The 144,179-nt window shown below is 39.6% G+C and overlaps 3 protein-coding genes across 4 annotated transcripts; 2 read left to right on the forward strand and 1 right to left on the reverse strand.

The window, feature by feature from the left end:
* Positions 1-20,121: 20,121 nt before the first annotated feature.
* On the reverse strand, positions 20,122-21,288 carry rprma (reprimo, TP53 dependent G2 arrest mediator candidate a). Its single transcript, XM_022215753.2, has one exon. The coding sequence runs from the start codon at positions 20,984-20,986 to the stop codon at positions 20,678-20,680; it is 309 nt and encodes a 102-aa protein (XP_022071445.1). The 5' UTR covers positions 20,987-21,288; the 3' UTR covers positions 20,122-20,677.
* Positions 21,289-26,776: 5,488 nt separating this feature from the next.
* Positions 26,777-70,917, forward strand: galnt13 (UDP-N-acetyl-alpha-D-galactosamine:polypeptide N-acetylgalactosaminyltransferase 13). 2 transcript variants are annotated; one of them, XM_051959238.1, is made up of 12 exons: positions 26,777-27,219; positions 31,334-31,628; positions 42,170-42,335; positions 44,615-44,781; positions 47,549-47,756; positions 51,141-51,311; positions 52,017-52,134; positions 53,745-53,925; positions 55,727-55,866; positions 58,953-59,051; positions 59,759-59,893; positions 68,150-70,917. In XM_051959238.1, the coding sequence occupies exons 2-12, from the start codon at positions 31,487-31,489 to the stop codon at positions 68,288-68,290; spliced, it is 1,668 nt and encodes a 555-aa protein (XP_051815198.1). In that variant the 5' UTR covers positions 26,777-27,219; positions 31,334-31,486; the 3' UTR covers positions 68,291-70,917. The 2 variants fall into 2 exon arrangements, with proteins under 2 accessions (XP_051815198.1, XP_051815197.1); XM_051959237.1 differs by having other exon boundaries at positions 26,778-27,219; positions 42,167-42,335.
* A 10,151-nt stretch (positions 70,918-81,068) lies between these two features.
* On the forward strand, positions 81,069-106,139 carry kcnj3a (potassium inwardly rectifying channel subfamily J member 3a). Its single transcript, XM_022218669.2, has 3 exons — positions 81,069-82,651; positions 83,559-83,775; positions 104,250-106,139. The coding sequence occupies exons 1-3, from the start codon at positions 81,974-81,976 to the stop codon at positions 104,843-104,845; spliced, it is 1,491 nt and encodes a 496-aa protein (XP_022074361.1). The 5' UTR covers positions 81,069-81,973; the 3' UTR covers positions 104,846-106,139.
* Positions 106,140-144,179: the final 38,040 nt, after the last annotated feature.

Consider the following 144,179-nt stretch of genomic DNA (forward strand, 5'->3'; position numbering starts at 1 on the left):
TGAATTGCATTAAAAGCTGCATTTGCACACATTCTATGCAACCAATTATGATAACTAATATATCCTCTGAAACTTTTGTAACTTTTAGGCATTAGGGAAAACAGTATTTTTTTACTGTGATGAGACAAAGGCTGCTAACGATGTGGGGAGTTTTACAATTCCACAGTGCTCGAGTGCAGCCAAATTGGACACTTCTGAATGTGTCTGCATCTGGCAATCCCTGACCGTCAATTAGATATCATGTTAAACTGTCATTCTGTGTTTGCTTGACTTATTTAATTTGCTCCATCCCGAATGCTCTGTTCCCCCTTATCTCCAGGAAACAGTTGGGCTGAAGCCATCTCTCCGCTGGCTCTCGTTTAGTCTGGTGCAATCTTGTTGACTTCACCCATGGAGCAATCCTTTTGTGACGTTCGTTTCTCAGAGGCTCTGATACCGCAGGTCTGTCCTGTCAGACTTGAGTCAGGCATTTAATTAAAAGAGCATAACTGAGCTATTCCTCACTGTCTCGCCTTGAGTCGCAGAGCTCTCTCTTCACTGGGTCAAGTGATATTTAACTATTAGACCTTTATCTTTTTAAATGCGACTGCAGTTTGATGGAAACTGATGCCACCTTTTTAATGGTCACTGAATCCAATCTGTGATTATTACATTTTGGGCAGAGTAGACTCAAATAGAGAGCATCAACATAATTAAACTCTACCTTCTTCAGACTGTTACAAAGCTGTGATATTTATCAGCATGAATGTGTTTCGTTGTTTGTACAACAGAATGCCTAAATGTCACCCTAATGGTGCTCCTAATCACCGAGGACAGATTAAAGCCCTCGACATGCTCTGAAGTGGTTTGTGATCACTGATGTGAATGAAGGTGGAAACACATGACATGATTTAAGGGATCTGTCAGGGATTCTTAGTAAATGAAAGGAGGGTCCCAGAAAAACCATTAGTGCTGATTACCATTTAGTAGAATTACACGAACAGCCATTTAACGGTAACAGTAAAATGCCTCCTGTGGTACAGTTTTCTGCATTGTTTGTAGGAAAGACTCCTACAAACAGTTGAAAGCAACAAACTAAACTTCACCTCCTGTTAATGTCTTGTGGAAAAGCAATTGATGATGTTAACAAGAAAAGTACTTAGAGAGCATCGTACTCCGCCAAAGTTGCCCAGTTGCTTTTATCATTTCCGACGGATAAGTCCGCAGCGGTCGATTAGTAGGATCCAATCATGTGATCATGAGCAGGCAACTGACATAATGTTCTGTTGTAGTCATAGTTACAGTGACGCCATGACGCTATCTCGCAATGATAAAGACATGTTTAACAAATCTGTGGATCCATACTATAAGCCTTCTGTCATTTCTGACCTTCCCTGAAAATGCCATCTAAATCTGTTGTTCTGTTTTTGAGTAATGTTGCTAACGGACAGAACTTCAGACTAACATGCTGACAAACGTACATCGATCGTCACATAACTCCGCCATGTTCCTTGGTGGAGAAATTATTGCAGAGAATCTGCTCATCTGAGCTATCCATGTCTGTTTTTATGCCAGTAAAGTTTTTTTTTTGTTATGGACATTTTAGTTTGTAACCTTACATTTGAAACTGTAGTGCAGAGTGAGTGAATGAAATCTGTGAATTGGAATTTTAGGACACAATATTGTCATATTTTTGGACCCACATTGGTGGTGAAATATAGCAAAAACCTTCGCCATATCACTTCACACAGTTTTAAGTACAGTTGCCTCTACATGCCCATCTGTTAATGTGATGGTGCAGCTCAGACTTGTACCTTCTTGAATGTGATACATGAAATATTACTGACCCCGATCATGTTGGGTTGCTGTCTCAACTATTACAGAAAAGTGAGCAGCGAGCTCATTCAGACATGACGCTGCCATGTTCAGCTGTCGTCAGTGATAGAAAGAAGTGTATGAATGAGTTTTTATACTTTTTCATTTGTTCTGGATAAAAAAAAAAAAGTGATTAGTTACAGTCACCCTTCGTGGGCAAGACTTTCTGAAGTCTAAAATCGAAACCCTGAGGAGGTGTAGAAATCTAATTTCCACTCAGATCCCTTCATATGCAATAAGCTGAACGGTTACTATGGAGTTTTAGCGCAGTGACTACAAGAAAAATGCTTCCTACACAGTTTTAGGTGGCTGCTAACCCTTAACATGTTACCATTGTCATTGTGAGCACGTCAGCAAGCTGATGTTAGCACTGAGTTCAAAGCACCACCATGCCTACGTACAGTTTTCCTAAACTGCATAAATTACATTTTATTAGATTTTTTATTTCCGTTGAACTGGCTTTTTTTCTTTTCATTATTTTTCTACCTCTTTAACTCTGTTAGATTTATACACCTTATTGTGTTTTTATCAGTCTTTTAAATTCTGGTCATTTTTTGACTTGACTTTTTTATTTCGCTGCCCCTTGAAGCATTTTGTGACCAGGATTGTGAAAAGTGCGATATAAATGCAAAAAATTACTGTTAATAATAATAGTAAAACAAAAAAAACACAAAATATTGCATTTCACATTTTTAATATTGCATAAGAAATGTGGCAATTTTACAGGATTCTCTTAGAGCCCATAACTCCTGTGTTACATAAAGCCAAACCCAGCTGCACATTAGTGAGATATTACCTGCACAAAGCAGCAGATGCCTTCAATAAGTATGGTAATAAGAAAGTATTACTGGAGGAGCCGGAGACATCGATCAACATGAGTAACAGTCGTGTGAAACAGGTAAAGGAGCAAAGCATAACTAGCAGCAGCTGCATGAGACGGCTTCATTGACTTCATGTCTGATTAGTATCTTGTTTAAACATGATTAGCAATTATGTCAGTGTAATGAGGGGTTTGTGTCTGATCACCTGTCTGAGCATGCTGACCTTCTTGTTGGCCTGCAGAACAGTTATTGTTGTTTTTCTCATAGATCTAAATGCATGCTCTACTCCCAGTGTTCAGTGTTTCTGCTAAAACTCAGCTGAGCAGTATTTGTGACTGAAGCCCCTCTCAACCAATAGTGAACCATCTTTCAGAGTCTCTTCGATCTTTTCCTCCAAAATTGAGGTCAGCTGACCGTGCTCATCATTTTTATGCATGTCACAGGGGTTGATAGGATATTAATTGCATATTTTTTCATCATGCAGTGCACTTGTGTGGAAGCAGTTGTTCAATTTTTTCCGCTTGTTTGTGTTTATTTTCGCTTCAGTTTGTCACCAGACTAAGCATTGGTATCTAAAGAAATAGTAAAGATAACATCTCTTAGAGCACACGTGTTATCATCTTTACTAACCTAAAAATAACTGAAAGGCGACTCTGTGCTATGCAGTCGTTTACGTTGAGTACAGAGTGAAATTCACCAGTCATTGTGTTATTGTTTGAGCGGCAGCTGCTCCTTGTTAGTCGCATATTCAATCTGCAAGCCCACTCACGTGCTCATTTCCATAATAAGAATCTTTGAAGGATGTGATGCTTGTTATCTCTAGTCCTGAACATGGCAGTAAAGGTCAGGAGCTGGAGACATTAATTCAGTTATAAAGGACTAAGGAAGAGGCAACAGTCTTTGAACAGCCATTCGTTGTCTCTATGTAAGATGCTCTGAACAGACAAAAACAAGGTTTAGGAATCATGTAGGTGATAGCTGAATATTTCTCAACCAGCTTTCGGATACCATTCCAGTGTCCAGGCTACTCAAATGTGAATCTCAAAGTGTCAGTTGCCTTCTGTCAAGTCTGTCCAACCTGCCAGTAATCAGAGGCTGCGTTCAAAGGCTAATGTAATGTGACAGTTGTCAAACCCATGCGGCGTGTCACCCCACACATCTTTCTAGGAAAACACAGTATACTGCTCACGGCTAGCTGTGGCATCCCTGTTAAGAAATGGGAGTCTGTCCATCTATATGACATGTCTTTCTGGACTAGACATGGACAGTTATTTCCCACTGCTTTGATAATCAGTTTTTAGGCAGACTTGATATTCAGAGTACAGCAGAAAAAACAATTATGCTGTCAAGTTTGTCAGAATATGTATGGAGAATACATCATTTTATAGAGTGTGTGCATACAGTGTGAGTTTATATCATTTGATGATCCACTTTGACGTTAATTAAGTTGCATTACACTGACACTGAAATTATCTGGAAGTGCCAGCATAATACACAATACACTTTTTTAAGTCAAACCATCAGATCTTGCAGTATAATTTCCACTTTGAGGGACTGCATCTTTATTAATCTTTTTTTTTTTTTTGTTATGCTGAAGCACTGGCAGCACTTGGTTAAGTTTGGAGAGAGATTGTGGTGTGTTTTAATACAGAAAAGGTTCACAATGAATGTAGACATAATGTGTTTATTGACATCTAACCAAGATCTCTTCCTAACCTTAAGCTAAAGTGCTTTTGTTGCATAAGTGGGAATGCAAAGCCTGGTCTCTGTGCTTTGTGTGCCCATCATCCACCGCAACCACCTGTTGTTGCCATTCTTAAATGTGTCACTTTGTGCATTAAAAAATAGCCTTGGATTTTTTTAACCTTGTTGTTATTGTTCCCACAGAACAGAGAAGTCAAGGCATAACTGTAGTTGACTAAGATTAAACAATATAACAATCTCCTCCCAAGACCCTGACAGCAGCAACAGAATCACACGCTCTCACAACATAAAAAAATACACACACTGAAAACCAAACTCCCATATCAATAAAAGGAAATATCATATCTGTAGATGGTGGTATGAATTTCAGTAGGGTTTATTGGCGTAGATTTGAGCAGGAGAGGAATGAGCTTACCCACACTGAGAGAGGAGAAGAGAGAAATAAATGAGTCCCAAATAAAATTAAATTTCTCTGCCTTGCTTTGTCGTGCATATCTAATCTTTTCAAGATGCAGACAGCTCATTAAATCCAGTGTATATGGAAAGGTGGTTGAGTTGACATACAGCCCAGGAGAATCAACTGTGTGGCAATTAAGGTGGAAAGACCAGGGCTCCTATTCTGGGAGTGTGGGGTGTTTTTGGGTGAGGAGCAAAGGTGAGCAATGAATAAGGAAAGGTTGATGATTGCTTTAGAGACAGACAGTCAAAAAAATTTGACTTTCAAATGATGAATAATATGGGGCAAAGCCAAAACATGTACATCAAAATACCAGGAGCCTGCTTACATCCATCGCTTGCAGACTTGATGTAAGATTTAACTTCAGACAGCCTGACCTTGGTCCAGTATCCGATGAATGAGCTCTGGTGAGATAAGACTGTGGCGGGCACTGATGGAGGAGGAATGGATTCTGTCTAAAACTCTTTCCCACTCTTCTAGATCACTCCTGTCTTACTGATGGAACTAGAAAAGGTGTGAAGCTTCTGATAAGGTCTGACAGATGGGAACCAAGCTCTTTGTTGTGGCGACAGGTCTCCAGATAAACCAGTCTTACGTAGATGCAATGGAAAATTCTCAAAATCGTGTTGTAATTAGGTTAATACACACATTTTTATGAATGCAGCAGAAAACTTTTGAATGAGTACATATAAGGAATTAATCAAGATCTCACTTTTTAGTATGCTTTCTATAGTGTATTAGTATCTGATGCCATGTGCAATAAGTTTAGCTTTTGTTAATTAAATTAGACTTTTTCAACTTTATCAAGGCAACTTCAGAGTCTGCACCCCCTGGACCTGTGCCTACAATAAAGGTTGTGTTTTTACAGTTAGATCCTTGTCTTTTTATAGACCAATGTGCAAATGGCAGTTTCCATATTCACCCTCATGGTGTCATTTACCTTTTTAAAGCTGCAGTTGCCCTTTCTTCCGTCTTATACACAGGAGTATATTTGGAGAAGAGTCTCTCAGATGGAATGCTACTAAATCAAGTGGGGATTATGAGGCTAACCAGTTCAGAAGCACTCAGCGGCAGTGGGCACTTGTCTCATTTTTGAGCAGATGGCATAACTGAGCATTTCTATTCCCCCACAATGAGGCTGATTGATTGCAGGCAGACACTTTGCGGCAATTTATTTTTTTATTTTTTTGCAAAAGCTAACAAGGATAAGAGCTGCAATTGTTATCTGATGAGACACAATAAGTCAATTGACCAGAAAAATGTGCTGCTTGATAATGGCAGAGTTAATCACTCTGTTTGTCTCTTACAGCAGTTCCACTATCTTTTACATCTCTCTTTGTTTTTTGTCTCCATGGGTCTTGTTGCTATGTACATTGCTATATAGAGTCCTATCATTCTTCAGTACACACATTATCACATTTATAGGTATTATTAGAGTTCAGTTTACGGTATGCTCCTTTTAGCCTCCAGCAGTCTGTCAGGTACTGATCACAAAAACAATGCATCTATTTTGTTGGATGGGAGCAGCTTTATGTTGTGGTTTTAGGGAAAGATGATGGTGTCTGTAGCCCCTGTGAGTGAGAGATTTGCATTTACAGAGCCGGTCTGTGCAGCCTGGTGGCACTGAAACCTGCTCAGCTCTGAGTACGGCTGATGTGTTTTGACATTGTTGTCACCGAAATGCAGACTGAAAGCAAGCAGAGGGACGCTGATGACCCCCGAGACAGCAACACACTCAGAGATTTGAAAAGGTGGAAAAGAGAGGAGAGGAGAGGAATGGAGACAACTGTAAAACCAGAGAGACAAATATATAGATTAGGATGCAGAGACAGAGAGAGACGGATTTGATATTTATTCACAACAGAGTTCTCATATTCTGCTCATTTCAACCTGGTCTACCTGAGAAATCTGGCAGCTGACATGTTTTTGTTTGGTTTTCATCACAAAATAAGCAGTTTTCTAAATGCCACCTGTAGTTTTCATGGCTTTAATCTGTCAGCAGCTGACCAGCAGACCTTTCTATATATATATATATATATATTCCATCTTCCACTCCCAGTAGACTTTGTCAGGTTCTTCACCTTTTCAGACATTTTTTTTTCTGTATATGTTCATGTACCTTTGCACTGTATGTGTGTGTTGCTTGTACTGACAGTTCTTGGACTTTCCTAACCCCTACATGCACACTGCTGTAGGGCTTCAGGGATGACTGCTGTCACTTAGCTGTCAGAGGGCATTAATCCTAAAAATGCTTCTCCAATGTCATGCCCGATAAGAAAAGTGAATTTCTTCTAGTCCTTCACAGCCACTGTCTCATGCTGGGATCTTCTCAAGTAAGAAAAAATTAAAGCAGCTGTCAGTGTCACCAGTTGGCTTCCAGTGAGTTCCATCCATTTGGTGTAATGACGCTGTCAGTGCATCACATCTGCTATGTAAAAATAACCTAACATGGCATGGCACTACGCTGACAGAGCTATTTTTAGAGAAAACCTTTGGAAACCAATTTGCCTGTCCAATAATCTTTCAAATATGCCCAGACAAAATAATGCCAATGTCTGACATATGACAGAGGGCCCCCCTGAGAGACTGCCTGTTTAGGGATGCTCGGATGTGCATGGCGTGATGAAAGCGAGGGGCAGCAGAGCACTAGTTTCTCTCTCTGCCCTTGGATAGCTCCAGCATGGACCTGCTCAGCTTTACTGGCTGTCAGTTGAGGGATTCTGTGTTGAACTAGTGTAACCTGATATGCTTCCAGAGCTGGCCAGTGATCTATTTACGCCAATGTGAGAGGTAGATCCTCCTGTGCTGTTATCACTCTGGCGCATTGGTGAAACGGTGACAGGAGTGTCCCTCAGTGTTGTGCATCACACGTGACAGGCTGCGGGTCGCTGCTCTCAGCAGTGGAAAATCACATGGATTCATACACATTGATTTCAATTCTCTCATACATGAAAACTGCTGGATGAACGTGGGCGAACATGGCAGCAGCAGGTGACATGGTTTTGCTTGGCGGCATGTGAACTGAAGTTCTACATAAGAACTCAGCAATGACAACAAACAGTGACTGGAGTTTGTCATATTTTCATTTTTTGTGACAGTTCTACATGTGTTGTAGGACTAGTTTAGTATTTATCACCTACTACATTAGAGTAGCATTGTACTTGCAATAATTAACATTAATAATATGACGACAGTTTAGAAATTGATGCATTTTTCAGTAAACAAACAAATATAGCTTATGCAACTATGACTTTTAAAGCTTTGAAAAGGACACACACTAGACAGATTCTCCATATCAGGCACAATTGCAAGTTCCATTGAAAGGTAAGAGTGTGAAGAGAGGTGTAGTGAAAGGCACCATCGGTCAGGTGAAGCCCTGAGGCATTGTCAAGGGATATGATCACTTCTGCAAGCAGTGGTGGAGGGGAGGAGGTCAGAGTCTGAGTCAGAGACATCAGCTGCACTTTCTGAGATCGGCTGCAACTGCATGGTGTAGATTAATGGCAGCCATGATGCTCTTGCGCCTTTCTACAGCAGCAGCGGTACAGCAGGCTGATAGCTCTCTAAACATCTTTATCTCAATATTTCCACACTTTATGAATATGTATACTGTAGAGCTCCATCGTATTATAGACCTGACAGGTTTATAATCAGTCCTGGATGCGCTGTGCCATCTAACTTGGAAATGCCTGTTTTTCTGTCCATTTGTGCCCACACTGAACTGAATTTTCCAGTCTTTGAATCTTGTGAAACAGCTGACACATGTCTAACTGACACTGTGTTGAAGTCAAGTTAGAAAACAACTTTCTGTTCAACACACTACTAATATTCTTCTTGTCCATATTGGCAAAAACCCCTTCATGACCACAGTCAGATGGACATCAACAGTCACAATTGTTTTAGATAAGATATTCCAACTGTCAACATGCATATAGGCATTTAATCATTGTATTTGACTTTCTTGAAAAAAACTCTGGATGTAACTTGTGACCTGTGTTTGATTTTTTTTTTCCCTGTAACATTTCTTTCACAATCCTTTCATGCAATAAATTGAAGCAAATTCACATTTTAAGACTCATTGCTGTGGCAAACTCTGATCAGGGGGATCTAGTTTGCTTAAACTGTCTTTGAAAGGTAATTAGAACTTGATTAGAAGCCACCTGTGGCAAATTAAATCTGCTGGACAAAGTAAAGAAAAGCGCACGTGTGAACAAAACTGCAACCTTTGGGCTAAGAATTAAGCATAAAGTCTTGCTCATCACACTTCAGATTTGTGGGGGGATACATGGTGGTGGCAGCATCATGCAGTAGGGGCATAGGGGTTCAAGGAGAATGATTGTCACTGAGGAAAAAGGAAATATAGAAAAATCTAGAAAGCAGCAACTTTAGAGTGGGGTGACAGTTCACCTGTCAGCATGACAATGACGAGAAGCATACCGCCAACACAACAGAGTGACTTTTTTTGTGAGTTTTTTTTTGTTGTTCTTGAGTGGTCCAACCAAGGATAAATAACTGAAATCCAGGTGTGTAAAGTTTGTAGAGGCTTACACAAGAAAACAGGAAGCTAAGGATCTAATACAACGTACTAAATTAAGGATTTAAACACTTTCAAAAATGAAAAATTTTAATTTGAGTTGCTTGAATCTTCCTCACTTGCCCAATTGCTCAATCAACATCTACTATTTACCACAAAACAGAGTCATTTTCCAGAACTTTTAAACTATTCATCTGATTTCACACCTGAGTCAGATCTGTGGACTTATGAAAACCTACACACAGACCTGTCATATATCATTGGCTGCACCATGTGTTCATTTAAAAAGCACTGTCATTCGATATCATTACCTCAAGTCATCACCACTTTATTCCCCAGATGGAATCACTAAGAGTCAAAATTGTTAACACACCAGTCAGAACCTCAGAATAAATAAAGGGGCCATGGGTTGGTTCACTTGTTTTGAAACGAAGACCTGACAGTAAAGGAAGAGGACACAGGAGATGAGGTGGATGAGGAAGAGGAAGGGCAAAGACACAAATAGTTTCTGATGAACTGACTGCAACTCTGGTTGACCTTGTCCATCGAATGTCAACAAGGGAAGCTGGGAAAAGATTGCAGCTGGGGCTAAGAAGCTCCACCATAACCAGTATACCGTGGACCATTTAGGTTAATTTACATACTGCAGATGAGTGACAAATTACAAGAAAAATCCACATCCACTGTCTTAAAAAGGTGTGGAGCTATTAGAGCAGCTACAGTGAGCCTTGGCATCAATTCTCCAAATATCTGGAAGTCTACTGGAGGAATGGGACATTATTTTACTTACAGATATCCCATAATTTGCTGTTTTGGTGATGGTGATGAAGGGTACTGTCTGTCCAAATTCTGTGTTTAGACCTGCTTGCAGGTGGTGGAAGGTCATAGAATACGATTACCATAATTTTCATCCTCATCAAACTATTTAGTAACCTCTTGTGCCCTCGTTTGTGGAATGGGGGACACTGTTATCTTGGAAGAAGGCACTCCACTCCAATCAGGATAGAAATGTTTAATCATGTGATAAAGGCGATCAATTACAACAACTTTGTAATGATTTGCAGTGAGCCTGCCCTCTAAAGGGGTTTAGTGGACCCAAAATCATGCCAGCAAAAACCCACCATGTCATACCAGAACCACCCGATCTCCTCACTTTGGGATTCATGGGTTCAGGGTTTTCCTTCAGTTTATCATTTGTTGGCACTGTAGCTGTTTGTTGTGTGTATACTGTCTGAAATGCATTTCATTAGTGTATTATATCGCATACAGTTCGTATGGAGTTACTGTATGCTCCTATTGTGTAAAATGGATGGTTTATTGTAATACCATCAACACTAGTATTTTTTCAAACCTCTTTCATACAGAAGATGGCTATTTTTGAAATCATCAATGTGGTCATAGCCAACAACATCAATGACATGTGGAGATACAAAAGAGAGTTATAGAGGATTGGGTATTCTTCAGGGTTCCAACTGACTGCATTCTTGAATAGAATTGGATGAGGATGAAAAAAACTCACCTTTCATGTTCCTTTTAAAACGAGCTCTAATAGACTCAAACACCATCGCTGAAATCCGTGTACGTTTCGTTTGCTATACTGTATCAATTATTTGAGAACAGTAATGCCTTACAGCATTGTGTCCTGTAATGCAGGATAAATGATGACCTACTTTTGTGTACTATAGCAATGTGATTTTAGTGCAGTCATTAACTGTACGGTGTTTCATGTCTTTTGTCGAAAATCTTTAATATTGATATCAAGGACACTCCTTGTGAACTCATCTCTGCTAAATCAGGATTTAATGTTACCAAAAGTAGGAGAAATAAATGGTCTCAGCGCAAAGGGAATGTGACTCTGCCACCATCAGCCACAGAGGGGCTCCTCCACTGCTGTGCTACACCACATCTATTCAACACCGTGCCTGGCTTTCCTTTATGCTCTATAAGATCATGTATATCGACTGGACCAGAGGGGAAGACAGCACAGCCACAGCAGCCATGCTACATTGCCATTTGGGACCATGTCAGTTTCTGTTTTATTTCGTGAAAGGAATAACCCAAGATTCAATAACATTTTCCCACATGCAGATTCTCTTTTTCTAAACCCCAGAGAGGTCCGTCCCCCCCTCCCCCCAAGCATGGATGGGAAGGTGTATGACCAAGATTTTTGCATCCATGTTCACCTCCTCCAGGTCATGGAGGAAGCTTGTTTAGAAGTTACAGTTGAGGCTTGCCAGGAGTGGATTAGGTATACAAGGTTTTTTTCCCCCCTGCTGCCTGGCTCGTTCTAATATTGCCTGTGATGTTGATGACCAGAGACGGGATGCTGAGGCAGAAAAAAAATGTGATTTCTTTCCTTATGTGCAAACAGTTTTCTTATTGGTTCACATTGACAGTTCTGTTTAACTGCATTCTTCATCAGTAGCATGTTGTCTCAGTGCATTTATGTTTACACTCAGTTTTAGTTTATTTTGCTACAGTACACTTAGGAATTATAACATGTATGCATGAAAATGTATACATCCAGTGCGTCTCTCTCGTGTTCAACAAAGATGCAGCTTGGGGCAAAAACAATAAGTGCCATTATTCATTGCAGAAAAAGATTTTACGGTGGTGTTTTGAATAGATCTCTCATGTATAATGGCTATTTTGTTGTGTATGTATGTGCCTTTGAGGGCTTTTGTGTGATGCCTAAAGGAAAAGTCTGGCAGAGTGAAATTTAGAGCAAAAAGTGAAGTGATCCGAGTTCTTTCTGAATCCGCTGTAGTCTCAGTGTAGTCTCAACATCTCAGTAAAGCAGCTTATGCGCTGCAGTAGCATCTTCTTAACGCAGTGTGATCATATAAGCAGTTCATGTTAATTAAATAGCCTGAAACAGAGACACAACAACTTATGTGTAAATGAGAACAGCTTGGTGATTAGTTTGGTGGTATGAAACACAGTATACTTGTTTTCCAGTTATTCAGGCATTTTGACTGTTGTAGATGGAGCTCTTCATGTAAACGATCTGAAAATGCTAATTTCTCACTTTAATTGTGTTTTCAGATTTAAATGCCATAGTGGAGGGGATCATCTTATTGCCCCGTAAAAGCCACCCACACAACTGGGAGTCTGCTTAGACACAAAGACGCCTCTCCTCCTCTTTCCTTTTTTAATCACTAATCAATTTTCCCTCAAAGGGACCAGGGAGCCATTTAATGGTTACAAAGAGCGGAAAACAAGCAGAGACATGGATCAAAGCGTCTCTAACACTAGCCAGGTGCAAAACTCTGGGATCAAACCATTTATACGACGACTTGAGCAGCTGTGTAGATAGATAACTCATAATAATATAGCCAGGCTTTGTCTTTTAAATGGGTGATGTAGCTTATTACAGTCATGAATAGGCTAATCATACCTGAAATGCTTGATTGGGTGTCTGGTGCTTTAGACGAGCTATGCTTTGTTGCTCATTTGTAGCATCTAATAAGAGCTACCTAAAAGCTAAATTACATGTTTGTGACGACTGATTAAAATATTATTTTAGATGTCTGTCGAAGTATTATTTTTGATGACGTGAAATAAGTTTATTAACCCCATTTTTTGCAGAAAATTATATTTTTCATACCCATAAAACTCAGCTTTGTGGGACTCTTTGCAAACCTGAGTTAATGCAAGCTGACGCAGTTAAACAGGCGGGTCTTTATTGGTCATATGATGGAGCTGACCTTTCATTTGTCAGAATAAGCAGCGAGGACAACAGAACAGCAGAGGTCTTTTAGAAAGCAGCTCCTGGAGTGTGGAGGCTGGATGCTGATCCTTTGTGACAGCTGTTGTGCTGTAAGGTGTGGCTCTGCTAGGCTGGGATGTCATTTCACACACATCGCTGCAACACTTCGTGGTCACAGCTGCACCTGTGATGCAGAACCTTATAGCATATAAGCACAGGAGAGAAAGACACGCACCACATGATCGAGATAACACTGAAGACTGCAACTCACACTGAACAAAAGGAGCCGGAAAGGAAGATATTATCCGGGTGGTCTACAGACAAAATCAATCTCCCAGTTTATTTGCTGTTATTTTGGTACACAGAGCTGCGAAACAACACAACAGATTTTCTATATGTGAGACCAGCGCTGTTATATTAGTGCTGTTTTTGAATGTCATCCTGTTCTGTTGCTATAAAGTCACACATTGAGTGAAGCGGATAATTCTGACATTGAGTGACGGAGCTCTTTTTCTGTGCTCAGATAGCATCTTTTGCACAGAAATAACATTTTAAGTCATCTACTTTTCTGACTCATTTGCTCTAACATCTTCCTTCTTTCAGTGCTTTTTTCGCTCGCTGTCTATCTCCCTCGGTCTCCTCTGCTATATGATAGATCTGCTCTGTCAATGCACTTGCTTATCTTTGCTCACCAAAGTCTTTCTTTTTTGGGAATCTGTATTTTATAAAATATGATACCTTTAATGGAAATCACACATGGGAGTAGTTGTTCTCTTTCATTGGAGCTTAATTTTTATCAAGAAAGATTGTCAGTTACCAATATGCCATTGAGACTGCCACAATTGTTAATATAACAATCATGCTGTCATTTGTGTATTTGCTGATATCTCAGTTTTGGCCAGTCTCTTTTTTTTCCAAAGTTATCAACAACATGCAGTGTGGTAGTTTTCTTTGGAGATGAGCTCCAGCATAGCTTAAATAGAGGAAGTCAGTGATGTGACCATAAAGCACCTGCAGGCAGCGGCAGGCGATAATGGAGCTACGCCTGAGGGAGGAAGAGCTTGCAGCACCGTGAGAAGCAATTTGAGGAAGCTCAATAAGTCATGACCCTGTAAAGGTTTTATCATACAGCACTCAGGCTTACTTTCATGTGCTGTGACAGAACCAGGAGGTGCACCATTAGGCATGAATTCCCAAGGTATAGCATCAGATCGGAAACAAGGGACACTTTGCTCAGCTGGCACATCAGATTTGACCTATCGTTCATGCTGGATGTCGACAGCATAGTTTGCAAACTCAGTGCTCCTGTGCAGATTTCATATAGAACTCTGTAGGAGCTTTTAAAATCTCATATAAAGAATTGTGCAATGAATTGGATTGTAAAAATTGCATTCCAATCTGGAGCAAACGGCATTATTGCATACAAATCTTGCAGTAACTAAAGCACAGAAATGATGTAGCTGTGGTTCAGATGATCGGGTGACGACCTACTGTATGTTGTGATAAGGGATGGCTCGGCCAAAGGTGGTTCATTATCGGTACAGTGACTGAATGCAGCTGACAGCTGGGGCACAGGAGTGTGCCACATAGACAGGCAGGACGCGGGTGCTTGGCAGGCAGGTCCAAACTGTCACAGCTGATTTCTACAGTCAGGAATGAAGAGAACGCTTCTCATCAGTGTATCTTTGCTCAGCCAGGAGTTCTGCTCCTTGCATAAATGTTGCAAAGATCTTTGTGCTTTAGTGGAGTTAAACAATGAGAATAAATGCAGACAAAAAACCAAAAAAAAACCCAGAGTAATTATTTATTATATTAATTCTAATTTTGTGTGGCTTTGCAGTTGTTAGAATTACTTTGTGCTCCTGCCTATTCTTTTTCCCTCTTTATCTAGATAAGTGGTAAAACATTTGAGTGAGTCATAACTCCTCTGTGTCATCCGGATCACAGGAGAGCGAGTGATGGCCATGGTGATGATGATGATGATGAAGATGACATAAAGCCCACAGATGAGTCAACATTGCCAGCGTGAGCCAGGTGTCAAACTGAGGTCTTCAGGTATCGTTGTGGCCACTGAAACTGTCTGTCAGAACTCAACACAAATAACTGTGGGCACAAAAGAAAGACCTTTTCAATGGTTGATAAAAAATACATGTACAAATACACTTTAGTCACGGTGACGGGTTAGGAAAAAAATGTGATGCAGGAAACTATGAAAGGGAAAAAAGAATGTCAAAGCCCCTTTGGTGTTCCGTTGTAACCATCTTTAAAACAAGAATACTATAGCAGGAAATATCCAAAGGTTAAACACAGAGAGATGCTTATAGAATCAGGTGACTTTAGATTTTACAGTATCTTTTGTGACAGTCTGTTCTGTCCACGAGCAGCTGTAGAGTTTGCCCTTCTAGCATATTGTATACAACCACAAGAGACCTGGATAAGCCTAACTTAGAAAAGTGACCAATGTTGTAATCAAACATGCATGAAGTATAGTGTAAACAGAAGACAGACACAGGTCAGATGTACCGAGTCAGGCAGGTGACTAAATAATGCATATTTCTATTAAACATCTTGCTGTATGATAAGGGAGCTTTGCTGCTACACAATATTGATAACTATAGCCAAGGTAAAAGGCGACTCTTCATAAAAATGTGATTTGCAAACTGCTTTTTAAAAAAAAAAAAAAAAAAAAAAAAAGGCAGCAAATGGTGTCTTTACTCAAGCTTAAGGGAATTAAGCTGAATTGTGGCAGAGTATGCTTATAATGTGTACAGCACAGACTGTACTGTGGGTCAGCTTAAGCGCTTTAAAGCATGGCAGCTGAGAAATACTTCAAGTGATTATAATTTTACTTTGATTAAAAAAAAAATACCCCGAAAGCTTATGCAATGGCTGCATTGAAAATAGTGTGTCTGTGCTCACATTCTTTAACGGTGAGTTTAAAAGTGCTTTTAAAGTTTATCTCATTGTCAAAAAAAAAAAAAACCTTGATATTCCTTCGGTGCTCTGAGTGCTTTCTTGAAAAGGTTATTATTTGGCAATAGTGTATAAAGAAACCTTCTTCTGAAAGTAAAAGTAATAGTTCCCTTTCAGAGACAAGGCTGAGCAGGAGCTGATGTAGCTGCCAGAGAATGGCATGATTAGAAGGTCAATAAAGCCTGAAACACGCTCACACAAGAATTGAAATGGATTGCTGGGTCAATATCACATCCTCGCAGCTATTATTTTTAAAGCAATGAACGCTCGTTACACATTTGCATGACTGCAGTGAATAATGAGTTCCTGCTGGCCATCCGTAATGTCTGTCCTGCATTTTCGTCGTCACAGAAAAATCTGCTGTATCCTCTAATTAGGAGAGTGTCTTGAACTTTCACAGCATTACAATAACCTCACTACTTCCTGATGCAACACACACATATGGACACTTTGCATTCACTTCACTTTTACTAGAATAATGCATAACTTCATTGTTATCCTAACCCTATTATCAAACCTGAGTTAACCTGGTGTTTTTCACTTTTGCTTGCACTGATTATGCAAGCACTATGTCAGATTTAGTGTGTGTGGCGGAAGCCTCTTTTTAAGTTTGTCGTGTGTAAATTTCCACTTAATAAGCTTAAACATGTGTTTGACCCGCAAACAGCTTGTGCACTTGGTGCTGCATCCTACAGTATAACTATCAGATCATCTTCTGTCTTTAGTCTTTGCACCATTTATTGCTATGCTGGTGATGTGCAGACCTTTTTCACTGAAAACATCAACCTCATGAATGAACGAAGCACGCATAAGAGTGGCGAGACTAAAAGACAGCAGTAATGTACTACTCATATGCTCTATAAAATGGATACAATGCTCCATAGGGCTGAAAAGTATTGCAAAGTTTTGAGATAATTTTTTTCTCACTACAAGCCATCGCTTTCAAAAACAGCAGCACCAACAACAAAAACTGGTGCAGCCTTAATGTAAAACCAAAAACCAAATCTTGACCTTAAAATTGACTGATTTCTATTGTGGGGATCAGTTTTTGGCACTGTATTGGAGGGGAGTCTCCACAGATGACTGTGACTGAACGCATTTTTGTTTCCACTATGTTAGTAAGGTACACACACTCTCTCTCACACACACAAACACTGGATTACAGTAAAGTATTAGTTGCAGGATTGTTCAGATGTTAAATCCTTGTGATGTTTCGGTGTGAAACAATCAGCGGTACAACACAGCCATGACTCATCCCATAACTGGGATTGGAGATGTGAAGTAATGGAATCATTCTTCAAAACCAGCCTGTATGGATTTATCACAGCTTGACTTCCACAATTACTGCTGTTGTTGTAGAATCTGGATGCTGCATGATGTCGGCTACAGCTGCTGATGGAAATATCTGCATTTTGAAGTCTGTGTTCATTTCTTTAAAAAGATTCCACTGAGTCATGCACCACAGTACAAAATCAATAATCAGTTATTGCTTTCTTGTAAAGAGATACAGAGGAGGAACATTTAATGCAACCACAATTCATTGGCATGGATATTATCTACCACCACAAACTAAGAAGTGAACTCAGGAAGGATGGGAGATGAGCCGTGGGAGAACTGGAGTAAACAGAGGAGATGACTGTGGCTGCCTTGCTGCTATTTGGAGCTTTTAGTGACTATCCAGTTCATCGACGAGAACTCCACTCACCAGCCAATCACAAGAGAGCAAGCCAGGACCCGGCGCCTCTTTTAGCCCACAATCAACACCCTGCAGATGCTGTCACCGCTGAACACGGCCCACATACAGTCCTCACGGGAAAAAGTGAACCGATACTGTTTATGGCCTTTGCTACAGTGGTGTTATAAGTTTCTCTACAAGTACACGATAAAAAAGGGAAGAGTGATTTCTTTTTTCCCCTCTACCAGGCTTACAACACTTTCTGCCTTTGGGAGGAAAAGTGAGAACATACTGTAACACCAGTCAAAAATCAGAAATTGAACCATGTTTTTTTTGATGACCTGACTCTGTGCTTTTGGTTTGTGCAGAGTAAAAATCAGCACGTTCTCAAATATCCTGGGAGGAGGTGCTCATGGAACCTTGTGAAGGACTATCATTTTGCTGACAGCCGGGATGCCAGGGGTTGAGATAGCTGTTGGCTGTTAGTATCTCCTAAATCTCTGAGCATTGGTGTGTGACTGCAGTGTGAAATCTTCAAAATTAATGTACCAAGTGTCCTCTGATAAAGTTCTTGTTTTTAAACTATAATCTCCAACTGTACATCCACCAGTCTGAATAAATGTGTCTGAGACACTGCAGGAGAAACTAACGATGGTTCAGCTGCAGACAGAAGATTGTTCTCTGCTGGATATTTAACCGCCACGATATTTTCCTGTGAGCTATTCCCAGCCTTCCCTAATGAAAGCAATCATACAAGGCAGGGAGAAACACTTGGTGTTACATATAGAAAGTAATCCTGCCTGCTGTACTGTACTCTGATTTTATCCTATAGTCACTGTAGTATAACATATGAATTCAGGTCAATTAATATTTAGAACATTTTATTTTGTTATTCATAAAGATATATTTTTGTCTACTATATTAAATATGTAAACATTTCTTTCTCTGCAGTCTAAATCCAATTCATGTCTGTACAAAAAATATCTTGAAATAAATAATTATTTGCAATGTTAGTTTGTTTCCTCAGCTGTATAGAGTTATGCATGACCTGAAAATAAGATAAATAAATTGCACAGTTTTGAAAAACTAAATGTATCTGCTAAACTATGAAGAGGTCAGACTGTGATTTATTGGTGCAAGTTTATCTGTGTACTTTTTTTTGATGAAAATAATCTTTCTGCTCATTTTTAACCTCTAGGTATCACGCTTCATTTCAGCTGTCCTTTTTTAGAGGCTTCCAAGAGAGCAAGACTAAAAGTGAACAAATAGGATTTCAAAAATTTACATCAGGTTTATATCAAGACTGAAGATTCATTAGCAATACACAATCAAAACATCTTTAAAACTTTTAAACACTAGCTTTGTAAGCTATAACAGGTAGTATTTATTTCCACAGTACCGGACTACTTTATACTGTATATCACTCAGTATGTAATCCAACTCATACACATACAGTATGACAGGTCTTTCCTACACCATGAAGTGTAGACATTCCAGTAATGACCACACATATACTGCTTCCTCCTTCAACTTCAGCACCTGTCTTTTTACACACAGTATCATCATTAAATTGAAGTTCACAAAGAATTGATTTTATAGATTTCTTCAGATCCCACATGAGGACATCAAGAGTGGCCCCAGACAGCGGAGGGTTTGCGTCAGCTTTGACAAGCCTGCGGACATCCATCACAAGACAGAATAAGGCCTCGTCAATCAGGAAGGGAAAAACAGGAGGAGGGAGTAACTGGGGTGAAGGACATTTTAGAGAAAGTAAGCTGATTCTATTTAACTGTGTGTGCGGTGCACAGGTGGGCAATCAGACAGCAGCATATTGCCCGATGGCTTCATCCTCCCTGCATTGACAAGACAAGTCATTTCTGAAGCTCCCAGGGAGCTGAAACCCAGGTGAGCCGGGGGCAGAGCATAACAGATGTTTTGACAGAAGGAGGAAGGAAGGTGCATGGATCAGAATCTGACCCAGACACAAAACACCTTCAGATAACAGGACGGGTATTTTTTAGTCTCTATGCAATTTGTTTAGAGTGTCCTTTTGTTTCAAATAAGAGTTTCACTAGAATGATTTGACCTCATATTTAGATATTGACTGTCTGACTGATTAAAAGAACTGCAAATGAGAGTGTGAAGCATTTCCTCCTGCATGTATCCCTGTGAATTTCTAAGACTTGATTTCCATTTAAAATAAACAGAAAGCATATATTTTTCCAAATCTTGTCAGGATCAATAACCCTCTTGACATTGTGCACATAATTTCCACAATATCCCTCTGATTCAAATGTCTCTTGAAATTTTAGAGCCTGCAGCTCCTGAAATCTCATCTGCTCAGTCAGAGGGCGTGGCTGTGAGGGGGTGATATTCATGATAAGAAAATCAACCTTAATTAGGAGAAAAGCTTTAATTACAGAATCAATTTATTCCAATTAACAGGATACACAGCATGCTGGGCTTCCTCCACCGCCCACGCAGACACTCATACACTTATCACCAGGAAATCCACTGAACACAGTGATGCACGCTGTATGCAAGAAACACACACAACATGCAGCACATGTTAAACATCAATTCCTCCATTGCATTTGCAAGGGAGTATTTCAAAAGCAGCAGATACAAAGACTTTGCCACCAATATGACAAAGGATGCTGCTTGACAAACAAGTGCAACTACTGAAATTACAACAGTGCGTGACTGAATACTTAATAAACAAAGGCTTCAAATGCACAGTACCTCTTGGAAATGTCTTTGTTGGCTTTTTTTTCTTTTTAGAAAAAGGCCACAAGAGATAAAGTGAGCCTCAGTCACCTGCAGGGTTACCTCTTGCACAGTGACCGTTCCTCTGGTTTAAATCTGAAAAACAGGGACCTCGTTGAGGCTGTTGATCATCGCATTGTCTCCATCTGATCACAGCAACCAGAGCGCAAAAGGTCCTCGTCAGTCAGTAGGCTCCAACAATGACCGCCTCCGTTTCTTTGGACGGTCTCCTGTCCGTCACCAAAAAGTTTATCATCCCCTCTGACTTTATGAGAAGGTTGCAGCCCAAGAAAAATATGCCAAACACCACGGTGAGGGACAGGACGCACATGACGGCTATCTGGACCACCCTCATGATGAAGAGGCTCCTCTCATCCGGAGCGGCCGCCACGAAGCCGTTATCAGTCACCACGGATGAAAAGTTGCAGCAGAAAAACTCCTCAGTCTTGTTGAATAGTCCACCCTCCGTTTGGTTGAACCCGGTGTTGTTCATCTCCACTTTTTTCTTTCCTTTTCTTTTCCTTTTTAAATCAAACTTTCAGTGCGTAAAGATGCGAAAGGCAGGGAAAGGGGAAAGGCGCGCCCGGCACGATCCCACAGAAATAAATCATCAAGTGGAAAGTGAAGATGAGGAGTTGCAGAAGTTCTGTCACATCAGCCTGCGCTCTTCTGGAGTTTAACCAGCTGCTTTGGAATCGCATTACTGGATGTTTCATGTGTTGTGTTGCCAGTTTGAGAACGAAATGAATCCGCCAACCCCACGGTTAAATAGCCAGACCGGATCTGTTGGAGAGGGAGGAGGCAGGACGCAGCAAGAGCGCCACCATACGACCGCAATGCATGTGTGTCACCAATGTGCATGTGTGTAGGACATTTTGTACCATGTCTGTCATGTGTGTTTGAGTGTTTGTAGCCTGCTGTGTGTTGGAGTGTGTGTATGAGGCATGTGTTAGTGCACAGCGGTCCTTTAGCAGGTTATCTGCTTAGTCTGATTGTGTTATACTGACATGCATGTATTCCAGCAGACAGTATATTATGAAATAACTTCCAACAGCCTGAGCTGAACTCCTCCACCACAACTCAAAAATATCTGAACACTTTTCTGTCAACACAATGTGGGCATTATAAGCTATACAGAGATCTCACTTGTTTTAATGTTGTAACAGAGTGCCTGGGATGAGAAGTGATGAAGTATTAGTTCACTAAACCCCTAAAAATGCATCCTTCCCCATTAACATAATCCTTTCCTGCCTTAAAATGTCTTAGATGTAATTCTACCCCCTCTCCTTAGAATTTGCTCATCCATGAAGCCCCGCCTCTGTCTCCAGCCACCACTCCAGCACACCAGCTCACCTACAAATCTGCTCAAACTATGTAAAATCACTCTGTATTCCACAATGACAAGTTGTAATATTTGAGTGGTTCAGCTTTACATGTTCAAATCGACAACCGATTCTCAAGAATAAGAATACAAATAACCTCACCCCACAAGTTAAGAGGATTGGTTCCTTTGGTTTGTTACAATGCCCTAGATGATTTGAGGCTGTCATCAGTGTTTTACTCATGACATCCATCCATCTATCCAGGGTTGTACAGAAGGCTAAGCAGGTCATTCTAGTTGTCCCTATCCTCAGTGATGCCTTCTGGTTCCTCCAGAGGATGTTCCCAGGTCAGATGAGATATATAATTCCTCCAGTGAGTTCATGGTCTTCTCCAGGAACTTCTAGCAGTTGGATGTTCCTGGAAAACTTCCAATGGAAGACATCCATGAGGCATCCTAATCAGAGGGCTACACCACTTCTGGTGCTGCTATCAATGCAAAAGAGCAGCGATTTTACTTCAAGTTCCCTCTGGATGACCCAGCTTCATATTTCTGAGGCGGAGCCCAGCCATCCTACAGAGGAAACTTATTTTCTGTGCTTGTATGAACAACTTGATTTTTTTAGTAAATGCCCTAGTTGAAGGTTGGAACATAGATTGACTTATAAATCAAGAGCTTTGCCGATACTTCACTAAGAGAGTTCTGTAAGATGCCTGCATTATTACACCAAACTGACTGTCCATCTTATTTTCCATTTTCCCATTTGTGCGATACCTAAACTCCTTTGTTTGGGGCAGCAACTGCCAGTTTCCATCACACATCATTGGCCTCAGACTAACAGGAATCCCACACTCAGCTTCATCTGTCCCCGCAACTCATGATATGCCTTCTAGCATTTAAAACCACCAAATCGACATAACAAAGGTTTTTTTTTTTGTTTGTTTTTGTTTTTTAAAGTGACTTTTACCAGAGGGGATCTGAAAACTGGGGATTTCCAGTAAAGTTTCTCCTTTTTTTTTTTTTTTTAAGAGAAAAAAATGTTGTGTTTTTCAGAATAATAGATAGATTGATTTAAAAAAAAAAAAAAAAACCAACAGGCTTTTTCCACAACAGAAATGTTCTCATATAACACTAAGACTGACTCTGGTCTATTCAAGTGTACCGAAAGCAGTGGAAACTGTATCATTTTCACTTGAGCTTTTCCTGCTGTGACATGTAAAAATGTATGCTATGAAATATTGCTTTGGCGGCAACAACCACGACATTCCTTACTGAACAAGCAAAAACGGTGTATACATCAAAATTATCATAATTAGACATACATTTTTGCCATAAAGGTGCCCTAAACATAAAAACAAGTCAAAGTGCAGCGTAACATTTCACAGTATATTTTCAATTAAATCTTCCAACCAGTTGCATAAAGACATTTTCATTAGGGTTTCTCCCTTCTTGAACCAAGGAAGCACCCAAGCATGCACTGACATCTAGTGGATATTTTGCATCTGTTGTGAACACAGTGTTTGAATATCTGCATACAAAATGCCGTTACGATTGGAGGCCAGATTTATCACACAGCGCGCACAGTGCAGTATTTGTCAGCATTACAGCTGAGTTTGGTGAAACAGCAATAAAAGCTTCACATGAAAATACAGTGCACATTCTGCTGCTGCACTGACACTACATCAGAGTTATCATCATTCTCTGAATGTTAATTAAATGTTAAGTCCCGAATTGATCTACTACATTGCCCAGAGGCAAATCTAAAACTGAAGGTCTCCTCTCGATGGCAGCAGAGGGCAGCATTGTTCAACACGATTCACCAAAAGCCTGCTGTAAAATAGCTGTGAGGAAAACAACATTGTCATTCTAAAAATTAAATGAACACCCACCCCATGGATGCACATGCACACCAGGACGTATGTAATTTGTGCTTCCAATTACATTATTTATTTACCTCGTCTACTGTACTTCAACTGTCCTATTGTTTTGCTGTGTGCATAACATGAAAACAAACATCAGCAATGTGAATACTCACTAGGAGATACTTGAATGTATTATGATGGCAAAAGTAAAAAGTCAGACTAGGAAATACAGGAGAATTTTTTTCCAAAGCTCCATACGCAACAACAAAAAACAACAACAACAACAAAACTTTATTGCATACAGAGAAGGGCCCAGAGTCATTTTTGCTATGCTTGAGATGCTAGTAAGAGTTGAGCAATATGTTATTCTTTTGGGCTGATCATAAGTAATCAGGGGGACTGATAAATTGTTATTTGAAACAATACATATTTGCAGTAAAAATGAAAATCTTGGTTTCAGAATTCAGAATAGCACAAACTCTAATGCACAAACAAAGAGGGAGCCCCTGTAGCTCAACATATAGTTGTACAGGAGACCCATAAACATGGGCTATAGTTCCTGACACAGTGGTCATGGGTTCAAGTCCCACCAAGCATGTCCTTCTCCGCACGTTTCCTGTCTCTCTCTCCGCTGAGCACTACAATAAAGGCAAAAATAACTTTAAAAAGAAGAAACAGAGACCTTTTCCATATTTATCCTTTCATGTTGATAGGATATTGGTCATGATGTTTGATCAATCAGATGGTGCTGTGGGCATGATATTGCTGGAGATCAAAGAGACAGAGAGAGGTGACTGCATCTGACCCAAAGGAGCACATTTATTATTCAATTTACCTTGAACAAAAACATAAACACAGCATGCAAATGGTCTTCTTTTCTGATTCAGAGCTACATTACAAATCTTACCTTCATGGTTACAGTTAAAAAGGGGTTTTGTTAGCCTAGCCGCGCTAGACCCATGCTCTGAAGACGCAAGGGTCTAGGCACGCTCGACAGGGAGGGAGGCGGGCTAAAAGGTTGTCTATCAAATCACTCTGCAGCAATTGGGTAGGTATACAACCAATCAGCGCAACGAATAGGCTCCTAGAGCGCCGGAAATCGGAGGATGCGATAGTTCGGTGAAGCCTTATTTATACAGTCAATGGGTGAAGCTCAAGTATATTACAGACATGTTAACAGAAAGATTATTCACGACTGTTGTCGTTTTTGTTGTACCCTGGCAAAGAATTAAATTCGTTGCCATGGGTTGTCTAGCGCGGCTAGGCTAGTTGTTTCCGGTTGTTTCTGTCAGAATCGTTGCGCCTCTGTTGTCACTTAGTTATGCCCGCCTTCTGACTCTACACTTCATAGGAGCATCCAACCTCGAGCCTTATGGAGGGTAACTCGACCCACCCTGGCAGAGAATTAAATTCGTTGCCGTGGGTTGTCTAGCGCGGTTAGGCTAGGGTTTTGTGCCAATCGTGCACAAAACATCGGTGAGCTGTTCAACTGGTGACATATTGTCAACCGCTTAGTTAATGCACACCTGATGTGGCTTTAAAGGGCATTGATCAGATAGTGTTACCAGTACACAGACGCTCCTTTGACCGGTGACTATAAAAGGCCGCCTCAAATGCAGCTTTATTCAAATAACATGATGCCACAGATGATAAGAGAAAGACAAGAACGAGCTGTTACGATGCTCTGGATGGATGTGAGCCAATATGTCTGCCCACTTCACCGAAGTCCATCAGGAAAACTGGGACATTTCACAAGCCTTGTGGCTAATGGTTTGTTGTCTATGACCCCACTCTACATCTGCCCTTTATCATTTTCAATATAGTGCATACTCAAGTGTTTCATAATGTGCATTCTTTTGTAAAGATGGAGTGTGTTGGAATGACAAATACTACTTCATTTCTGTTCAGCATATTTTATAGTGACGTCGTTAAACACACACAGAAATAATACAATAATCAGTCTATTTCTAGATGATAGGGAGGCCAGAATCGTTGAAGTGATTGTATTGTACTACTGTCACTCTAAACTAAGTGAAAAGAAAATAATATATGGAAATGTTAAGCTGTCATAGTTCTCTAGATTCTCAAATATAACAAATACATACACATAAACAGAAACAATACACATGACTAATACTAATACTTTTGCTACTAATACATGTTTTTTCATATATTAGTTAAAAAAAAAACAATACAATAATCAGCTAGGTCGGTAATCGGTCAATCCCTAGAGGATGTGGAGGCCAGATTTGCTGTTGTTACTGTATTATGTTATAGTTGCTTTACGCCAAATTGAAAAAAAGGCTGTAAGGGAATATTAATCCGTCTCTAGTCTTCCAGATTCATTCATTTATCTGTGGCAAATACAAACACAAAACCAAAGACTTAAAGAAAAGCAACATACACAACTACTGCTACCACTACTATAGTACTACTACGACTACTACAATTTTTTGGGGGGAAAAAAGAATACAGAGAAGTAATAATCTGTCTTAGTTTTCTTGATTCATTTCTAAACAAAAGAAAAAACAAAAAACACTACTATGTTTTGTAACATATATTACTTCTGATACTATTACTACTAATGCCGAGCTTCTATTCTGTGTCTGACCTAATATTCTGTGTTGTCCTGTTGTTGTCTAACCCCTTGTTGTTAAATACCCAGCTGCTGTAACAACAGAATTTCTCTCTGGGGATTAATAAAGTCTGTCTAAGACAAAGTCTACTTTAAAAATGTAATAATAATAATAAAAAGAAGAAGAAGAAGAAGAAGGAAGAAGAAATGATTTTAATGATTTCTGCACAACAGTGAAAAGTTAAAAAAAAAAACTCTCTGGGAGCTTTAATAAATTAAAATGAAATTGAAAGAAAATCTATTTGGCACGTATGAAATGTAATATTTGTTATTATTATTATTATTATTATTATTATTATTATTATTATTATTATTATTAATTGCATGTATTAGACTGGAATCTCCAAACCCAGCACATTATCTGCCGCACCGCCTACATTGACCAGACGCCCGTGAAGCTGCGCTGGACGAGGATTTTGCTGATTGACGTCTCCGTCAGCCAATCAGAGCGCAGCGTGTTGGACAGCGGCAGGTCGGGCTGAGCTGAGGTTAGATTGTGCGGAGTATTATCAGCCTGTCCTCTCCCAGTCACAATATTCACTCGGAGAACAGGTGCGTGGAGAGACGCGTGTCTTAGCCGAGCTCGTATCCGTTTAACACGAAGGAGGAAAATCCATGGAGACTCTTCACGTCGACCGGCGGAGCGTCACTGCGGCTCAAGCGTAGACACGAAATCGTGTGAAGGAGTCCAAACAGGTACCATGAGAGGCTGCGCTGGACGGACACTGTCACAGCGGGGCTGTGGACTCGTCTGCGCTCGGATGGACTCTAACTTAGGTGTCATTTTGAGGCGTTACGTGTAATTCAGCCGCTAATTATCTGTGCATTTGGTCATGTCCTCCACGTTCAACACGTTGCCTGAGAGCGAAGCTGGAGCAGGTCACTGGTTCACTACATCCACAGTTTAGGTAAGCATTTTCTATTGCGTGCAATGGAGGAAAAAAAATCTAACATGTCACCGCACTGTCGTTCACACATCACCAGCGTGCAGTGGATGGTCATGATGTTGCAGAGATGATGGTTAGAGTTTCCATTATATGTCATGCAGGTTGCCATGTGTTGTATTTGTAGGGGTGTTTGTTGGTTCGCAGCTGTTGTCACAATGTTTGTCCATCTTATGCATGCAACATCATCACACAATTAGTGGAATGATGTATAACAAGAAGTCCACACAGGCCCTAATATGCCTTCACATAGATGACAGATTGACTGGCAACCCCCTGATTGTGTAGCCTGTGATACCCACAGTAACTCTTTCAGTTAATCCTTTTCTATTTTGTGTTGTTTAGCCTATAAAAAAAGCTGCAGCCATTTGCCAAGAGGGTTTCCTAGTATCAAATTCTCATACGTGCCAATATGCCAAATTTGAGTATTCATTCTTTCATTTTATCCACTCCTGCCAGCTAGACAGTTTTCAACACTTGACACCACAGACAAAATCTCCAAAGCACTTAAAAAGTATTGATCTTTGAGACGCAGCTTTACTTTCTGATCCCAAAAAATTTCAATTCAAATGTTGTGTCTGATCATGTGAAGCACCTTTGAGCAAGGCACTCGAACCCGTGTCAGTCCCTCAGTGGTCAGCAGCAGATGGCTGTGCTTTGCATTGGCTGCCTCTGAGGAAGCTAATGAATGCGGAGGAGGAAAAGAAGCATGCAAACACTATCTGATCACTTTTCTGTGTTGTGGTTCTTCTCTCATGTTACTGTCTTGCTTCCATTGTGGAGTGCTGATGTGAGGCGTGCCCAATTATACTGCTGTGGGACGCAGTTTGTTAAGCAGACTCTTTCATTTGCATACAGTTTAAGTGCCGCTGTTGACTGAAGAAGGAATTTAACTCGCAGCACTGCACCAGACGTTTCACAACAAAAGAGGGCTGCTAACAACACAATTAACTGTCACTTGAGAAAGCAGCTAATGAAATAATGCCTGGCGGTTTGCACTTGTCGTTAAAAAAAGTGTGGAAAAAGTGGCTTGTAAAGACTGAAGAGATACATTTCCAGAGCTGTGTACAGCAGACAGGAAGCATTCACTTGTGCAGATGGTTGGACTAATTGAGTCAGACTTCTTCGGACAGGACTTGAGCAAGCTGCTGGTGGTGCGATTGGTGGTATCATACCCAAACATGTTTGCCACAGATGCACCAAAGCAGATGGTTAGCGACGCAAACAGACATCACGAGGCACAATCATCATTCATGTGTCTGCAGTGAGAGTGGAGGTGATGTGCTACATGCAGACTTTGGCTGACACCGTTTCGCTGATGGCGCTCATTATGTGGAAGTCTACATTGCATCCATCTACTCGGGTTGGAAGTCCGCGAGTGGTGTTTGGATTCTGTCTGTCTGAAACCATCCGCGGCACTGTGATCAGAGTCTTGATGCAGCTGGACAGTGGCTGCCTTGTTTTTGAATGAGATAAGAGTTAGCCCAGGGCAGCGGTGTCAGCCTCTGTGATGGACACTTAGACAGCGAGTGGAGAGGACAATATGTGTGCGCGTGGAGTGCAAAGTCATTACCATGCTGCGAGTGAAAGATAAGGATATCTGTCAGATTCACTGCAGGAAATGCTGCAGGCGTTTTCGACTAGTTCTGAAAGTGCCTAAATTATAGCTACATGCGTTTGCATTAAATGCACCCTGATGTACACGGATCCATGTTTTCTATATGTCCATACTGGAGCATGCACTGTGATTCTTTGATATCTTTAATATTTGTAATGTGCCATAACAGCAGCAGTGGAGGATTAATCCGCATTTCCCTACACTGTGTGATATAAAAGTAGCATGCTATACAATGTTTATTGTAGCCTGTATTCCTGTTTTGAATGTCGAAAAGGCTGCTTTGCATTTGTGTGTTTGATTGGCTGAAAGCATTTTTCCGTCACTCTGTTTCCATACTGATTATACTTTCATAAGCTTTTTCGGTCAACAAAAACCTGTAATTTCAGTGAAGTAGAAATCCTGTTTGACAGGAAATGATGTTGTTTTTCATCAGAAATATTGTGAGGCATACATTCCATGCCAATGAGATATTTAACCCCCACAAATTGCCTCTGCTATTAAAGCCTCCCAGATGGTCTTAGCAGCACTGCAGATGAAGTGGGGGAAGGCTGTAAAGGGGAAATGAGCATTCAGCCATCCTTTCAAATGGAAGAATGTAAAGGGTTTGTGGTCAGTTTATTGTGGGTGTGACCTCCAACAGACCATCCTTCTCATAAAGGTCTGTGTTGTTTTGTTTTGTTTTTTCAAGGAAACAAATTTGGAGGAACAAAACCTTTCAGAATTTTGTTTTTGCTTTAGAGCTTGAATGCTGGAATACCAGGGTTGATACGTTGGTCAGTTTATTTCATGTATTCTGTGTTTTTGCTAGAAATATTTACTGGTAAGTAATTGCAGATGCTTTAGTACAAAAATATGTTTAATACAGTTATTTCTCGAGAGTTCACTGACACTTAAATTCATCCTGCTCAGTACATATCTTGGATACACCAATCAGACTTTTTTCAGTGAATCTGTCAGGTCTAATTGACATTAGACCAGTTTAAAATTGGTGATTATGCTCTGCAATTCCACTATTACAAGATTTTTGATGCAGACATGTATGTTTGGAGGGTTCAAAAATCAAATAAATGTAAATAAATGTAATGTGTAATAAACTGGATTTTTTGTAACATACACAGGCAATTTTAATATCACTCCCTGTCCATTTTACAGTGTAAATTTCAAGTTGTCAGTCATTTCTGGTAGACAAACAATGTAGTGGTGACCCTACTTCAAACCTAGTTTTGCAAGTCAGCACTTGAATTTTTGCTTTACTAAAAATCGAGTGGCTTCCAGGGAAATTGATGGGATTTTTTTTTCTAAAAAAAACGACTTAATGGATCTCTATCAGAAATGTGTTTTTGTAATTTTAATACCTGTGGTACAGACAGTACAGTGGATGACAGGAATTCAAAAATGCATCAAATATCCCACCTGGACTCTTTCCAACTCAAATATTGTGGTTTATGGTTCAAAGTCCTGTATAGCTTACAAATATAATATGTTATCACAGACACACATACATGTCAACTCATATGGAATTTCTATACGTTTTATATATAGATTTTCCCACCTTTAAATTGCTCACAGACATATGCATAGAATCATACGGATTATAAAAAAATTGAGCAGTAGCATGCGTGGTAACAGTTTTGTCTGGTGGTCTGCTTCAGCCATCAGCAGATTGTGTTTGCTGCAAAGCATAACTTCAGCGCTAACTAGACTTGGAAGAGGATTTGGGATGTACAAACATTGTCATCTGTGGCAGATTCTCTATCTGATGTATAGCCCTCTTGTGCAGTTTCAATTTAAAATGTACCTTGGAGTCGTACACACTAGACGCTGCCACCTTGATGTCTCACACACAGACTGTTAGTTTACACAGTCTTTGGTTTTTTTGCTAATATGAGGATGCTGCTGACCATTGATTTTCATGGACTAAGTTAATAAAGTGTTGTTATTATGAATCCTACAGATTTTATATAGATTTTCATTATTTTCCCATTGGGTGGTACAGAAGAGGTTAGCATGTATGACTACACAGACCAGTGTAGTTCTTCCTTTCACATACACACATCTGCAAATCTCTTGTTTTGGTGTGTCCGGCACATTGAATCTGTTTTGTCTTGTTTTCCATTTTATCATGTCAAAGTTCTTGTAACATACCATTTTAACTAAAAGTAAAACAAAGAAATTGAAAAATTCTAACCAATCCCTGATTATATAGAGAAATGAAATGCATAAAGTGAAGCCTGAAAAAGGTGATTACAGATCACTGCTACAAGGAGCAAATATTGATCTGCTTTGAATGTAGTTCCTCACAGATTTTCTAATATTGCTGTTCAAAAGTTCATTTGTTTCCAATCGTTATATTTGAAATATTCTTATTATCTTGACTCTCAGCAGGAAAATGCAGATAATTATGATTCATCAATAGATTTAGTGTTCTGTCTTCTCATTTATTTTTTCTCCCTCCTGAAGGATGATGCCCCCTGGTCAAACCCGCTTGGTCTCACCCCTGTTTCCTCACCCCATCTCCGGAGTTCAAACACCTCACCTGCAGCCTGAGCGCTCCTGAGCACTCCCCCTGCCAACCTCCTTGTTTGGCTTCCTGGCTGACATCCCAGAGAGGTGATGCGGCGGTTTGTCTACTGCAAGGTGGTGTTGACCACGTCTTTAGTGTGGGTGCTGGTGGACGTGTTCCTGCTGCTGTACTTCAGTGAGTGTAACAAATGCGATGATAGAAAGGACCGCTCGCTGCTCCCTGCCCTCCGAGGTGAGTCCACAATAACGCTGCTGCACCTTTCATTTTCAGAACAGATCTGACGAGACCTTAAGTTTCACAGAGCTAACTCACAGAGCGGTTTGATTGATACAAGTCTGGTTTTCCCATGTTCCGTCTCTTTATTGTTAACTGTGCTAGGTTTGTCAGTTTTTAGACTTTTCCATCACAACGTTCTGTTCTGATTTTAAATCTCAGAGGGAGTTAAAATGTTTGTTTATGGATTTCAAGCAATGACTTAAGAGGAAAAACTGAGCAAAGACACTCAAGTCTTGCTATATTTGCGTTGTGACAAAAAGAGTTAGCCCAAAGCTATTTTTGAGTCTATATTATATTTTCAGTTTAATTTCAACCATCACATAACTTTAAAAAACATTTGAGTCTCTTTAAATAGAAGCACTGGATTATCTAAAATCAAGCTCAGGGACAAAGTGTGAGGTTTTACATGTTTTTATCAATGACACCACAAACTACATCTCTGTACATTGTGCACAGAGAACGACCACATCCTCCACAAGTTTTGAGATGCTGGTTGTTTTTCTATCGTCAACACACATGCTTGTCTGATTTTTTTTTCTGTGGTAGCAATATCACCGTGTTTGTGTGCAGCTTGATTGACTTCTGAGATATTTTTTTTCTTTCTGTATTGCCACAAAATGAAAAAAGCTGTTTTGACAGAAATAACCAGAGTCCTGAAATTCACTGGAGTGGATAACCTACCTCATGTTTGTCGTTTCCACAAATAGATATTAATATAGTGTATAAATGTACTGAAAGCCAGAGCACTCAGAGGCGTGCACTCTTGAAGAAAGTGGGGAGACATGTTTTAGCTTTTAGGAATCATGATTCTTTTCATAAAACATAACTCAATTAAAACAAACAGATAAACAAAGAATTCATATCAGTAATTGCTTATTGTTATTGAATATGTTTTGCAAACCAACTTAAGAGCTTTGACAGTTGTAACTTAAGATCAGTGAATCTGATAACTCCATTTTGTGATTAAGGTCATATTTTACGGCGAATTCCCTTTTTTTTTTTTTTTTTTTTGTTTCGGCTCTGCATTTTTGATGTTATAGAACTGACCTGTTGTTCAGCTTCAGCAATAGTTAAAAGTTGATGCTTAAGTATGTAAACTGTATTCAAAACATCCCATCATTTCACCCCAGTGTAACAAAATCATTATCTGTCACAAATTCTATGAACACAAATGTTTCTGCACAAAAATTGGGGGAAAAATATAAAAATCAGTAGTTGACTGTAATATAAAACTATTAAGATTTGTATTTAAAGATCTGAAAAAAAAAATCTTATTCACTATTATGATACTTAGACTTGATATAGTGAGTCTTTATCTCTGACTTGAATCTCAAATAGGGCCGACAAAGATATTATTAATTCATCTTTTTAAGTTTAAAATAATGTCTCTGTGGGCGTGTGTGTGTATGAGTGTGCTTGAAATCAATGCAAAACACTTCCTCTTTAGCAGAGTTCATTTCCTCACATGCCCTCAAGTAAGCAGGTTTCTAAGAGGCTTACTAATCTGCTTTGCTTTTAAGGTTAGAATGAGGCAAAGCTGCCAGCTACTCCAGCTGATTACCATACAAAAGTCGAATGTTACATCCGAGTTACTGCGCTCATAAGAGACATAAGTTACATCTGAGGATTTGCTAAATATATGAGCTGCGTTTTAAGGTTATTTTCAGACTAGACTGCAGCTGTTTTATGTTTTTACCTGGTTCAGTGGTATCTTATTTATTCAAACGACACGACTTCACGGGTCCAGAATCACTTTGTTCTTTATTCAGAGCCCCATTAGATTCCACAAAGCGGTCACTTGTCGTCCCTTGGGCCCACATAAAAATGGTAACAGTAAAAACTCATTGATCAAAAACAAAAGGAAAGGTACTATAAGCCAAATGTGAAAATCAGAAAGTAGGCACGATAATTCTACTCATTTTGAAACCTATCATGATTTAACTGGTACAAAATGTTCTTTGCATTGCATTAATGATAATGCCAAATCAGATTAAAGCAGCTGTCATGCACATACTGCTTTAAATAGCCCAAATGTCACTGAATTTTGAAACTGAATTACTTCAAGGTGAATTCTTGATTTCAAAATGCATTTTGATTGAAAATCAAAATACAGTGACGGATGCACAACTTGAAAAATATTCAAAGCATACGTCGTGTCTCTGACCACTTGATGGATGCACACCCCATATTTAATCTGATTTTAGCGCTTGTTTGGTCGCCTGAGAGAAACTACTGCTGTTTGACATTAAGGCTGGCAGTGAGTTTTTTACCCCACTGCATACATTGTTGACAGGGGGTCAGTGATCCCACATCACTCATTACCAGGCGGATATTGACCCTTTAAAGAAGGCCTTACATTCCTAGTAAGAGCAGGTACACTTTGACTTACGTCAGGTCTTTCCACTTTAACCGTAATGAACTTTATGGCCGGTGGTTCCTGGTTACTATGTTGATGTAAGGCTTGTGTTTTCCTGACATGCTAAGGTAATTTTCATTAACTGAGCATAAAATGCCTTCCAACCCTTGGCAGTGTGTGTAGTTAAACATTTCCCAGTCCCAACCCGAGATAACCCTGATGGTGTCATTATCTGACTTGATTTCTCAGCCGTTCGAAAGCTCTCTAAGGACCCACAGAAGATATGATGCAACAGTTTTAACAGGCTGAGTAGTTCCCCACATGAGTGAACTCACCCTCATGTAAAGTCAGTGGAGTCTACCTTGCACTACTGCTGTTTGTATTTCTGGCTGAGTTAACCATCTGTTACACTGGACTGGCTTTTGTGGAGATCCACCCTGATGTTGCTGCAGTACAAACCCTGTGAGCTCTGATGACACATGTGCAGTTGTCCATCCAGTGTAACCTTTTTTCCATAGCAGTTTTTCCATTTCTGAAGTGAAAAGTGTGGCTGAGTAGTTTCTGATTATGAAACTTACTTGCTCTAGGAGACTGCTGGAGTTTTGTAGATAAAATAAATCTGCCATAATAATCCAGTCTATAAAATAGTGTGTGATTATTTAAGTGGATGTTGATGGAAGCTGAGTAGATTTCATATTTTCGTAATGGTTAGCTCATCTGTATTTGAGAATAAAACGTTCTAACGGTTTATAAATTATGCATTTTTAATCGCTGGTGGATTTATGGAGATCAAATACATTTGAGCATTTTCTTTATGTTCAACATTCTGAAGTAAAATAAGTACTCAGTTTGTGTTGACGGCCTGACAGATGCACTACACTGAAGACAAAACAGGGATTGTTGTTTTTATTTTGTAAGTGCAGTATTAGTCACACAAAGAGGCTGAGAATCACAAGGCAAAGCTGTGTGCCACATGTGATGTTTTGGATGTGTAGTGCTGTAAATGACTGTTTCCTCTGTGTTGCACTCTCTCTCTCTTTTTCTCACTTCAGTTTATGTCAAAGTGAAATCCTGAAATTAAATGTACGTACAGATTTTTTCATCCCTAATGTCTTAAATTTGGGGATTTTCACTTTGACTTATTCTACAGTTTTACTCCCCTGGAGGCGTTGAAGCATAACCATTGAAGTAACTGACAACCAGGAGACAGTATTGATAATAGTGAGATCAAAATGACACCAACATTTATGACATCCATTATTTATAGCAGGGATTTCAGGAAATAATCGTTCTTTGGTTCTAAGGTCTGTCCATTTGTGGAACAGATGGCTGCAATTTAATAGTATTCTGATTTAAATGTGATACCAAATGGGTGAATTATTATTGTAGTGACACAACGGAGCCAGGTGGGGAGATCTCTGTTGTGACACCTTATGACGTTAGTTTTGTGAAATGCTACTTTAGTTAAAAAAAAATCTTATTTTTCACAGTGACTCGTGTGTATAAAGTTGTCTCCTGAACAGAAGAAGAATAGCATGTTAACAGCTTTCATACCCCTGCAGTATCTCTGCAGATATTACATTTAAATACATTTAAACTGAATTTCTGGTCCCATTTTCCTTGAATCTTTGTTCTTTGTGTGAACAAAGGTGCTCACTTGGTTGTCATATAGGATGACAGTATGGTGCAGTTAGAGTTACAGTGCACTTTAGAGCAGTGTAGTAGCTCTCTGCATGGTGGGTGTTCCTGGTCTGCTGTGGATTTGTGTTGAAGAGCAACCTCTCAGATCTATAATGTAATGCCAGCTGTGTCAGACTTGCAGGCAGGAAGAAGACGAGCTAACGTATGGAGGAATAAGAAGAGATTGAGCCTAAGAAGGAGCCTCCAGCTGTGCACCACTACACAGATCTTTTTCTAAGTAAATGAGAATGGAAATAGCTTGGGGAAAGCTATGTGATGAAAATCTCAGTGCAAAATCTGCATGCAGATTACCGTTCACCTTGACAAGAAGAATCCTGATCTTGCTAACAGTCCAACTGAGGCAGTCATGATGACAAATATTCTAATAGTAAATTATAGTGTAGAGTAGACTCGCATATTAAGTCTAAAATTGTACATTTATTTCTAATTGGCCAGAATTATGAGCTTATTTATCAAAAGATGGACAGTTAGACAAGTGGCTCTTCATTTTGTGTTCATCACTAAAACATATTTGTATCTAAAGTTGTGGTGATCCACAGGGAAATTACATATTTAGTTGATTTTTTGAAGTGAAAAACAGTAAATACAATGTGAAGGCCTTTCCTAAAATACTAATGTACTGTTTTTAGTTTATAGATTAAAAAAATAAAAGAAAACAATAATTGTGGCCTCTGCAAACAATTAGGCACCCTTTAATGTATTTATTCTCAAAACTTCATTAAATCCTCAGGCCTTAATTTTGTCTTTTGGATTTGAAAAGCAGGTTAGGAACCGTCATTAGGGATTGTCAGCTAATAACAATACAGACACTGAGAAATTGTCTGACTATTCAAATGTTCTCTGCTCCTCTAAGGAACTCACTGAGGGTCTGAAATGAAGCTACTTGATGCCTACAGAGCAGGGGAAGGCTATAAAAAGATAACACTTCCAGTTCGCAGTTTCCACTCTCTAAAATGTCATTAAGAAATGGCAGTTAAGGGGTACTGCGGAAACCAGGACAAGATCTGAAGGAACAAGAAAACCTTCAGATAAGTCTGAAAGTCTGCTGGTAGAAAGGCAAAGCAAAACCCACTTATGACTGCAAAGGAGCCGCAGGAAGGTTTCGCTGCCACAGAATTGATGAGGACCTGTTCGGCTCCCTCGCGTTGTTACACAAACACGGTCCACATGGAACAAAACTTTACCTGCAGCCTAATCACAAAAATCAGCATCTGAAGTTTGCTAGGCCATCTCTGGATACACCAGAGTCATTTTGAAACAAGTGACGTTGACGGACAAAGTTTAAATTGAGCTCTTTGGAAACAGCCGCCAAGAAGAAAAAATGAAGCATCAGTTGGTAAATTTGATTCTTGGGGTTGTGTGGCAGCCAGTGGCATAGAAAACACAGATAGAGGGACAATGGATTCAACTTAATATCAAATTTTGATTGTACTAGAAATGCAGGCTGGCTTCTACAACAGGACAATGATCCAAATCAAACTCAAACTTCACTATGAGCTACTTTAAGAAATGCAAACTTAAGTTTGTGGCCCTCACAGTCCTGACTTAAATATTAGTAAAGATCTGCAGGTAGATGTTGAACATGGGGCACGCACAAGATGGTGTAAACATACCTCAGATCTTGAAATGAGTCGGCTCATTTGCTGCACAGGTTTCACTTCAAAAATCAACCAAACACGCAATTTGCTCACGGGTATCCAAACTTTTATGTACTGCTGTGTTAGTGATAGTGTCTCAGAAGACTCATTACCTGTGAAGGTGAGGGGAACCTTTTACTGTTATATCTTGGGATAAAGCTGCAGGCAGGGATATTGAATCAGGCTGATTGACCCAAGGACAGGCAGAGCCTCCGTTTCCTTCCCAGATGATCGCGATCATCTTTTATAATGACTGTTCTGTGTCAGGAGGAGACTGTGGCAGGCTTGGGGGGAAAAAAACTGTGTCTTTTCTAAGGCTTCTCTAATCTGTATGTTGCTGAGCAAAACCTTATTTTCAGTATTCTAACCATTATATTCTGACATCACTCTTATGTTTCATGGATGGAAATTGCTTAAGGAGAATACTGTAAGTCATATAAGCTTAATGGCATAACTACAGTGTTCATTTGAGAATTAGCACAGACATTTAAAAATAATTTCTTTAATTCTGTGACAGTTCTGTTCATGTTTGGACCTTGAACTTGCAATCGTTTTGTTATTTTGTTTTGAGATATTTTGAATTCAGTGTGACTGGCACAGCTGTGTTAGAATGATGAGATTAGTAATGGAAGTGGCTGAGAATAACTTTATTGATCACCATGTCTTCTGATCTATACTCTACTTACCCCAGCCTCTTTGCACTTTGTACTGCTACACATACAGGGACCAAAATAGCAAGTGTGCTCAGAGATGCACACACAGTCAATGAGAGATATTATTTAAAGCCAAAAACATCAGCCACAATGCTGGTGATAGAGGAACAGTCGTGTGATCGCTAAAGTGTCAGTTTAGTCTAATTATTCCAATAACTGTTTAGATGTTTCAAGCTGAAAGTAGTCGACTGATCGAAACTGCAACCCTGACAGTATGAATACAAAGCTGAGGTATGAACAGTTAACGGGAAAAGAATATTAGTTCGGCGTAACAGCTCTAGTATCATATCCAGTCCCTCTTCAGTCGTTGATTAAACTTTAAAAAAACTCATCACTGTGTATCCAAGGTAGATATTTAGATTTTTTTTCATAAAAATAACCTACCTTAAAATAGCTTGAATGTAATTTACACTTGTTTACCCTCACTGCTGCTGAGCACATCAGCTCACCCCTGCAAACAACTACTCAAAAACTATTCTGTGCTACACAGTAGGAAGAATTACCTAGCCATACATGTTAGAATGGGCAAGCGATCCTGAATAATAATAATATGGAGTCCCATTCTGCACTTAGATAGGGTTAATTCCTTAAAGGCATTAGAGGAGATTTAATTTCCTTTGAACGTAGCATGCGCACATACGTACAACCTCTCCCTCACCCCCCCTCTAACCTCCCCACTCTTAACACTTACGAAGAAACGCTCCCCTCCAGAAACTTGCGTAAGACTCGTGAAGTTGCCTACAGCTGCAGTATAATCAATAATACAATAATACATTTTACCTGTCCAGAAGGAATTTAGCAACCAAGGCATCTGTCTTTAGGTCCATTTGTTGCTTGCGCTGACGCCATCGCCCAAATGACTCGCCAATAATCACTTTTGTTTTTGCATTCTCGCGATCCAGTTGTCTTTTATTTTCTCTGACGTCAAAAAATGCCTTTCTTTTACGGCTGGGTCCCCCTGGATCTTTATCTGCCATTATGTAAAAAAAGATGAGCAAAACAAGTCGCCAGCTAACTACGAAGCTATACCAAAGCAACACGTACACAAAACACGTAAGTCCAAGGCGTACGTAATCTACGTAACTAGGCCTGAGCCGGAAGATTTTTGATTGACAGGGAAGGGAGCAAACCAAACGCCTCGGTCCGAGCGCGTTGATTGGCTGATGTTTTTCAGGTCCTGCCATGTCCACAGTTATTTTTTTTTTTTAAATTCTTTTAGAAACCATACATACAAGTCCACTAAAGGTCAGTATATTCATTTTATGTGAATCAGACAAATTAAACAAAAAAAAACATCCTCCATAATGCCTTTAAGCTTTTTACCTATCAAACTCAGGAAGTCTGAATCTGTGTTTTTGAGACTGTCATTGATTCTCTGCAGTTTCAAGGTGGAGATACTCAGCCGTGATGTTGATTGCTTATTTCACCCATGATGTGCCATCTAGCATATTAAAAGCATCATATAAACATGTTAACAAGATGAAAAACAGACCATGTAAAGCAGCAGGTTAATTTCTACAAAGTTCATACTACGTTAAATGCAGATCTTATTACTGGAGAAATTGCTGTTGCAATCCTCAGTAACCTTCCACTTCCACTCACTTTTTTCTTTTTTTTACATAACTGCCTTATTGCCATTCAACATAGAAACCCTTTCCAGTTGTCACAATGTTCAGCTCATTGAGAACATTGTTGATATTTTTCCTGCTCATATCTCTCATATTTTTTCAGTCTACTCAACGTATGTTTTAATTTTGTTTTTCTTCATTCAAATAAACTGATGTAACATTCCGAGGTCAGAACAGGTGACGCCTCATGCGTGAACCGTTCGACCCACAAGTAACAGAGCAGTTACCATCACCATGGCAACCTTTAATTGCAGGTGGGCACACAGCTAATTCAGATGAGCTGATCAGACTGCTTCTCTGATCTCTGCCGTGTTTACCAAACCCTTGATTACCATTTCTGTGAAACTCCAGCTACAGAGCTTACATTACCTTCAAGGCAGACTGTAACATTTCTAAACATTTTAGCATTTTCAAATGCAATTGATTTGTTATTTAATCTTTGAGCATTGACCTGGCATTCTAGATTTGCTTTTCATATTCTAGTCTGAGCCAATCGCCGCTCTTGACTGATGCGACACAGAGATTGTATCACAGATATATAATGTTTCATGACAGATCCTTAGACTAATTGTGCACACTCATTCTCACAATCACTAGCGTGTCTTTTTGCTCTCTCATTGGCACAATCCAGTCCATTAACCATCACAATTAAATGCCTAACCTTATCCTAATTTTAATCTGAGGTATGTAGGATTTATTTTTTAAAAATAAAAAGAAGAAAAAACATTAGCTCACAGCAGGCTTCATGAGCGATTTACACAAATTTTAGTTTCTTGGAAGACATGACAGTCCTTACAAGACTTAAAACTGAACTGGTGTTTTCCTCCTATATCCATCACTTAAATATCACCTCAACTCCTTTTCCTAAGACTTAACCTTACACAGATGAGTCTCATTTCAACACGTCATCGTTTCGATCATATTTTGCCCCCTTTATCCCTTTCTTATTATTCCCACTCCTCAATTCCCTTTAGTATCTCGCTCATATGAAGTTAAACCAGCAGTGCAGTTTAGCTCCCAGGTAAATACAAAGCAATACAGTTCAGCCTCCGGCTTTTTAGTGCAGTTTGGCTCCCATCCATAAAGCAATACAGCTCACTATCGGCTTTGCTGGTGGCAATTTCACACTTTCGTCAGAAATGCAAACCGGCATTAATGGTTTGCTCGACGCTCTCCTTGTACGAGATGATTCCGGGCCCCGTGTTTATCCATACATTCACACTGACGGATTGGAGCGTGGCTGGAACGAGCTGAGGATGTGTTCTGATGGACACTTTGCTCAATCATCCAGCTCAACTGTCGAGCCGTGCCCATCACGATGTAAGCTGTCAGCGGCACCATTAAGAAAAGAGCAGGATCAGTTGAGGTTAAACAACCAGCCGATAGCAGCCCGTCTCCACAAAGGGTGGCAGGGAATCCTCTTAACTGGAGGCCATGCAGCTAATGTGAACTGTGTCCCCCTTTCATTGAAATCACTGGCTCTGTTCTAAGAGATTACTAGAGAGGGAGAGAGAGAAAGAGAGCTCTTAAACACACACAGCACATGAACGTATTAACACAGACAGGCTGACACGCAAACTATATACTGATCATACTATATATAATTAGTACATATTAATCTCAATGTTCTGTTGATGTTTAAATTACTATTATTGTATCCTAGAATTGAATTGAGAGAGCGCGAGAGAACAAAGTCATAAATCCATGCTGGGTGATTTCCCAGACTCCATGCAGTAGCTCCAGTAGCATTGCTGACACGCCGATGTTTTGCAGGGACTTGACTGTAGGTGCATACAGCAAGGAAATCAGTAGCAGTCATTTAGCTCTTCTTTTTCATTCATTAATACATTCTCCTAAAGCTCTGAACTCAAAACCTCCTAATACATTAAATTAAAATTAAATATAGCCACCAGACTGTACAGTGCTTAATACCCAGTCAGCCTAAGCCAGCGCAACCAGGAGAGGGCTTAAGCAGAGTGCCTACACTGTCTGTGGTAAAGGTTTTACACCGTTTCACGCTTGCTGATGTTTGAGGAAACATATTTTTCCCAGCTTTTAATAGTGTGACCTCACACACACACACACACACCATTGCATTTTCTCTATGTGCAGTAGTATTATATTGTAAATGTGTATGACGTCCTGTTCATATGTGCAAACCCTGTATATACATGCTCTCAGTACATGAATCTCTATAATATACATACATTAAAACTGGTTTTGTACATGCACATTGATCTGGAAAATTGTGTTTTTATGCTCTGGCTTTTCACTGGTATAAAAATTACACTTTACAAAGTGGGGAGAAGTGGAGCAAGCACACTTTGCTGCATCCTCTTCAGCTTGAAAAAAATCACTAACAAACCCTTGTTGTTTTCCTATCCACAAATATTCCTTGTATTATGCAGTTTGATGTTACTTTCTTTTTGTAAATCGTTTATTGTCGGTTATGTTACAGCAGTGATATCTCGGAGCCACGAGGGTCCGGGTGAGATGGGCAAGGCAGTAAACATCCCCAAGGACGACCAGGAGAAAATGAAGGAGCTCTTTAAGATTAACCAGTTCAATCTGATGGCCAGTGACATGATTGCACTCAACAGAAGTCTGCCAGACGTGAGGTTGGATGGGTGCGTACGCTTGGGTGTCTGCCAGATGAATGCTGTGAATCACACTGCTGTACTGACCCCTTAACACCTACAGAATCAAATATGTACTCAGACAAAGGCTTGCACACATACACTCACACTCATGTCTGCCCTCCAACAGACCACCGTAACTCAGTCCTCACCCTGTGCTGCCTGCAGATTTTGATAGCTTTGATACCCATCACACATTTGAGAGAACCACGTTTTTTTTTTTCATCAAAAAGCTGACATTTCTGCTGATACCTTCTGCTTTTTGGTTCTTTCTTTCTTCATGTTTTTAGGGGTTTTCACCCTTCCATCTGTGCAGACTTCACACTACTTTCTTTAGACACTGTCCCAGTATTCAGACTAATGTGCTAAATGGTTCAGCAAGGCGAGAGTCTTTATTTCGTCACACTGTCTCACCAGGGTTGCTAAACTAAGGAAAATTGTTCTGACAATTAAAATAAAAGTTAAACTGTAGAGTCCATTACTGATGCTAATAACTGCTCCCATTATGAAAAGACATCTAATTATGTGCACTGTTTCAGTGCCGAATCCTTGAGATCCATCAAGTTGTGTGCATTCGGCCTGATTTCGGAATGGGAGTAGGGTTTCCGTACTGCCATTCGTGATCTATTTGAGCACTCTGTATGGAACACGAGCACATTCATTTAGGGCTGCTGATATGCACAGACATTTGCTTCGCGTGGAGACAATATCTAAGTGATTCATGGTTAAATATTCCAGTTGAGTTCACCACAGCACTTTCATTAAGTGGGTGCCAAAGTGTCTACCTGTCACATGAGAAATGGGCCACAAGATGATCTGTTTTATGCACCTACATTCTTCACTTTTTATGTGCTGTTTTTGCCTCGACCAAGAAAATAACACTTCCACATTTTGTGCCATGTGGGGAAAAAATGGGGAAATCTAAAAATCATTTTGACTACATAGTGCAAAGGAAGACCTATATTAGAGGAAAAAGTGAACATTCAGCTGATTTCAACTCCTAGTTTCTCTGTCCATTATGGCTCCGTCATTCTCTCAGTATAAATAATACAGCAGCTTTATTACAGAACACAGCTTAGCCTTGCAAAATTTCACCAGCTGTGCAGTGAAAATTATCCAGAACCATGCAGAATTGCCAGTCGCTGCCTCTGAAGGGCAATAACATTTTTGTCTTGAAGGCAGCCTCCTGGCCTGGTTGTGTCAGTCAGCGATGTCACGTTGAATAGACAGAACTGAACTAGCAATGCTGTCTGCTCTGGTGGCTTTTTTCACCTCCCTCTACCCCTCCCCTCGCCGTACAGGCTGCTTTCGCTGTCCACCTACTCCTCCGTAATGTAGCTAATTCTTTATTCAGCAGCGTCTCAAGTTTGCCACATTCTCACCCTTTGACTTTGACAGACGTCACATCAAGCCAAGGATGTGCTGACATAGCTGTCAACACTGGTTTTACTTTTTCTACTTTCTTTGGAGATATTTGTCAGTGAATCTCCCGTGACAGTGTTTTTGCACTGACGGCAGCATTGGATAGTAGCGGGACACTCCGATTCTCTTCTCAGATGCTTTTCTTACAAAATAATGAGCTGCATTTTGAAACCAACACCATAGCTTGAGACCAACACATTTAGATCGAGTATATGCAGTCATACCTAGATTTAAGCAGAAGTATGCATGGCTAGAGTAGATATTAAGTTAGTCACGATTACATTTAGTTTAACTGCTACCAGTGATATTTTGCTATCCGCTTGTGTAAAATAAATTATTCATTTAGTCAATTAAATTAAAATAAACAAATAGTTACAAATAATTATCCCTTGGCCGCTACTCACAGCATATATATTACATTTAGAGTTCTTCAGTATATTTAACATTTGAGAAGCTTTAACTTGTGATGTTTGAGAATTTATTTGAGTAAATTATTCATTTCTGATTGTTTAATTAACCCAAATCAACTATTTGTTTTAATTGTTTCATGGTTGTAATCAAGATCAATACATGAATCTGCTAATGAATAGGTGGAATGCAAATATATATTCAAGACAAACTTAGAAGATTACAGATATGTAAACAAAAATAGGAGGAAAATTCTGCTTTGCAAAATGTTTTTTTTGTCATCAATATTTGCCACTGAAAAGGAAAAAGCACTGTTCAGAAGTCATGGATGTACATCACAAGTAGATTTCAGAACCGCAAATCCCTACAGTTTGATGAAAAACGTTCCTCTGTTCAATTTTGTGTCACTGATTTCTTTTTCTCGCCTGTGGCTTTGCCAGCTGTAAGACCAAGGTGTACTCGGATGACCTGCCCAACACCAGCATTGTGATCGTTTTTCACAACGAGGCGTGGAGCACCCTCCTGCGGACCGTTCACAGCGTCATCAACCGTTCTCCCAGACACTTGCTGGTGGAGGTTGTGCTCGTCGACGATGCCAGTGAGCGAGGTGAGAAGTTCACGCTGTGGCAGTTCACAAAACGGACCGCATGTGATATCTGACAGATTCACAGTTGTAACTGTAGTCTAGCATACGGGACGAGCACACATGGGAGGAGAATTGATGTGGGACACAAAACTCAAAAAAAGGCATCACCAGCTTAGTAGCTGCGTAAAAAACACAATGTAGCTTCTACTACAACAGTAAGAATCTCTGGAATCAATAGTTGATGATGAATACCTAAACTGGGATATTGGGCTGCAGTTAACAGTTTTTAAAAAAAATCTTCCAATAACATTTTTCGATTGTGACACCGATAAATACGGTAGAATAGCTATCACAAAAACAATTTTTGGCAAAACCAAAGTTGTTTTTGTTTCTGTCTATGCAGCCAATACTTCAGAATTACACTTCAGAATCAGAATTTCTTTCATTCTATATTCAAAACAACATCCCTGCATTCAAATCCAGTACTCCTTGGTAAAACCTGCAAAAACTAATGCTTGATGCAGTGTTGAAGAATCAAGAGTCAAATCATTTTCATCACATTTTCTACTATTAAAAAATCTTTGTCAGCTTTTGGTTCTGGTATGTTATAGTTACTTTGCATCTCAATGTTGAAGGAATCATGGAATATTTCACCAAAACCTTCCTTCACTGAAACGGGTCAGTCATTACTCTGAGTGGTGAGCCTATGCATTTTCTCCACTGTTTGGAGAGGAGCATTGACAGCAGACACACAGCATTTAAAGATGGATAAAAAACGAGTTCCACCTTTTTCTTTTATCTCCTTTTGAGATCTTAACTAATTCCTGATCTAGATCCTCTTAGTAACTTGTAAAGTTACAACTGATAAGAGAAGAGGAGATAAGCCTTTTTAATCCCACAGCGGGGAAATTTACAATGTTACAGCAGCAAAAGGGATCGTGCAAACATGTAGAAACTACAAATGAACAAAAATATACATAAGTGCTGATTCTTTGCGCATGGTACAGATTCCTATGAATGTAGAAAATAACAATATTGTGCATATCAATGGTTTAAATACATGATAAATATGTTTCCGGAGTTTTTGTTTCTTGTGTTGTCTACAAGTCTCCATCTGGTAATATGTAATATCCAACAAAAAGACCTAAATATCGCTAATACCAACTACTATGCCTCAGATTTACCTTTAGATGATGACCTCGAGAAATTTCAGATGATCAAATAGCCTGCTATAAATTTGTCATGAGGATTCACCATAGCCCTGGAAAGCCTGCCAGGTTCTTATCATATTAAACATTCATTACCCTCTTTGAATACACACAATGAGGGAATACCCAGAGATTAGTACTCTGACGTTCGGTGGCATCTCCCGTCACAACTTTTGTCAAGAAATTTCCTTGTTTTCCGCTGCTTTTGTTAAATAATACCACTGTGTTAAACACTTGTTTCTCCTAAATATTGAATAGGCACCAACTTTTGAACTCCGCTATATATGCTTGTGTTTGCAATAGTATAAGAACATATGTGGTATATACCAATAAAAATGTATTGATTGCAAACCAGACTTATTGCCAATAAATGCCTCCACAGTGTCTATCCATATCTTTCCAAATGCACATATTATTTGTAAAGAAGACTTTGAAATATGCAAGCTGAATTTTTTGTTTGTTTGTATTGTTTTGCCAATAAAACTGATCCTGATTGACCACATAGTTGCAGCCGTGAAAGTACACAATGCTTAAAATATGGGGTTTTCCTGCACAGGAGTTCTTAAACATGGAAGCTTCTCAGAAATCCTCAAATCGGCAAAGAAGCTTTTTTACAGTCATCAGAGTATCAAAGTGGGCATCCAAGATTTGTGTCACCCATTCAGTATCTAACCCAAGGTCAAGTATAGACACAATCTGTTCTGTAGTTCTTAAGTTGTGGCGTTGCATAATCGCCAGAAAAGTGTTTTTGCAGAACATTGTGATGTCACAGTAAAGTTGACCTTTGATCTTTTGGATCTGAATCTTTTTTTAATGATAGATAAAAGTGTCATTTTTGTCATAAATAACTAAATTATAAATTATTGAACGATAGCCAAAAATAGGTTTTTGATGTTAGAGTGATCTTGACCTTCAACTATGAAAAATCTACTCAGTTAATTTTGGAGTCCAAGAGGATCTTTGTGCCAAATGTAATAAAATTCCCTCAAGGTGATCCTGACAAAGGGACAGACAGATGAATGGAATAACAGAATGCCGCTGGGCTCAGCTGTCGTCAGTGCAGGTGCATAAAAACAAATTTCCTTATCAGTATTATTCCTAATTAAAAGAGAAAGTGCCAACCGTAGTAACTGATTAGTAGAAATGGAAACATTGCAGTATACATTTGTCCACACAACAGCCTCAAAAATGGCATTTAGCTTAGAACTGAAAATTTCAGAATTTTTTTGTGTAATTTTTGTTTTTATTTTTTGACCAGGTTTAAAACGATGCGTTCTAATCAACGCTCAGTACGTGTTTTAGTCCAACACACTTTCCGTCAAGATCAGTGAATATCTCACAATCTGGACTAATTTGTACGCAGTGCTGGTTCTGTAAATATTTGAGCATGTTCTGTGCATTTATGTGGTAATTTAGAGGACAGGGGGGGAAGGCAGGGGGAGGGTAGATGCAGTAGTGGGCAGGAAGGACAATAAATCTGACACATGCATCTGCTACTGACCAATGAGTAAATCAACTCAGCTCAGTTTTACTTACTCTGCATGTAGACAAGTGCTGGATTGTCTGCCGTTTCGTTTCAGAGTTCCTGAAGAAGAAACTGGAGAACTATGTTCGGACTCTGGAGGTCCCAGTGAGGATCCTGAGGATGGAGCAGCGTTCAGGTCTCATCAGAGCCAGGTTAAGGGGGGCGGCTGCCACTACAGGACAGGTCATCACCTTCCTGGATGCTCATTGCGAGTGTACTGTTGGTTGGCTGGAGCCCCTGCTGGCTCGCATCAGAGAGGACAGGTAGGAGCCAAAGTGGACCTCACTGAGCCCTTTGAATTCAATGTTGATATTGATATAGATACTGAAGGTACTAATATGAAATAATGAGCATATTCTGCTCTTCAGGAGCGATGCACTACAATCCTGCAAAGCTTCTCAATGTCAGCCAATTTAATCTTCTGCCTAGTGAGTCCTACAACATGCTTTATTAATATTGCTGTTATCACATTTCACCTAAGTTGCATCATTGGGTCCTTGAGCCAAAGCTCTGTCTGAATTTTGATGGGACAGCAAACTGTCAGTTATGAATACACTGCTTGAGCCTGACGCTGCTGATAAGAAACGATAATCATTCTGCTTCTGCTGCGGCCTCAAAAGAAATGCTAGCTTCAGTTACTGTAGCTCTGTTGTTGTGTTACATCTACCACTGATGCTAGTAGATGCTAGCAGAGTTCAGATTAAATTGGACAAGGACGTGTTTAGTAACAAACGTGTCGTAATTAAGACATTTTTTTTTTGTGTCAACTGTGGATGTTCTCTCCAACTTGACATGTTTGCACAATTATCAAGCAAGTTGTCTTTACTGTGATATAGTGTTTACTAGGTTTATGTTATTTATCAGGATTAAAATGTTATTTCAGGCATTTGTTCACTTGAGTGATACTCCTCCTCATAGAAAACAAAGTGCATCTGCTGCATGTGTGAGTGTGACATGAATAGGTGGATGGACTGATAACGACCCTCCACTGATCCATATCTTATTTGAGGTCAGACACATTCATTTTCCCTCAGGAAGAAATTGGTATCATATGACTTAGAATATTATATTATGGAGCCATTTCACATTTACTGAATGCTGCTGTACGTGTATCGATGTCTTAAAGTCTGAGCCAAAGTGATGAGATGGTGCATGGCCGTGTGTTGTAACTACAGGTAACTGTTTCAAATCCCAGGAAGTGCTCATTGAAATCGGGTTCATGACACAGTATTCATGTTTTTCCCCAATGCTTGTGTATACACTTCTGAACAAAATCTTAAGACCAGGGAAAAATTAAAAGTATCCGCATTTTGCGTTGGTGGATCATACCCAGGTTGTAAGTAAAGCTTCAAAATGCAAAAAGAAAAAACAGGAGAAAGAAACCCCCCCAAAAAAGAGAGAGTAGGCAGTTTATTAAAAACTGCATTTAAACTCAAACAGGATGTTCATCAGCTGATCAGAAGTTTTTTGACCATAGCCTTTAAAAAGCAGAATCTGCGCAAAAATCTGGCTGTCATGTAATTTTCTGCCAGGTGTTCACATTGTCATAACCTCCTGATGGATAAGAAATTAAGGCTTTCTGTCTTTGAACATGGCAGGATTGTTGAACTGCACAAGCAAAGCCTTTTGCAACTCCTCACCACTGCAGAGCTTGGACACAGTAAGACAGTGGCAGTAACATTTCTCCGAAGATCCTGAGGATTATGGGACAAAAATGCAAAGTGGTAGATCTCAAAAAATTTCACCAGCCAGAGGATCCGACGGGCTGTCCATGAAAACACATGCCGATCCTCAACCCAAATTAAGGCCCTTACTGACGTGGACTGATGCCCAATAACCATAAGGCAACATCTGCAAAAGAAGGGCTTAAGGAACGAAAAACGTCTTCAAAGGCCACGTTTCCTCCCACAGAACAAACTTACCCATTTGGACTTTACAAGGTGCACCAAACATGGGACATTGAAAGGTGGAAGAAAGTTTTATTCTCTGACGAGAAAATATTTAGACTGAACGGTCCTGATTGCTTCCAACATTACTGGCATGACAGAGAGATCCCAGTGGAGATGTTTTCTCCACGGCACAGTGGAGGAGGCTCCATCATGATCTGGAGTGCTTTTTTTTTTTTTTTTCCTCAATGGAGCTGCAGGTTGTGCAGGCGTGTAAGACGGCAGCTGGCTGTGGAGATGTTGCAGCAGGTATTCCTCTTGGCTGAGAGACCTCGTCTATGCTGTAATGACTGGTTATTTCAACAGGACAATGCTACATTTCACAGTACCTACCTGACAAAAGGACTTCTTCATCGATCTTTTAGACCAGGGGTGTCAAACTCAGTTCCTGGAGGGCCACTATCCTGCATGTTTTAGATGTTTCCCTCTTCCAACACACCTGATTCAAATGATCAGCTTATCATCAAGCTCAGCAGAAGCCTGATAATGAGCCTGATCATTTGAATCAGCTGTGTTGGAAGAGGGAAACATCTAAAACATGCAGGATAGTGGCCCTCCAGGAACGGATCTTGACACCCCTGTTTTAGACCATCCTGCGTTTCCCCCTGATCTAAATCCCAACATCTTACTTAGTTATGATCCACCAACACAAATGTGATTACTTGCAATTTTTCCCCCGGGCTTAAGATTATGTTCAGGAGTGTACCGTGTCACAGGTGTTAAAATCACATGCAAATAAAAGTGTTTGATGCAGAAACTGTAATCCACCAAAGTGAAAAGTCTTCACGTCACAGTTAATTTTCATGTTGCTATTAAGGTGCACTTAAAATCATTTGTTTGGACATGAGCATTTTGTTCAATATTATAATGTTTTCATATAATTCTGATGCATTTACACTGAAATTCAATAAACAACAGCACTGAATGATGCCCAGTCCGAAAACAAAGGCAAGGAAATGTGCTTTTTACAGCAGTTAGAATCAGTCATGCTTTCTGACCTTTGCAGTGGTTATATGGTTTATGAAAAAAGGCAGATACATCAAATTTACATTTAGATTTCTAGACTTATTGTTTTTGATTAAATTATCTTTTTGTCCATGGCCTCCCAGTGAGGACGTGCATGTATTTTTCTTGCAGACAGTGATTGTATTATGTCTGTGTTCATGATGGCCAACATAGTTATTAAGTTAAACAGGTGCTTTGAAATGGTTTTGATAACAGAACTGCTGTTCTTTTTTTTTTTTTTTTAGCTTTCTAGACATTTAAACAAAAGAATGCCAAGAGAATGCAACATTTTTGATCAGTTGCTAAATAGTCTGTGTCATTAAATCAACCAAAAAAGCCAAATATTTGCTGTCTTCCACTAGAAAAAACAATATAACAAAGCACTGAAAGATGCTTTGTCACTATCAAAAATAAAATATGAATTGATCAATTGAAAATTGAATTTTTAATTGATTGCAGCTCATTGTGATTAATAAGAAAAAATATCTGCAGAACAGTCAATCATGAAATGAATAGTTAAGTGCCGGCATATTTTGTTTAGGTTTCACTTAATTATTTAGGTAGGGATGGTAATAGTGTGTGAATAATAATACACCACCAGTATGTTGAATCATCGTCATCATGTTTAATATTTACAAAAAGCATAACAAAAGCCTTCATCGAGTTTATCTCAGTCTTACACTTTGTGTCTTCCAGGACAGCAGTGGTGTGTCCTATCATAGATGTCATCAGTGATGAGACGTTTGAATACATGGCAGGCTCTGATATGACTTACGGTGGATTCAACTGGAAGCTAAATTTCCGATGGTACCCGGTTCCCCAGCGGGAGATGGATCGACGCAAAGGGGACAGAACACTGCCTGTCAGGTACTCAAAGAAAAATATTACTTCTTCTGCGGAAGATAAATTTAGATTATCTACTGGGGACTGTGTGTCTGACTTTCCACCTGTGTGATGTCTTTTCATTAAGAATAAAGAGAGAGGAGGTCAGATTATACAACAAAAAATTAAAGACACTTTTGTAAGTTCAAGCTAATGTTGATTTTTCAGTGTTGGCAGCAGGCTACAGAGAAAGCAATGATTGTTGTGGGTTTTTTTTAAACAAGAACTTCTGTTGTGAAAAGTGCCATTTTTATCTGCAGCTAGGAATAGATCATTTTCCTCTGTGTATCCCGCTGATGCAAGCTACGGCCTAAATAACATCCACAGAGTTGTGATGTTTCTCTTTCGTAGTCTTAAGTATCTATGTGTTTTCAAAACAGAACCATAAAAACTCTGCTTCCAGTTGCCTTTTCTTGGCTTCACAAAATTAGGAACAGTTTGTCATGTGTATGCAAATCATTCCCAGTAACAAACAATATCCTGAATTCAGAAGCAACTTCAACATAGAATGAATTTAAAGATAAAGTAATTACCCCTCTAAGGCTTTGTTTCAAATCATCAAACAAATTGGCCTTTTGTGATATCCTCAGTGTTCCCCTGAGTTACAATAAGATGCTAACAAATGCGACATGAGAAGTTGTAATATTACAAAGCGGATTTATATTTTTTGTCCTAATTTGTCTCTCGCAGGACTCCCACCATGGCAGGAGGATTATTCTCCATAGACAAAACATATTTTGAAGAAATTGGAAGCTATGATCCAGGGATGGACATCTGGGGTGGAGAAAACCTTGAAATGTCATTTAGAGTAAGTGACAGACAGCAGGAAGGATGTTGTAATGATGTTATCATGTTACCAGACTTTGATGTCAGTGGCTACAGGCTAGTTTCCTGATCTTTGTCCATATTTTCTACACTTGTATATTTTACTTAAATCATAGTCCTTTTTGCTTGATATTGAAGGGAGATACTCAGGAAATGAATACAAGAAATCTCTGAGTTACAGAGTTTCATCTATAGTGACAGCCGTTTCTGACGGTGAAGGCACAGCTATATCTGGCAGTTTTAATTGCACTGTTATGTTCTCTTGGAGCTGATATTTATATATATATTATGTGAAGTGGTGTTCTTTCTTAATAATATCAAGAATACATGTTCTAACACAGACACCAGGCTTGTGTTGCTGATGTCATCCAATCTATGGATCTGAAATATTAGTTTCCACACGTTTTGATGTTTGTTGAATATGTTAGGCATAGTGGTGCCTAACATATTTGCATCCCGGCTTTCCCGGGACCTTTCTGCATGGAGTTTGCATGTTCTCCCTGTGCATGCGTGGGTTTTCTCCGGGCACTTTGGCTTCCTCCCACAGTCCAAAAATATGCTGAGGTTAATTGATAACTCTAAATTGCCCATAGGTGTGAATGTGAGTGTGCTTGTTTGTCTGTATAACCTTGTGATGAATTGGTGACCTGTCCAGGGTGTCCCCTGCCTCTGTCCTAAGTCAGCTGGGATAGACTCCAGCACCCCCCATGACCCCAATGTGGATTAAGCGGTATATAATGGATGGGTGGACGGTGGTGCTTTGAACTAAATGCTTATGTCAACATGCTAACATGCTCACAAAGACCATCTTAACATGCCTATATTTAGCAAGTCCATGATCTTAGTTTCATTTATTAGCATGCTAGTATTTGCTAATTAGCACATAAGCCAATCACAGCTCATGGGAATGCCACTCGTTTGAACATTTGACCTGAGGATGCTTCTAGATGAAAAGCTATGAGATCAGCAAAGCTGCTATAATTTATCCTCAGGGGACCATGAACATGTGTACAGAGAGTCATAGCAATACAACAAATAGTTGTTGAGATATTTCAGTCAAGATCAAAGTGCTCAAAATGGAAAGCAACATTTTCATCCCTAAAGCCATGCTGCTAGCTTTAAAATGTCAATATTGCTTAAAGGTGATATGCCCTAGTGGCAAACTGAAATGTCCTAATTTTGGCTAGTTTCTTTGTTATTACACATGAGATGGAGAATAATCGGGAAATAAATGATCATAAAAAGAAAATTCTGCATGGATGAATCAATATGAGCAAGTCATAAAATGTAAATGTTAAATCAGGAGACAAATGAAATGCTGCTTTACAGCTGGCTGCTAAGCTTAAGCATCCAAACACAGATTTGCAGCAAAGGAGTAGATGTCTTCTGCACTCTACCGAGACGCCCTGCAGCTCTTGAATTTAAAAGTAAAAAATTCCTTATTGGTGACAAATCGAATCATTTGCCAGGTCCCCCGAGCCTCAAATAAAAGACCTGGCATTTACTGTCTGTTGTACAAGTTTACCTCATTTTTATTTATCAGCTTTCTCACTCCTTACTATATAAATCTACATTGTCTCTATGTGTCTACAGATCTGGCAATGTGGTGGCTCCTTGGAAATTGTAACATGTTCACATGTGGGCCATGTTTTCCGGAAGGCCACCCCATACAGCTTTCCAGGAGGAACGGGCCAAGTTATCAACAAAAACAACAGGCGCCTGGCCGAAGTCTGGATGGATGATTTCAAAGATTTCTTCTATATCATATCACCAGGTACAGAACAGTGAAACTGCCACTGAGTCCCTGCATCTCTCTGCCACTGTCAAAGTGGAATGACACTGATGACACAGACAATAAAATGCCATGAATTTTACATGTTTTAAAAGTTTGAAGGAATACATAGTTCAGTCAGGATTTTAACGAGTGTTTTATTCAGTGTGCGCCATTGTTCAAAAGCAGATATAAATAATCCTCATTACCAGACCCCTCTGTGCTACTTAGGCACTCGCTGATATTACATTTTACAAATTGGTGTGGAAAAAAAGACTTGCCTGCTCTATTTTCTCCTCTCATTCTCTTGCATGGTACTTTTTTTCTCATTCATATAAGAATTTGCATTTTTCTTTTTACTCTCATGTTGGAATTTAATGCTGCTTTGTCATCCTCAAAGTGGGATTAATTCATTCCTACTTTCAGACACATTTTTAGTGTGCTCTTGACCTTGGGTTCAGAAATATGTCTAACATGGTCTTCTCTCCAACGGGAGCTCAAACGCATACGGATGAACTAGAACAATACGACAGCGCAGATTGAGAGATGAGTACCCCTCCATCTGTCAACTTAGTAATGTGATTACCCTTTAGCAGACAGCAGTTTCCTGGAAATCTCTGGTTAAGTGTTTTAGATGCCAGCCAACCTATAAGGGATCATCCGTAATCTGACGATCTTACTGCACAAATTGTGACCTTCTCTTCCACTCAGGCAGGCAGGCAGGATTCTCCACGGGCAGGTGTGCAGACAGAGCCAGGGCTGTGATGGATGAGTTTTTCTGCGTATTGTGGCCCTGCAATGACGGTCTGTTCCTCCAGGACATTAGGGAGAATGATCTGGGCTGCACTGCTGCCAGACCTCACTTATTGGCACACAGGAGCCACAGTATGTTGCTCAGGCTGAATTTGGGAGTGGTACCTAGTGATCCTATTAAAAGTGTATCTCCCTCCTTGTCCCTCCTCTGCGCTGGTGATTTCAAGATCAAAGAGGCTATTCATCATCTGCAACATGTGATGCTCAGACAGAGAGAGACGGAAAGAGAAAAGGGGAACCAGAGCCACAGGGAGAAAAAGTGGCCTTCGGCTCATTGCTTTTATCTGCCAACTTGAAATTTCTATTTCCCAGATTAAAGTGTGAGATGTTATTGGTATTTCAGAGGGTGCTGTTTGCATTGTCTTGCTCCTGTTTGATGGATATTTACAATACGGCGTTGCAGTTCTCACATGTTGGCTGGTTTTTGAAAATGGAGCTTTTATTTTCCCTCATTGCAATCATGGTCTTTCATAATAAATTACCACCCTGGATCTATCTACACGCAATGCTATGAGTCCTCAAGAGGCACTCTAGGGAGAAACCATCTGCCTAATGTGTTTGTAAGGGTCTGTGCCCAGTCGCTGTCTAATCCTTCCACAGTCTTCAGTTTCATCAGGTCTGATACATCAGTTTCCTTTTGGCTGAAATAACATACGTAATGCCAGGCAAAATTCCACAATTGTTGCACTTGTGTATTTCTGAAGGAGATCTTTAGCATTACAGTGTGTGCATAAAGAGGACTGCAGAAGTCAAGTGACTCACTGTGTATTAACAGAAAATCCTTCCATTATCTTCCACATGGCCCATATTTTCAGATACTATAATCTTTTTTTAAATAAAGGGTCCCCCTGGTGTTAGGTCTAGGTGGTGCAAGAAAATGAAACTGCCCTTCTGTATTCAGAACAAGACATGCAAATGGTAAGATAAATTCCAGCTGATGATGTTCACTGATACGTATGGCTGGATCTCTGTCTTGACATTTCATCTGCAGGCGTGATGCGGGTGGACTACGGAGACGTCTCTTCCCGTAAAGCCCTCCGCGAAGCCTTGAAGTGCAAACCGTTTTCCTGGTATCTAGAGAACATCTACCCAGACTCCCAGATCCCAAGAAGATACTACTCACTTGGTGAAGTATGAGCACTCTTGTACTCTGATCTTCTATAATGCAGCAGATACACCGGCTCCTTCTGCATTCAGTCGGATATGTCCTTGTAGCCTCTGGGCTGTGTTTTTTAGAAAGACGGCACCGCTGCGAGGTAAATCGGGAAGATTTCAGAATCCAGCTTGACAAAACAAGATGAAAACAAACCGCCCCAGTTGTTTGCATTGAACATGTATGATAAACAAACATGGACGTTTATGTGCAATCGATTTTGATCCTTCTTCCATGTTTACACAGTTATTCTATGCATTATGTTTGGGTGAGATAAGGCTCATGGATTCATTCTGCGCAGTCTCACAGTCCCATTTTGTATTCTACTCAGTGAACAAAAATTAATTTTAAAGACAAAAAATAAGTGAGACACTCTTGTAAATTTTTAGCCAGCTCCCTGTACATGTAGTAGATGGAAATATTTATTTCTTCTTCAAAAAATCTTTAAAAAATAGAAGCTATTTTTCATAGGATGGAGTGTATAAAGCAATAGGAGGTTGCAGGAACAGATAACTGATCATTTCCTGCCAAGATGTGAGAATTCATAGTCTGTTGTTTTCAAGATAATAGAGGTTCAGGCCCCTTTTATTAGTTGGTTCCAATTCACTTTAAATAACAGTGTTTGTGAGTGACCTGAATTTGCCTCTTGATGCACATGACTGTGTGATGACAGCAGTGCAGCACGGAGTAAAGTCAGCGCTGACGTGAGCTCCACTGTCTGAACGATAGACGGAGGCCTTTTAAAAGTAATGTCAGTCGAAGAACTCATGGTGAAATGGGCTTGTAATCCTTCAACATTCATACAGCTGAGGATGAGAGGATTTTTTTCATCTGCACTACTCTGCTATACTGCAGTAAAAGCTGGTTCACTCTCTCTCTCCCTTTAGCCACTGCAGCACCTCTCCTCCCATCTTTCTCTAAACCAGACTACTCCTAGCTGATTCTCATCCCCCGTAACACACAGTCAGCCTTTCTTTAACAGCTGGAACCATTAGGATTTATATCACTTAATTATGAATGTCATTCTATTCCTGCTTGATAGGCATAATAATGGCTTAGGCAACATATACAGTCAGCTCAGCTTTAGCTCTGTGAATGTATGAGTTCATTAGACAGCTGACTTGACTGTAAGTCAGTCGGAGCTGTGATAACAGGTTTTCTCAGAACTGTGTAGTCAGGTCAGTTCTCCATTTCAGCTTTAAAAGTGGAGATAATGAGGAGAAGTTGGACTGACATAACTTTGTGACATGATGTCTGTTATTTTTTTTAATTCTTTTAGTATCAAACAGCAGACTCTGACAGAAAGACATGGCTATAAACATTTTTCATTATCCAAAAAATTAATGACCAGTCACAGTTGAGCCAGTAATGACTCAATGACTTGACAAATTTGGGCTAAAATTGGCTGCCCTAGCTGTCAGTTTTGTCTCTCACTTGGGTTTTCTGTGAAGAATGCGTCTTCAAATGTGTGACTTGTGTGTGATCTGGCTTTAACATCAGCAAGCTGTTTTCACGGCATCAAAAGGCTTCTTATATTTTCCAGCAACCGGAGGTAAAGTGTTGAAATGACTTGTTTTATCTGACAAACTCATCAAATCCTAAGGGTATTTCAGAAAAACACAAAATCGTCATATTTGAGAAGCTGCATCCAAAAAAGGTTTAGAAGAAAAACAGAACCTGACTGAGTGGTTGCTGTTCAAATTTATGTCAAAAAATTAGTCCAAAGTATGTAGACACTGTGTTAATGCTCCAAACTGTCATTACAATATATGCATATTTCAAATTTTATACATCTAAATGTTATGCTAAAAAAATCCCTTGAGATAAAAACTGAAGAAAGGTTAGCCATAAACGTAGATTCAAATGCAAGTGTAGACCACAAGTTCATATTTATTAACAACTCTTGAGCAGTACCTGACTAGCCTTTGTTTTAGCACTGAAGATAACGCATTTGTTGTCTTGATTTGTTATGCAACCTGGGATTTTGTAAAGAAATAAACACACCCAATCATGAACAGAACTGGAGATGTTCACGCTAAATCGTTCACTGAATCATTGCCATCAATGATTGAATCAATTTTAAATTTATTTATTTAACCTTTATTTGACCAGATAAAAACCACTTAGAGATCGATAAGGCAGGAAACAAAGGACATGCATTTCAGTAAATGTATTGTAGAATTGCTGTACTTCCTGACTGTGCCATGAGGTGGACCTACTTCCTATTTATGTAGAAAGAGTTACAGGTATGTTGTCTGATCATCCATAAAGGTCCGCATAAAATGAGTGCACCTCCCTGCTGTTTAACTGTGGCTGCCATGTTGATGAACTCTGCAGTGTATAGTTTAACTTAAAAAAACAAAAAACACTCAGTTTGGCAGCTGTCCGAGTTAGCTATAGGCACCTGAGGGCTAACACTGAAGTAGAATCTTTAAATACTAACACAGCCTGGGAGCTAAGTGTCTGTCAGCGAGAGCAGCTGTAGCTGCCAACGCCGCTAACGTTCAGGAGCAGCAGGACTCTGATTACATGCTTTCTACAACATTAAAACTTAAGTGATGAAGTGTATCGGCGACACTCTGCTCTGAGTAAAAATTCATTTTAGAGGTGGCAGTAAACAGTGACAGATTTCCTGGACTGATAAAGTTGCTGCAACAGTATTTGTGGACATCTGTTCCGGCTGAGCAGCTGTTTATAGCAGCTGGGCTAACGTTAACTACAGTGAACAAGTCACTCCATCATGTAGATCAGCTATGAGGATTGTTCTGATTTAAAGCCAGCATGGCTCAAGTTCACTGTGAAAATACTAATAACATTTCATTCATTTCAACAAGTGAGTGACTATTGATCATTAGAGTAGCCAGGTATTGGCTAGGAAACCTGTTCAAAATTTGGATCCTGACAATACTCTACTTTGTAATGACATACAGTATAGATATCCAAAAGTTACGCTTGTATTTACAAACTAAATGTTTTGAGTTTCTGAGTTACTACTAACTATGACATCTGGAGTAAATTTTGTTTTAAAATTTGATTTGAACTTATATGTGCTTTCTGTTTTTAGATCAGAAATGTTGAGACTAACCAGTGTGTGGACAACATGGGAAGAAAGGAGAATGAGAAGGTTGGCTTTTTCAACTGCCATGGCATGGGGGGAAACCAGGTGAGAATAAAATATTGATCTGATTGCAATATTTATTGTAATTTAGATATGGAGATTAAAAGTAGTTATACATGTGATTTATTTTTTTTAGCTCTTTTTTGTGCATTGAATCTGTTTTTTCAGGCAAATTACTGTATGATCACTATGCAAAATATGCTTTTCGAATGAAAATCTTTTACATTAAACCCACAGAATCACATTTTATCTTGGGATATCATCTGTGTCTGAAAGCTTGAAGTTTGGATGGAACTTGTGTGTGAATTGCCAACTTCAATCCAGAGATTTTCCACACAGTTGAAGTCTAGGTTTTTTGCCAAGTTTCCTCTCTTATTTCTGAAGTCCAGTGTTGATTAGACTCACTGGTTTTTGGCAAGGATTTGGTTGTATTTTGGTCTAATCATTTGCACCCTTCATCTTACATCTCTTGCTATAGTTTCTTCCACAGCCCACAAAACAGAATCTCCATCTAATCCTGGAGTTACAAGAAAAAAAAGGGGAGTCAAATATGTTGCCTGTCGAAAGCGCTAAAAACACCTTATGTAGTGCATAATCAATTGCAATCAGGTTTGCGTTACGCCGCAAATCACAAAGGTGTAGACTGGTAATAAAAATGAAATCCCTATCTATCTCCTGAATGAAAAAGATGAATAATGTTGACATTGCTGATGCGTTTCTTTTGAAGGGCTAAACAAGATTTCATTTTCCAGGTGTTCTCGTACACGGCGGATAAAGAAATCAGGACAGATGACCTCTGTCTGGACGTCTCCCGCCTCAACGGGCCTGTCGTCATGCTAAAGTGTCACCACATGAAGGGCAATCAGATGTTTGAGTACGATGCTGAGGTAGGATCTGCGTTTCCTGAAACAAGCAAATACTCTCTCTCGCTCTTATTGCAGGTGGCCATCCTTCCCTCCTAATGGATAATTTACGGAAGAATGACTGATGAATTGCTGATTGATTGTACCTGTCTGTGTCATGAGAAGATTGCATGGGCAGTGATGCGCTCTGCCAATTTGGGTGGTGGTGGGGAAATAATTCCTCTCTCCTGCCACCAGATGGTGCTGTATGTTGTTTTTTGAAACGGCACAGAAGTTGAGTTGCTATTTTCGCCCAGCAGCTGTGACTCTCCTCTCATCTTCTTTCATTTTATGTAGTATGTTGGCAAGTGGGAATATGATTTCGAGGTAAGCCGTTCAAGCCATTCATCCCGAATATTTCCCTGTAGTTTATATCGTGTGCTTCCCTTATTGTGAGATCCTCAAACCATGTGTGGACTGTGAAGCGTCAGTTGATTATTTGAGTAGATCACTTAAATCTTGATGCGAACTGAAGCCATTTTCCTAAAAGAATGAAATTGTGAAGAGAAATGTGAACGAAAGACATTTTTAAAAAATACCATTTACATTTAGTCTTTGCACCTGTCCCAAAATTTGGCAGACAAATAATAAATGTGAGTTGTAGTCGACATTAATTTACCATATCTGCTACAAAACACTTAAAACCATAAGTGGCCAAATGATTTACACCAATGGCAGGACAGAAGAGAACACCGAGTCCCCAAAAGCAACGCAAAATGTTACCTACTAAGATCAGACACATTTTAGAAATCAAACCAAAACAGCAATTATGTGGAATAGTTGCAAAATGGTGAGGTAAAAAAAAGTCCATGTTTTTGTGGACTCTAAAAGGTTTTAGACGGCAGCAAACTAAAATCACTAGCACCTACGTGACAAGAACTGAGAATAAAAATTACAATTCTGTTTTTTTAACCAGTTTTGTTAAATGTGAATTCACGTATTCACACATTATACATTTTTTTTAAACATAGTGGGAAATGATTGCATAGATTTATGTGGAAAAAAGGGTGACATACAATTTGCCTTTACTGTACACGGATATGATCATGCTTACTGTCCTGCATATTCACCCCTAAAAAGCCCATTCTGAGCCAGAAAAACTCATAGTCTAATGCATTTTTGTGTTTTGTAGTTCATTCCAGACCTTTCAGCATGTAGACACACTCATGAAAGACACTGCTGAATTCATATCATATACAAATGTGTCTGATAGAGTTCGTCCATTTGTGGTACTGTAGCGCCCAAACGGCAGCAAAAATGAGACGAATGATGAAGCCAAAAACTGCACATTAAACACCAGGGTTTCATTTTGCTTAATATTCCTGGTTATGCAAGCTGTAGTAGTCTGACAATTTCAATAATCAGTCGAATGAAGAAACAGATGTTGCATGCAGAAAACAGAGACTTCTTGAATCTCACAGGAGAACTAAAATATTCTCCCCAAGCCTTGTTGCCTCAGAAGTAAAAATACATTATGGATTACACAAGTCCAAAAGCATTTTTGTATTAACAATTTATGCATTTTTAAACCACTGGGAGATGGTTGGAAAAGACTGCAGTGAATACAGTGTTATCTATGAGTGATTGAGATGTCCTGTCGCTGACATGTTGATATGACAAGGTGAGGAAGCCCAGAAGCTTTTCCATCAAGCACTGAACAAGCCCTAGGAGAAATCATTTCATTACACTTTGTTCTCTGGGTGCATTCTTAAAATGAATAAAAGTTGAATAATTCATAAAGGAAGAGAACCAGTCTCTGTTGTAAACAGCATTGGGATTTCACCGCTGTCAGGGGCCGATGTTATTTTTATCCCAGGTGTGACTGACAGGGACTGAATCCTGGGTGACTACAGTACCATTAACATTTCATCTGGTCATCAGTTTCATTTTCACAGGGCTACCTGAATTTTCCATATTCCTGCTGTATTCGTCTACATCTGTGACCGACAGCCCTCCTTCTTCACCTGCTCTGCCTTTTCAGCCAGAAATAAGCTGTTTTTAATGTGCTTTCCTCACAATCAAACACGCAAATATATACCAGTTCCAAACACTGGAGTTATTAAAATTCATCATCACAGAATTTGGTCTGCTGAGTTTTCCAGCTCTTTCACTGTATCTTTTATTTTGCTTTAGTGTTGTAGAGACTCCAGTTTTTCAACTGAAAGCTTTCCACTTCTCTCTAAGGCAGTGTTCTTTACTTTTTACAAGCCTGAAGCTAAATGCTAAGCGTTATCTGATTCATGCTTAGTGAACTGGAGTGCAGGAAAATGCAGTTAATGAGTATATTGGATAGACAGTGTTTGAGTCATGGATTGTCAGGCATCAAATTCACAATGTAAAACGATAGCTGTTTGCAAATGAGAAAGGTTTAGTTATGATATCAGCGATATGAGCATAGCAAAAAGCCAGAAATCGGAAACCTAAAATGGGAACCAAATACCTTAACTAAGTGCCTTCTTTTGTATTTATTGTTTCATGTTGTTGTTAATAATAATGAAAAAAAAAACTTTTTTTTATTTTTATGGAAAATGTTTTATTTCTATTGGAAAGATTTTGATACTTTGTCTCAGTTTAATGATGTTTTTCAGTCAGTTATTGATCTGCTGATTGTCTCTGTTTATTGAAATATGACTGGTGTTTTATTTACAAGTTTGTCACGCTTTGGCTTCATGCAGTGTTAACATATTTTTTAATGTGCAATTTTATGCCATAAATTTGATACATGACTGTTCTCCATTACTAAACACTGGGTCTCTAATAACTAAGTAAAAAAATAGATTAAAGAAACTCATGCAGTCTTTTGTGAGCATTAAGTATTTAATAGTTATGCTCCATTGACATAAAATATTATAATTTCTATTCTAAAATCAGCCATGAAGTCCAGCTTTTGAATGCCTTAAATAAATAAATATCACACTTTTGACTCGGCTGTCAGTGAAAAATTGGAAAAGTTTGCTGTGAAGAACAGACGCTTCAATTAAGAATAACTTGAAGACTGTGTGACTTACCTTCACCACCATCTGTCCCTTTTCCCTCCCGGCTTGCTGCAGAAGCACACCTTCCTCCACATCATCACCCAATCATGTCTGACCATTGCCCGTCTGGAGGACGGCACCTATGGCCCCACTGTGGAGTACTGTAACAACAGTCCCATACAGTCATGGACCCTCCACAACTACACCCGTCTGGAGGTCGCTAGACACCTCTACTTCAGTCCCACGGATTATTTTCTCTAAACTCACCTCTACTTTTGGGGGCTGTGGGGCCTGAGGTGAGCAGATTAGCACAAGTTAGAATTAGCATAGAGGTTGTTGGTCATTTTAGCTGTTCTGTAGCAATGTAGTTTTGTGCTGGTAGAAATTGTAGTAGATCAGTTGGACCTGTTTTGGCTTTAATTGTTGTCTATTTTTTCTGTTTTTGTTTTTGCCAGTGAGAAAAGTTAAATTCTGAGTGTGTTGTTGATCTTCCAGGTGTTAGAATTTGCATACAGATAGTTTTAGGAAGCATTCGGTAGCTTTTACCGGTGACCTTTTAGAGGGAAAACATAAAGACAGGGGCAGAGGCATGTTAAGCAATGACAGATGTCCCATCAAGATGGCTTTGTGTATAAGATGCTATCTTCAAGACCTTTAGCCAGTCTTCATGCTAAATTAGATCTCATTTGACATTTATTCTCTAACATAAATATTTTATCTTGATGTGAAAATCCACTGACTGTCCCCTGGACTGCCTGTGCTTGGTGAATGATGCCCGAGATGGAAGAGGACGCGTTTATTTTTAGCTGATCATCTATGTGCAGGGCTGATTGAAATGTGCTTGCCATTGTTTACAAGTTCCTTTGAAGTGATCCTTCATTGTGAACCTACCTTTCATGGCCCTGGCCTCTCTGGCCACTCTCTTATTGACCGAAAGCAGCTGTGCACGCTGTGTGCATGTACATATTGTACAACCAAGGTACTCCAGTTTTCAATGCTGTTCACCACTTGTCCTGCTTATTTACATACTTTTGTAAAGAACATTTAGCATTTCTCTTCGTTCCAAGGTCAGCATTTTCCTGCCGTTTTCCCTCGTTGTGTTTCTCAGTCATTTTCTCTATAGCCATTCTGTTCTGCTGAGTTATCTGGAGTTTGCACCTCAGAGTCACGTACAATTGTATCTCTCAAAACGCTAAAGAGCAATTTCACTGTAGCATGCCACAGTTTTTGTGTCCAAGCAGGCTAAATTGGGTAAGGAGCTCCCAGGACTGCTGGTGTGTGTCAGAGTTGCAGCAGTAAAGTGACCTGCTGTTAGATGGCCTGATTTGCTGTTCACACTCAGAGGTCCTCCTGGCATAGACAGCCCTGGAGGAGAGCATGTACACAAGAGCAGGGCACCATTAAAGCAAATGAGACTGTTGCTGACTCTGCCTTGAGATAAAGGGTATCTGCTGTTTCTGTCCCTCCCACAAAAAGCGGTGCAGCTCAGTAGACCTCCTTCCACAGCTCGCACAAGATCACCCCAAACGGGAACTCTTGTGCCTTTCAGCAAGTCCAGTGTGCTGCCTGGTGACAAGAAAGATACTTTCCCTCAACCGGGCCTTATGGTTAGAAAGCATCCTCATTTAATTAGCCGGTCTCAGCTGTGCACACACTCAGTAACTTGCTCAGGAGACACTGCTTGATTTGCTGGGAGCCTGAGATGGGAGTTTTCTCTGCCCCAAAGCAGGCATGAAATAATTATGAGCAAAGGACAGGACCTCCTCATTTCTAGTAATTTCATTAAATGCAGAACATTTTTTCTATTCTCCACCATTATACTTCCCTTCTGTCTTCACTGCCATTGGAGTAGCTTTGAATCTTTTGAATGAAGGAAAAATACTATTCTCAATAATTTCTCAGCCAGCCTTATGATTAATAGATTAGATGTACCTCCGGCTCAGAGGAGCTCCATGTATGAATGTTCCATTACAGAAGGATATTTTTTGATCATAGTGCTTGTCATTTGCACATGCAACAAATATATAGTATTTATCTCAGTCTGGTGTAAGACTGTTGTTCATTCTCTACAGTGAAAGAAGACCTCTGCTACTAAATTGTAGCTTTGTTTACAGAATTTTTTTTTTTAAAATAAGGCACAATAAGGGAAATGTCTGTTGTGCAGAGGAACCTTATTGTTCTTTTTTTTTTTTTTTTAGTTTTTTGGCAGGTGTGTAAGGTCGTATGCCACCTGCTCTCTTTGTTCTTGCTCTGTTTGAACAAATGTGGCCTGTCGGGCGGTCTGCAATGTGTACTTGAGTGAAGATGTGTGTGTGAGTGTGCGCGTGCACAAGCAAGCACTTCTTTGTATCCAGGCAGAGAATGTCAGGCCCTTGTGTTTTATAGCTTAAGATCAAACATGGCCTGAGCGTTTCTGTGAGCTCATTAGTCTGAATATCCTCTGTCAACAGTCAAGGCACAATCTTGTTTTAATGAAGAATTATGCCTCAGCTGCAGGATAAAAATATCATGCCAATGCACATATTTTATGCCATACCCTAACTGTGGTTTATAGCTGCTCACATGTGTTATATTTTATGTCTGCACTGTTTGAGAACGGCTCCCAAGATAACTGTAACACTGAGGTTTTCTCTCTTTTGCTGTTGCAAAGTTTTCTTTCATAAATCCATATATCCAATGCATTGAATACTTTTTAATGTCTTAGTAGCATCTTCTATGATTTCCCCAATTTCTCTCATGGCAGTGTTTTCCCCAGCAGAGGGTCTTCTTCTCCATATAAACCAACTCCTAGCCCTTTACTTGTCTGCATGCGATCATAAGAACGAGAAAAGCAACTCAAGTGAGGAGCGAAATTGCAGAAGCATGGTACCTCTTGGGGAACGAACAAAAATGGTTAATCAAGCTCTTTGAGAGCTGTGGTTTGTGTGGGGGTGTAATCTGTGGCACCTCTGTGGCAGATAGCCACAGGTTCTGTCCTGTGGTTCATGCTCTTGTGGTACTTGAACTAATCACAACAGGTGTGTTTGTTCTGTCTTCTGTCTTTTCTGGTTTACGTGACGGAGCAGCAGAGGGGGAAGAAGCTGCAGAGTGGAGCAGGAGAGGAATGCAATAATTACATTAACAGTGACCATGTTCGTCTGTTCAAGTGTCTCAGTAGGGTGTGACAGAGCAGCTTGCACAAAACCAGAATCCTGAAACGGAAGCAACGAAATGAAAAGCCGGTCATGATTAATTTTACTGAAATGGAGAAGGCTTGTTAATTAGTCAGTTTACCTGAGCTGAATCAGAGCGATCCTGAAAGAACATGTCTTGTCCGTGTAGTTATTAGATGATGGCTTGTTTGGGTTATGATGTGTAATGCAGTTCCTTTGCTCTTCTTGTCTAAAGGGTAACATTATGAACACACTTCAACGATAGCAAAGTGGTTAATTTTTTTGAAACGGCAACATTTTGTTTGCAGCCATCTTAGTCTATTTGTGTCACTATTGTACATCATGATGTAAATATAGCATCGTTAACATGGTGGATTTTATACTACATCAAGGTGAATACCAGCAATATAATATAGCATGACTTTAGCTTATGCTTTTGTAGATATGTGTTTTATATCTTTTAACACACAGTTCATAAATACCAGTTTTACCGTTATTAGCACTGATAGAATTCACCATTGTGAGGATGTCTGTGTTGTGTATTGGTGTAAGGATTTACCACACTAGGGATCTTTGTTTCCCTCACTGTTGTATTGTAGTACTTTTTCTTCTCGTGTGTATGATCTGTGAACAGGTCAGCTAAATTGAACGTGAAATGGTTGCATTAATGATACAGATGGATAACTTGTAAGCGCTTAATGAAGTTTAAACTAGGATACGTCAGTGTTATTGACATGGTTATTGCTAACAAGCAACGCAGCATTACTGCTGGTACCTCTTACTTATCACAGTGGTTACAAAGTCAATTCAAGACACAGCAGGATGAACAATAAAATCCATTTGTGAAAAGTGGGTTTTAATAGTCAGAATGAATAAATACTTAAAGCTGCTGTAAGCGTTGCAGTTATTAACAATGTATCTCATGATTACATGTATGTTTGTAAGGGTTCCTCGTAGAATGGACCCAATTCTCTTTCTGACTCTTAAGATTATCTGTATTGATTATTTGTTCATGTTTCTGGCCAACAATGAAGCCAGTGAAGATGAACATTATCAACTAAGGAACTATATTTTTCCACCAGGAGTTGGTAGAGACCAGAATAGAGCTATAAGAAGGTATAATTGGCCTTATAAGTGTCCAGAAACATGACTCCAAATAATGATAATATTTCTGTGTAACTGCTGGATGTGTAAATATGCAGCTAATAATAATTTAACTCACCATGGTAACTTTCAAGGTGATTATGTCAATGTTGTTGTTTTTTTTCGTAACATGCTCGTGTTGTCCCCAGAGATCAAAAAAGTTGTTGTGGGATCAGATAATGTGACTCTAAGATCTTAGAGTGCACGTTTAACAATTTCTTCCTTGGCCCTTACTGCTGACTACCTGACATTTTTTCTCATTGAACTCGGCAACTCTTGAGAAAATGTTGTTTCTCATTGGTTGAACTTATTTCAACCACTTCTCCAGTTTGTCCATTTGCAATTTTATGCAGGCCGGAGAGCATAAAAGCAGTTTGAAGTGACGGAAAGCTGAAAGAACTGCAGAATGGAGTGGAGCTTTTCAGGTGCATTGGCAGCATTAGCAACAAGTTAACATTAAAAGAACTCATTAGATTATCCAAAATGTTCTAAATGTATAATGCTAAGTGTTGGCTTCAGACATGCTGAAGCAGAGAAAGTATGTTTTTTTGGATTGCTTTTTACATTTTGATGCCTCTGATGCTGAACAGTCATTCACAGAGAAATCCTTGCTAATGACAAGTCTTGCCAAGAACGGGAGCCTCAATATGTGTTCTGTTGTTCAAGGGGCAGCACCTTCACTTTTCCTTGCCTAGAACAGTCTCTCTTGATGTTCCCGATGCTTCTTTCTTGCTCCAGTGTAACAAGCTGCAGGCTGGGGCTCATTGTGACCGGGCCGACAGGTAAATTTATGAAATGTTGGAAATCAATAGCTGAAGTGTGTCTGTGAAGGTTCATCTGAGTCATCCACGTAAATGTAACTTTTTCCCGTATGAGAGAAACAGAGGGTGCATAGTTGATACAGCGAAACAAGGACAGTTTTTTATGTCTGTACATTACATCTGTGTTTTTTTTAATCCTTCTCTCTGTAGCGGCTGACTCTGCTGCACGTGAACAGCAACCAGTGCTTGGACATGCCGTCCGAGGAGGACAAGATGGTGCCCACCTTGAGAGACTGCAACGGCAGCCGCTCCCAGCAGTGGCTGCTGCGTAACATGACCCTGAGCGTCTGATCCCTCACCTCTCTGCTTCCCCTCGACTGCTCTGATCTCCTGCTTACCAGTCCCGGCTCTCCGCACCCTCACCAGGTGGCTCTTACCACACACATCATGCGCCTCTTTCTGTGACAGCCGGGCCAACAAACACACGAATACAGGCAGCGGCGGCTTATCTTCCATTATGGAGCCGTCTCCGCTTACAGGTCTAAAGAGAAGCTGCACCTGCCTTTTCGATAACACGACGAGCTGTAGCTTTGGGGAGCGTCTTGGTGTCCAAGCTGGGAGAGCGAGGTGTGGGGTCTGTGCATGGAGAAGACTGATATCAAAGCAATCACACTGTGTCGGACACCTGCTAGCTGTGCATCTGCTCAGACTGCTGCTTAGCTCCTGGACAAACAATTAAACAGAAACTCATCTGTAATATTGCAAGACGCATCTCTAGGATGGTCTGCAGTATTAATGACCTTCCTTGTGCTGTGGCCAGGCAGTGCATTGATGTGTTTACTGTAGGTAAAACAATCTGTCTATTGCATTAAAAATAAAAAAGAGGGTTTAGTGAGGTGGATTTGTGAAGCTGCTGTTGATATTTGAGAGTTAATCTAACCGACAACAATATATCAACTGATATTTCTTTTTTTATCACTTTTGGTCTAAGGAGTTACAAATGATAATGATACTGCAGCTATTGTGCATATACTTTTTTATTTATTGAAAGAAGATGGGCATATTTCCAGAAACTGTGTCTCTGCTTCAGGTTGCTTGGTGGGTATTTGCCATGGCAACCGTTGACTGGCATGTGAGGTTCACCATTGATAGGAGACACACTGTCAACTTTTGTGGTGCTTTTCAGAATGAAGAAAGTTGTAGCTCTGTGTAATCTACGAACACTGATACAAGATATTGTTTTCACTTCTTTAACAAGCCCACATGCTGTAGCATTAGTGATTTAAGACGTATGACTTTTCCCTAAATTTGGACGGATTCATTGTGCTATTATGCTTTTTTTTCAGCTTGGAAAGTGAAAGTTGGAAAGAATGGCTAAGAGACTCCCAGAGAGAAATCAGAAGCCGGCCTTCACAGATGCAGACCAATCAGACTGCAGACAGTTCACGCCAATGGCAAACACTAATGTAGGGTCACTTTTCTTTTCACAGCCGCAAAATAAGTAAATTTCTAGTTTTGCGATTGCAATGTTGACCAAATATACAGGTAAAATCAAGACAAACATGAATTATATATATTTAGAATTGACTTTTAAGTCAGTTTAACTTAACAGAAATAACATTCTTACAAGGATCCCTTATTTGATTATTAAAAAATCATTACGTATTGCACTGTTATGTTTCAGGTTGCGGTTGAAGAATGAACTTGTGCTCTTTTGTGCACAAACCTTGCAGTGGAGACACTGTCCGTAAATTACCTCAAGCATATCTTTAAAATTCTAGTGCTGAAATTTCTTGATTTAGATGGCGGTCTTGAAGTGTGAAAAATAATATGAACCTAATGTTCCATGTTAATGTAACAGGAATTACAGAACAGAAGTCTATTCATGGCAGAATGCTTGTAGAGAGGAAAGAAAATGGCGTAGGAATGGAAGTGCAAGTAATCAAGACTCTTTTTTGAATAGACAGGATTTCTCTCTAAGGAATGTAAACGTTTTCCCCAAATGACAACAAAAATATGTGGAACAATCACATTATATTATCATGGCTGTCCGAGAGGATCATTGCTTGAAATCAATTTCCGGAAGATTTTAGATTCTTCTACTAAGACAATCTTGAGAAATCAGGATGTCTTGGAGCGGAATAGTTCTGTGTGCCTTTAGAAAGAGGTTTTGTGTTTGGTTTGTTGGTTTTTAAGTGTTTGAATCATTTTGTTGTTAAAAAATCTGAACTTCAAGTGAGTTTTCATTTCCGTTTAACTACAAAAACATATTAATATTTAAAAATTGTCATATCTCTTGAACATGTGGCTGTCATGCTAATTCTTGATCAAACATTCAGTTAATGGTTCAGTAAGTGAATATTCACTAATCACTAATCCAGATGTGACAGATACATTTCACTGCATTGTATCAGGCAACAGATGCTGTTGTACATAATGCTGTTAACTTGTTTCTAGCACCATTGTTGTTGTACATACAGAACCAATTATTTTTCTAAGATGCTGTAACACTTGAACACACTCAATGAAAAAGACATTGAATGATAAAAAGATCACGCGGTATTGCAGTGTTTTCCTTTGGTTTTGTTTTGTTTTTTTTAAAATTGAGGTAATAAAAACCAGTGCTTACCTTGGGTTCTGAAATTCCGGTGTGTTTTGAAAATCAAAAATGAATCCCACAAAGCCAATTCTCAGACTACCTAAAGGACCGTAGGCGAGCGGACATGAGGGAATCTAATCCTACCAACGCTGCTCCGACACTGAATCCTTGCCATGCTCCTGCTCAGCATTCAGATGAAAAATTCAGTGACCTCTTTGATATTACGCACACACGTTTATTGTTTTCCATTACCTTAAAGTGCATGGTGTTAAAATAGGAATGTAATGTTTCAGTGTGCTGGTTGCAAAGTGATGTTACCTGTTTGTACGTTTTGCCTTTTTGTAGAAAAAAGAAAATAAAACCTCTTCTGAACTTAGAATTAGCATTAATTTCACTGTCAAGCAACTGATGAAAGTGTGAACACTAGCACATTGCTGGGAGAAAAAAACAAGTTGATTAATAAGCTTTTAAGAACCCCATACATCCCATTACAGCCCCTTCCATTATGATAGAAGACAACACCATTACAATAGGATGCTGTAAGAGTTACATCTGAATGTTGCTTTCCACTTCTGTCCAGTCTGCGTAGAGGAACCTGCCACTGTCAGCTGACAAAAGTCCCCCTGCCACGGATCATTATTCTGTGTATATTTAAGCAAAGAAGACTTGACCTTTTAGGTGGCCCTGCTTTGTTAAAGACTGAAAGGCAAAATTGCTCTTTCACAGGAAAAAAGAGCTAGAAGGTCCATGGAGAGAAAAATACAGAATATCCAACTGACATTGAACAGGATGAAGGTTTCACATCTTGGATTAATTATCGTTTAAAACATTTATTCTCTGTTTTTATCAGCTGATTAATGAGTTATGTTGAAAATATTTGTTCTGTGTGACCAAATCTCTAAAACCCCAAAGGTAATCAGCCAACAAACCTAAATCGGCACATTTCAAAAGGTGGAATCGCAAGAAAAATGACTCGAGCAGTTAAATATCAAACTTGTTGACTAAAGCAATCATTTGACATTTTGTGCTATTTGTTTTTCTGAGGACAAAATGAGAGGATCGATACCACTCTCGTGTCAGTGTGGTAAATAAGCTATACACTGGAAAAAATGCCCCTCTTAAAACAAAGGAAAAAAAATTTTTTTCAAGGAACTTTTACCTTGATATATGTGAAAAAATCTGTCAATAGAACAAGTGAAAAATGGCTTGGTAAGATCTCCTGAAATAAGATATATTTAGAATATCGAGATCTTAAAATTAGCTAGTAAAACTGATTTTAAGCTATATTTTACCAGGATTGTCAAGCTTAGGTGTCTTAGAGTAAGCCAGACAGGCTAAAAAAAAGAAGCAGTTTTCCATTAAAAAATAGATTTTTGCTTTCATGTAACCTCCTAATTTGAGATGTGTTAACTCTCCTGCTGTCTTCATTTATGGGCTCCAAAAAATATTGTTTCCTTGTCTGAAAAAAAAATCCAAAAAATTAGCGAAAAATTTCCCCAAATTCTGAAAATTTGCAAAACCTTCAGGAAGAAAATTCCAATAATTCCTTAAAAATCTCCCTTAAAAGTTTTTTTTTAAATCCCCCAAATTTGACAAGAAAATTATTGTAAATATTTTCAAAAAATGAGTGAAAATCTTCCAAAAAATCCTAAAAATCTCTAAAGTGATTCCATATATATCAGTAAAACTTCTATTTTCTTTAATTTCACGGGATTTTGGCTGTTTTTTTGTGAATGTTCTGAAGAAACATTTTTAACATTTCTTTTTTCCACCAAAAAATGTTCAAAGATTTCCCAAAAATATTGAAAATGTGGACATCGGAAGTTTCACTGTGAAAATATTTTTTTTCCCACTTCTTCAAGACAGATCAATTTTGACCCACAGGACAACACGAGGGTTAGGGCTTCGGTGGCGGGTGTGTCCTCATGCCCTGGGTCGGTCTTGGCTGCTCCCTCTTGTTCTCCGGGTCCACATGGTTCACGGTGGCCCCAGTGGCTCTCTGGGTGTGCGGCCCTGTGGCTCCTGCGACCTGGAGGGGAGGGGCACCCTGTTGGCTTGGCCCTGCCTTGCCATGATAGCTGTTCTGGGCTTCGGGGTCCTTCACACTTGCATGTTTGATCAGGTCTCGCCAGCTCCTGTTGAGTCCCACTGTTAATGATGGGACCCGCCAGAATGGGCTGAGACTCTCTCCAGAGTCTCTACACTAAACTCATTCTCTCTTTCACTAGTATCCTCTTCTGGGCTATTCTATTCTATACTGTCAAGACATCCACAATTATGGTGTTCAATACCATTTGTTTATTTATTAAATCTCTTTTTATTTCTTTTTGTTTTGTTTTGTTTGATTGATGGGTAATTAGTAGTCTGGAATAACACAGCACCTGACACTCTTCAATTGTAATAGCACCGCCTGCTAGTTCCTATCCCCGTTCATCCTGTTTCATCCTGTCCAGCCTTTGTTTCCCCTGCACATCACTGAGGTGTAGCACTGCCCTCCCTGGCTCATAATGGGGGATTCTAATAAAGAATGTCACTTTAGCTTTCAGAGAGGGCTGGTGATGGTCACACACATGCACTGAATAGTAAAATATTTGGCTGCAAGACTAAAATATGCATTAATCTCATGAACTGTTTAACACCCCTTTTGTGGAGTTAAACAATGAGAATAAATGCAGACAAAAAAAGAGATGCATTGTCTTAAAACAAGTCCCACAATCTTGCTGAAATTGTTAAGTGAATTTATCTTAAATCGAGTGGGATGAGACATTTTTGACTAAAAGACAAACAGACTTGGTAAGATTTTGAGTTTTTGCAGTGTATACATCTTGCAAACATTTAGCTTAGCTTAGCATCAAGACTGGAAATGCAGGGGAACAGCTTGCCTGGTTCTGCCTATCAGCACCTTTGAAGCTCACTTAACACGTTGTATCTAGTTTGCTTAATCCATAGAAAATCCAGCGTAAATACACCAATTTGCAGTTACAAGAGTTCATATGGTGCACTGTTGCTTGGCTAGGAGACCTGACAGCCTGTCAGAGAGGCCTTGGCTCCCATTCAAGAACTAGTCCAGCACATAGCCCCTGTAAATTCTTGTTTTTATGTAATTAGTGAGCTAGGTGGTTTTAGTTACATATGCACAGCGACCAGGCAAGCTGTTTTGCCTCGTCTCTGGTCATCATGCTAAGCAGACCTAACCAGCTGCTTCCTATGGGTTCATAATCAGAGTACAGAGTGGTGTAAATCTAACTCTCAGCAGTGAAACTACTAAACCTCTCTCCCAAATGTAAAACTACACCTTTAAACGACTCAACATCTTATCCTACAATGAAACAAAACTGAAGTTATTTCATTTATAGCACACAGTAAATGCAGAAAAGCAGTTTGCATTCAACATAGTGCAGGGCAAAGCATTCCCTCTTTAAATAACGCATGTGTACTGTACATTTTCATTACCTTCACTAAGCTTCTTCATAAATGTTTTGTAAACCTCTCCGAGGTAGCCGCTGCAGAGGTATTAACTGTTGTTGCTGTGGAGCTGACAACACATCAGCGCCTCACCACACTCTCAGCAGGGGCCCTGTGGGGACTGGCTGCAGTTTCAGTCAGTCCCACACCTGTAGGAAGCCAAACCCAGGCTGGTTAACTGGCCCTGGGAGGATAAGATAGTGGGTTTGTGGCCACGCCAGGGGAGTCCATTAAGGGGTGAGATGCTTCAAAATAATAGCCCTAATGGAAGCCTTATCTGTGGCTATCTGCAGCTCACTGTGGCTGCTGGTGGTAGAACATGCTCACCACGGAGGCTGCACGGTTCCTACCTATATAAAGCTGGCCTCATTTAAGCACAAGAATTATAAAACTTGCTATGTCTACAGAACCATATTACACCTTGTCTAATTCCCTCATTTCACACACTTAAGCCCTTAAGTCTCCTCTATTCCTCTGTTTGTTTAAATAATTCTCTAATGTTTTCTATTGTTTCTCTCTTAAAAGTTTAGTGGAAACCAGAGGCGTTTATTTAAGCACCTCAGTTTTCACAGTACGCTTAAATAGCAGGCAATGCTGGTTTCCCGTTTGTCCTTATTTTTGTTCCACTGTTTGTTCTTTCTCTCTTCTTTTCTTCCTCTGGTCTTCCTTTACTCCAACTGGCTGAGGCAGATGGCCCTGTGGCCACCCTGAGCCTGGCTCTGCCGGAGGTTTCTTCTTGTTAAAGGGGAGTTTTTTTCCCCTTGTTACCAAATGCTCGCTCAATGGGTAATTGCTGGGTTTCTCTGACCTCTCTATGTAAAGTGCCCTGAGATGACATACAGCATGTTGTCATTGGGCACTTTGTAAGTAGAACTGAATTGAAATTTTGTGTCGATAACACAATAAATCAGTGAGGCTATAGACATTGCCTTATGCTGCTTTAGGTCACGGCACTGTCTGATTGGAGAGCTTGATTGTGTGCTGGTCTGTCCATCCCTCCCTGCTCTATATATATTGGGTTCCATCAAGTAAGTGAATCCAATAATGGGTAAAGGCAGAGTGGGGGAGAGGGAGAGGGATAATCAACCCTCTGGATGGGCCTTTTCTCCTCACTTGAGACCAAAGGGAGAAATCCTGCACTTAATTGTTGAGGGGACCTGAAGTTCCAGAGCGCCTGCATTGAAAAGCAGCTTTAATTAGACATGGTTTGAGGCCAATATCTCAGAGGGGGTCAGATCCACTGCCACAGGAGGCGCACACACCCACACAGAGAGAGAATAATGTGCAGTACCTGTCTGCAAAAGTGCAGAACTAGCCTGGGGATTCAGCTGAGACAATTCTGATGTATGCTTGCAATCTCTTGAGTAATTTTTTATTGATTTTCAGGGAGGAAGTGCCTCTAACAAGCTTCTCCTATGTGATAATCTCCTTTTAGCGACGAAAGCAGTGATTAGGAGGAGGGACCCTGCTGCTTTCAGCAGTAATTGTGTAGTAATCAATCATCAATCTCCAGGAGCTGTTCTACAAAGCACTCCTGTTCAGATGCTATTTTTGACCGCAGCAACAGCTAATAAGGTCTTACTTCTGTTGGTGAGAGAAAAAAAACAACAAACTACACTTCAACAGTATTCCATTTGCTGTTTGGTGTAAAGATGGCGTCTACAAAGATCTTTTTTTCAACACTATGTGACAGTAAGAGCCCGCTTCCTCATTCTCAGAATCTATTCTGTGGTTAAATGTTGCTGCTTCTTTCAGTCACTCATGAACAGCTGTCAAGCCATTTGATTACCACAAGATATCCGTTTCATGTGTCCCAATAGGAAGCTCCATATTTTGACCCAATTGCTTGACTCCCATGGAATCGCTGCTTTAGAGATGCTGCTCTGCTCCTCTATCACATGGTTTTACATTACATGCCAAGCATAGAGAAGAATCTGTTCGTGCTTCGACATTCAGAGAGCGCGCTTCAGATCATGTTAAAACCTCATCTTCCCAGAGAGAAAATCATAGTACATGGCTTTTACAAGATGAGGGCTGTTTGTTCAAAATTCAAAAATCAATATTGTAGCAGCAAGGAAAAAAAAAAAAGATTACAGAGAATTTTTTTTTCAGGAACTTGTAAATTTGTGGGGGGCATGGAAGAGCGAAAGAGTCAAAACCAGCATCAAAGCCGAGGCGGTTTTCCCTGCGCTGTCTCTGATTGTAGAGATTATAAAGCAAGATGGAAAATTGGAGAAGATTGCCTGACGTGATTGGCTGATCTTGGCGGAGAATGACCTCAAGTGCTATCCTGGCTGATTTAGAGAGGGGGACAAATGCATCCAGTGTCCTACATTGGTCTGATTAGATTAATAAATCAATCCCATCCCCACCCGCCCATCAGGTTGTGTCCGGGCTATTTTTAAGAAATGGGTTACAGAAGATCATCAAAGTATTTCTGATCACTGGCGAACACACGTTTGATATTAGCGGCTGCAAGAGGTGGCCCCGACACGCAGCACACTGGTCACAGATGGCAGTGGAAGATAGTGTTTTGGTGAGGAAAAAAACAGTCATTTTCTGGGGGTAATTATAAAATACCTTTGCTTTGTGCAAACAAAGATGTGCTGCTCTGTAAAATCCTCCCATTATTAGACGAGAACTAATCTGCATATATTCCAATTTAGCGCACAGTGTTACACATCAGCTGCCTCCCGGTGTGTGACAAGAACAAGCCCGGACCTTAACCTCTTTCTCGTATTTAGCTGTCAGTGACAAAGCCTATGTGCTGCACAGAAATAAGAAGCCTTTCTGTGGGGTTTGGAAGGTTTGAATGATGGTTCAAATAAGGGTTTCTATAGACTCCCTTATGGCTGATCATTTCTGGGAACATGAATAAATAGGATATTGTTCAGTTGTCTCTGTGAGTGTTCCTGAAATGAATCCCTGAAGAACTGAAAGCCTCTAAATGTGCAGCACGTGATAATGCTTTGCTTTGAAAAGAAGAATAAACTGTACCTGACAATAATCCATTTCTCTAACCAGGTCCATTACACACATTTTGCAGCTGTATCCCTTTAGGCCCTGAAAACGTATAATCTTAATCAAATTCTTGCTATTAGTCCAGCAGTCAACCCCTATTTTCCCTGATATATATTTTTCTGCTGATTATTTATCATTGAGGTGTAAAAAATGCGATCCTGGCAGGTGTGGACCTGTCACCCTTGAGCAATTCTTTAAAATTCAAGGTAGTCAACAAGGTTGCTGCTGCCAAAGAATATAATTACTGTTATTTCAGTGTTGTTTGTCATAGAGCAGCAGTGCTGGGAGGATGCCAGTGGGAAGAGTTGTAGAGAAGAATTGTCTTGGAACCATCCTCCTAGATTTTGGATCCAGCTTAGATATGGTTGCAATGCGTTACTCTAAACTATCAACTGAGGGAGGCTTTATTTTTCTTGAATGCCTCATTTGTTGAAGCCAACTTTGGTGCACCAAACGCACTCTGGACAACTTTGCTTGCCCACATTTACTAGCTGCCCCCTGTCAATGATATACATTTCGTCTGGCTATAACAGGATAGAATCAATGGGCCAGGGTGGTGACCTCCGACAGAAAGCGACTTGTTTCACCTACAGTATGTAGCTTAGAGCATGAACCCCAGCTCTGAGGACTCACAGCCTTTCCAGTCAAAAATATGTTTCCACTGTGTCTCACCCAGTGGCTCCATATACTGCTAAGATGATTTCATAATGCTTGTCAACAGTGAAACTGCTTCCATCAGTCACTGCACGACCATGAATTGGCGAAACTATCGAGACAGAAGTTGAGGCTGGTGTGTCACCTTGGCAACAGAAAGCAGAAGAACAAAGCAGTGAGTGTCGCCTGCAACCGCAAGCACTAGATAAGCATCAGCAGCATGAAAGTCACTGACGGCACCTTCAGTTCGACTTTGGACCTCATTTGCTCAGTGGTAATTGTGAGAATTTTTTTTCCTCTAGAGCATAGTGTCTGTGGGGCTGACCATCATGCTCAGTGGAAGTGCCACAGTACAGACAGTGAAGCTTGGACTCAGACACTGACAATGACTGCTGTAATCTGTTGGCTGGTGGAACGCCCGGATTATTCTCATACTTGGCTAGGCTGGTTTTTGATCTGTAACAAGACGTGTAGTTTCAGTGGAACCTTCAAGTTCTCATTTTCAGCAAGCTGTGTTACAAGTTCTGCAAAGTGTCCCCGTGTTTTTGTTCATTTCACATCAATAGAGCAACGTCATCACATCGTCAGCCATGCAGCCCTGCTCCGTGGTTTAGTCCTAAATTAAAACAAAATGCGAAAAATACTGATTACCAATGATATACTTCACATTGTGTCATTCAAATTTTGAATTCCTACCTTTCCCAGAATATCTAAAACATCTTGTAATCAGTGTGATATTAGTAGAAAAAGATATTTATGAAAACATTATAGTTCCCTTGATTTTTCTGGTTGCCATACCAACAGTTCATCCCATCATCATCTAAGGATTAGAAAACATTAAATCAATGCAAAGATGTGGTCTTATGTTATATTTCCTTAATACTTAATTCAAACATCAGAATCAATAATTTTAGATGGTTAATAATGTAACTTATTAAACTTATTATACTCAATAAATCATGGTCTATAGAATATACCAAAGGAAATATGTCATATATGTCAAACGTTTTCTGGATTATTTTTTACTGCCTTCATGGTATCCATATTGCTAGTTACCATAGCAACAATACAGCCAATACTCTCGACGTCTTTCTATTAAATCAATTGGACCCAAAAACACATATCTTGGCCAAAAAGTACTTGCTTTATGGCAGAAAACATTGGAAAAGTAGAAAGTTTTTTATTCATTGAACTTCATGGCAGCCATCTTGGATGCCATCTATGGAAATTTAAAATTGCTGGAGCGTGACATGTCCTTCATCTCATTATATACACCCTAATGACAAATAGTCAACAGAGAAAACAACTACATTACACACTGTGGGGTCAGAGGGACATTTGGCTTTTGGCTGGCAGACTATATGATGGAAGTCATTCATAAATATATTATTCTGCTAAAGTTACATCAGTATTACCTGCTTCACGTGTGAGATTGTTGTTTTTCTGGTCTTAGGTGGTGCAAGACTTAGAAAAGTATGATGGTGCATACTTTCCGGAATTTAGCAATGTTTGAATCTGATAATCTGTCAGATCTGATTAAACCGCACACCTACGCATTCTCAATCTGTTAATCCTCAATAAATAATACCTAACAATGATTTTTCTTACTTTAATTGTATTCAGTCATTAATTTTTCTATGGTATTAAGAAATACTGTGATTTGAAGCTATTAAAAAAAAACAGACAAAAACAAACAAAACAAACCACTGCCTCCTGGAGTTTAAAGCCTTCTCTAAAAGTGCATGCATGACACACACAGTGACAAAAGTTGTGTAAAAGCTTTTTTTTCCCACTGAGTTTATGTGTGAAATGCAGCAATTAAGAATTTCTAACTCAAGGTGCTGGCTGGTTGGCTGTTGGCCAGTCCACACTAATAGCCTTATTTTTGCTCTGCAAATATGTGAATAGTTTTTTTCCTCCTAATGAGGGCCAGAATGCACGGATTGGATGACCCGGGTCCCCCTGCACTCATTATAAAAGCACAGAGTCCTGCAGAAGCTGTGGCTAATGTTCACCTAGCAATTATGATGGAGCTGGGGACTGATGGGGAAATCTTTTTCTGTCTGTTCTCCTCAGAAGGGCTGAATCTCGGAGCCTTGCAGACAAGGCTTGGAGGCATCTCAACTTTTTCACTGTGCTGCCACGCAATCATTCATTTGGAAACAGTTATGGCAGGACTTGGTGCTGTTTTTAGAAGCCACCAGTCGTACAGTAGGGCTTTACTGGACTCTGACTGGACATGGAATATCATGCGGTGAACCACAGGGAGCTACAGGATAATGGGGGGTGTAGATTTAGCCTGGAACCAGACCGACTTAACAGCATATTGATCCCTGTGAGCTCAGACACTGGATCCAGAAATTGTAAAAAAAGAGGAAAAAAAAGAGACATGACAATGTATTTGGCACATAAAAATCAACAAATGCTGCATGGCCTGGCAGCAGAGACTGAATAAATGTTCCACATTAATTCGCTTACGTTGTGGATGACTATTGAACTTGATTCATTTATTTATCTACTGATTTTTTTTTTCAACCTTTCTGGGGAGAAAACACATTGATCAGACAGTACATCCTGCTGGAGCTGCTATCATAGTGAAATCTTTCTTAATTGACAATAGTGGTGGAGAAATGATGCCAGAAATCCAGCAAACATCACAAAAAAGTAGCAGGGAGAGGAAGAGAGGTGGAGCCGGGTGAACTCTTTGTTAGACAGGTGCTGGTATGTTGTTCATCCTGCCTCCTGTTTGAGAGACAGCGTAAGCTTGGGTAACTAAGGTGTGGGTGTATTCCTCTGTGGCCATGATCTTGGTAATATGATGAGTGAATTCTGGTTGCAGCTTTTTTTTGTCCCCCCGAGATTGAATGTGGTTTGCTGTGAGTGTCAACAACAGCCTCCCTGCAAAGGTGTTATACCCCGTTAGGATCTCCAGCGTGTTGCATTCATGGGATAAAACGGGTGCAGTCACCCGTGAGATGGATCCGGGGTCATCAGTGGCTGTTAGCACAGGTGAGCCTGAAGAATAACCAAGGAAGCAAGGTGCATTTGTAAATGTTGGCTGCAGAGAGGAGGGATTTTCCTTCAACTGCAGCTACACTGAGGAGGAAATTAAGAGAACAATAAGATATATTTGTTCAGCATTATGAAATCAAGGATGCGTCATGGTAGTCCCTTTCCAACAGAGGTATATATGCGTAAAATCCTGCTTCTACTGTTTTTAAAGCTAGAATTGATCAACACATTAACCACAAACAGCCAGGGGCTGGAGTCTAAAATAGTGTAATTATCTTCAAGTCATAATGACATCTTGACTACAGTTTCACATATTTGATCACTTGAAGAAGAAAAAAAATGTCAAATCAGGCGAACCCTCTTCCCTCCTCCTCCAAATTGTCTGTCTTTGTAGTACCACTAGGCAACAGTGAGTGCATCACTGGAAACGTGGAAGTGCGCAGGAGCTGAGCAGGGAAATCGAAGAGAAAGAAGGATCTGAGCAGCACACAAAAAAAGAGAGCATCTGGTGGATCTCTGCCGCTGAACCATGAGAATCCATTCGATATTTCTCTAAGAGAGGGGAAAGGGTGCCCGAAAAGAGCCTGACAATCAGCGTCGATGCGCGCAGCCGAAAATGACGACAGTGGGACAGTGATTTTCTTCCTCCAGCTCGTCGTTTTTTACTGCCATGTGCTTGGATGCAATTTATCTCCTATGTATACAGATCACAAAGGGAGGACTGGAAACCGACTAATCTCCAACGCAGCCGCAAGTGCGCACAGAGAGGACTCGTCCTGGGAAGCGTTTCCAGTGAATAATTACGCAGAAATATTTGTGTTCCACAGACCGCTGAAGGATTTTGAAGTTTCCCATGAAAACTTACTCTGTGAGTACAGTTTTGAACAGGTCGATATAGCCCCAACCTTCACGGGCGATGAGTAATCCACGACGCAGCAACTGATAAACCTAAAACCTGGACTGCGACTGGCGCGTTTGGATACCTTATCCTGTGCGTCGCTTCTTCTTTTTATTTTTCATATGGCTTCTATCTTCGGGCTTTGTCAACTAATCGTACATTATTGATATTTCATGGCTGTAGAGTGTAGCAACAGTAGTGTGTGGCGAAAGAGGACAGTGCAAGACTAACTGGGGGCGAAGACATCGCACTTTTAACGCCTAACAAGAGACATTGCGCACGGACACCAACGACTGCAGCAAGTACAAGCCAGACTTTTTTTTAAATTGTTTTAAAAAAAAACATTGAATCCTTTGTTATTTCTTTCGCTTGCTGTCATCGTAGTATGTCTGCACTTCGAAAGAAATTTGGGGACGATTATCAGGTAGTGACCACCTCATCTAGCGGGTCTGGATTCAATCAGCCTCCCCCAGAGAAAAAGAAGAAGCGGCAGCGGTTCGTGGACAAGAACGGGCGATGTAACGTCCAGCATGGGAACCTGGGTGGTGAAACCAGCAGATACCTCTCAGACTTATTCACAACACTAGTAGATTTGAAATGGCGCTGGAATCTATTTATTTTCATCCTCACCTACACAGTCGCTTGGCTCTTCATGGCCTCCATGTGGTGGTTCATCGCGTACATCAGAGGAGACCTCAACAAAGCCCACAATGATAAGTACACTCCATGTGTGGCCAACGTCTATAACTTTCCCTCAGCCTTCCTGTTCTTCATAGAGACCGAGGCCACGATAGGATATGGCTATAGATACATTACGGACAAATGCCCCGAGGGGATCATTCTCTTTCTGTTCCAGTCGATCCTCGGATCGATCGTCGATGCATTTTTGATCGGCTGCATGTTCATTAAGATGTCTCAGCCCAAGAAACGGGCCGAGACCCTGATGTTCAGTGAGCATGCGGCGATTTCTATGCGAGATGGGAAACTCACTCTCATGTTCAGGGTCGGCAACCTGCGTAACAGCCATATGGTCTCTGCACAGATCCGCTGCAAATTGCTCAAAGTAAGTGACGCTACTTTTAGCCGGCCTGCATCTTCTGTTTTTCCTGTCTCCCCTCCACTGTTGAGTTTTTAGAAAGGAAACTGACACAGAAAGGCCTACACACTGACATTTAAGCCTACTTCTAACTGTGATGCGTTTATCAGACAAAGCTTCATTCTAACTCCCAGCATTTCTGCACTGCCATGGATGCAGGTTGTGCCAAAAAGACCATAGTTGTCTTAAGTCATAACACAGGAGGCTCGTTTTGTCACACATTTTGCTTAAATGATAGAAGAACAGTAATCCATCAAGTTTGCCAACAGGGCCTTGCCATAGTACGATCACTCTGTTAAGATCTTGACAAGAACATTTTGTTCATAAGCTGGTTGCTTTAACTGTTAGATGACAAGGATGCAGTGTGTTGCATGTTGTGCTGTTCCCTATAAGACAGTTTTGTATGTGTAGCTGTCCACCTTCTGGCCTCAGAAGTCTAAAAAACATCAAAAACTTTCCATCTGTGTACATACATGTCCACTAATTGTCATGGTAACAGACAATTAACAATAGGTCTTCCTTAAAGTGCAGTTTAAGTGTAAATCACATCCAGTTTTCTTCTATCAAGGCAAGTAAACATTCCTCTTGTGTTTAAATCCCATGTTCTAGAATGCCAGGGGAGTAGAAAGCAAACAAATCCACTCTATTAAAGAAGAAGTTGATTTAATTCAGTTGGTTCAAGTGGAACATTAAATCCAAGCTGAAGTGAAAGTTCTTGCATCATAAATATGTATTGGGCTTTATTCTATAGAAACTAGGGTAATTTTTCTGATTGGAAACCTACACAAAGCTCCTTGTTAAGCTGTAGGTAAATCTGTCTTCACTCTTCTTTCCCCCACTAAACAACTCTGTCTCTTTCTGTATGCATCTTTAGTCTCGCCAGACGCCTGAAGGCGAGTTTCTTCCACTGGATCAGTTAGAGTTGGACGTAGGCTTCAGCACCGGGGCAGACCAGCTCTTTCTCGTCTCACCACTCACGATCTGCCATGTGATTGACACCAAAAGCCCCTTCTACGACCTCTCCCAGAGGTCCATGCAAACAGAGCAGTTTGAAATTGTGGTGATATTAGAAGGAATAGTAGAGACCACAGGTGAGTAGCAGCAAACACGCATTTCCGCTGGCCTGAGAGGCTGTTTTTGCTACACTTTTTGGCTCCAGCAGGCTACGTGTTGGGCACAGGTCCACGTTGTATTGTCTCTATAATGGTGCTGAGATATATTTCTGCTATAAATGCTACAAATAATATTGAGCTCTTTCATAGGCGTTAATAGCCGGCCTCCGAATGGACTCAGTATTGACCTCTTGATTGCATTTCATTGATTTTTATTTCACACCGAGCACCTAATAACAGCAATGGTTAGCATTTATAAATCACTGGTGATTTGTCATTTGGTGTAGCAGGCACTAAGTGGAATAATTTTTACTCCCTGCATTATAGCCCCCTGCGTTTAGATGAATTAGGCCGAGCTTCAAGTGACATATAAGTGTCAAGCACTTAAACTCTAGCAGGTCACTGTAAGGGTTTATACATTTTCTTTTTCTCATCTGAAACAAATTCCATTCCCTCCGTCTTTGTGCCTGAACAGCACTTACCTCGTGGCGGCTGTTCTCAGACGGCATAATAATTTGCTTTCTAAGGTCCCTTTGGAATTAGGGAATTCCATTTCCACGAGAAGAGCAATTCCCCAAATAAAATTCTCCTCCGTGGTCATTTTAAATTCAACCATTTATTTGACAGAGTCAATATAGTAGTAGTGGGGAGAGCTCCTTCAGTGTTACAAAAGTGAACAGAGGAGCAGTTGTAATGGGTGGTTCAGAGAAAACAGCATATGGAGATGTGACAGGGAGGCTTACAGGCTAACACTGCAGACGGTAATTAGCCAAGACATTCAATTCCTGATAGATAATTATGATAGTAATTTATTGCAGTTTTATTAAAGCTTAATTGCAGCTGAGATTTCGCTGACTTGTGACCCTGCGGCTCAAGGCGGGGGGAATTTGTGCCGTATCATTTTGATGAGCTTTGACATACTCAAAAAGGTAGCATGCATTATTAAATGATGTTAATATACTGCAGAGTGCAGTATCGCTACAGTCTGAGAACAGTGTTAGACTTTAACATTTTGTCAGCTCATGATTAATTCACTATAAACCAGTAAACATGTGGTGTCAGAATGGTCCAACTATGACATGTTTTTCTATTAGTCTGCTGTGTGTGTGTGTGTGTGTGTGTGTGTGTTGTATGTTCAGTTAATTAACTCGTACTTGCCTGCTGCTGCTGATGATGATGATGAGTACAAGTCGCCTTAGTTTCAAAGCATGAAAATCCCCCCTGCATCAATGTGACTGAATTATCTTTGTTATATTAGCAGATATTTATAGTATTACAGTGTCGGAGAAGTGTGTGTCATCATATCATCCTTGGCTTCTTCTTCTTCTTTTTTTTGGATTGTTATTGTCGCGGTTGTGCCTCATAGAATTGTCTGCATCGAGGAGCAGTTATGTGAAGCTGTAGGAAAGACTGATGTAGAAACAATCTATAGTTAAAAATTGATGTACAGTGAAAGTCTAAATCCTTAGACGCTTTCATTTCTGGCCAATGTAACTCTGTTTCCATGGCAACCTCTCCTTGAGTATTCAGGATTGCAGCACTGCACCTAAACTTAGGGTTTTTTTCTTTTTTTTTTCATTCCTATGGTATAGGAATCATAACACAAATTCTGTTATAAATCAGGCAAACATGTGATGCCAAACGTGAAATGGAATCGCTATGTCGACAGCGCCACTTGGCATTATGGAGGATCTCTTGTGAAATATGAAAAGCACACGGAGGCGTTACTGTACCATAAAGTGCTTGCCAGAACAGGTGATACAGCAGCGAAAGAATAAGATGAAATATTTATGAGGCTTGGTGTTTACTAGTGAAGAAGCTGCCCAACTCCCCGGATCTGTTTTTTTTTTTCCTTTTTTGTTATGTGTGGAGAAAAACACTGTCTGGAAAACAAGTTACAGTACTCTCCTTTGCAGACTAAAGCTTCACCATCACTGGCTCCCTGGCCTTCCTGCTAGATTATGACAGACACAACAGCGTACCCTTTTTGACACGTTAACCTTTTGTTCCCAGAGATCACACAAAATTTTCTCTCTTTTTTTTTTTTTGCTCGTTCCCTTTACACACGCGGGAAGAAAAGCCGAGCATGAAGAAGCTCAGAATTGTTCTATTTTGCTGTGACCTCTGACAACCTCCACATTGTGTAAAATGGAATGAGCTAATCCTCATTCCTTCTGAACAGCGTCCCGAGGTGTTTTTGATCACCACCTCATTGTGATACACGTGTAGGCTGTCTGGCAGCACAGTATTCTGTTACCAGTTGCGACTTTGTGGGTATCTAATCCGTTTTCTTGCACATCTGCAGGGAGATGCCGTGCTCTTGAGGATAAATTGACTTTATATCATGGTGCAGTTAATGTGGCTGCACATGCTGTCTGAAGAACAGGCTTGCTGTAGGGGGGTAAAGAAAGGCACAAATGAGAATCCCGTTGTAACGAGTTTTGGATGATGAGTTAATGGCACTAACAGTACTAGCGGCTGACACATGTAATCACAGGATCAATCAATACAAGCGGCACATCACTGCCCAACACGAAGCTGAACAGTGGTTACGGAGCAAATGTGCACGTCGGGCTCTTTGTGTTCGAGCTTCATCCCCATTGCTGATGTGAATCTCGGCACAGTAATACCGAGCTGAGTTACTCCTGCATTATTTGAGCGCTGCCTGACAGGTGCTTGGATAAAGACAGAGGAATTTATTACAGCTACAGTGAATAACAAGGAATGACTGCAGCCCAGCTGATATTGGATGCTTGAGCATGGCGCTAATAGAAATTTGTAATACATACAAAAAAGTGTTGTTGTTCTTTTACAGTTACGATAGGAATACGCACCAATTACATTTTACATTTGAAAATAAGCTTGTTAAACTCTGCAGGGCAGTAAGATCGGCTCACTTATAATATGCTGGAGTCAGCTGGGCAAAGTGATTACGTTTAACTGTTCTGTTATCCCAGTATTACTGATTTGAATGATTGTATTCGTACTCATGTTGTATGCACCTTAGAACAACACCGTCCCCTAGAAATGTTTATATAGCAGGACCACCACAACTACTTATCTTTGTTTTGGTGATCTTTGGTTATTGATTAATGCGCTGCTTATGCCCTTGATTTATTGTATAAGATGCAAACTGATACAAAAGCCCAGAGCACAAGATGATGCCTTCAGATTGCTTTTCTTGTCTGAACACCTACTCAAAACAAAAGTTCTCAGTGATTTAAGAGACAAAAGTAGAAAAAAATGTTTCAGAATGGTCACAAATACACATTACATGATAAAATAACTTGCCACAGTTGTTTCTTTATCCATTTATTTGCACAGAAATCCTGTGGAATTGAAGTTTAAAATCTACTTGTGACATAATAATGTTCATGAAGGCTGAGAGGAGCACATTTGTAAAATTCTGTTACGTGTTCAACACCCAAAATCTGCACACAAGTCCCGGTAGATGACTGTAAATGTTGTTTTTCATTTGTAGATTATGTAATACGCATTTGTGACCCTTCTGAGCCTAATTTTTGTCAACACAAAAGCAGCAAATCATCACAATGCCAGAGGAGGAACTAGTGAATGTTTGGCCTTGTTTCTTGTGTAAAAATGACTAACAGGATTCATCAATTATCAAAATGGTTCCAGATGAATTTTCTCTCCATTTGCAAATGGGTTAATTGACTAATTGTTTGAGCTCTTTCATACAATTTCTAATTGTAACTATGAATATGGTTCGGAGGAAACATAGTGCTGCTTAGATTCGTTTTTCTATCAGCATAATAAGGGTATTTTAATGAAAATAGCTGCACAAAGTTCACTGGCAAAGTATTTTTGTAATTTGTTTATTGTACAATATTTATGCTTGTTACACAGTATAGTTTATAGAATATTGTTCGATACAGCTTCTTTATGACTATATATTAGACAGCCACAATGCCTAATTAAGGCTAAGGAAAGATCATGGTTTTGGTTTAAGAAAGTAAAATTCTAAAGTGACTTGACATGTTTATATCATGGACATGGATCCAAAAGCTTTACAGTCTTTTGTTACATATGACCAACACACAGGACACAGGGTGCAAACGCTGAGCCTTGTCTTTCTGAAATAATGTTCCACCACAACTTAACTGCATATTTCATTACATTTTTAGGAAAATGCATCTTCTCTTCGATTGCTTTTGAATAGAATCAGCGTATCTTTGCCATATATTGTATTGCTTTCGATGTGTCCCTTCTTTTTAGCCAACCAATCGTTTATTGGGTGGGGTGGAACTTGTCACCCCGGTAACCCAGAAAATAGAGGAGAAGCTTCAAACATATTGTTAAAGAGATGTATTTTAACTGAAACCATGACATTTTCCTTAGCTCAACCAAATAGTTTTGGTGGAACTGCTAATGCAGACTTTATGGCTCTTTGAAGTGGAAATGCATTTGAGTACTGGAAACTTACTGGGGGAAACCGAATTGAGAATGCAGTTTAGTTATCAAGGAATGTAGATTTTGGAGACATTGTCAGAGTCCTGCATTTTGTAGGCCCACCATCAACCCCAACCTCCTCCCTGGTGTAGTTAGTTCCTGCTGCAACGCTGTTTCCTGAACATAACATGTATGGTTGCTTAATTATGTTGCAGTGGCCAACTGATGTCACCAATCAGTTACTGGGACAAAACAGTTCAAAAACCGTAATTCCTCTGCCAAGGAACACGGCAGAGTTATGTGATGATCAGTGTACATTAATCCGTCTGTCTGTGCACAACATTACTCAAAAACGGACTAACAGATTTGGATGAAATTTTCAGAGAAGGTCAGAAATGACACAAGGACCACCTCATTAGAATTTTGGCAGTGATGTGGCTTGTACTCTGGATCCATAGATTTGTGAAAGGATTTCCCATTGCGTCACTGTAACTATGACAACAAGTGAACGCTACGTCACCTGCTAGCTGACGAACACATAATTGCCATCCTACCACAAATCCACTGGGACTTATCTGTCAGAAATTCTACAAGAAAGAATTGATTAAATTGTGGGGGTGTGACAGAATCCCATCAGTTCCTGCCACTCGCTACATATTTAGGTCACACGATTCGGTATCTGTACATAACATAAACACATGCATAACACATACCTGTGCTCAGCGCACGGTCATTTTTTATGAAAGATTTCTTCCGTCAGAAATGATTCAAAGCCTTGGCAGAGTACTGCGCTCTTTGAGTGCTTTTCTTGTTGACAAAGTGACCGAAGTTCACAGTAGTTTTGCATGAATGTCATTTCAAGTCAACCGGACCTGTCATAAACCAGTAAAACCACTAAAATTTATCATTTCCATCATTTCAAAAAAAAAAAACTTGCTAGCATCCATTTACCTTCAAAATTTAGGTTTCCCCTAATTGGAAAATCTAGCTCAGTGTATGTAGAAGTAACTCCTTGTCAACAGGATTGATCTATGATAAACCAGTAATCATTAAACAATGTTGCTCTTGTTGCTCACCCATAATTCCCCCAGACATGAGATTTGACTTATGCTGCCTGATTAGACGTCTGCTGCGTGGATGTGTTCAAATTAAGCTTGATTGACGTGTTCTATTCTGTTCTGTTGGTCTAGCTGCAACTGTGAGAGTCAAACAGCTAGCCCTGTTATCGTTCCAGCGTAGCTCCAATCACCTTTAAACACACGAGAGGTCGAATCAGACAGAATGATGGAAAACACGTTTTTTTGGAAGACATTTTGACATAGCAAGAAAAGTACAAGTGTGACAAATTTGGCTAAGGATGGCTCCATCCCATCAAGTGTCTCTGTAAGATACGACTTCGAGCCAACATGAACAATAGGTCCTTCAATCCAGCTAGCCTGAATGGGATGCAGTTGTACACCTGTGCTTTTCCTGATATGACAAACATCTGTTGTTGTGTAGCTCTGCAAATGATAAGTGATGACTCTAAAAATGTAAGAACTTAGAGCTGTGCACGCTTGTGTCAGGCTAAATGTTTATAGATTTGTTTGTTTATTAAAGCGATTCTGACTTTTTTTTTTTACATAGTTTTCTTAGTTTGCACAGTGAATCTGTACATTTGAAAAGCATTAAATTTTGTCTGTTTCAGCATTTTGGCCATCATGATGAGGGCAGATATCATTTTATGTTAAGCTACAGGAGCGTAGCCCTGTTGTCCACTGCAATTAGGTGGAAAAACCAACAATCAACCAAAAAATATTGGCAAAAATCCAATTTCATGCATCCCTGACAATAACACATAAAGGTCACCATGCATGTGTAAAAAATAATCCAAAAACAAATTGAGAATAAAAGATGTCTTTTAATATTGGCCTAACTATGTTATCGTCCCGATATTGGCATATAAATGTAATATCGGTCAATATCGTTACCGTTTATGCCTAGATTTCGCTGGCATTTACCAGGGTGCAAATGATGACATCATCAAACTGCGTCATGAAGCGTATAAACAAGTGTGGCTGCAGTAAAAAGCTTGCTGTGCCTGACTGACAATATGTCTGTGGTTTGGAACGATTTCCAAGTGTCTCCTTCAGATTTTAAATTTGTGATTTGCAGTGACTGTAAAATGTTGGTTATGCGAGGCAGAATCAAGGCTTCCTCCTTCAGTACTTCCAATTTAATGATATGTTGCCTAAAATTAATTAAGTAGGCCACATATATCGGTATTGGTTGATATCGGAATCGAAAATTGAGAATTGGACAATCGGCATATCAGTTATTGGCAAAAAATCCAATACTGGACATCAAGTAATAATATATTAATGGCACTGTAGGTCATTTTCAGTGTTCAGCTGCAGAGAGGATGATGACCTGCCTTTGACTAGTCAACTAATTCAACTACTACAGTCTTAAAATACATCAGAAGTTTAGATAAGTGTCCCATTAACACCAGTAATGTTGTTCAGCACTACGAAGGCTTAAACACCAAGCCAGAGGCATTCTGTTCATTAGTGACGCTGATTCCTGAGAGCCCAAAATAAACTGTGGCTGCCAGCAACAGACGTTTACATTCCTCCAGCCACACAACTAATCAGTGCTTTGCAACTAAATTCATTTTGCGATTCACTCAACACACAGCAACACTGTAGCTCCTGTATTCTGACGATCAGATGTGCACGTATGTAATTTAACACTTTTGGGATTAGAGACAGAATAACGGCCGAGGATAAACAAGAGGATGATTTAATTTACAGGGAACTCATTTTACATTACAGAACACAAAGAAGTCTGTAAACACATTAGTGTGTCCCTGAAATTTCGTATAGTGTTTTAGGTCTAACATGGTGGCAAAACACGGTGTTAAAATCCTTACAAGCTCTGACAAGTGTTTTTAAATTCACTCATCAGCTATGAAAAGCAATGATTCATGAGCATAAAGTGTATCATCAGCATAAACCCTTTATCTTTTCAGAGAGATGTGACTTTCATGCAAATGTGTGGAGTGTGATCATTACACTTGCTGTGAAATTCATAAATGCTGCAAATAGGTCATATTTGGAAATGTTTTCAACCACAGTACGCAAGCTTTTTTAGGGGTTTACCGACAAGAAGTTTACTTCATGGCAAACTCGGCTGTCTTCATTTAGATGCTTGCGTTCGTTTGCTCAGTGACTTTTCAGTCGGATTTTGTCACTCTTCTGGTGACACAGCACATTTGTACTGCACGCAAACACAGTCTGCTTAGTGAACTAACTAATAATCGCCATGTTTTCAAATCATTTTCCGCTGAATGCATGCTGTACACGAAACACTGAATCACATTTCGTCTCTTGATTTGATTATGAGGCAAATTATGGGTAAAACGCCAAAAACACTCGTCTCTTCGATTAAGTCGTGCACTGATTTTGATTGTTTTCAAAGATCTCTGTCAGCCCCCTCTTTTCATACTGCTCCGAGGCTTTCTTATGAATTACTGCAACAGAATGAAAAATAGAACATCCCAGCTATCTGCTCATTTTAAAATGAGTGTAGGTGGCAGGGGTGGTTGCATATAGACTGGATCACCTAGTAATGTTTATTCATGTGTTTTTGTGTGCATAAATGCAGTGTGTTAGTGGAAAGAACATCTCTGAATATTGAATTGTCTACATGTTTGCTCAGTATTTGAATCTGCGCTGTGTGTCTTCTAATCGAAGTCTGTGATGGGACCTGCATTAAAGTTTGGAAGATGACGCAGAATATTCTGAGTTCAATTTATACAGATTTTTAAGATTTAAGGCAGAGATATATGAATCTGTAATGAAAAGGAATTAAAGAGGCTTTCCAGTCAATTTAGGTAAATAAAAAAGTAATCAACTGACTTGTGTGGTGGAAAAAAATAATTTTGTTCTACAATGCTATCATCATAGCTTCAATTAAATTGTGATGCAACAAATACACATAAAGCGCATACTTAGAAAATGAAATTAAGGGTAATAATTGCTTTGATTTAAACTGTCTAGTAGTAAAGCCAGCCAGCATAATTAATTGGAAACATTTATTGCCACTGATTAGCAGAGCAGCCAATGCCATGGCTTGATCTGTGTTTTATCAGCAGCAGCAGTAATTGAAAAGAAAATTGAGAGCTTTCTGTTGTGCCAGGGGCCCGATAGTTTCACTCATATGAGCAGGAGGCCGAGGACCCGGAGGTCTGGGTCGTCTGACGTCAGGAGCCTCAGCGCTTCGGTAAACACTGGCGTAAGTGAAGCCCGGCAGTGAAAGACTAGAGAAACCGACCATAATTCATTCTGAGTCATTACACTGAGAGCGTGTCCCCTTGCCTTCGAGCTTCAGCCCTGCAGGTCAAAGGGTTAAAGTGGGTTCAGTGGGGAAGTTAAAGCTGCAGCTCAGGTGAGAGCCGGGGTTTCCAATTAAATCTAATGTGCTCAGGGTAGAACTCAGGAGAGAAGTGTGTGTCCCCACTGAGCTCCACCTGTGCTGCTGAGGTGATAAATCACGTGATGGATCCCTCATGGCTCTTTGGTTAAAAACTATTTCATGCTATTGCTTCATTTCACCTGATTAACAACACATTCCCCATCTATATGTCTTTAACATGTTAGGACAATAAACACAGATAAAGCCCACAATGTTATGACAATGTGTATTTACTGTGGGTCAGTCTGACAAAGTCTGGATTAGAGTGCAATAATGTAGACAGACTTACATTTAAATGTAATGTATGTTATTGCTATTTATTTTGTGAAGTTTTATCCGAGTTAGAAGATAAAATAACATATTTACTCGAGTCGTGTGCATTTGAGACAGCTGTGCTTGAATATTTCCGTTTTTTTCTTTAAATAAATGTCAGATCTGACAGTTAATAATTACTTTAGAAATCAATACTTTACAAGACATAAAACCATCATGTATACATATAACCACTCTTGATACAGACTAGTACAGTATGTATCTGCTGTAAATATTCTAAACTGCACCTATTTATACTTGTTACATTCTATTTTATTACAGGGGCATTGTCGGTGCTATAAGAGATGTTGCTGAACGGAAATTCATTGTACCCCTTGCAATGACAATAAAGCTTCTTATCTTATTATATAAAATATGATATATTTTTCCAAAACTATAAAAAAAAGTAGTTAATATACCTATTTAAATCTTCTGTACTTTTATGTTTGTAAGATTTATGATGCTTTTTTAAATTACTTATAATAGGGTTTATATTGATAATTTCTACTTTTACTCAGGTAAAGAATAAATCGTTACAATTAAAAACAGCCTTAGTGGATTTTAAGTAGTTTCAGAGGTTTGCTCATCAAACCTTGCTATTTACAGGCTGTAGTGCACACATTTGCAAGGAATAGACACACTACTCTAAAGTTCTGTATATATTTAATGCAATCTGTCACATTAGTCTGGCAATACTTGCTAATTTTCTACAGCATGCTGTCAGAGAGTCTAGATTGTGGTGTTGTTGTAGTGTGTTGTGTAGTGCAGGTTATATGTGCACTATAATTCACTTCATTACAACAACAAAAACAATCCAGAAGCATAATCTCCACAGAGATGAGTCAGCACCTCTCACAGTCTAAACTGAGCTCTGTAAGCTTCATAAAGATTTGTTGCAGGACTGACTTGATTGTGTTACATTGTATTAGGTGTGTATGGTATTTCATCTAACTCCTGTGTAATTGTAGCTACTGTGCAACCACTAATTACACTCAAAGCACAAAAGCAGCTTGCGTTAGCCCGCGTGTTGTATCAAGTAACACTGAAATTAGTCATTTTTGAGAAACAAACAAAGGTATTCTCGCAACGCATCTTTGAGATTTACCTCCTGTGTCTACTGTACATACAATAATTGCACTGGGGCCAAACTTCACATAATGGGCATTGCAGTGAACCAGCTATGACATCCTGGATTCATTATCCCTTTTAGATGAACTGTGCTGGCTTCCCAAGGGGGAACACGGTAATTGTGTCTTTAGGGATTTGTCAGGTCCCTGTTGGATGGCAATAAATCACTGGAGGAGGAGGTGTGGTGGTGGACCTGAGATGAACTTGTGTGACGAAAGCAGCAATTCCTCCGTTTACGAGTTAGAAATAATTGACTTGGCCTCAGCTGTCTTTGTCTTGGAAGACGTGTGTGCCACGCTGTTATGAGGAGGTCACTTCTTTGCTGATTAATAACACAAACTGGAGACCTCAACGTTGACATGACTCCATTTGTAAGAGAAGATGGACACCTGGGGTGAGCGCTACATGAGCATAGCTGTGATTATATTGTGCTCTGGTTGTTTAAAGGGGTTATCACCCTGAAGAAGGTTGTGATGCTCTTGCAGTGTTGGTCACCGGCAGCATTGATTGGTGGAGCTGTGACCGTCCCTGAAGTGCAGCTGAATCAATGCTGGGGGCTAAACACAGGAGCCACATGTTGTTTAGGCTTGTCTTCTTGCAAGACCGTCTTCTGGGAGGTCTCTTTCTATTTTTGTCAGTCAGACATGCTTGAGTTTACTGGAATAATCTGCTCTCTGGTTCAAGTGACAAACTTGGAAAAAGAAAAAAAACAATAGAGAGGCTTCAGTGAGTTATTCCTCTTTAATATCACCCAAGTCTGAGATTTACTAAGGCTTAAAAATCCCTCTTTTGTCTCCTCCCTTTCAGCTGTAACTCGACTTAAGAACATTTAATAGCCACGATCAATATGAGATTATAGCTTTCACTTATTCAGTCTGTTTTATGGGAGGAAAATGGTTGTCTGATTATTTTTGCACTCAATATATAATGAGGAGAAAACCTTTCATAGTCCCAGTTGCCGTGGACGCATACAGAGTGTGTTTTTTCCTACATGACCGATAAAGACTGTTTGGCCTAAAGGAAATCCATTGATTGGCATTTTGCTCAATTGATTCCCTTTATGGCAGTATTTAGTATTGCCCTCACTTGGTAATATGTGCTCTCCTGGCTGTGCTAATGGCCCACAGCCATATGTTCCTCTAGCCTGCCCGACACCCCACCTTGTGTGGAGATCGTTGGCAGCCCTGCTCCTATTCCCTTTCCTTCCTTCCCTTTCCAACAGCCTCCACACTCAAGCAATTGCCTCAGCATCCAGGCTCTCCCCTCCCCCACAGCAGTGCGCTTCCCCTGCCTTTTCCCTCCATCAGCTTCTTTCTTGTTTTCATTGCTCAGCCCATGCTGTACGAGTGGAATCAAATCTCAGCACCGCAAACAACTGGAAGCCACCTTCACGAATGGATCGCGCACTGAAACAGTGTTTAACAGAGGGGGAGGGGACTTATTTCCATCTTTGAAAAGTCAAACTGTGAAAAACAGGTCACTGAATGCTTCTGGATTTTTCTACACTTTACCACTTGATGGTGGTCACCATAGAAACAGATGATCAGGACTTGTGGCCACAATAGCAGTATCTGTATCAAATGAGGTTTTTTTTATTGTATTTTAGGTACAGTTTGTTCTGTCCTTTGTAGAATTTTATTGAAAAGAACTCGGCTGAAGTCAGTTGTGACAAGACAAACTACTCAGAACTGTATTATTCAGATCAGTGGAGTTAACTTCCCTCTCTTCGGGCGGTTTAGTCTCAGCATCATCCACAGATTTCCATTACCTAATGCGGCACGGTGACTTGCCATGTTGCAAAAAAGATCCTAAAAGAAGACAACGCTGCTCACTGAATCCAAAAATGAAGAACACGCTAACTCTCCCGAAGTAATTGCATGTCAATATGCACATGTTGTGGATAACCTTAGCTGTAACCAACACCAGACAATGGGAGCTGAGATAAAAAGGGTGAATCTCGGATGTTGTTGTGTGACGGCGCTCTGCTGTATGTAACGTCCAGATTCTCGTGCTTGTTTTTGTTAGCATTTTTCTCATACATAACACTTGAGCTGTTTCCACAGCCGTGATAGACTGTCAGGGGACTTTGCTGACAGCACCGTGCTGGTGAGTGAGTTCGAGTGTGTGTGTGTGTGTGTGTGTGTGTGTGTGTGTGTGTGTGTGTGTGTGTGTGTGTGTGTGTGTGTGTGTGTGTGTGTGTGTGTGTGTGTGCGTGCGTGTGTGTGTGTGTGTGCGTGTACATGACCATTTGAGTGACTGAGTGAAAGGGAGAGCCAGTGAGAGAGTGAGCGAGGGATAAGGAGGCTATTTGTGATTTTGTCACTAAATATGAGGTTGCTGAGAACTCTTTGACACCCACCTTCCTCTTTCAGTGACTCGCACTGTGAGAGTTCATCTGGAGAAGTCATTTGAATAAACCTTCATTTTCACATAGCCGTCAATTTTGAGTGTCATTTGCTCGCCGCCTGTGGGTTGTTTAATCATACAATAGCTCTGACTTATTTATTTGAAAATCTAGATTGAGACTGTGCCTATGATTTGACAGAGCTGAAATAAATCGCTCTGTGCTCTCGGGTCTAGCCCTGGACTGTACTTTTGTCCTCAGTGTGTCAAGTGCAGAGCTGCAGCTGACGATGTGACAGAGCCAGGCAGCAAACGGATATGATCCTACAGCTTCTATAACCTGGATAAGCTTCTTTTAGACGCTCGAGTCTGCGAAGAGCACTTGTTTTTTTTTTTCGTTTTTTTTTTTTTCAGCTACTATCAAGAAACACTGGCAGGCTGCCTCAGAGTTTACAGTGCTTTTCTATTCCAGCCACCAAAGAACCTATTTTATCTTTGCTGTCACTCCGCTTCACTTTGTTAGACCAGAGAAGCAGCGAGCTCTGTCTTATCAAGAAAAGTGCATTTATTTAGAGTCTCAAGCTGCGATGGCTTTTGGGCATCCAAATCTCTAAAGTTTATTCTTGACACAACTTCCTACCGCTAAGCTTTTTTCCCCCCCATACATAATGGAATCGCTGTGTAAGGTCTGTAAAATATTGCATATTCTGTACAGTGCAGATACCGCACCTGTAATCTCTCCATCTCAGTGGTGTGTAGTCGTTTTCCAGACTCAACTTAATTCCACTGCGGTCATATTCATTTTAAAACATGGCTGTTGCTGAGATGTGTGCGTGTAACACATCCTCACAAACCGATGCCGTTTATTCTTTGACTCTCGTGTTCGCACCCCTCTGAAGTTTACTTCTAATGAGACGCATTTTTATATCTGTCTTGAATTTGTGGATTCAGCAGAGGATTATTCTAATGCCATTCATGCTGTCACATGAATATTGCATACCATGTGGGCCCTGCTCTCACACAGAAACGGGGGTACTTCTGATGGGATTTCATACTTTTGCAGGATTAAGATATACTCTGGTGAGTAAACTCGAGGCATAGTTTTATGAAAAAATGAATGGAGATGCTATGAAGTGGCTCTTAAAAGTTGACTTATCACATTATTTGCTTGTATTTATTTAATTTTTTTTACACCTGAACTCAAGCTATTCATTAATCTATGGAATTTTTTTGTTTTTTTGCTTCATCAAAAATACCTTAAGACTATGCAAGACAATCAATAATTATGTAGAATTCCTACTTTCACCTTTTGATTTCTTTAATTTTTTTACAATTAAATAAAATAACTATTTAAAAAAAGAGCGTAGAAAAATGAGAAACTCCCTCTGTTTGTCTGATAAAATGATGATTCCAACAACTAGGCATGGTTTTGCCAGAAAGCAACACTAAAATACAACTAAGATTTAAATTTCAATAGTAAAATGAAAAAGTAAGAGTTACAGCATGCGACATCTGGACCGTTCCAGCGTTAAAGTGCTGCTTCCATATTACTGCATTACATCAATAGATAGTTAAATAGTTTTTATCTGTCACTTAAGGCTTTATTAACTGATGCTTTTCACATTTAGGGGCAGCTAAATGAGCTACAAATTCAATATTGACACATTTTCACCTCATAAACTCATTACAGCAAATGTGTGAGTCAACAGTTGGGTTATTATATCTCCAGCAGAGCAACATTAGCATTCGGAGTCTTGTTTCTGGCCACCTGGCACATCTCAGTCTGCCATTCTCTCTCCTTTTAGCTCTGTTTACGTCTTGTTCCGCAAACCTAATGTTCCACTTTGTTCACCGGTTAACTTTGTCTGTCTGCCGTTTGGTTTTGCAGGTTTTCAGCTGCTTGTGAGTCTAAAAATGATACTGATAAAAGCATTAGGATTACCATTTGGAGCCAAAACAGTGAGCTTAAAGATGCTAAAAGGCTTTTTCATTACAAACAACCTTTTATCCATGGTTAATATGGAAGTCTACATTTTCCTGTAATGTTGTATTTTTCCATTTTCAAATAGATGCTCTTACTTGAGCTAAAGGACTCTGATACTTCTTGCTCCTCTAAGGTCATCTACAGGACTGATAGCAGATAAAAAAATGAGATCTGATTCTACCCTCTGCAAGCACAAGTGAAAGTGCAGTATTTTAGTAGTTTGCAAAGGTATCTGGTAAGGTTATCTGCATGACGCCTGGAGACAAATACAAAACTTTGTAAGTTGATACATAATACACACAACAGTGTATTTTGCTCCCACCAAACAAAAGTACTGTTGGTAAAACAGCCAGAACGCTACTCATTTCTCCGACAGAGATCTTTAACAGGAGTCTCTTATTGTGCAGCACTTTATTGAGAGGAGCCAAGCCATAGAGGATTTGAAATGTACTGGTATTGCTTTGCACTGAGTCACAGAGGGGAACAGATAACCATTTACTGAAATTAGAAGTGTAATGGATTCACAGAGTTACAAATTTCTCTCCTAATGGGCTGAATGAGGAATTGCCTCTTTACCAGTTCCAATGATGTTTTTATCCCCTCTTGGTTTCTTTTGTCTCAACCCCCACCTTTCCTGTAATAGAGCTAGTGTGGTTTAAAGGTATTTTTTGTTTTTTAATGACCTGAAGAGTGAATGAATCTACTCATGTGTTGATTTAATTTCACTCTGTTGATTCTGAGGGTTGCAAAATAATGTTTTTGTCAGTAGTTAATCTGGAAGTCATTTTGTCTCCTAAACCAAGTCATTGTTTTTGGTTTAAAAGATGGCAAAAGGCAGTTAAAAAAGTCAATGTATCAGAATTTAAGTGACACACTTTAAAAGACTCTCTTTGCCGTCACGCAGTTCAAAACAGCGACGAGTTGGAAAGGTTTTTCTTTAGCATTTTTTCCCAAAACATTTTAAAAAATTACAATTTGTATATTTTCAAAATGAATACAGCTAAATCACGTTAAAAAATAACATGTAATGCTGAAAATATTGGTCTTGAATCAGTGCTATCTGTAAATATTTTCAAGTTTAAGTTCAGTCACTGACCCACCTCATGTTTCCCTGATCAAATCACTGTTGTGGTGATCTTGGATGCCGTTAACCCTCGTGTCGTCCTGTGGGTCCGAGTGACTCGTTTTAAAGTGTGAAAATGTAGAAAAAAATGTATTTTCACAGTGAAACGTCTGATATCCACATTTTCAACATTTTTGGACAATTTTTGAACATTTTTTCGGTGAAAAAAAGAAATACTAAAAAAAAAAAATCTGAAGAACTTTGACAAGAAAATCAATCAAAATCCAGCGAATTTCACTGGATTTTGGTTTATTTTTTGTGAATGTTGTTAAAGAAAATATTGGAAGTTTTACTGATATATATGGAATCACTTTAGATATTTTTAGGATTTTTTTGGAAGATTTTTACTCATTTTTTGAAAATATTTACAAGAATTTTCTTGCCAAATTTGTTTTTTTTAAAAATTATTTTTAAATAGAACTTTTAAGGGAAACGTTTACGAAATTATTGGAATTTTCTTCCTAAAGGTTTTACAAATTTTCAGAAATTTGGGGAATTTGTTTTGCTGAATTTTTGGATTTTTTTCAGACAAGAAAACAATATTTTTTGGTGCCTGTAAATGAGGACAACAGAAGGGTTAAGACGTGAAACAAAATGGGCCTGAACTAACCGCTCTGTGAGCTTATACTAATAGAAATACTTATATATGGCACCTTTAAACTCAGAAATACTTTGAGGCAAAGCCATGTTTTAACGGGCAGATACACTGGGTTAAATGCCATGTAAACAGATACTAGGGTTGGGGGTCCAGTTCAATAATGTTCCCAGGACAATTTGGCAATTTTTGTCACATGTAAAGAACACACTATCAGCTATAAGTAGCATAAAAACTGTGTATGGAAACTTAATTCGTGGGTGAGCTTTTGGTTTCAGTTTTTGACATGTGAACTGATGTTATCAACACCTCTAAGTTGCTGTGACAACACTGTTCAGTACACATTAGAGGTGTTTTTTTCACGCTGCTCTGACGTCCTGCTGTTGTCCCCAGTGGAGCACACGGCACACACATGGGACAGGGTTTTTTTTGTTTTTTTACGATTTTGTTGTTTACTTGTTTCTGCTTTCTGTGTTTATGACACGAGGCGTATATAATTCGGAATATGTGTGCTATGAAGACGACACAAGTATAAACCAGGTCAATATATTGCAAGAGTGATGGATGATAGTGGAAGAGAAAGTTGCTCTGTACTTTATTAAAGATGACATTTGTAATATGAGTTCTGGGCTTCGTCACCAAAATATATGATTTGCCCACTTCGCCAGAAGAAAGGCTCTGTGAGCTGTGCTGTAAAAGGTCAGGTTTCAGTGGCAGTAAAACCATTGTGGTCTGACTCTGGAGCCATATGGATGATCTGACCCTGCTCTCAATGGAAAATCCATTTTGAGCAGTTTGGTTGTGTGTGTGTGTTTTTTTTCTTCTTCTGTCGTGATCTCAGAGAGAGACTTTTGTTTTGTGTTGTATCACTGTTACTTTTGACCAAACTCAGCAGAGAAAAGGTTTATGGCTGTCGCATGCACACATTCCTACAGTTTTGTTTCCATAGAAACACTGAGTCCTGGGCAGGCGTGTATTTTAGAGTTACATAAGGCTTAGCCAGTAATACGACATACAATCTGATATGGGTATTCTCATCTGACTGGATTCCTATTTTTAGGAATAACAGAGTAACTGTAGAAAATTTTAAAATTAGGTTTGATTTTTTTTTCCTGCTGCTGCTATTTTAAGCAGTTTAACTGTACTCTGCTAGGCGATTCTATGCGATCTTCTGCCTGACGTAGTGTTTCAGTTTATCTAACATAATGTTCAAGTCTCCATCAGAAGCTGAACTGTCTCGCGGCCTCACAGAAAGTCGAGGTGCACACTTCAGTATCATTGCTGTGTCTGTTATACCGTGTGCCATATGACTGTGGGCGTTGCAGAACAGCAGGTCTTTAGCAACACAATTGTATATGTGATGCAACAGCATCTATAATTATGCAATCGCTCCGGCATCAAGTCCTGAATAATTTATGGAAATTAAATGTATATTAATGACCATGATTAAGTTGAGTGCCATTGTTAGTTTTTTAAGAATGGTACAGCTGATTAGACCATACACATCAGAGAGATTTCTTCATTTTGTGGGCTGAGTGGCTCGAGAGGAAGAGGAGGAGGAGGGGGAACAGGTTGAACGGGGATTCGAGCCCCGAGGCCTGCAGAGTTCAGGGCTTTCCAGAGAAAGCAGTCTTACAGCTCCTCCTACACCATCTGCAGGACCAATACAGCATTATTAATAGAAAAGATGAAGCTATTTGGGTCTTGTATATTACTGTTGCCTCAGGCACAGCTTCATTCGCTTGTTCTAGGGTTTTTTTCTTATGCACCAGTAAAGCTGGTATTGATGTTTTAGCAATGCATATGCAGTATGAATGTCCAGTTAGAACGGCGGCATTGAGAACTGCTCGATAAAGCAGGTACACATGACTTCTAGTAGTGGTTATGTGGCTGCTACAGAACCTAAACAGAGAGCGTTTCACAGCATGGTTTTCAGCCTGTTGATGGTGACTATGTTTTGGCTGGAGGCAGTTTAGCAGGCTCACTATGCAATAAGATTTTCATTCACGCTTAACTGTGAGTCGCTTTGGCCCTAAAGTTCTCTTTAGCTTTGCCCGCTTTATTCACTGCCGCACACTTCCATATGCCCAAAGGCTCCGGGACTTTGAAGCAATAGTGCAGAAGTAATACTTTGAATACCCTAAGCACACTTGATGTTCAGTCTCTTGCACATCTGTGATTGTGTACAGAGCTGCTATCAGTGAATTATTTTATGACCTTGGGAATTGGGCGGAATCACAGATGCCTCTGGTTTCGATGATGACATCCTGGCAATGAGCAGCAGTGTCTCACTGTGAATGAGCGCTTCCCTTATTTTGGACTCAAATGTCGCTGCTAGGACAATATTAAGCTGGTGATTTAAACAAGTGATAATAACCAACTGCAGTCACCGATTTCTCAATGGATTTGAACAAGTTTTAGCATGACTGTTGCAGCATATACATACATACATATGATGCTAACAATGCATTTTTGAATGTAAAAAATGCGTCCTCTTGCAATATGTTTTGTATTTGGTCACCTATTAAAATTGCAAAATCGCACATGGTAAAATAGTCTATATATGAAATACCAAAAACACAGCTGTGAACAAACATAATAATGGAAACACGGTAGCATAGTTAAGGCTAAATGTCTTTGCCTATTACCTTTGCATAGCTAAGTCAATAAGAGGAGCATGCAATCAACATAATCTGATTATAGAATTTCTATGCCCACTTTGAGTAAGAAATGAAAACAGTTTTTTCAGCAGAATTTGAACTACGCTCGGATAAATCGGGCTTTTTGCTGTGAGCAGCTGAGTGTGATATAATGCACAGAGCGCAATGATAGCAGCTGCTGAATAATGGTGATGAGTAATCACTAATAAGCATCCAATAACTTTGCAATAAAAAGAATGTTTAATGTTGTGTAATTCAAACCTCATGGTTTCGCTAATTGCATTAATTTGTGTCTGAGGATGTGAAGGGACTTTTAAAGCAGAGATTTAACTCCCCATTGAGGGCGCATTTCTTCCACATGTATCACAGTCTGCTATCATTTGCCGAATTTGCAAAGCGTGATTGTGAGTACACACATGAATAAAACCTGAAAACCTGGCACGTACTGAACAGGCTGCTTTGGTTTAATTTTTAATCTCCAGTTGACAGAATTTAACACTTTTACCCAAATTGTCACACTGGTTTTGGCTCAACAATGCAATGGAATGGATACTTAATGTACATTTTTGTGGGTTATTTTTGGAGTTAATTGGATTCCCTTCCTTGTGTCAGAGAAAGAAAGACATTTTGTTGTAAGCTAGACTTCCTGAAGCCTTTCCCTGCAGCCACTGTTCCTGTGAGTTTGCCTCTCCAGCTATGTCGATTATCTTAATCCTCTATCTTTTGTAGCTACTAGCCAAGCTTAAGGTGTGGACTGAACTGTTAAGTAGCATAAGAGGTGATGTGAGGAGGACCTGTTTTAGAAGTATTCTTCTTAGTGAAGGCTTTGACTTTTATCTGTTGCTTTCTTTACAGTGTATAGGTCAGCCTTTATCTTTTTATGTGGAAACTCCAATCAACAAAACAGAAGAGATTAAATGCTATGAAAATGATGTTGACATCAAATATATTCTATGAATACATAACAAATGTATTAGAAGTTTCTTTATAGATAAATTGGGGCTTTGATGATGAAATGTTTAGTCAGTCCTATAAAACACACAGAGCAAATAACTCAGCTATACTTTTAATTATTTGTCCAGTTAGGCTGCAGATGGTTCATAAACATCACGTTTAGAAAGCAAAAATCAATTAGGCTTTTTATTTAGGCAGCTGGCTCTGTAACATGTCTGTAAATGCTTATTCGCTCAGGCAGAGTTGTTTGCAATATTGTTTACTTTGTCATCTAAAAATGGCAAGAATCCTGTTGAATAACATATTATTGATTGTCATGGATGAGTGCCAAGCTCACAATTAAATCATGGCTCTTTCGTTTAATAGTAGAATCTTAAAACATTTATTCTTCATGCACTAGCCTGTGCCGTATGGGTCTGTGAGAAGCCTGTGACATTTAGTTTGTCGTAATTTGTGAAGCTCAAACTCACTCGTGCCTTTCTTTGACAGGGATGACCTGCCAAGCGAGGACGTCATACACCGAGGACGAGGTTCTGTGGGGACACCGCTTCTTCCCGGTCATCTCCTTGGAGGAGGGTTTCTTTAAGGTGGACTACTCTCAGTTTCACGCCACATTCGAGGTGCCCACCCCCCCTTACAGCGTGAAGGAGCAGGAGGAGGCCCTGCTCCTCTCCTCGCCCCTCATGGCGCCGTCTCTCTGCAACAGCGGGGAGAAGAACAGCTCTCTGGACTGTCTGGAGACCCTGGAGGACAATGACAGCACCACCAAGCTGCCTACCAAGCTCCAGAAGATCACAGGGCGGGACGGTCTGCCCAAGAAGCTGCTGAGGATGAGCTCCACCACCTCAGAGATGACTTACAGCTTTGGAGACCTGCCCATGAAGTTGCAGCGAATCAGCTCCGTTCCTGGTGTCTCTGATGATAAGCAGGCTGGTAAGGCGGCCAAGATCAGCACAGAGCCCATCAGTAAGTCGGTGGCAGACTTACCCCCCAAGCTGCAGCGGTTGGCAGGGGGAGGAGGGGGCCGGATGGACGGACACCTGCCGCCTAAACTTAGAAAGATGAATTCAGATCGCTTTACATAAAGCAGGCAACATATTTTAACTTATGCCATCTACTTTTATTTCCCTACCTGAAGTCCTTGTACAATTCCTAATTTATTAATGGACAATATTCTTATATTTAAAGAAATGTAGAATATGTGCACAAATACCTTATATAAAGTAGGGTGATGGAATTAAGCACATTTGTTCCTGGATGTAAGTGTACATGCTATGATGAAAGACCTCTGATTCTTTTTTCTTTTCTTTTTTTTTTTTTTACTTTTCTTTTTTAGGATGATGTACAATTAGCACAATCTGGCATGTAAGAAACAGCGCATGTAGAACAGAATCTCAATAATTTCTGGCATGACATTTATTGATATATTATTTTACAAAAAGAATTTCATTAGTGAATTTACAGACAGTGGAAAAATTGCACAAAGCCATATGATTTACAACATGGAAAACCGACATTACATGGTTCTAATTTGTGGTGACGAAAGGCACATACATTTGTTTTGAGTTGATTGCTTTTGTTGTTTAATGTAAAATCGTGGCAATGTTACGTTGATTGCATGCTCCTCTTATTGACTTAGCTATACAAAGGTAATAGACAAAGATGTTTAGCCTTAACTATATTACCTTGTTTCCATTTTCATGTTTGTTCACAACTGTATTTTTGGTATTTCATATATAGACTATTTTACCATGTGCGATTTTATGACTTTATTAGGTGATCAAATACAGAATATGTTGCTAGATGATGCATTTTATACATTCAGAAATGCATCGTTAGCATCATATGTCCTATCTGAACTGGGCACAATGCTATGCGACTTTCACTTGCTTATTGAAGTAACACTTAAGTTGAAAGATTCAACGCTTGTACTTGATAAGCACAAAACAATCGTTATATAATACCCTGTGATATTAGAAAGCATTTATGGGCATTTTGTCTTAAATTAACTGCTTAGAGCAGTAGTTTAGTACTGTGCAATCATTTTGTTTCATTATATAACAAAACACAATTTGCAGTAGGCCTTTGTGGTCGTATAAGACACTCCATTACAATTTCAACTTAGGTGTTACTGGTTAGATTTGGTGGGCCTGTAAGAAAACCATAACCTTTGTTTTAAGGGCCCATAATATCCCTCCTCTGTGATGAAAGCAATAATATTATAATGACTATAATCTTTATATAGCCACAGGGTCTACCACAGCCCCATACTCATTCTGTTTACTGAATCCATGCCATGAAATCTGGTTTTCTCTAAATGCATCTAAGACATTGTATGATACCCAATTTCTTCAGGAATAAAGATCTAACGTAACTGTTTAGCATCTTCCTACTTTGACTAGATGTAACGCATGCTTTACCCTTTCAGTGAATGAATTACTGCCAGTGTGCATATCGCAGGGGGTGACAGATGAACATTTTGGGAAATACAGTGCTTTATTGCAGAGAGTGACATGAAAAGATTCCACTTTCAGACCTTGTTTTATTTAATTAATATCATGTCTCATTCGTTTAAGCTTTCTGTTTGTCCGTTAGTTTTAAGTGTAGGCCCATAAAAGCACACATTTAAAGGCAAATTGCTGTTTTCATTTCTTTTTTCCGCCCCCTTGGACAGAACCAGGCTACCATTTTCCCATTTTCCAGTATCTCCACTAAGCTAACCAGCTGTTGGCTGTAGCTTTGTGTTTGCTGTGCAGATATACTGTTATCAGTGTCCTCCCAAAGCTAAAATCTATATAATGCTTTCTGGAAAGCAAACACTGCCTCTATAAACCGGACAATTCACGCAGCAATATCAGTTCTTACTTGATTTACAAATGATTCAGTGGAACATGCACATATAGGTTTTTAATCACTGCCAGGTTAAAAATAGCCATCTGTCTGCATTTCTGTGCTGAACTGATGCTGAACATGTGCCACAGCTGATAAGTGAACTACAACCCGTCACATATCTCTGAGGAAGAGATGTGGATTATTTATGAGTTGATTTTTTTATTAATTGTTTTTTACAGTCAGTAGTACATTCTGCTGATTTTTTGTTGTTTTTTTTTTTTTACATGAAAGACATAACATTCATCATATTATTTTAGTACATTTCACTTCTTTATTGACAAAACATGCAGCCCTGCAAATTCATATTATCCATTTCTAATTCTGGACCAAAAATAAGTCAGATAAAGGATCCCACATCGGCACAGACCCACTGTGAGAAGTCTTTTCTTCTGGCGCTTTTCATTGTTTTGACCATACCGTGTGTAATCACTGCTGCTGTTCATATCCCACAGTACACCCTTTTGTTGCTGTTAAATACGCTGTGTATAAGAAACTGTATTTCAAGAGACACCTTAAAGGACTTGTGAAGATGAAGCCGTTGCCATTATCGTAGGTATCACAGACAGTTGAGTTAATCCTGTCTTTATCCCCAGATAACCCTGTCTTGTGAATCTCTTCAGTAAACCCATGGGATGAATGAGAATATCAAAACTGCTGATGGCATTATCCTCTGACTCTTTGGAGATGGGGTGCAAATTCCTTGAGGCTAACTTAAATCAGCACTTGTTCTGCCATAAAACAATTGCCCTTTATCACCGTGGAGATCTTTGCTCCAGATGTCATTTTGTGTTTTGTTTTTTTAGTGATGGTGGTATTGGGGTTGTCTTCTGTCATTGCTTCTCCTCATGAATAGCATGTAAATGGTAAAATAATTGACCTGAGTAGATTTGGAAGATGTGGGAGGACTGTAGTAGAAAGCAGCAAAAGGGTTATTCAGAATCTTGTTAGCATTTCAGGGAAAAAAATGAAAGTTTTGATAATTTCCGTCATGATTTCTTGACAAATTTGACACAAACTCAACCTGTGGTAAAGAAAACAGCTGGCGCTACCTGACAATTACCGTTAACAAATGAAGCACAAATGTGCACTGAACTGTGAGTATTTGCTGTTTGCCTCGATAATTTCTACTGAATCCAAATGCTTTCCCTAATTAGTGCACAGATGAATACATTGTCTTCTTGAGAAACAGTTTTCCGAGTTTGAAATGTGCAACCATAACTGCTATGTTGTTAAAAAGAAAAAAAAAGTGAAACTTGATTGAACATTCAAAGTTAAATATGGCGTGCTGCTGACTGTTGGACAATTCTCTCATTTTTTGTGCCATGTCATTATGTGCCAGCGTCAAGATGGGATGATATATGACACACCACATATGAAGACTGCTGCGACATAAGAGCTGACTGTTGATGGCTTTGCGCTGCATGACGCACTGCAAAACAACACATGTCCTCATACCACTATAGCGGTTTGCTGTGTTTCACTTTAGCTTAAAGTGGCTGGTGAACAATTTATTGCAACACACAAAAAAAATATTTTAGAGGAAAAAACATGCCTTTCTACATGGCAAAAAACAACAAATTAAATAAAAAATTCAAGGCTTCAGGGTAATTAAAGAATTTAAATGAGATAATATTATCAACTGTAAGTAAAGCAGAGGGGCTAATTGGTTTGGCCACAATTTTTGTTTGTGTTTTTTTATTTTTAATCATTTAGCCATTTCATTGCAATTATTATTGATTTATTAATTATTATTCAGTCATTGAATAGGATATTTGCACATGTTAAAGCCACAAATAAAGGTGCAGTAAAAGTGATAGAATGTGGGATTTGTTTTAACCATCTCCATAACCAAGTGACACTGGTGGCTTTGCTCTATTTTATAGATTTTTGGGGAAGTTTTCACTTCAGCAACTTGTTTTGCCGTTACATTTACAAAACATATTGGTTAATTGTCATCCTACACCTTATGAAACATCCAAAAGTGAACAATAACACATAAGTCTCTGCATTTCTTCCTAAACTATGTAACCTAAGCAGCCAACGTGATATAAGAATTAAATCATCATTTTTCCTTATTGTATTATTAAATACAAGAGGCTATTAGTTCTCACTGTAATATACTGTACCTACTATGTGGGTACAGTATATTATTGTGTCTTTTCTGTTTCTCTGTCCCGTGGTATTGGCTGCTAAAGATGCAGACCTTTTTCTTAGGACAGGCAGCAGGTTTTGTATAAAGTGCTGGGTGACAGTTTCAAAAAGCAACACTTGTTGCACACATATGCATGAAGTAACAGAGGTGGTTGTGTCAAGAGAGAGAGAAAAAAGGGGCTTAAGAGAGAATGTTTTCAAACCCTTCCTACTTTCCCATCTCCACGCACAGGGCCATTTCATGAAGCGGTCTTGCATGTCACACTGTCACTTCCAAGAAATTTACAGCAATTGCTGGATCCAGCTGCCCCAGTTGCAATACTGGAAAGGTGTGGAGAGGAGGAGACACTGTTTCAGTTTAAAAAAAGCCCCTCTGTTGTTGTACAGTAGCCTTTAATATTTCTTGATGCCCTGTACTGTAGCCGTTAAACGCATATTGTTTTGGGTTGTGTTACAGGGTTCCTGGTTTAAAGCAGAAATGCTCCCATGTCAGACAGAGATGGAGAGGGTGCTTTTTCAAGCTACAGATAATCAAATCTGCAGGTAGTAGTTCTCATTTTAGCCGACAAAATCAGCAGTTGTGAGATAAAACGGACAGCCTTGATCTATTTGAAACCAGGAGATCCGCTCTTTCAGAAATTACTAAGAGAAGATGTTTTTCGCTGCAGACATTTCAGCCTTCTATTTCAGTGAGCCGAGTCCAGCTTCCTGGTGTCGTGCATGCTGGCTCACTGTCGTGGCTTAATGGGACGCTGGATAACTGAGCCATCGTTAGCCAAATTAGTTTCACCGCTGCTATTCCTGCTAGGACGAGTCAAAATGTCTGCTGTGGAAAAGGTCTACTCCAAGTGCTAATCATCGCACATATGTAACTGCACATACATGTGTGAGCTCAATGGAAATCACAGCTCTAAGAAAAGGCTGAGGCTTAGTGAAAGGTCAGAGTAATGCCTATTGCTTTATTGGATTGTTTGTTTACATCATGCTGCACCTTAAGCATAGATAAAGGTGTGTTTTTACCCTTTGCAAATTCCTTTCAGGCAAGCTTCTGTTGTCTCTTTGTGTTTAAATACATATTAAAACTCCAGCACATTGATATAATTGAGTTGTCAGCCAGTCAGTATGAGCCCACCTGTAGTGTATTAATGCAAACTTGTTGGATTGACAGTCAGACTGTGCGCTGTCACATACTTCGGGAATGTCAAGCATTTTTACACAGTGATCTCCTTGAAGTTGTCAGATTAGTTTAAAACCCATCTGGCCACCGAGTAAATCAACTTTTCAAGGCCCCGGTAGTGATTTCCAATTCGTCTTTATTGCTGCGGCTCCTGACTCATGAGCTCTGGGTGTGATTTGCTGAGGAGCAGGTTGGGTCAGGAGGCTCACTGCAGCTCAAGGTGCATCTGCTTGACCAAACAAACACGAGGGAGGTTTTGCTGTTTGTTGTTTAAAGATGCCTTGTGACGCTGAACATACATTGAAGCCGATGTGCTGGGGAGGGCCACTGTTTGTGTGAATGAAATGAAGAAATGATCTGTGCACGCTGATATGTTTTGTAAATTAAGTATTTATGAGTAATATGTGAATCTTACAGTCTTTAACATAAAGAATGATGGTGGTATTATTTATTTACAATCTCTGACGTAAATTTATGTGAATTTGCGACATTTTCCTTTCAAACTTTGTAGTCCATTACAGATCCCCGAAGATGAGTGCCTTCCTACGGCAGAGCAAAGTGAACAAAAGACAAAACTGACAGGGAGATGAGAGAAGTGCATTACAGACAGCAGAGGAGACCCAAATTGGTGTGTGGGATGAATAATACATTTGTCTCAATCCTTCCAATCCTGTAAGTTTGCAAAATGACAGTGATCAAAGTTGAGTCTGGAAGGGATGGCATTAAGGGGGAGATTAAAATGGTTGAGAGAGTGTAAAAGAGAACACCAGAGGGGGATAGAGGATATTTCTGTCTCTTGTCAGATTCTGTCATGACTTGTTTTACATTTACACGTTCTCACTTTATCCCTCAGCTCCTTTCCCGGCAATACAAATAGGTTTGATAATTCGATGTGGAAACAGCTGCCACAGCCTAATGCAACTGCTATCGAGGCAGCACAGTGCTGCGCGTTCACACAGCTATCACCCCCGACGCTTCTGTTTTCCTGGGTGCATTGTTAGCAGAAGTTTGCAGTAAGTACAGTTAAGAGAAGGTGGAGAGAGAACAAGTGAAGCAAAAAAACAAAAATCTATCATCTGCCATCATTTCACATCCTCATACACGGACACGCAAACACATCCCCCCCGTGGCTACCCCCCAACCCTGAAACACACAAGCACACACGCACACAAAGCCACAACAGATGCCTTGTCTCTGGTGTATTGTATTTGTAAGATAACGGGCTGGTGTAGGCGTCTGCAAAACAGCTCAGTTTGCACCTGAGTCAAAATCCATCTCTGCTTTAGTCGCCAACAGCGCAGGGAAAAAGGAGCTGAGTAGGACACATCACACCGAGCCCACTCTCTCAGTAGAATACTCAGCCTGTTTGCCTGATGCTTGCTTTATCTGCCCCCTTCCATTTCATATTTGCTTTGAGATCAGTAAGCAACTGTTGCCCTCCTTTGCCGAAAATTTTGCTTGAAGGGCACAGGAAGTTCAGGATCCATTTTTTGTTTATTTTTTTGGTCCAGCTATAGGAAGCCACTCATCCAGCTGGAAACATGGATCTCAGCAGGAAATGATTTGAAATTAATTAGTGCAGTAATTTGGCATAAAGAATGACTAACGGTTTAGGTTAATTTGTTGCATGTGTAAATGAAAAAATGAATTGAATGTATGAAAATCTGTGAAACATCTAAATTCCAATCTGGTCAGACACCATCATTCACATTGACGTGATATTACAGGATAAGCAAAACCTTATCCTAACAACTGGCCAAGAGGAATTCTTCTGCATTAACGGCTCCTGCCACCTTTTGTCCATCCATGTGGTAGATGTATGCTTGAGGAAAATGACTCTGCATACTCGAAGGGCACCAAATAATTGTGGTGCTTCAGGCACAGCCAGTAGGACTGAAATAAAACAAGTGCTCTCTCACAATCCATGGCTGCTAAAAATAAGCCTGTTCAGACGAGGGTGGCGGATTCTCGGCTGCATCCTCTGCTCTGTGGCTGTGGAGGCAACTGTTTGATAAATGTGGAGCTATGAGAAAGAGATTGTACGCAACTGTGTGCCTCTGTTCTTCTGCAAGCGTGACATAGCGTACATGAAGGCTTTTGATCTAGCACACAATACAGTACCTCATCCAAGTCGATAAAGAATCTTACATTCATAGAGGTAATTTGTGAGCAAAACTTGCGTCGCCTTAAAAAAAATCACATGCAATGAAATCAAGTTACATACCCAAAAGCTGCTGCTGTGTACTACACTAGTATTTAAGATAAGTGTTCAAATACTTCTATCTGCAAATTAGCAATTAATGACGCATTTTAAATACTTCATAATGAGGGTTTCCCCATGAAACACTTGTTACCTAGCAACTGCAACCAGAATGCATTGCATCTCCATGTTACCACGACCTTACATGTTGTAATTTAGATGCAGAATCATTGTGCATATCGTATGCTTTCTTTAGCAAGGAGGTTTTGGCAACCCATTTCTCTCTATACTTAGAGCAGAAGGAATAAAACCCACAGTCGACTGAAGGGTTGTTTCACTTGGCTGAACAAAGTCTCTGCCCTGCTGTTGGTCATTCACTTCATCATTGTCTTTTCACTGCCTTTGCAGCGTCTGCTGTGGCAGTGGGATGAATATTTCAGGAGTCTACACAGTGTTCCATTTGTTACTTTGGTTGTAAACAGTGTTGGACTCTTCCCTCGGTAGTCAGGTGTTTACATGCTGCCAAAAAACTCCCTTCACTGTACACTTAGCTGTTTGCTAATATGCAATTCCAACAGAATTTTGGCATCTGTACAATTTTCTTTTACCTACTTTATACCTAGTTAGTACAATAGTGAATATATCAAAAGTTCTGTGCTGGTAATATGACTTGTTCCTTCAGAGTAAAAGGTAGGAATCCCAAACAACAATGTAAAATCACTGTTGAAGAAGCTCTGCTGCTATTGTGTAAATTGTTGCAAAGAAACCAGCCATGTACAGAATAATAAAAGTCACATTTGAGTCTCCTCGGTGTATATTTCTTCAAAGCAGACACAGCAGAACATTAATAATCCACCCTGGATGTTCCATAATGAAGATGGCACTTAGTTATTATACTGAGCTGTTGAACAGCCAGGTGTTTAAAGGCTATAGAATTTATTAGATGTGGCTTTGCATGTAATTCATAATGCACTTCACTCGCATGCATTTTTGATGTTATAGAAAAATAGAGCAGGCTTACAGCCTCCACTTTCCTTCTCCACAGGAGCCAGAGCTCCCATTGGCGTTCAGCCTCAGGGAGCTGATTGGACTAAATGTTGCAGAATGAGGCACTGTTTCCTTTCCCTCTTCGTCTTCCTTTGCGTCAGGGTCATGTGGCCACAAAAAGGGCTTAATTTTCTTCACTTGCTGTTATTTTGATGGACTGATTAGATCAATAGAGGTGACAGATGCTGGGACAATAAAAGATATTGATGAGCTGAGGAAGTTAAGGTCACTTTTGGCACGAGTGACGTATAGTGGCTCTCAAAAGGAAACAGATGTGATTCGGTTTAACTTCGGTTAAATGGGCTAATGAGCGACTGAGTCAGATTGGGAATAGCAAATCCCCACAGATACACAAGAGAAGAAGAACATTTCATCTGTTTACATCTGTTTGACTGAGCAGCTTCTCTATTAAAAAGGAAAACTTTTCAGAGAAGTGTAGCTGTTTTACTACACAACTTAATACATTTGCTCAAACTTACATTTGACCCTTCCTTGCTTCTTGCGGATGTCATTATTAGAGATATACTGAAAGTAATAACACGCAGAAACGATCTTAATTGGGGTAAAATGGGGAGTACAGTTCCTGGAGGCGATGGAGTCGAACGTGGGTGAGTGTGATAGCTTTCACAGCGCTGCATTTGAAAGCTACATTCAATTATGGGCTACTTGTCAGACGGAATAAATCATTCAGCAACTGTAATGCATAATGCAGTCAAACAAAGCTTTACTGTAAAAAATATTCCCATGCAGCAGAACTAATGACCATGGTGCTTTCGTGGAGTTGCCTTACCATCGAATGTCAAAGCTCATCATGACTGAAAAAGTAAGCTGCCAAGACCAAATAAGATTTTAACAATGAGCTATTAGAGGGAGCTGGCGCTGATGTTTCCCAGTGACATGAAATAAAGTGTTTACAGACAGAGATGAGCTTTTAAAAGCAAACTGTTGAAAGCACAGTGTCAGCCTATGATTTGTTTGTACCCAGTGGAGTGACAAAAACTAGAACCTTTACCAAACATGTGAGCTGATGTGGAAAAGAAAATCAATCTCAGCACATAATGAGCTATGCATGCTTGACCAGACTAAATGTGTGAGTAAGTCATTTATCTAAGCATTGGTTGAAAATCTGGATTTTGGAAACACAAACTTCACTCAGCAAATAAATTCTATTGAGGTATAACAGTTTATTGTAATGGATTGTACCCTCGGTATGACCAGGAAATTCGCGGCAAAATTCCCTGTCACCTCTTATTAAACTGACAGGTGGGTCTGAGGGCAACTTTCCCCTCAAGGACAAGCATCCAGCATCTAAACCTGCAAGGCTAAGCCGCTGTAAAAGGAGAATGTCACACACAGCAACAGCTTGTTTATTTAGGTAAACCAAAGATCATCACGTTGAGCGTAGCGCAAATGAAAGGGATTCAATCTGAAGTCGAGCTTGGAAGGTGCTGTGCTTTTCCTTGATTTTGTTTTCTTTTCAAATTTCCACCCTTTGGTATGTTTTCGCATTCATGTCTCTCAAAAAAATCTCTCAAAATGTGTCATTCCAAGTTTTGGAACATCTAGACGAACAAAAGGCGTCAAATATACTCACTGAAACTTTTCACACAACAAGTTGGAAGTTTTCAAAGCTGTCGCTGGCATTGCTGTGTCATCAGTTGGGGGAATTATTCATTCTAGCTCAGCTCAAAATATGCTTACCATCTGCTCCATTTTATTCCAGTGCCCAACTCATGGCTCATGTTTAATGTATCTGTGCTAATGGCATCATCTATGTACAGTACAATGGCCGGGTCCACATCAGGAAATCAGTGAAAGCAGCGAAGAAGGGAGACCTTGGCTTTATGAATGCCTTCAAAACAACCTTTCATCTGAATCATTTGCTGTGTTGCCTCTGAAACTGACAAAGCCCAGAAATAATTGTCCTTCTGAAATATATAGCATTAATTAAAGGATATTACAAATTCACCGCTCTGCCATTCAAGTGGCATATTATCAAACATTCGTGTGACATATTAGCAACGTATCAGTAATGAGAACACATTGCACCAATATTTATGATCTATTTCAGTCCTTTGCATGCGAGGTCAAGTGTGACTCACTCTAATCTGATTGTCCCCCTGAGTGACACATGAAGGATGTATGGAACTGGAATCTATAATGGGCCTTCAAGCACATTCTCTCATACATATACTATATAAAACATGCACATCAACACGTACCTCCCACACACATACTGTCCTAACTGCACAAAGTACATGTTCACGTAGGCATTTTCTATCACACCCAACAGAATTACAGACACAAGGAAAAAACTGCTTGTGTCGGTTCCTGAAAAGACGCCGACCTTCCTCTAATAGGGTACAAATTATCACCATAAAGGGAAAAGACTTTCAACACGCGGATTAAAAAACTTAAGTCCTTAAGGCCTGTCACCTCAGGAGCTGTGCGTGTGAAAGATAAACCAAGTAAGAGGGGAAAGCCAAACAAAGGGCTTAAAAACAGATTAGTGGGGCCAGATTGATTTTAGCTTTATCTTCCATTAACAGTTATGTACAGGGATGCAACTATCAGTTATTTCCATGATCAATAAATCCATAAATTATTTTCTCGATGAATCAATCCTTTAGTTTTAAAAACAAACTGGTGCCCAGTGCAAGTTCCCACAGCCCTCAGTGACGTCTGAATGTGCGGTCGGGACTCGTACATTACAGCCTCCACGGTGGGGATGCCTGATAGTATCTGCAAGTCATCAATATCAGCCAGTAAAGGCTTTAAAATGAACTATCGGCTTCTGCTCAAAATGAACAACAACAGGTAGATAATCACTGTGAGGCTTACAGTGTCCAGTTTAGTTTGAAAATCTTATCTGAAAATGAAAATGAGTTGCTTTATATAGAAGTTGAAGTCGTTTTCTTATTGCTGCCCATTGAATGTGTACATTTGAAAAACACTGTATTTTGTCTATACCTGGCAGCATGATAAGAGTATTCAGAATAGTATGTTAATTCAACTGCAGGTGATTTTCTCTGCAATTAAGTGGAAAAAATATGCATATGTAATTCAGTATTGGCTTAAAAAAGCAGGGAAATATTGGCACATTGGAAATAGCCAAAATCCAATATCACTGCATGGCCTTTTGTTGCACGTCATCACCTCTTCTTCTTCTCCTCTAGTGTTTAATTAATGAACTGTAGACTTTTTGCTTACTCAGTTACTCAGTTTGTGTGATTCCAAGAAATGTCAACACCTTCCATGTTACCTGCACGATACTTGTTACATTTTTTTATGAATGCAAAAAGTTTTCAGCAATTTGACATTGAGTTATTTATGTGCTTTTTGGTTGCCACAGGGCACAGGACAGAAGACTAATTGTTCCAGGGATATAAAAGCCAAGCCATCAATAGGACAATCTCACCCATAGCAATGTCATGAAACCTACTGATAGTGTAAAACAAATTTGCAGCAGATTACAAGAGCAAGCACTACAACTAAATTCTCAAAAGAAAAGCATCTCTAAAACAGAAAAAGCAGCACATCATCAGGAGATAATATCTGGCATTTTTGTTTGCACATTTTTTTTGCAAATAATTTTATGTTTTCTGCCTCCTTTAATTGGAATAATCAACTCTAAATGCACACTATTTTATAAATGTCTGATACCTCACTGTCAAAAGAGCTACTGTACTTTGCATATTTGCAAATATTTGGCTCTGGACACATAAAATCTCTTCTGCCGCCAAATCCTCAGCAGGAGGAATTTCAAATGCACTCTGTGATGTGCCAAGCCAATCTTTCAATTTATCGTCTAATGATAGCCACTCTCATCAAAACATATTTGAATATGTGTATCTTCATTTGTGATCTGCAGACGAGAAATGCTGGCTCCGGACGAAGCAGCCTGTAGGGGTCACATAAAATGGCTTCAGCTTTGAGGAAGATGAGAAAAGTAGCATCGTCTTAATCTTTTGCTCCTAGAAAGGGCCTTCACTACTACCTTTAATCACCTCGCTGCGAGTTCTCACTGCTGGCTCATGCTTCCTCATTCCATTTTATCCTCGCCCAAAGATAACCACATGGTCTTGAAAGTAACCACAGTGGACAGCTGAGGTGGCTCATTAACACCAGACGTGTCCAGGTCTCGAAAAATGCGCTGCCTAATGGCTTAATTAAGACACAGTGCAGGGCAGCATTCGAGTACTACACTGCATGTGCGCTGCAGGATTTGGACCTGAATTTCTGTAACTCAAAGGTATCCAGTTGTTGCATTACAAACATATATTGAAGTGAAATGTTTTGAGGATGTTTAAGGAGAAAAAAATGACTAATGCTGGGAGCCTAATGCTCACATATTACTCACAAGATTTCTGAAATTCTTGTAGAGCTGTTGCTGAGGGATCTTATCTCAGTGGGGTAATATCAGTGTCAGATTTCTTCCCTGCAGTCACTGAAGCTAAAGAGCGATTAAGCATGAAAGATGACTGACGATCCAAAAGGAAAGAAAAAAACCCTGCTCTGTACATTTATTATCCAAGACACTTAATGGAACGGCCTATTCACATACAGGCAACAGAAAGTAATGTGCTGTGTGTTACTTACACTAAAGCCACAAAGGATCTTTTCTGTGTTACAACAATGTAGAATCTTTCCAGATTTTACTGGCTGTCTGGCGGTGGTTACATTAAAAGAAATTTGCCTGGATTAATTCAGTGGGGCTCCTGGCAGTGGGTATTGTGCAGCAGGGAGGTACACGAGAACTGCAAGAGACTGTCAGTCTGCTGTGAAGTCAGCCAGATGGGAGACAACATCTTCTTCACCACAGGGAAAAGCAGTGGACAGAAACAGGTGAAAAGAGAGAGGAAGAATGGGGAACTCAAGCAGAATTAGAGGAGCTCAGTGTGTGTGACACTAAGACGTTGGATGTGGCAGTCGAGCAGTCACGGGGCTGGGCTAGCTCCCGATGAGGAGGGGAAGTTCAATAGGAGACATGAATAAAACAAAGCAACAAGAGGAGGTGGACAAGCAGCAATGTGAACACGATGAGGGAAAACACGTTGCACTTGTGAAGCTGCAGACCCTCCATGTCCGGATAATTACAGACAAAAACAGCTGACAGAACCTGGCTGAGCATGAGCGATGTGTCATCATGGTCGTAGAACACAAATATATCACCCTGCAAAAAAGGTAAAGCGATGGAGGTGAGGGGGTTGGAAAATAAAAATATGACAACATAGAGGCATGCACACTTTACTTCCATGCCAAGACCGAAGCTTTGAAGTCTACATAGCAACCCACATGCAGACAGACTCCCTGTATGGTGATTTAGAGAGATCTCAGTGGCTATTTCACAAGGCAGCAAGAGTCATGATTCCCTGTCCAGGAGAATATATACTGTCTGTCAGCCGCATGATGAGGAGCCCTTATACGGGCCATAAATTTCACAGCCGGACTCAGGCAACAACAATACATGTAATGCGAAGATTCATCACCTGTAAACAGATAACCATTTCCAAATCGCTACTGCCCTCAGCTCATAGCTTTCTAAAGCACTAGTTTTACACACTCTGCTGCTGAGACACTGAGTAGTATCACATTTACTTCTTTGTTAAATCGTGCTGCACTTCTGTACCAGAATCTACTGAGGCCGCAGCACAGTTGCATTGTGTAACACCATGATGTTTGCATTCAGGGAGCTTTGTCATGACAGCGAGGTCCTCCAGTGAAATTATCCCCACTTATTAAAACTGTCTATCAGGCATGTGGTACAGTTAATTAAATTGCCCCGGTCAAATCCATTCTTCAACAGAACAGTGCTATCATTCTGGGGCAATTCAGTGTGAGCCGTGAACGTTAATCAGCATTTTTCCCCTCACTGTACGAGCCCGAGTCCATACATTCCTGCAGCATGTTAATTCCCTTGTCAGAGAAGCGTGCATAGAAAAGCCCTGCTGTAAACTACATTTTGTCCCATAAACCTGCAATGTCTCCTGCAACACACTTGGAAGAAAAAAAACAGTAGCAAGAAAAGCTACAGTTTCAAATGCACCATAAATCTTTTAACAAAGCTTACATGGAAATAGCAAAGCAGATTATTAAAGGCGCCCATGAGATGGGGAAGTACTGTACAGTACATTCAAGAGGCGTTGCTAGGAAACGCTACTGCTGGGTGAGTCAATGAGCAATCCACAGGCTCTAAGAGGAGCTACAATAGAACAGACAGCCTAGCAGCCACACAATAATCTCAGTCCACATGGTCATTGCAATTATGCTAATTAATATCATCCTCACAGCCACTCCAGTGAAAAACGTCTTTTGTTTTATTTGTTTGCTTGCTTTTTTTTTCCGGCCGCGCCACCTATTGAAATCAGTGAACCGTGGATTAAGAACAGCTCTCCCTCAGAAAGGCAGAGTCAAAGCAAGATCTTATGAGATTACAGGTGAGTTATACACCTGTGAGCATATAGAGAAGAATGGAAGGACGTAAGAGAGAGAATTTGTCACATTTTGAAATAAAACGTGAGCCTGTTTGTGAGTTACGGCAGTGGACATGCAGTAAAGGTCAGAGAATTGTCACATTTAGTAAAATGCTGACTCCCTTTCTCACTGCTGGATCTTATACATGTAGAAAACTTGCCACCCCTTTGATGTGTAACACTCTATTTGCATCAAACATGATGCCTTTGTAATTGCTTTGGCGCTCAAAGGGAAAATGTCATATCATACAGTTGTACACACACAAGCTAATTCTCAGGCAAAACACACACACACACACATACACACAACCACACACCAAGTAGAGCGGATAATGAGTCACCTATAATGACACACCGCTCTCCTGTCAGATGAGCTCTGTCAGGTGTAGAAGATTTTCCATTTTGATGTGGTGCGCGGGCCACCTTGCTCTGCTGGGGTTGTGAGAAAGTGTTCCTCTCATTCCTGCATAATACTTCATGCTGTTTCTACTGTACACCTGGAACTGATCTCAGATTCATGGGGAAACATTTCTGATTACACAGCCCCAAGAGCACATCAATTTTTCATTAAGAGGTGTGCATTTTCAGGGCTCAAACATGTTTTTTTTTTTTGTAATTTTTCCGATAACATGAGCAAAAAATGCAGCTACACAGCTGGTACTATCAGCATATGTTTCTGTCATTTTGGATATGTTATATTCTTGTAACACAGTGTGCAAAGCCTATATTTAATAGGATTTGCAAACAAACACCTACATTACATACAAAATTACATGCAAGTTGTAAGTTCAGTCAGACAAGTTCAAAGGCAACTAAACAATTTCTCAGTAATGAAGTCAGCGTTTGCATGTGTGCGCAACAATTTTGCTGTGCACTCCTCATGCGCTCTGAAACATTTATAATGAGGCATTCTTGACACTTTCATTTACCTTCACAGATACTTCCAAGCAAATGGGATTACCACGATCTGTCTATTCAAAGCCAATTCCTTTGTGAATATCAAATAATACATGAGCAAAATCGTGACATACTGCGTGTTTACAGTCGCTCTTCTCCATTAAAGTGGGAGCCTATAGCATGTACAATAAGGAAGGCAACGTGAGGAAATCCTTCAGTGCACCAAGAGCACATGAAGGCAAAGTGGCTGTGGGATGTAAGCCCTTTAGTGCCATGCATCTTCATTTAATATGACAACATGGGGCTTGTGCCACATTAACCCCAGGTACACGAAGCAAACAAACCGACCTGCACACAGTCAGGAAGCATCACAAGAAAAAGGGACTGTTCACGGCATGTCAAATTAGTTACATCACCAGATATTATGCGGGAACCTCAGGAGTGGAAAACTGAGCACGAACACATACATTGATATTCATTTCATTGTCAAAGGAGATGAACTGTTTTGTAACAATCGCATGCTCATTTGTTTCAGTGTCTATCTTGTATTCAGTAGTTTGTTTCTGTTGTTGACAGCAGTTCTTCTTTGCTTAGAAGTCAAGCCATTACGTAAGCATGCAATCTACCCCTATTCAAACTTAGTATTAATGATACCAAAACTCTTGCCATGCTACATAACAAATGCATGTCATAAAACGCATTTATATTAAAACAGAAAGCATCTTCATTGTAGTGTTATATTTAGTCCTTGTACCTATAATATTGACTTGAATAACATTTGGATTTGACTATAGGTTGAACATTATATGGACTATAGCGCCATCTAATGCACATAAGGAGAATTGTCATTTCAAAGTTCCAACTAAAGCTGGCTTATTATCCTTTTTTGTGTTTCTTCTTCTTCTCGGAGGAAAATAATGACCATCTCCAGCCCCTCCGTCAGTCCTCTCATCTCCCTCTAGGAGTATTTCAGTCAGAGACGCTCAGCAGGTTGACCTCAGCATCACGTTCCCTGAAGCCCGACAAAGTCTCTCCTCAAATCTCGCTCTCCCCAGACACTTTTGGTTCGAAGCCAAAAGCACGCTGCTGTAGTCTATTGAATGCGGTGTGCGGTGGCTTCAAATCATGTGTCACTGTTCATTATTTGCCTCTCCATCAGTCCAGACAGGTACTACAGTAATGTTACTGACAGCACTCTCCATAGGCATGGAGATGACAAGGTTGCCAAGCCCTTTCCACATTCAGTAGTTGTCATGTTCGTTTTATTTATTTAATTTTTATTGGCAGAATTACAATGAGGCATTGTGTGGTGGGAGCAAGCAGGCTTTCCCTTTCCTGAGATACGAAAAAAAGAAAGGCTTCAGGATTTTTTTTTTTGATCAGACAATTGCAGTTTTTGCCATTTACAGAGAGGATATAATACCCATAAATATATATATATATATATATACATACAATAGTTGCGCAAAATTTAAAAAATAGTTTCGCATATGGACAGGGGCAGGAATAATGTGATGTAGAGATACTGATTTTGTTTGTATATCTGCAGTGTTGTGTACATTAATTAGAACTCTCTATACTAAATTATTCTTTATTATTTTTAAAAAGTGTTACTCTGGCTACTTTACTCTGACCCTAACCCAGCACATGCCGACCTGTAAGTTCCCTTCAATCATTTTTATAATCAAATAAAGACACTACCCTCTTATCTATTATTTATGCTCTGCACTGATATTTTCTGCTTCCACATCTCCAGCTCATTTGTCTGAAAAGTACCTGTGCTTTTTAGAGGATTATCTCCATACTGCATGAATAATTTGTCCCTTTCTTCACTTCAGTGCTTATACTGCAGTGTTTGATACAATCCTTCACAGCTAGGTAAAACAGAGTGGTGTTGTTGCCTCATTTGTCGTCCGATTTCACTTGGTGAAGTACACAGCTTTGAACAGTCGGCTTTGACTATTCAGTGTGCCAGTTGTATTTTCTTGACTCTGTACCAAGCTTTCCCACATGTAATGTAACTGAATTTCTTTGATTTATTTGATTTTGAGTTTTCTCTGATTACAGGGAGGTATTTGGAAGTGTTGACTTTGATATTTATGTAAATCAATTACCACAGTCCAGTTCACTAAAGTGCTTCATATAATTGATGTGATTCAACATGTTACCGAATCCACCCACCAACGGAGCCATACCCTTGATCTGGTAATCTCTTAGTAATATTGAATGCTTCAGGGTTTGTGACTATAATTGTATTTTTTATTACATAACCGTGGTAACAAAAATTGTTGACTCAACTATAACTTTTCAAAAAAGACACCAAACACTCATAGACGCATTTGTTTTTCTTTGCATCAGCACCCGATTCTCAATGATTTACAAACGAAACAGGCCTCCTCAAGCTATTTTCAGTGATTATTAATTTTTATTTTCCCTTAAAACCTCTGATACTAGACCCCTACTGACGTGAAAGATATTCACCCTGTATTTTAAGCAGGTCTTTAACTATTTTCAAACCCTATCATCCTAGAAAAATCATAAAAAAGGTGATTTATTTTCAAGTACATGAACACCTGACTATTATTCAAATTAATTACAAATCCCACTCTTGTTTACTTCACTTTCACAGTCCTGAAACAGCTGTCATCATGATTGTTAATGACTCCACTGCAAAAATATCTTTCTGTGCTTGTTATGCTCAGCCCAAGCTGAGTTTTTAATAATGTTAGCCATTAGATTTAAATTAAAAGCCTCGAGAGCTGTGTTGCTTGTCCCATACTTATTTTGAACACTGGTCTTTTGTTTCACAAGTTTATTTATGAATCTCTACTGTTTAATTTGCACACGATTACACTTCAATTATTTGTTGACCGAGTGCTTGGGGAATGTCAATCCTAAAGTGTCCTGCATCAGAAATTTAAGTCTTCATTTAGCATTACTGACCAATTCAGAATCAAAGTTATTGATGTCAACTTCTTTCATCATCTAAGAAATAGCTCTTAAAACCTATGGCTTCATTTCTTACACAAGTTTAGGAACTCTTGTCCAGGCTTTTTTCCCCTATATGAAAGGGGCAGCTGAGGAGAGTCAGGTGGGATTACACCCAACAATGAGACTAGAAATGAATCTGTGTGGTCAGGATTCTGCCTCAGTATATGGTTGCATGTCCCTGTAATGTTTTGTCCTCCTGTTAAATCTATGGAATATTATACATTACTCTGAAATTCTTCTGCATGAGACTGTGCTCTACACTTGACTTATGCTGATTGTGTTGGCTCCACAAATTCTGTTGCAGCACTATCACTGTAGGTGAGGCAAGAATTTATTATTTTGGAAATTTACTTTAGTATTTTCTGTGACTTTGTAGGGAGCCATTAAACAGTTAAGAGACACACATACAAGAAAAGGTCCAGTTTCACCTAAACTTCCACCAACACACCAAAGTGTGTCAAAATACTTGCTTTGAGTTGTTCTAAGGTCAAACTTTAGCATCATGCTATGATATCCATCAAAGATACCTTCTATTTCCAGAAGATGAACTCAAATATCCTGGCACCGCAGTGCCACCATGTGGTCACAATCCTCACAACACCATGGTTTGTGACTTAAAAAGCAATGGCAGTTTCCATAAAACAGTTCAAATCAGTGTCCTTATAGATGAACCGTAATGCTTCAGAGAACATCAACTCTTCATACACCGGTCAGATTGCCAAATATGCACATTAAGACTTTAAAAAATTTTTAAAAAATGGAAGTGGAATTGATTTTGCATTTGCACACGTATTAATTTATGGCAATATAATTCACTCTGTCTTTGCACCAGCACATATAAGACAGCAGCAAAAAAAGGAATAAAAGCAGGTGAATTGACAGCTGCTATACTAGTGAAAGCAACACAGAATTCTGTTGAACTCAAAGTACTGGACACAACTGAGGTGTGTACAGTCTAAGCAGCTAAAGTTTCAGCTGGTTTGCACTGACAGCAGTCAAAGTCATTTTAAATGTTGGAGATAAAAGTAGATAAACCCTGTTGTTGTGATGTGTCATTTGGTCTGTCTGTGCAACAGACAGCTGAAATATCTCAGTTTAAAAGCTTCACTTGAAGTAAAAGTGATCAAACCTGTTGCCTACTGACATGTAAGCACTGATAGCAGTTACTGCAGTCAAAGCAAAAGCAGTGATTTTGTGGAAATGTAAGATGTGAAAGTAGGCAAAGACATATCAGCTGAGGTGTCAGTTAAAATACTCCTGTTGCTATGGCGGCCAAAAATGCTTCTCTATGTGTGATATTTTGTAAAAATGAAAGGGGGTGGGTGGTGGTGAAGAAAGCTGAATATTAACATATCAAAGATGTACCCTATAAAATCTGAATTTGCTCTGTTAGAACTGATATTTGTCTGGCAAAGCATTATACCAGTACAAACCAAATCATACTTTATATTTGAATGTAGTCCACTGTTACCTTTTGTTTCCACCTTCCTTGCCTTGTTTGATATAGATTATCTGACGGGCACCTGTTATGCATCAGGGCTTCCTTCACAATCTCCTACACCTAAAACATAAAATCATCAGTGAGCAGCGCATTTAAGATTACTTAGAAATTCCGTTTTTGTGCCCAAGTCTTCTAGCTATGTCATCCTTGTGTGTATTTCTACTCATGCCACAATCTAGTTTGTGCACTAAAAAGCTTTGCACAAAACAAAATTAGATGAGAAATGAAAATGCATTACTGAAGATGTCACTATAGTACAGCAAGGTAAATGGAGCAGACATTTTACTTTCAATTTTTGCATGTTACAAAAATTTCAATGATGTGCCACATTTAGTGAGCATCCTCAACAGGCGGTGGAGCAACTGGTCAAAAGAAACAAAGTTCATCTTATTTTTCCCACCTAGATAAAATTTTCTTGATTAATCCTTTAAATGTTAAAACATTTAAAAAACATAGCTTAACGTCCACAGTAATGCCTTGAGATTGCTGGTTTTATCAGACCAACAGTTCATAGCATCTTACAGATAGGCTGATCAATTTACAAATAAATGATTCAAACGATTCAATTCAAAAAAAGCTTTATTTGCCTCTTGGGAGCAAACCTTCAAATATTTTCATTTGAAAAGCTGCAACTAGAGAATATTTCGACTTTTTATTGAATCTTGAATGATTAAGTAACTCCCTCCTCAATTTCTGTCTGTAAATTAATTGCTTTATCAGTGATCTACTGAAGGGCATCTTCAAGGTTTTGTTTCTTGCATGCAACTGCTTATTAAAATTAAAGTTTTAATTAACATTTATTGGCTGTTGCAGAAGTTCTGTTTCAAGTGGTTTGCCTTTTATTAAATAATTCATAGGTTGTGTAAAATACATTGCTGCTTTGTTTCTCTTTTTTTCTATATGTTTGTTGGTGAGCATTGTTTTCTGCTATGATCTGTTGGACTTGTGCTGAGCGCTGGCCACTGAAACTGCTAGTTTCCCCTCTGGGATTAATGGCGTTATCTAATCCCAGCAACAGCAAGGCCATATTTCAAATTGGATTAGCTCTGGTAAGGGTTTTATCTCCCAAGCTGTGATGGTTAATACTTTAATAGATCATTCCTATGTTTCTTTGGAATCACATCATGACACAATGTGTGCTAATTGGATCAGATATGATTTAAAGAAATATCTAAGTCAGTGAAAACACGTGCATTTAGGGATTTTACAACGACACCCCGACAGACTGGCGACCTGTCCAGGGTGTCCCCTGCCTTCGCCCGAGTCAGCTGGGATAGGCTCCAGCACCCCCCGCGACCCTAGTAAGGATAAAGCGGTGTATAGAGAATGGATTGACAACAAGACCCCTCTATACTTCAATGCAGAGAATTTAAACTAAGTTAACCAACTGTTAAAATCATTTCTTATAACATTTAGAAATCCTATAGTGTAACATTTGTAACCAGGGCCAGAGTGGGACTCATTTTCAGCCCTGGACTTTCATGCCTCAGACCGGCCCACTTTAGATCACCGCCTGTTACTATTAAAATCATGTAATTCGAGCCTTGTCTTGTAATTCATTGTGTTTTTCTAAAATATTTCCAATTCAGTGCAAGTAAGGGTTGCTTCACAGTGAGGATTTATTCCCTCCCAGCAAGTAAAAGCAAGGAAGTAGTGGAGCTAGCAGTGAAACAGTCATGCTCAATGACACTTCAAACATGACTTAATTCTGTTGAAAGGCATTGTTTTTATTTGCAATGTTGCAATTTCTCTCAAAAGCCCAAACTTTAAATGTGTATAAAGGTGGCTGCTGCATATAAACACATTCCAGTTAATTCTAATTCTGTGTTTGGGGTAAGTAGCATGTTGACTGTGGAAAAGCAGCTATGAGTATAACGCCTGATTTGGGTCCACCCCGTGACAAACCCTGAAACCCACTTCATGCTGCGATTGATCAGATGTGCAGATCTGAGCTTCCTTCTCAAACTATTTCCTTTTGTCATTATTACAACAACCACTTCCAACCCATTTTGTGTGTGCAAATAGCTGCAAACCTACAAATTTCTCCAGGGAAAGACTGTCACAAAGTGCATGCCATTAAGTCCCTATTTGAATGATTACTGTGAAGGTTCTGCACGTGGCCTTTATAGCTGCTCTGAATGGAAACACTTGTGGTTTCGAACGAAGCTGGTTGACATGTTTTATAGACCAGTTTGGAGCAAAATCTTGAGAATAAATGAGCTGAAAGCAATACAGGCTGCACGACCATTAACCAGGAATAATATTATTGTGGCCATGTCTCAAAAACAATTCATTATGTCTTCCTGTTAGTACACTCCCAATTTTGAGTTCTTTTGCTCAGACAAACACAGATTAGATAGATATTTTTTAAGTGACTTTTTGGGCTTATTTAGATAGGCAAAGTGAGAGGCAGACAAGAAACGAGGGAAAAGGGTGGGGAGAGACATGCAGCAAAGGGCTACACGCGGGAATCGAACCCAGGCCGCTGTAAATAGTTTACCCTTGCTTAACCCATTGAACTTCGCCCCCACCGTCACCTCACTCAGCCAGGCCTCCCTGCGGGGTCTCCACGCCATGGCCATGGCCATTGCCCCTGCCCCTGCCGTGCGGGGGTGGCAGCCCCGGCGGACCTGGCGACTGGACTGAGCGTGCCGCAGGTGCCGCTGTTATCGCAATCTACCGGCTGACACGTCACGCGGTGTCAGCCAGACGCTTCTGAGGAAGACGAGAGCGCTCGCCCAAACTGTGAGAGACAGCAGGTCGGATTTCTGGCACTGGCAGCGAGCAGTGACACGGTTGCACTGTGCAGTGACACTTTTTGTGGCACCGCGGCGGTGACACAAAAAGTGTCACTGCTCGCTACCAGTGCCACAAATCGGTCTTGCCCCTACCGGTTTAATCACTGATCCGGTGTCCGTACCACGTTAGCTGGCGAAACGTTCATAACACCGATGTGGGACTGTTGTAGCTAGTGTATTCATAGTAGGCTAACAGCAGGATGTTGGAGAAATAAAACTTACCTTTATCAGGATCGTCTGCATGGCAGACTCGTAGTGCATTGCACTGCTTGAATGTCTGTGTATTTCAGGCCGATTTCAAAATAAAACTCAAGAAAATTCTCGTCAGGGTGGGTGTCCTACAGTGGTGGCCAAAACTTTAGACCAAAGTGTAAAACTGAATGTTATTGCATCAAACTATTCCATACAGTCTTGACATATTTACTGTGAATTACCCATTCAAATTCACATTTATTAACATCACAATTGAAATTTTGTTACAGAGAAAGAAAATGTTTTCTAAATTCCAGGTGGTCTAAACTTATGACCGTTTTGTTTGCGCTTCAATATGTAAAGAAAATTAGTCCTAAATTGAGGTAAAACCACATTTTTATTTAACAACTACCAATAATATAGTCATGTCAATATTTTGTAGGGTATCCCTTCTGCTTGATGACTTCTTGCAGCCTGCGAAGCATGGACTCTACCAGTTTTCTGCAGATGTCTCCAGTAATTTTTGACCAGGTTGACTGACAGTCTTCCCACAGCTTCTCTTCATTTTTTTATATGAGTGGACTTGTCCCGATAGTGATTAAGGATTTCCCACAGGTTTTCAATGGGGTTCAAGTCTGGAGACTGTGGTTGCCACTCCAAAACTTTAAACTTCTTCTTGTTCAGCCACTACTTGGGTCTTCTTTGCTGAATGCTTCAGGTCGTTATCATGCTGGAAAATGTCTCGCTGATGCCCTAATAGCTTCTTCATATTCGGTAACATCGACTTCTGCATGATGTGAATATTCTGCTCTGTCTTCATGATGCCTTCAACTTGATGCCTTCAACCCGGCCTGCTGACATGCATCCCCACACCATGATATTGCCACCTCTGTGTTTCACTGTGCCACGCAAATTTCTTGGATTAAGAGCCTCTCCTGCCTTTCTCCTAACGTACACTGCACCATCTGATCCTCTCATGTTGTACTTGTAGAGGTGGGGAGGGGGATACAGCATTCACATACAATCTATGTCATAGACTGTATGTGAATGCTGTATATCTTGTCACTGGAAGTAGTTCAAACGTTACCTTACTACAGGTATTTTTTTCCAAACCTTTGTGTTGTGAAAAACTGAGCTTTGGAAATTTGTGTTTTTTGTGCCTTAACTTGTCATTTTGTAAAGATGTTTATTTTTATTTATTTATTTATTTTATTATTTGGAAATATCAGAATTTGCACATTATTTTACACTTTTGTCTTCCTGATCTCATCATTTCTAAAAAAATAAATCGGACATTACAATCAAACAGTTACTCAATACTTTCAGTAGCCTATTCTGTTCACCAAATACTTTTTTACTCTTACTTGAGTAATTTTTGGATGACTACTTTTTACTTCTACTTGAGTGATATTATTTTGAAGTAACATTACTCTTAAGTACAATTTTTGGCTACTTTGTTTGTCTGAGCAAAAGAACTCAAACCTAGTGTATTTTTATGGACAGTTTTAAAATGCATTTCACTGCAGACTGCAGAATGCATATTAATTTGCAGCATATTCTGTTAAAATAATCAAAACATGCCACATATTTTGAACATTTTGAATTATATTGTAAATGCATGCAGAGTAAATGGATTTGGCATTCACACAATACTTCTACTACAGGTACAATGAACTCACTCTAAACATATTAACAACTGCAAAAGAAGCTGTAATTCTGTGTAGAGACAAAAGCAAAGTGATAGTTTGTCTGGCAACAACAGTAAACACCAGTTTTTTCCCTTCAATTTCCACAGCAGTTAAAATTTGTTCGAAACTTTCCACTGGTATGTTAGTTAGCGGGACGAGTCAACGGTGGCCGGGTGGACGAAGGCATGCAGTTGAGTGAAATCCAGAAAACAACAGAGGAGGAAACAAACATCACACTATAATATAAAATATATATAGTATATTGTATAACAAGTCAAAGAAAAGACACATACGCTGTAGATTTTGTGGGCTGGCTGATTTACTGATTATTGGTCTTTTATTTTTTTACCGGTAATAAATCCATTTAGTTTGGATCCTTTATCTAGCTGCGGTTGCTGTCTTCTGGAGTGAGTTGATTGGTTATACGTCACAAATAAAACTCCTTTAACTTAACATTTGTAAACAAAACAAAAATGTATCAACAAAGTTTTCTGTTAGAGTTTGTGTTCTTCTAAGTTTAACGCCAAGATTTTAAATACTTTCATTTACTGCAAATGAATATCTACTCCAATTGTCTCACTAATAATCATTCTGCTTGCTATGAAGAATGAAGACTAAAATCTCCACAAGGATCCAAAATAATTTGGCCAATAGGCCACCTGGACAGCCAATAGGAACACAGCTTACTGGAAGTCCAGAGGGCTGGCTTGGTGAAGGAAATTTGGTTTGAAGTTGAAGCAGAAAGTTAACAAAGAAGGTTAAAAATCACCTTCTGATACATGAAATCTCTGAGTTTTCACACATAGAACGCCTGAACATGTCAAACTGGTTCCATAGTAGAACCATCATTGTAAAAAATGTGATAGTATGGTGTGTTGCTCAAAAAACATTATGACCCAGCTGTCTAGGATCACTGAGGAGCGACACATAAACAGGACAAATACGGGTTTCCAGGGGGTTATGCAGCTATTTATTTGAAAGAGTAAGTTTACAACAATACAACATGTGAGCAGCAAAATCACCAAGTCTGTCTTTAGTTCAGCTGAAAATATTAGTTTTTGTCTTTTTTATTGACCAAACTTTTCAGGAAGTAGATGAAGAATAATTAAAGCTCTCATGTAGAAGTCCAACTTATTTTGGATCCTTGTGGAGATTTTAGTCTTCATGCTTCATGGCAACATTTAATAAACCTAAAGCTTCCCTGTTGGCTCATTGGTGCAGTTTGTTCCTGAGCATCTGAACCATAAATCCAGTGAGAGGACCATCTTCAGTCGAGGCCAGTCAGAGAACTTCAAGACCTTCCATCGGCTGGACCAGATGTGGGATCAGCTCCCTCTGAACATCTGAATGACAGGAGAAAAGACAGAAATCAAACACAGATCACAGAAATACATTTTATTCACTTTAATCATTTTATAAAAGTAGCATGAATTTTCTTAAAACTGGACAACATCAGTAATGAAAGGAAATGTTTTTATCTCATCCTATTCCCTTTCAATTGTGGGCTTTGTGTATTTATTATTTTTTAATGATAAAAAATAAAATGGGTCACTATTATCATTTGGGCATAGAAAGTATTGGAACTAATGCTTGCTTGTTCACTCTGTTCCAACAGCTCACCTGTTCCTTCATACTGACAGCAGTAATCCCCTCATCACTACTGGCTCTGCCTCTGACACTAAATCACATTTTTAAAATGATCAAAATTCTCTGCACAAATTTCCCCTTTTTACAAAGCCATCAGGTCAGTTTCATGAATGCAGTGCTGAATCGTCTCACATCTCAGGGCACTTCTCATGTAGAGCAGGTCTACACCAGACTCTTCATTATATTCATTCTCATAATATTCCCTCCATGAACAATCCTACCTCTCACTCTGGACTTGTGGCTCTTGGCTGCTGCTTGGTGCTGGATCTTTCTTCTGACTCTGAAGGGCTACAGGACAAAGGTTCCCAGTTATGTGGTGGCATCATACTATTATTTAAATTATATAACATTTTGTTTTATGCCACAATTACACACAATTAATTGACTTGATAATTAACTTGAACGGTGCTTGGCAAAGTTCAACAAAGTCCGTATTCGTTTCCTCGACCTCATTTGTCGTTTCAAACCGCGAGCTTTTGTGAAGAACCCTTGCTCTTCCTGTTTTCATCTTTCAAACACCTCTGACTGTGTGCACGGACATGTTACATCACGGTGCGTCTGCAAAAAAAAAAAAAAAATTAAAAAAGAGCTGTCAGTGGAGGCGGCCCAGGAACAGCGGTAACAGCATAATGATCAACCCAGTGCCATGACTGAACACCAGCCCTCGTGGCCCAAACGTCAGACCAGCCCACTGGGAATTGTCCCGGTCCTCCCGATTAGCCACCCCGGTCCTGTTTGAAACCACCTGTGTTTATAACCAACTGAAAACTGAGATTGAAGCCTTTTACTTGGCGTTGAAAACAGCAGTTTAGCAATCTCACCACAGGATCCTGTAGCACTTCACAGGCTGCTCTTTCACAGTGGCTTAAACGAAAGTTCATTTTTTGATGCTAGAAACAGCAGTTGGCAAAATAGCCTCTTTACAAGGTGCATTTAGCTGTTCTGGATAATGTCTCCTAGGACAGCTGTATATATCCATAGACTGCATATAAGAGAAGGATGCAGTCTCGAGAATGTCATAAATGGACTGTTTAGATGCTTCAAGTTTGGCATTTGGTTATCGCCATTTTGGTTACTGAGAAACAAATTTAAAAAAGCAAAGTGTAGGTCTGACTGAGACACTATGTACCCCCGATAGCATTCAATCCCAAAGAGGCCCCACCCTAAAGCATACCCTGCTTTTTTGTCTAATATCCTCTAAACTGAACGATACTGCCTGTGTGTGTGACAGTAACTGCTGGTTGGACTCACCATTGACAAGGATGAAGAGGAGCAGGATGTGAGGGTGAAGTTTCTGCACCCAAGTGGGCCAGCTGGGTCATTCAAGTAGGCTCCATCGGATGATCTCTGTTGGGCGCCAGTAGCATGTGATCTGTCAGCACTCCAGCTCCACCTACTACAAGGAAGAAAACACAAATCTGGCATTGAGACCAGAATTTCTCGTCTGCAAATAACGTGTGATAAATGGCGCAGTGGTTAGTACTGTCGCCTCACAGCTAGAGGGTCCTGGAGTCTTTCTGTGTGGGGTTTGCATTTTCTCCCTGTGTTTGTATGGCTTTAACTGTGTGGTATTGCTTCCTCCCACAGTCCAAAGGCATGCTGAGGTTAATTGGTGATTCTAATTTGGACTGGCAACCTGTCCTGGGTGCACCTTGCCTCATGCCCTAATTCAGCTGATGTCGACTCCAGCCCGGAAGAAAGACAGCGAAAAGAAAATGGATTCACAAAATAAATTGAATGTAAATCCACTGAGTTCAGTATTCATATATCCTTCACTTGTGTTGTTATAACACTTGTCATGATGGGTTTCAATAAACATGAAATTTATTGATACATGTTGTTTCTTTGTTCAGTGTTCTTTTCAAGCATACTAGTATGAATGGGAGCATTCAGCAAAGCAAAAGAAGCCCTGTATGGTGTTTAATTTCAACATGAAAACATCATGTAACTCAGCACATAATGGCAGTCAACAGAAACCTCTGAACACTAGTTTGTGTTCCTACAAATTAGTCCGCATTGCCATTTTGGTATGCCACCACAGAGAAAAAAGCTGAAACCTTGGCTTGCTACACATTAAATTCTACTGGTGTGAGAGGTTTCAAAAGTTAGTGAAACACTGGCCAAAGACTGTATTTATAGTAGGAAATATATGAATATAAATACTATATATACACACACCCATATAGAAATTTAAAGTAACTGAGCCCCAGTGGTACTCTTGTTTGAAAATCTTGCACTTTATTCCATTCAAGGGTCCAATAGCTAAAAATGTAAGAGTTCTATTTCTTGAGATATTGAACCCTTAAAATTGCTTCATAGATTACACGTTTTGAGGGGGAAAAATACAAAAACGGTATTAAAAAAAACATGAAATTCTCAAAATATTTACAGGACTTAGATGTGAGTCCCAAAAAACAATGAAGTAACCTCTGGACAAAAGCTGCTGTCAGACTAAACCCATTTGATTTGGTAAATTAAGACTGTTGATGCCTCATATTATACAGTGTCTGCCAACCTTCAAAATTCATTCAGCAATATAAAACAAAGTATATTTAGTTTCCTTACTTACATTAGAATAACCCTGGGAAGGGGTCTCTAAATAGCTGACACACATTATCTGCCTTTTGCAAGAGGCAGTTTACCCTGAATTGCTTTATAATGAATCATTTCGACCCCATATTCTAGAAATTACATTCCCGTACAACCAAATTGCTTTCCCAATTGCATTGTGGTGGCAGTGCAATTGTTATTTGGATGCTGAGGAAACATTTTGCTTTGAACAAATGAAGCAGCACATTTATGAAGTGCATCAGAGTTGGCAGGAGGTGGCTGGTTGGAGTGGTGGGTGGTTGCACAAAGCACATAACTCTCACACAGGAGACTAGAATTTCCATCCAGACTCCCATCTGTGGTTAAGTTTAGGGAACAAAAATACTTTAGTTATTCGGAAAAAGAGAAAAGACATTTATCACATTATTTACCAAATGTGGTCAGTGCCTACACATAAAAAATAGTTTAGTCACTACAAAGGAGCTCTTGTACTGGAAGACTAGATGTTTAAAGGAAATATGTTGTCAGTGATCATATCAGTCTGTATCACATGTCAAGTTGTGTTGGTCCATTTATCAATCAGCTATACCCATTTTAACTAGGGCCATGGTGGTCTGGAGCCTGTTCCAGCGAGGTCATCTGGTCTGACTAAGGAACTATAGTCTAACTTACTTTTTGGAGTACTGATTTTTTTTTAAAGAAAAAGCATCAGTGATTCTAGCTATTTGAAGTGAAAGATTTTCTAGTTTTCTCCTCCTCTATGACAGTAAACTGAATATCTTTGAGCTACAGACAAAACAAGACATCTGAGGCTGCCACCTTAAACTTTGGGAAGTGCACATCAACATTTTTACTATTGCTCTGTTGTGATGTCCAGTCACAGGTGAATTTGGAATCTTCTCCCCCAAAAACACACCACTAAAACCAAATCACAAAAGCAACTAGTAAGGCTCTGGGCCCATAAAAAAGACACACTGAACAATAAAAAGGCTATAGCAACAAAAGACTTTGCAATGCAACGATACTAACCCAACAACACTCAGAAGTGAATTGCTAACCCAAGATGCTAACTGATCAAACTATATGAACAACATAGGGGGGGAAATATAAACACTAACACCTTAACAAACTACAGACAACATGAAACAGCACAGTTAGTTTGCTTTATCAAAAAACAGATTTTGACACATCCATAAAATATCTAAATACTCAACTTAAATACATAATATTTAAATCAAATAATTCCTGCCCCCCTTCATGTGGGGGACACTTGGTATAGCCTGATTTCCAGGTGTTGTATTTAAACATGGCTCTTCCTTGCTGCCAGCTTTTGCACGAAGTTGGCCAGACGAGGCCTCAGTTGGAAGCTTGGATACTCCTACACAGGTAAAGCCAAAAGAATTATTACAATTTACGTTAACATAGTGTTGAGTATACAAGAGTTAACGAAATGTGTGCACTGCAAGTAGAGCTAATGTACTTCAAGAAATGTTAAATGAACCACGAATGTGTTGTTTTGGTTTGTTGAAGGTGTAGACTTCCATGTTATAATTTGAGTATGTGCAACATGGTTGTGAAGTGTTTCAGCTTAGGAAAAATGAAGCAGTGTGTGGTGTTAGTGACTTGCACATTTTGTAGACCCAGCAAACCAGTTGACGATGAAGTTGCAGTCTAAGCTAGCAGAGACAGACGAGCATGCACACTCATCTCAGCCACCATTTTAGAAACATCAGTGAACTTACGATGCATGTCTTTAGACTGTGAGAGGAGCTCAATAAACCCATGCGGTTGAACTTGCATTTCTGTTGCCTCTCCAGTTTAGTTGCATTTCAATATAAGGAGACAGAATTCTTCATTAATCACTTTGATTTATGCTGATGAAATTCAGCAAAGTGCTCCTTTTTTTTGTTGATAAAATAGCCCTAGTTAGCCATGTATTCAACTTGAACTTATTGGGTAAATATACCACACTTCAATTCCACTAAGGAAAATATACTGTATCCCTCACCTTCTGATTTTATACTGAGTTTAAGTCTTTGAACAGTGGTGCTCCTCTCAGGAAATTTAGCCAAAAGTTGGGAAAACATTAAGCATGTATCTTGAAAGCCCAGTAATTGACAATTATTGATCCTTAACTACTAAGACAGACAAATCTGTCTTAGCAATTTCTTGGCCTTAATGACTGTATTCATTTCCAGGTCTTAAATTTGGTGACACAAGCTAGAATCTGCACTGTCAGTGACTTCAATATAAATTCTGGTAATGTTTTAGTCCTGGTGCTTCTGCTTTGTTAACATTGACTAAGTATTTCTGGGCAAATTTGAAGATAATTTGTCTTTAATGTCAGCTGAAGAAGTGGGCAAACTAAGAGCAACATATGTACAGTATAATTCTAGGGAGGAAAATGTTCACTCTAGCTTTTAGTTCTCCCAACCCAACAAATGAGCTATAACATTTATTTCACGCTTTGTTCAATGTCATACCATTAATATAAGACTATAAAAATGATGTGTCAGTGCATGTGGCTATTGAAAGCAGAGCATATTTTTGGTCTTTGACGATTGCAAGATGAGAAGATTCATAAATCCATAATCTGCAGTAAGTGCAGTATCTGCCAACAGTCTGTCAGGATATTTGAACCAGACGTGCTGTAATTGGGAAAAGGTAGATGGCATTTTCAGCTTTTCATAAACAATGCAGCTGCCTTGTACTACTCCAGGAAAAAGTCTCTGTTTTCTCCACTAGATGTCAGGAAGCGCCCAGATTTCAGAAAGAACTCACCTGCATCCTGCTTTCAGTGAAATCACTGACATATCTTTCACCAAAAAGGATCCAAATCAAAAACATCCTGAAAACATGTTTATATGTAATAAAAAAATAAATTGATGCATCAGTTTTAGGTTACAATGGAATGTTTAAGTTCGGTTTCCAATGCATACACTTAAAATAACACAAACACAGATTATCCAGAGCGCTACAAAAATTCATTTTGAGTCAGAAAATACTTTAGTCTACTCTCATCTAAATCCTCTTGTTTGGCCTTCCCACTGAAAGGTGATTTTAACTTCTATTTTCTTTACTTCATCTATGAACTGCTACAGCATCCACCAAAAGAGGGAGACATTACATTAAAAATAGGGAAAAGTATTTGGTTATATGAAACCTCCACATGTATGTTACTAAAGTGTCTCAGTCCACATCTCTTTAAAGTGTACATAGCGTAAAATTTATAGATCAAATCAGTCTTATTATAAATTTTTCTGTATTATTATCCTTTTTGCATATTATACTCGACTTGGGCCTTTTTTGTAGAATACTGAAATTTGCCTTTTGCTGTTTAGTCTTCTTGTCAATCCATCGCCAAATACAGTACTTGCTCTAAAAAGTCATGTGTGAATATAGTCAGAAGATGGCAATGGTGTCAGGTTGTTGCCTGGCTGTCAGTGTTGGTGGGCTGGACAGGCAGTGGCTCCGCGCAGAGCACAGCTCCTTTCTGCCTGCTGGAGATCTTGTACTGGCTGCTTGAGTCAGCCCTAAGCCGCTCTCCCCACGCAGGGCTCCCTTCACCAGCGTTCACCTAAATCTGTCACACAGATTTGACACTGTCACTTGGAGTGCGCTCTGAAATGACATGTATATAATGTGGAATATTGTGCACATTTACAGCCTGGACTTCCCTTAGAGCATTAACGGGTTTCTTGTCTTTTTTTTTCCTGTAGGAAAATACAACATGAGTTTAACAATTTTTTTAAATAATAAAATAATTAACACATTTTATTTTTTGATGTCCAGGCCTAGTACAACAGTGTTGAAGTTTTTTAGCTGTTAAATCAAATTCAATCATTATTACACCAGAGACTGAGTTTAATTGTTTAAAAAAATGTTGCTACAAAATATTTAGATCATAAAGAACCTGTTTCTCTAAAGAAAGAAGGATAAAGTCAGAGGTTAATTGTTTGTTTAATCAGACTCAGTGACTGGTTTACCGTTTCTCCATATGGAGACTTTTAACAGTGGTGTCGTCTTTACATTTCTGTGCCCAGTCAGAATTATACCGTCAAACATTTGGCATGTTTAGGCCATAAACCTAACGACACAAATCAGTTCAAATTAGGCTCATAGCTATTTATGCACACGAAATTACCCTAAATGCTACCTCGTATCTTTTTCCCCTGTGAGAAAACAATTTAGCCTGATCCTGGTTTTAGAATAAATTAATTTCGCCTTCTTTTTTCAGACTAGTACAATTAAAGAAATGTAATAGTATTAAATTGAAATGTGAAGCATCAAAAGCAATAATAGAAATGCATTCAAACTGATTATATGTATAAAACCTTGGTAATGTTTAATGTGCATTTACAGCAGAAGATTTTACTGTGTGTTTTATTTATTTGATTGCCATTTTTCTTTAGTTCCATATTTTTTACAGTTATCATGCAGATTTAATATTATATATTCAATTTTATTATCTACCATCAGTCTCCAGTTAGCAGTTTGTATTTACACACTGTTCACTCTTGACATTTAAGTATTTTTAAGTTATTTGCAGCCGCGGTTTCTTAATATATTTCCTATAAATATAAATCTCTGTGCTTATCCTGGCTTATATGTATCCAACTCGATAAGAAAGCTCCTGCCCAGAGAAAGTTCTGTGTTAGGAACAAAGGCAAGACAGTAGACTGAGTGCCCATCACCCTGGGTTCATTTCCTCTCCTCATATGGCTTTCGCTCTGTCGCTTTCTTCTGCAGTATTTACTGGATAAAGTGGTAGCAACTGGCCTTGGTGGCCAGTAAGAAGGATTTTCTCTCCCCAGCTGCTGTGGCTTTTCCAGTTTGCACTGCACAAAGTGGCTGGAAACTGGGTTGTGGTTTAGGGTTCTCGAGGCATAAAGTTTCAGGTTTCAAGCTATGCAGTATTCCATCAAGTACTATATAATGTATTTATATATATACATAAGATGATTGTATGCTGCTCTTTTTTTTGTTACAATTATTAAAACCGTGACATTTGTGTTCCACAAACAGGTCAGGGAGGATGATTGTGATTCACATATGCAGTTGTAAATAAGGAGTTATGACGTCTCCTGCTCTGGTGATCTCCAATTCTTCAGAGAAAAAAAACCCTACAGGTTAAAAATCTACTAAACAAGTTCGCAACAGCAAGGATCCTTCTCCTCCACAGGTAATGAGTTTGATTAATTTTTGACCTTTGGGATATTTTTACTTCCTCTTAAGCCACCCTTTAAAAAAAAAAATCCCACTCTAATATAAGGTCTGCTCTGCTGTGTTTTACATTGAAGACTGGATTGTATCAGATGCATCTTTAAGTGTTGTGCTTTAACAGGTTTAAAATACTTTCTTAACTCAAAGGCAGACTAAAAAAAGTTTTTGGCCTATAAATAATAATGCAGGGGATGCTTATTTTCTCACACAGGTGTTTAGAGATCCTCTCTCTGATAAATCATGATTTGTAAACTTTCCCATAGACAGCACTGACAGGTTTCCTTTGATAATGTAGAAAAATGGGGAAAGAGAAGGCTGGGCTTAAGTAGAGCTGTGATTTAGAGCAGAGAGATGCAGCATCTCTCCTTTCCAGTGGAGGCCCTCCTGGGTTTGATTTAATTCTCTCCTTGCACTATTAAAAAGGCCTTCCACTCTCTTCACTGCATGCACCTTGCTGTCATAACTGGCACAAAATCATTAATCAATGCCTCTTGTAGGCAGTGCGACTAAGGCCTTTCGCAGTGTATATTTTTCCATTATTGATTGTGTGTGTAATGCATGAAGAAGTACAAAGATGGGTGTCCTCCTGTGTTGGAATGACCATATTAGGCCAAAATATGAGGGAACTTTTTTCCTGCCTTAACTCTGAATTCGTATAGCAATCATCACTCCTGCTGGGACGGAAACTTTGCTCTTAAAATCCTTCTTCATTTCACTGTTGTCTTATTGGCCACTGAACTCAACAATGATCCCGAGCCGGACGCACGACTAGCACTTATTTGGTGCAATAAACTGAAAGGCAGTGAATGTCAGTGTCCCCCTTTGTTGTTTAATTTATTTTCTTTTCAAAGTGAAGGGAGGTGTCCTTGCTGTGAGAGTTAGTCATTGATGTGGCTATAGTTAGTCCGTCCCCTGCTGCGACTGTCTGTTGGAGATGCTACTTCCTCTTTCCTGCTCGTTCGTGGCTTCCTTTGCCCGGGATGATCACCTCGCCTGGTCTGTTCGGCTGCATTCTGTGTGGGGACACTTGATCAAGAACAAAAGATATTAATGTGAAGTACGGCAGAGCCACAGTTCCAGGAGTCACTATGCTCTGGGACCAAACAAAGTCCCGTAACCTTCTCAACAAAGCAAGGCTCCCTTGAGACTCAGACTGTTGAGAGGTTGTGTGTTTTTATCTTTTTACATGTACAGACTTCTAGATGTTGTGTACTATAAAACAACTCTTTGGCCATGAATATTTCCAAGCATTTTATCATTTTTAGCATACAATTTTGGGCTTAATGATATAATAAAGGGGAGAACAATGATTCTTGGTAGCACATTTTAAACGTAAGCAATAGATTAAATTCTTCTCATCTTGTACATCAGACTTGAAGGCACCTTGGTGTGTGAAGTCTTATTTCTTACATAGCAGAAGTGCAGAACCATTTTTATAGCAGGTGGATTTTCTGTATGAGCCTATGCAATGAATGCCTAAATTTTCCTGATGGTATTCAACAGGGATCACATTTAAGTTTGTCAAATACAATAACGAGAACACAGAATATGCTGTAAGGAAAGACGGTGAGACTGCTGGATGTTGATGTTAACAGCCTCCATTTGTCATATTTAGAGTTATAATGGTACTAAATTGTTTTATCAACAACTAACTAATGGGCTTATCAGCAATTGACAAACCCTGTGCTCAATAAGCTTAAGGTAAATGGGAAGAATCTATTACAGGCTGAGAGCCCCTTTATCTCAGCTGTCTTAAATATTGATGCTTACAGTAATTTGTCCCCATTTTCTATTGATTTCTTGTTTTGCTCTCAGGTTATGCTGTAAACAGGGTAAATAATGACAGATTTGAGCAGAGCTCGCTCCGCAGATGATCCAGAACTAGCTGGCTGTGCTGCTGACACAGTTCAGTCATCAGCTGAAGTTTCTGTGGCCTGGCCATCATAGTCACTTTGGCTTTCGATGAAGGTCAGGTCAGTGGCGGCGTCCCTCAGAAGCAGATCGGGCATGTTGTCGATGCTAGCGGAAGTCTGGCTGAAACCTGAAGATGCTGAGCAGAGCTGGCAGGGGATGTGTTGGCGTGCTAATTGTAATTCATAAGTCAGATGAAAAGAGGTGTGGCTTTTGTATCAGTTTGAGTTTAGAGAGAGAGAGAGAGAGAGAGAGAGAGAGAGAGAGAGAGAGAGGGAGAAAAAAGCCCTGGCATGAGCAAGAAGCCATGAGTCAGAAGTATAGAGAAATGTTTGCAGAATTTCACGAAGATAGTAAGCAGCCTTGCAATTATGTTTATTACCTCCAGAGCAACATTTTCACAGACATTGTGTGAGGTGAGGAGAAACTTTCCTCTTCTTGTGTATCCTCCTATTACTGCACATTCACAACATTTCATAAGCATGCATATTCTTAGATCATAAAAGAATTATCCCTCTACAGTAAAATTGGAAAAGGTTTCTGCTTCCCTATTTATTTTTGAAGATCTGTGTCCAAAACTGTGATGTCTTCCCTGGGTTTTATCACTTCTATATCGCGGTCTGGAATGCATTGCTAAGCCAGGCCTCCAAGGGCTAGTATATAGCTCTCCCTGCAGGCTTTGTACAGGATGAAGAAGTCATAATCCTCAAACAGACTTAAATTCCTCCAGAAAGGCTCTTGATCCTGAATCCACTCATTTTCTTCAAACAACTCAGCCCAAAAGAGAAGGGATATTTGGGCATGGCTGAAATCCTTGATTGAAATCTGCTACAAGTGGGCACAGACACACGTGCACAACCACACGTGCCTCGGTACACATGCACACGCGCGCACAAAATAGCCCTTACACACACAAATACATACGCGCATACGCCTCCCCAACCGTCGCCCGCTGTCGGAGAGAGCCCAGACCAGGTTGTTGAGAGGGCCTCTCTGAGCTCTTATTAAAAGGTAAACTTCTCTAAGGCCAGGGAATCATGTCAATCACAGGTTGTGTTTTCGCACCGAGCCCAAAGCCTGCTCTCTCCACCCTGTCAGACGCCGTTATCACCCTCAAAGCCATATCAGAATGCTGTTTGTTCTGCGCTTTAGTTTCACCCACACAGCGGATTCAAAAAGGTACAGGTCTATTTGATAGTGTATATTTCATTGCCGGGGAGAGACTGTGTTTGTCTTGCTGTGTTTGTCAGCTCATATTTGAGCTGAGGGTTCCTATTAAAACTAAACACCATATCAGAGGAATATTGCCACCGCCAGGTTCTTTTAAATCGCATATTGAGCCCATGGAGTGTGGAAGCAATTTAGTTGTAGCATAGTTTATAAGTGTGTCTGTGCTTGTGATGTTTCTATTTACTCTTGATTCTCATTTATTTACACACGGCAGCCTCTCGCTACGCATTTCATATACTGTAATAATTACTTTAGTTATATTGTCACTTTCAATTTCCAGAAAAAATATTACCTTGTTTGCCGTTTCACTTATTTAATAAATCCCTTAGAAAGATTGGCAATTTTCAATGAGTGGAGCTGATCAAACCCTCAAGTCAAGTTAGACTTAAAAACTATACTTCAGGCTCAGTATGCTATATATTTGAGACAAACAGACAAGATGCATGTACAGTAAGACAGCAGCACCATCAGAGGTGTTTGGTGTGTGACTGGAGGGATCATTCTTTTTGTGCCAGCATCTGCCAAGGCATAAGATTATATGTATCATCTTCTGTAAAATATTTAAATTTTTCAACCTAACTGCCCATTTTCATTTAAACCAATACGTGGATGTTATGTATTCAGGTTAGTTTTTGCAACAAAGTAAGCTTAATTTGCAGGCGTTTTCTAATAAACATTAAAAGGGAGATACTGTACCCCGATATCATCTTCCTGTTAGGCTGCAAAACTCTCCTTAAAATAGATGCTTGCTTTTTAAAAGGGCCACTCCTGAAATAGGTAATGGTCGCCACTTTAAAGGCTCTTCAAACTGAAATATTGATTTTCTTATCTAAATCCCTTTAACCCAGATATTAGGCTCCAGATCATGTATGTATTCTCTTATTGCTGTCAGTTAATTTGTGAATTGCCTACTAGAGCCTACCTATTCACCCGCCTATGGATACGGAAAACAATAGTGAAGCGGTGAAGCTATTTCAGTCATTAGTAAGTTTGCTGGACAAACCGCAGGATCTAACACTGTGGGTGGCTGGGGAAATAAAAAGGTACTTACGCTAGTATTGACCTTGTTGCTGGACCTACTGCTGTTTGCTCTGTGGACAACCCTCCACAACAGACACACACACACACACACTCACCCCCACGCATGCATCATGTAATTTTGCATGCATGTCAGAGAGGAAAAACAGTGAGTGATGAAGGATGAAAACATTATTGGTTTTGCAATATTGTCAGGGAGCTTTAGCAGTCTTGCACAGATTGCACAACAACAATAAGAAGTGGGCAGCTTTAAACAAAGTAATTATAACCGCATGAGCAAATTCAGTTAATTTTTTTTCTCCACTGAAGACACATTTTACTCCATAAATGCATTTTTAGTTATTCCTATGATGCTGAAAACCAAACAAACAAAAAATAAATAAAATCAGTTCATTAGTATTGCAAACGGTATTGTTCTCCTGTCTGTTCAAGAATCCGCATCCTTAAAACAGCCCAAGAAGGTTTGTGATGGAGCGCCATGTAAACAACCCATTACTGCAACTTCAACTGATTAACATATGATTGTAATTCATCATATCATGTGCAGCTGGTGACATCTTGCAGTAGCATTTATTCCGTGTTGATACATGCCTTTGGTTCCTTTTTGACAACTCAAAACAAACAGATTGCAAGCTGTCGCTACATTTGCTGAAGATGAATGGAGAAAATGAATCGGGAAATCAGGTGTGTCAGGTGATTAGCACAATCATGCCGGAGATCCTTGTGGAATCATTGGAACTCAGTATGTTTGGATAAACACTGACAGTGAAGCAGACTGTGGCAATAGCTGGAACCATGCGAACAACCAGCAGC

This window comes from Acanthochromis polyacanthus, chromosome 14 (assembly GCF_021347895.1).
Source record: "Acanthochromis polyacanthus isolate Apoly-LR-REF ecotype Palm Island chromosome 14, KAUST_Apoly_ChrSc, whole genome shotgun sequence".
NCBI classification, from domain to species: Eukaryota; Metazoa; Chordata; class Actinopteri; family Pomacentridae; genus Acanthochromis; species Acanthochromis polyacanthus.

What these genes read in the sequence shown, in the direction of transcription:
- rprma (XM_022215753.2), bottom strand. Translation starts at nt 20,986, where the DNA reads ATGAACAACACCGGGTTCAACCAAACGGAGGGTGGACTATTCAACAAG.
- galnt13 (XM_051959237.1), top strand. Translation starts at nt 31,487, where the DNA reads ATGCGGCGGTTTGTCTACTGCAAGGTGGTGTTGACCACGTCTTTAGTG. An exon ending in GACAGAACACTGCCTGTCAG is followed by an intron (nt 51,312 to 52,016) that starts GTACTCAAAGAA and finishes TGTCTCTCGCAG; the next exon opens with GACTCCCACCATGGCAGGAG. An exon ending in TGTTTGAGTACGATGCTGAG is followed by an intron (nt 59,894 to 68,149) that starts GTAGGATCTGCG and finishes TTCTCTCTGTAG; the next exon opens with CGGCTGACTCTGCTGCACGT.
- kcnj3a (XM_022218669.2), top strand. Translation starts at nt 81,974, where the DNA reads ATGTCTGCACTTCGAAAGAAATTTGGGGACGATTATCAGGTAGTGACC. An exon ending in TCCGCTGCAAATTGCTCAAA is followed by an intron (nt 82,652 to 83,558) that starts GTAAGTGACGCT and finishes ATGCATCTTTAG; the next exon opens with TCTCGCCAGACGCCTGAAGG. An exon ending in AGGAATAGTAGAGACCACAG is followed by an intron (nt 83,776 to 104,249) that starts GTGAGTAGCAGC and finishes TTTCTTTGACAG; the next exon opens with GGATGACCTGCCAAGCGAGG.